The sequence below is a fragment of the Mus caroli genome, unplaced genomic scaffold (assembly GCF_978045245.1).
Source record: "Mus caroli unplaced genomic scaffold, Mus_caroli_1 scaffold_4, whole genome shotgun sequence".
Taxonomy (NCBI): Eukaryota; Metazoa; Chordata; class Mammalia; order Rodentia; family Muridae; genus Mus; species Mus caroli.
In genome coordinates, this window is record NW_028227259.1 from 144224664 (window position 1) to 144332656 (window position 107993).

Below are 107993 nucleotides of genomic sequence, written 5' to 3' on the forward strand. Positions count from 1 at the left end.
GGGGCAGGTGTCAGGCAGCAATGAAGAAGAGAATCCATTACCACAGAGCATGTGGGGTGGACCATAGGTGACCAAGCAGCCCAGCCACCAGAGGTCCTCCCTGAGGCTGCTCCGTCCCCAAGAATCTCCATCCCCTAGGTTCATCTGGATTGGGAACCCCCACCCCACTCCTGTCTGTCAGGAGTCAACCATCGGGACTAATGGTGGAGGCAGGGCTCAGCAGATTCCCCTGGGGATGGCCCAGCAGGCTGTGAGGGACAGGAAGTTCCAAGGATGGAGCACGCTCAGGACCCTGCAGACTGGCCAGTCTCTTAAGTCAAGGAGGAGTCCCTTTCTCTCGGGTGTTAAGTTACTGATGCTGGAGAGAAGGGAAGACAGGGCTGGCTTTTCCCTCCTGCTCAGCCCTCAGGGCCCCAACTTCTGAGATGAAGCATGGGGTGGGGTGGTACGAGCTGTCTTGTACCAATCTGGGAGCACTCTTGTGTCCTTGGAGGTCTCTTGCCTTCTCCGGTGCACCCTTCCCTGTCTCTCTTTCTGTGACTTCTGGTTCACACGAGTGTTCCCACATCTTCTGTTGAACATATGGCTCAATGAACACAGACTGTCTCTTCCTTATTCTAATCTAGAAGCGAGATGAGGGACCCCTCAGGATCACTGTCACAAGCTGTTCCTTGTGGGCAGCCTGCTCCTACCATGATACCCCAAAATGACTGGGGTACCTTGCAGAGAAGGTTCCTGCATGCTATGAGAGACATGTGACACTGTCCTGATGGTGGGACCTTGTGACACTCAAGCAATGTAGGAGGCTCCACTGAGCCTGAGGAAGTATCCTTGCTGTGCCCAGATAGGCAGGTAGAGGTGGGGTACAGGGATATCCCAAGGTGGGAGGCCCAGGGATGACCCAAAAACGGTTGTGGGCTGGGGTGCTGAGTTTCCCCAGGGCACCCTTTAATCTTATGAGTACTGGAGGGTGGGGTGAGGTCACAGGACCCTACATGGAATACTTCGAACTCATCTACCCCATGTGCTAGGGATAGCTGTGAATTCTGCAGGGCCTCTGGGGTCATGCCTACCAAATGGGGAACCGACAAACCCTCATGCCAACTAATGCTATCCAGATCACTTGGGCAGAGCCTCACACAACATAGACTGTGGGCTAGCAGGGCCAGCCTTGTCTCAGGTCTGAACGACTCAATTTCACAGAGTCAACGAGACTGAGGCTCCAGGCTGGCTTGACTCAGATTGTCCAGCCTAGTGCAGGCCTTTCTGGTGCTCACTCGAATGCCAGGCTGGGGTACCCTGGATGTGACACACAGTTTTGGTCTCCAAGAATGGAAGGATTGTTTTGCTCAGGAGAGGGCCCTTGGGAGCTGAGCTCTGGGGACAGACACAGGGCTCTGAAGCTGGGAGTGGGTTCACTGCCTCTCCCTGTCACCTCTCACTTCCAGCCCTGTCAAACAGATCCTTGGTTCATGGGACGAGCCCAGGACCATCACCTATGGTCAATCTGTGTGGACTCCACGGCTAGGTACATGTGTAGGGTCACAGGGTAACCCAGAGAGGGAGGAGCAGGCTGCTGGGAGCCGGTGCCCTGTCAGGCACACACCTGGAGAGTCCCCAGACTCCTGTGGCCCACACCAATTACAAACTCACTTTACAGTGCTTTAATTTGTCTCTGGGGCTTTGGAAGGAAAATCATACGATTATCATCATTATTATTATTTTGGCTGGAAACTCCGGCGGCTATTATATAAATTACATGTAATTGAATACATCGGAGGCAGTTTCCTTGAAACAGTCATGTCTTCTCCTCCACAACATGGGGCCGACCTCGCCCAACAACTCTATCGATGCTCCCTCTAAGGGAGAGGAAGACGGTGGCATCTGTGCTGCCCAGGCCACTCCATCCAAGGAAGGGACCAAAATGCTTCGAGAACAATTCATCATGGGTGCTACTGCTGTGCTGCGTGACCTCTAGTAAACTGCATAACCTCTCTGAGCTTCAGTTGTCTCATCTGTTATAGCCCCTCTCTCAGATATCCTGATAACCCCTCTCAGACTTAAGGGTTTCAAGCTGTCCCATGCCTGCTGGGGACAATGTGCAAGATGCTAGCTGTGTTGGATCCTTACACATGAAAAAAGACTCTCCAAGGGAGTCTTTGGCTCCAGGATGCAGTCAGGCCAATTTTTAGTGTCAGACACGAAACAGCTGGTGTGCCCAGAGCCTAGCGGGTACCTACAACTGGCTCTGTGGGCATTGACTTCTACCTACCAATCACCCCATGGGGTCAAGATGAGCGTTGGAACCTGGGAAATGAGAGAAGAGGAAAACTAGGTTCAGAGATGGAAACCACATGCCTGAGGTTACACAGGAAGTAGGATGGGACCAGTAGACAGGCTACCTATGGCAAGACCTGGATCAGAGGACAAAAGAAGGAATCAGTGGACTAGTTGTAGAGTTTCTACAAGCTCCAGGGCCTCCCCTGGCCTCAGTTTCCCTCTCTGTACTTGGAGGGGGTAGCCTGGTAACTCTGGAGGGCACATTTTCCATCTATACCCTCAAGTTTATATTCAAAGCCTTCTGCAAACACTAGGAGCCGGGAAATGCAGACCTTCCCCAGTCTGGGGTGCTAGCTTGTAATGGGGGTGTGAGGATCCCCGAGGCTGGTCATAACCAGAGTCCCTCTGCAGGCTGGCAGGTTCTGAGGCTAATGCAGCCAGGCACTCCACCATCACTGTGGAGGGACCCTGAGAGGGGACTCCCAGGGCTCACGTCACCACTCGCCCTCCCCCCATGAGCAGCCACAGCCCCCAGACTGATAGCTGCTTACATCCAACCTAAAGGAAATAGACTTTTTAGTTTAGCCTCCCCTCTCATTTTTGAGACCAGGTATCACTATGTAGCCTTGGCTGGCCTGGAACTCACTCTGTAGACCAGGCTGGCCTTGAACTCAGAGAGATCCTTCTGCCTCTACCTCCTGAGTGCTGGAATTAAAGATGTCTGCCATCATATTCTGTAAGTAACTTTTTAAAAATTGAAGCCAGGTGTGGTGTTGCAGGCCTGCCTGTCATCTGGCATTTGGGATGCAAAGGCAGGGGCCCTGGGTTCCTTGCCCAGCATGGTTTAAACCAGGCATGGTGGTGCACACTAGAACCTCAGCATTTAGGAGGAGAGGGTGGCAGGATCAGGGGTTTAAGGTCATCATTGGCTCCATCACCAGTTTGAGGCCAGCCTGGGCTGTATGAGGCCCTATCTTGAAAAGGAAAAAAAGCAAATAAATTGAAAATGAATTCCCAGTCGCTGGATACCAGGGTTTACTACAGTTGCTGTGAATTGGCTAAATGGATATATAACCCCTCCCTGAGCTACCCAGGTCTCTGTGGCAGCTAGGCCCTGGCACAGCCTTGAATGCCACCTTCCTCCCCAGCCTCAGCCCCAGCCCCAGCCCCAGCCCCAGCCCCAGCCCCAGCCCCAGCCCCAGCCCCAGCCGACTTCCTCTCAGAGTAGATGCAGTCGGGCCTACCACGTGTCCTCCACCCCCAACTTGTAAAGTAACAACCTGTCACGCTACAACCTCTTTGCACCCAAACCACTCTCTGATCTGTGTAAACTGCGATTGATGCGGCGCCGCTTGATATTAATATCTTTTGTTTGTGTGTCTGGTTCCCAGAATCTAATTAAGGAACGTCGCTGCAGAGCCGGGTGCTCCAACAGTCCCCTGCACACACCCAGATGCTGCGTGCACACGCAGCTCTTTTCCCGGCCTGTGTCCCCTCTGCGCACTTAGGGTGCGCTCAAGCTGCACGCTCTGCAAGCCCAGGCCAGTGCCTGTGGGCCTTGCAAGTCCAGGCTTCCTCAGAGTACGGGGAGGGATTTGTCCTGTGCTGTGGGCGGAGCAGTCCTGTACAATGGGTGGAGCGATACTATGCAGTGGGTGGGACAGTCCTGTAAAGGGCGGGGCAGTCCTGTGCTGTAAGAGGGTCCTCCCCTTTAGTAGGGTTGTGTGAAGCCTGCCTGTGAGGTAAGGACTAGGCTGGACTCCGTGCAGGCAGATAAGATACAGGGACAGAGCTTGCCATCTGTCCTGGGATGAGGAATGGAGGTGGGGAGGGGAAGCCAAGATAATCTCCCACCCCAAAGCACAGATAGAGACAATGAGGCTGAGGGATGCTTACAGTTCTGGGTTCTTCCCTGGCCCTCCAGACACCACGCTGTACTCCTTAGGAAGAAATTACCTATTACCAAAGGGTCTAAGGAGGACGGGGATCCAGAATCCTTCTACCCAAGGCCACTAGCTGTCCAAGGGAGCCCCCACCACTTTTAGTCACCGAAGTGATGGCACTGTGCACCTCTTGAAGTCACCACTTGAGCCAGCGATCTCACAGCCCTGTGGGCCTCATCTGTGGCAAGCCAGCCAGCATCCTACTGTCAGGCCTCAGAGCAAGCACGCAGTTTTCTGCTGATGCCTCGGGAGCCCAGGACACCAGATCCCCAGCGTGTCCCCAAATGAGGGGGGACGGAGGACAACAGCCTAAAGCAGGTTTTCAAGGTGGTTCAGCCAGGTGCCCCTGGACTGTCATGCAGGCATCCCTGGGTGTGTGGCTTAGGTAAGCATGCCCCTTGCACTATTTCTGGGACACCCGCAGGGCCACCACCCCGCAGAGATCCGCGCTCTTAGAAACGCCGCAGCGCCACCTGCCGGCCGCACTCGGTGCTGCTCAACTGGCTGGACTTGGGGGCTATTGCCCAAACGTAAAGCCAGCATGAGGCTTCTCAGTGTGTCATTTGACCATTTATTCATTGATTCCATTTTACTGATCAGGAAGCTGAGGCGAAAATAGGTAGCTTAAGATGACCTCAGTTGAAAGCAACCAAATGAGCTCACCCTGCCACCCAGCAGCAGAACCACCTGTCACCCACCGGTTAAATAATATTCCAAGTCAGGCATTTAGGGGAGGGCTGTAAGAATCTTCAGTCAGGAGTCAATGAATGCGGCGGATGGTCCCAGCTTGTGGTTTCAACCTTTCTGCGTGGCATTCTAGAAGTTCTAGACACATGTGCCTCAGTTTCCCCACCCATGCTGTGTATGGGATAGAAGCTACAACGTCTTTGTCCCATGTTCTTTCCACATCCTGGATGTGTTAACAGAAGTCTTTACAGGGCAGGCTGTGGCAGGGCTGGGTCTGAGGTGGCCCTGTCCCTCATGGGATCCCGCAGCACCTATGGCTGTCACTGGCAGGAAGTTTAATGCTCTCATCTAACGCCGCCTACAGCCCTCCTATATGCCTGTGGCCTCACTCAGGGCAGGCATCTCAGATGGAGGGTAAGGGACAGATGGTGCTGGCCCATGTGCCAACCCAGCTGGATCCGGGCAACGCCTGCTGTTGTTGAGAGCAACTGCCAAGAGCTGTGGCTGGACGGGACTCCGGCTGCACCTGGGGGCTGGGGTGAGCCTGGCTTGGCGCTGTAGCTGATAAGCATGACCTTGGACAGGCCTCCCCATGTCCTTGTCCAGCCCCCCAGGTCTCTGCTTTCATGGCTCTCCCATTCACTTTCCACCACATCATCTAAGGACCCCGTTACACACGGCTCCCTTCTCACCAACAGACTGTGATCTTTGGTAGTTGCTTAACCTCTCTGAACCTTGTGATCTTCATCTGGGAAACCTAAGCCTGGGGCCAAGGACAGAGAAAGGGTAGCCCCCTGGCTTGTTTCCAGCAAGCCTCAGAGGCCTATGGTATTGCTGGTACAGTGTTCATCTTGCTGTGACATTCCATGCTCACAGCCAGCCATCACCTACCCATTTTAAAGATAGAAAAATGGAGGCTTCTATGATGACAGTTGGGAAGTGACTTCCAACACATGAGTCAGCAGAGCTTTAAACATGGACCAGCCATACCTTATCGTCACACACTGGGGAAGGAGAAAGAGCACACACACCACAGACGCTTAACACTTGGCTGGGCTACTCCTGAGCGAGCAGGTCGGCGGGACTCTTCAGTACATTTGTATGTGCGTCAGCAGCTAAGACTGCGATGAGTTTGGAAGAGTCCTGTGCACCCCAAAGCAGCAGGCTGTATACACCGTGGTAGATGGGCACCAACACATCAACACCAGTCCCACCCCAACATCAGACGGATGTGCTGGGCATATGTCACAGCAGAATCAGAATGGGGCCTGCTCTTCTCCAGGTAGATGGGTGGACGGATAGTGAGAAGATGAGCAAGTGGCTAGGTGGATGTGTGGGTGAGTGGGAGGGTAAGTGGGTGGATAGGTGGATGGATGGATGGATGGATGGATGGATGGATGGATGGATGGATGGATGGGTAGGTGGGTGGATGGGTGGGTGGGTGGGTGGGTGGATGGGTGGGTGAGTGGATGGATGGATGGATGGATGGGTGGATGGATGGGTGGGTGGGTGGATGTTTGCATAGGTGATCAGATAGATAAATGATTGATGCATGGATGGATAGTGGATAGATGGTGGGTGGTGGATGGATGCATAGATGGGGTGAATGGATGGTAGATGATTAAGTGCATAGGTAAATGGATGGGTGGGTGGGTGGGTGGGTGGGTAGGTAGGTAGATGGGTGGGTGAGTGGATGGGTAGATGGATGGATGGATGGATGGATGGATGGATAGATAGATAGGTGGGTGGATGGATAGATAGATAGGTGGGTGGATGGATGGGTGGATGGGTAGATGTGTGGATGGATGAGTGGATGGGTGGGTACATGGGTGAGTGGATGGATAGATGGGTGGATGGGTGAGTGGATGTTTGGATAGGTGGTCAGATAGATAATAAATGATTGATGCATGGATGGATAGTGGATAGATGGTGGGTGGTGGATGGATGCATAGATGGGTAAATGGATGGTGAGTGAGTAACTGTATAGATAAATGGATGGATGGATGAGTGGGTGGGGGGATAGATGGGTAGGTAGGTGGATGGGCAGGTAGAAGGGTGGTAGAAAGAGGAGCAAGTGAATAGATGGATGAGTGAATACACAGATGGGTTCATGGATGGATGGTTGACATCTGGGTAAGAGGATAATGAAATCGAACCCTTGACGTTACATGGCTTCACTCATGGCCATTGTTTGCTAGTGAAAATGGATTCCTCTTATTCTTACTGAGCTCCATCATGTAGATGGGGAAACAGACGGGAGGAAGGAAGCTGGTGTTGAGCCTCTAGAGGGTCCCAGGACTCTGCCCTCAGAGAGTTATCTGTCTGGACCAGATCGATGGTCTGTCCATACAGACCTTGGACTTCTTTTGGATGTACAAGCAGGAACCCCACAGAGAAGGCTGTTAGGGCCCTGTTTATCCCTAAGTCTATCCATCTCTTTGTCCTCCTTCAGCCCTCCATCACTGTCCTCCAGCATCTTAGAGAGCCACGTGTTCCACCCAATTCACTTCAATCCCTCTCCACTCTGCAGTGCCGGAGACCGCGCGCTGTGAATCGTGGAGCATTATGATTTCAGACTTGGAGAACTTTGTCATTAAACAAGGGCCTCCTTCGATGTTCCAGCATGAGGCCTGATGACTTCGTGACCAGGCCCTGGGTAATGGGACAAAGGGTGGGACTGTAGAATACAAGTCATCAGGATTGGCCCGTTTCTGGTGACGTCACAGGAGGAGGAGCTACAGGAAGCAACTTCACAGATTGGCCAGGCTCCGCTTGATGTTAGAGAAGTGGTGTAATAGCTGGAAGGATTGTGGACTGAACACGAAGAATTGAGGCTTGAAAGGTGCTAGGCAGAATCGAAACCCAGGGCCCTACCCTACTTGCTCTGAGCAATCTGAAACTTTTTAAACCAGAGAAGTGAGGAGACACTGCCGCAGATGCCAAGATGAAAAGCGAGACCGGGTCTTGCTACGTAGCCCAGTCTGGCCTTGAAATCCTAATTCTCCTACCTCCACCTCCCAAGTGCCGGACTCACAGCTGGCTGACGCTCTGCTCCATGCTTGTGGCATGGGGCTGGAATCCAAGACCTTGCATGCTCTCTGCCTATTGAGCCACAGCCTGCCTGTGGATTTCCTTGCATTGAGTCACCTTGGTAATTTTTGGAAGGGGGATTGACATGAAAGTACACAGTGAGCACATGCGTGTGTGCGTATGGTATGTGTGTGTGTGTGTTCCCGTGCGCACACGTGCGCATGTGTGCATGCGTGCATGCATGCGTGAATGCAAGCCAGCGGTCAATCCAAGTGTCACTCCTTAGGAGCTGTCCACCTTGTATTTGAGACAGGGACTCTCACTGACCCGGATCTTGCCAAGTCGCACAGGCCAGCTGGGCATCCTCCTGTACAGAAGTGCATCACCAGGCTCTGCTCTTTACGTTAGGGTTGGGGATTTGAACTCTGGTCGTCATGCTTGCGCAGCAAGCACTTTACCCACTGAGCCATCCTCCTCAGCTTCACTTTGGCAGACTTGCAGAATCCAGGTCCAGAGTTTTTGTAAGATGCCCTGGCTCGATCGATGCTTCTAAGGCACTGGTTATCAGATATTTATATTACCATTCATAACAGTAGTAAGATTGCAGTTATGAAGTAGCAATGAAATGATTTCATGGTTGGGGGTCACCACATGAGGCACAGTATTATAGGGTCATAGCATTAGGAAGGTCGAGACCACTGGCCTGATTAGACTGAGGGTCTAGAGGAGGGGACCCAAGAGATGAAAGTTCCCTGTGGCCTCACTGGGGCTGTGAGATGAACCTGGTCATCCAGAGCGGTGACTGTGGGACAGCAGGTGGGGGATGGGGCAGGAGGGATGGGCACATTTGGGGAGAGGCATGGGGTGGTAGGGAAGGCCTGCTGAGGCAGGAGGTGATCCAAGGGCTAGAGAGGAACAGATGTAAGGTGCAGGTATTACATCTCATGGGTTGTAGTCTGGAGTTGTGGGGTGTGTAGAAGATGTGAAGGGGACAAGGGAACCTTCTGTTTCTGGTCTGGGTTGGCAGAGCCGGCTAGGAAAAGAGAGCACATCTGGCTACAGGCAGGGGTGGCTGGACACCATATCTGTTTCTTCTCCTAGTGTGGCTCCCCACTATGAAGCTGGAGGTCAGTCCCACATTCTGAATGCTGTCCCCACCATGGGTTAAGACCCAGAGGCCTCTGTGGGGACTGAGGTTCTGTCCAATGGTGGCTTTAATCCCAGCACTTGGGAGGCAGAGGCAGGTGAAATTCTGAGTTCGAGTCCAGCCTGGTCTACGGAGTGAGTTCCAGGACAGCCAGGGTTACACAGAGAAACCCTGATTCGAAAAACAAACAAAGAAGGAAGGAAGGAAGCAAGGTCTAGACTGGTGACCTCTCCCAGGTACTCACTTATACCCCCATGCCTTCCCATAATCCCTATATCTGCCGTGCACCCAGCCTGTGTGTCACAAGCAACAGAGGCCCATTGGGAGCCTGGGACTCTCCAGTCCTGGTATGGGCACACTCATGGGTGTGTGTGTGCTCTAATTCCATCACTATCAGCCTGGTGGGGACAGGCTCAGAAACATTGCCACCCCTGCTTGACAGTCCAGGACAAACTGTAACCCTGAGGCAGAGAAACTGAGGTCCGGCAAGAAGGATGGGTCTTTTGCAGGGACTCAGAAACAACATAGCTCTCAGTATCTTTTGAAAGCACACACACACCTACACACACACACACACCTACACACACACACCTATACACACACATACCTACACACACACACACCTACACACACACACCTACACACACACACCTACACACACACACACCTACACACACACAACTACACACACACACATACACACACACACGTACACACACACATGTACACACACACATACACACGTACACACACATACACACACACACGTATGTTCTCACCCATAAAGCCCACATATAAGAACGTGTAGCATGTGTGAACACATACATACTCTGTCACAGAAAATGCACTGTAATATAGAGAGGTGACATGCCCTTTGCCACATGGTGCATGGTGGCAGGGCACGCTTGTGTGTGGCTGTGGAGACATGGATTGATGAGCCTAGAGACCAGGCCTGTGGCAGATCCACCAGTCTGAAAACACGAACACATCAAGTTAACCTATGAGTTTTCTGAGACCTACTGAGTATCGGTCTCCAACACTCAGCAGCAAATAGAGGGAATGGACCTCTGTCTTCCTGAGAAGGTTAACGGCAACCAATGACCAAATGTGTAAGGTGACTGAGGGAGGTAAACAAGAGACAGGACAAGACTCCAGGACTGAGCAGAGCCAGCTGACAGTAAGAGTGATCAGGGAGCAATTTACAGTCCCAGACAGTACAACCAACCAGTGCAAAGGCCCTGGGGCAGGAATCCACTGGCCTATTTGACACCTTTGTTGCTGGATCAAGAAAGGGCGAGGAGAACGAGCTTCTGCACCCTCGTGGCTCTACACGCCCTGACTCAACCTGCACCTCCGGGTAGCAAGTTCCCCAGTCAGACACCCATGGTCCCAGGTCATGAGAAGCCACGCTTAGACTAGTGCAATGAGGAATGCCCCCCCCCCCAGAATCACATGCCACAGGGGGCGGCCCTATAAGAAAGTGAGGCCTTGTCAGAGGAAGTGTGTCACTGGGATGTGGGCTTTGAGGTCTCAGATCTCAAGCCAGGCCCAGAGTCACTCTCTCTTCCCACTGCCTGCGGGTCAGGATGTAGAACTCTCAGCTCCTTCTCCAACACCATGTTTGCCTGCAGGCTGCCATGCTTCCCGCCATGATGATAATGGACTGAACCTCTGAACTGTAAGCCAGCCCCAGTTAAATGTCTTCCTTTTTAGAGTTGCCTTGGTCATGGTGTCTCTTCGTAGCAATAAACCCCTAATGAAGACAGGGGGCACTAGCCAGGACTGCGGTACCCTGGAAACCCCACTGCAAGTGTCTGGCTCACTGAGGTGCCTATGGTTGGGAATGTCCCCCACAGAATTGTCTGGCACCTATGGGGAGGTCGGGGAGGGGCAGCCAAAAATTTTCAAAGTCCAAGTTTACTGCATCTGAAGGAAGCCAGACTGAAGCACCCAGACTGGAGAACCCCAGCTCAGCCCCTTCACGGATGAAATGCTGAGACAATTTACTGGGGACCCTGCTGCCCCAACCAGAACACTCACAGAGAGGGACTGACCAAAGCCAGGCCACCCTGACCGAGGCACACACATCTTTTGCAGTGGTTGGACAAGGAGTAGGACTTACTATGTGTCCTGGAAGCCAGAACAGAGAAGTCTTATAATCTTACATAGCCAAGAGCTGAAGACATTGGGAAAGCTGGCCAGACTTCAAGAAAGGGAAACTAAGGCACAGAGTTGAGTAGTTCCTGTGAGTAGTTCTCATCCACCTGAGGGCCCATCTCTTCCCTCCAGCAACCCTACGCCAGTGGGAAATGTGTGTCCTAGGCCGCCGGGCCAGATCGCCACCTGGCCTCACCTGCCCCAGCCCCACAGGAGCCAGCTACCTTCCAAAGCCAGTCCAAGATATTAATTAAGATAAATCTCCTTCCATTCTGAGATTCCTTTATCATGTAATTTATCAAAATTATGTTAATTATTTCTTTAAGGCACCAAAATTATTACCTCTTGTGTCTGATTTGTGTTAATATTCATAATTTAATAATTCAATATCCTGGCCATCTGGCCAAGGAGCAGGAGACTTTTCCCTCTCCCCTGCCCGAGCCAAGACTTTGCCTCCGCCCCATGAGCTCTCAGGGACCTGGCTGCCCTGTTCCCCAGGCTTCAGCCCCTTGCTCAGGCCCCCAGGACACCGGCAGGGCCCCTACTCAGCAGCCCCCCAGTCGCAGCACTCAGGTACGGGGCGCCCGCCACTGCGCTTGGCAGGTGAGGCTAGCTGAGTTGACGTTTTCCACACTTTGTGAGTTTTACGCTGTAATTTGACATAATTAATGCCTACATTACTGCTGATAATTTAGCTAGTTAATTAAACTCGGAGGAGATAATTAAGGAAAGGCTACTGCTTGAGTTGCTAATTGTTTCTGTCATTATTTCTAGGGGGCCGACAGCTGCCGGCTGAGTCATCCTATTCTGTCAGCTGACAGGGTCACGTGATGCCGGGGGCCTCCCCTGGGACAACCCCCCCCACCCCCACACTCCGCCTGACTTCCAGGGGAGGGAGCTCACAGCCAGCTACCTGGCTGTTACCTGGAGCCTTGCCAAGTCGATGGAGGCCTCGGGGCAAAGTTGGCACTGTCCCCTCCCCCAGTGGCCTCAGAGTGCAAGGTCCCTGCCTGGCAGCTCACCCACTTGTGGGGGGGCTGGGGGTGTTACATAAAGGCTAGCAGAGAAAGCTAAGAGAGGGAACACCCCCATACCTCCACCCACCCCCCTCACCATTTACCACAACCCAGCATTCAAGTCTAAAAGCAACACCCTAACAACAACACCTCAATCTTCTGTACTGGTCAGATAAGAGGTAGAACTTCCTGTGCCTTTCTCATCCTTCCAGAAGCCATAATGAATAAGAAGAATGACAGAGAGATTGTAAGAGAAAGAGACATGCTGAGCCTAGCCATTCTGTCCTGGAGAGTATGGGGATGGCCACAGTGTGTCTCAAACTGCAGCCTCCCTGCTTGAAGGGACGTCATGGGTCTACCTGACTCCTGGATGGTGTAAAGGGAACAGAGACAGCCCAAGTGGCCATGGGATTGCGCAGCCTGAGTCAGGGCTACTTCTCTGGGAAGCTCACAGTCTGTCTTAGTTACGGTTTTACTGCTCTGAACAGACACCATAACCAAGGTAACTCTTATAAGGACAATATTCAATTTGGGCTGACTTACAGGTTCAGAGGTTCAGTCCATTATCATCAAGGCGGGCACGGTGCAGGAGGAGCTGAGAGATCTACATCTTCATCTGAAGGCTGCTAGGAGAAGACTGACTTCCAGGCAGCTAGGATGAGGGTCTTAAAGCCCACACCCACAGTGACACACCTACTCCAACAAGGCCACACCTCCCTGGGTCAAGCAAATTCGAACCACCACACAGTCTGTGAAGACAGAATGGTACAATGTGGATAGATCTAGCAGGAGCCTAAAACCAAACCATCAGAATTCTCCTGTCAAGTATTTCAAAGAATTCTGGACTCGTTTCCCGCTCCAAACCAGATGTCCGTGTGTGGCAGAAGGTTCCAGATTACCTCGTTCATGGCTCAGGGACATGAACAGGGGTATCAACTAAGGGCCTTCCCTGCTAGTCTCTGCTTAATGACCCTCTCATTCCTCGTGGTACCAATCTGGCTGCTGAGGCTCCTTGAGTCCCACATCCCATAATGGCATTCTGTATCCCAGGTGGCCTCCAGCTAAGGTAACAGGAGGTTTCCAGGAAACTAGAACTGCAGACTTCTTCCCTTTCTGCCTTTGACTCCCAAGCTCCACTGGCATCAGCTTTTGCACCAATTCACGGAGTCTTTGGTCATAGAGTGTTCTCATCTGCCTGCCGGAGCCTAATTCCTCTTGTGCTCAGCGTGGCTGCCATTGACCTGCTGGCTCTTGCTTGCGCTCCTGCGCTTGTTCACGCACGCTCTCTTTCTTTCCCGTCCTTCCTCCTTCCCTTCCTTCTTTCCTCACTCCCTCCCTCCCTCCTTCGGCCTTTCCTAAAGCCACAAGAGGCAGCAATGCAACCCAGCATGGGAATATTTTTCTGGTGTCCCCAGCCATGATGAAAAGCACTGTAAGTTTAAGCAGGGGCTGCTGCAATCCCACATGAGGTAGACAAAGTTGTACCTCAAAGCTCTTCTTTGGAAACAGTTTTTTGCAGGTGTAATTAAGTAAGAGTATCCTTATGACCAAAACACCAAACAAATAATGTATGCATTTAAGCTCACTATGACTTCAGACAGTTCCTATCTACCATGGTGGAGGGAGTGAGGGGCGGACACTGTTGGTACAGTGTTGGACCAGGAAGCAGAGAAAGGCAGAAGCAGGGACAGGCTTAACTTTCCAAGACACCCCCCACCCTACCCCCACCCCCGTGAACTTCCTACAGCCAGGCTTTGACACCTTCAAAAACAGTGCCACCTGCTGGGGGCCAGGCTCCTAACTAGGAGCCTCAGGGGGACACTTCACATTCCATCCCAACAAGGCTGGCCGGCAGGGTCTGTCCTGGGTGACAGGGGGCCCCAGGGCCATGGCTGGCTTCCACACAAGAGGGAGACACGGACACACCGGGGCAGGGAAGGATTCCCAGGGGGACATGTGGAAAGAAAGCTGGGGAGGTACGTCCACAGCCAAGAATTCTAATAGCTACCCACACTGGCAGAGGTAGCATCCTTCCGTAGCACCTTCCCAGAGCATCTGTCCCTGACTCCCACATCCCAGACATCTGGCTTCTAGAACTCTCCATTCTGAACATCAAGCTTTTGCTATTTTAAACCTCCAAACGATACTTTTCTTCAGCTGTGGGGCACATGTCTGTCCCCAGGGTCTATATCGTGTCTTCCTATCCCAGGCCTGCAGTGAGGGCCACAGGGGAACCACTATCATCAAGTAGGGTAACAGAGGGTCACGTGACTAAGGTCTGGCCAATGAAAAGCGAGCAGTCTACTTAGGTGGGTACTGGGGTCATGTGATTGACACCAGCGGACTTCTGTTCCCTCAACAGGGCAGGCAGGGCCACTGTGAGATGAGAAGATAGTTCAGACCCAATCTGGACTGGGCTGGAGCTCTCTTATGGCTGTTTCAGTGACACCAATGTGGAGGTGCTGGCCTCTGCATGTCCTGGGGCCTTGCCAGCACATTTATTTGCTTTCTCAGGGCTCCACTGCTCCCACGATTTCCTCCTAGAGCCCCTGAGCTCCCAGATTGCATACATCCCCTTGTATCCCTCGTCTATCCTTGATGACTGGTCCTGAGGGGTCTACCATTCACCATCCAACTTGTACTAGCTAGCAGCTACAAATAAACCCTTTGGAGTCACGCATGGCATGGACCTGTTATTCCAGTGTTTGGAAGACTGAAACGGGAGACTCATGAGTTTGGGGCCAGCTTGTGCTCTACCGTACCTCAGAAACAAAAACACAAGATGAAAAGACCTGCTGAATGGACAGCCAATGAATGGTGGAAGGACCCGAAAGGGACGGAGGCCACTGGCTTTCAGTGACATCAATGGATTGGCAGATACAAGACACACTCCCCCACTGTGACAATCTCCCAGGTGACACAATAGCCTGGAGGGACAAGCAGCTGTGATGTTCCATGTAACCCCCTTAACACAAGTGAGGGTCAGGAGACACCCAGAAGCCCAGCCCTGGTCATAGGAGGCAGGGTAGGCACACAGGAATGCTTAGCAAACAGAGGCACCAAGTAGGGAACTGAGCCCACACCTAAGGGCATTTGAGGGGACACCAGGCAGGCACCAACCCCAGAAAAGATCTTTTCCATGGACTCAGTGAAGTCACAAGTCTTACAGATATATAAATAACACCAGCCACAAGGGGAAGGGCCATGTGCAGGACTTGAAGTTCTCTAAAAGCCACACCTTAAAAACTAATGAGTGAACGGGGCAGGGACAGGGGCAGGGGTAAAGGCAGGGGCAGGGGCAGGGGCAGGGGCAGGGGTGCTACACATCTTTAATCACAATACTCAGAAGGCAGAGGCAGGCAGATCTCTATGAGTTCAAGGCCAGCCTGGTCTATAGAGTGAGTTTCAGGACAGCCAGGGCTACACAGAGAAACCTTGTCTCAAAATTAAAAGCAAACCAAAACAACACCAGTTGGCAAGATGGAGCAGCCAGTAAAGGCTTGCCACCAAGCCTGCAGATGCGTGATCCTTGGGACCAAGATGATGGAAGGGAAGAACAGACTTCCCAAGTTGTCCTCTGACCTCACATCCGCATGCACGTGCACACACACACCACACTAAATAGCTGTAATTATAAAATCACGTTTATTTAACCAAATCTACCTAAAATATTACCATTTGAATAATTCTGATGCAAACTACACACCAATGATAGGTTTGTTTGTTTGTTTGTTTGTTTTTGTTTTTAAGACAGGGGCTCACTGTGTAGCCCTGGCTGTCCTAGAATTCACTTTGTGAACCAGGCTGGCCTCAAACTTGCAGCACTCTACCTGCCTCTTGCTTCCGAGTGCTAAGATTAAAGGTGTGTGCCAAGTGGGCCACTATGCCCAGATGCTGCATGCTTTCCATTGAGTGTTCTCAAAATCCCACAAATAGGACTGGCAGTGTGGCTCCGTGGTAGAGCCCCTGCCTAGAATCCCCCAGTGAGAGACTGGGGAGTGGCTCCATGGTAGAGCCCCTGCCCAGTATATCAGAGACGTTGGGTACAATCCCCAGCATCACAGAAAAGGAGGCAGTTCCTCACATTTAAAGTTCCTGGCACGCCTTTATTCCTCTGGCCACAATTCAGCTCTCAACAGCCACCTGTAGTCAGTGGCCATTGTAGCATGCCACTGGGCACTGAGAATTCTGTTTCTCTATCAGCAGTGGTTAACCTGCATATCCCTTGTCATCTGTCACATGTCAAAAGATAGCCAAGTACCCTCAGCTGCCAGGACTGGGGTTTGGGAAAACTAGAAGCTAAAGCAATTTTGTATTTTATAATGATGTCATTGGAATACAGAAAGACATGAAAGACCAAAGCAGTACCACCAAGCCACATCCCCAGCCCCTCACTGGGGGATTCTAGGCAGGTGCTCTTCCACCAAGCCACACCCCCAGCCCCTCACTGGGGGATTCTAGGCAGGGGCTCTTCCACTGAGCCACACCCCCAGCCCCTCACTGGGAGATTCTAGGCAGGGGCTCTACCACTGAGCCACGCCCCCAGCCCCTCACTAGAGGATTCTAGGCAGGGGCTCTACCACTGAGCCATGCCCCCAGTCCCTTAGTGGGGGATTCTAGGCAGGTGCTCTACCACTGAGCCACGCCCCCAGCCCCTCCCTGGGGGATTCTAGGCAGGGGCTCTACCACTGAGCCATGCCCCCAACCCCTCACTGGAGGATTCTAGGCAGGGGCTCTACCACTGAGCCACACCCCCAGCCCCTCACTGGGGGATTCTAGGCAGGGGCTCTACCACTGAGCCACGCCCCCAGCTCCTCCCTGGGGGATTCTAGGTAGGGGCTCTACCACTGACCTACATACACCCAAGCGTGTGCTTCTTTTACATTTTTATGCAGAGTTAATTCCATTTATATATTTATGAAAGTTTGTATGAATCCCAGTCTGTATGCCATGGCACATGTGTGGATGTCAGAAAACAACCTGGAGGAGTTGGTTCTCTCCTTCCATCATGTGGATCCTGGGTTTTGAACACAGGTCTTCTGGCTTGCAGGCGAGCCCCTTGATTCACTGAGCCACCTCACCAGTTTTTGATTCTGACACAGCGTCTCACGGGCTCGCCCAAGTAAGCTTTAAGATCTTGGTGGTGCTTCCTCGGCCAGGATGAAAGGCCTGTACCACAAGCCCCAACATGCCAGGCAATTATTAAAATATCAACACACCAATCCCATGTGGTTCCTTGGCCTCAGGCATCTGGCATGGGCACCTCCATTACACCTGGCATCAGCCCAGCCCCTCCCCCCACATCTCCAAGTTCTTCCCCACGAATAGCAAGGCCAGAGATGGCCCATATTTAGTATCTAATGTTTGAAAACCATTGATTTACGTTTTACATGACCGTGTGAAAGCAAACATAAAGATTCTTGCTTTTTAATTTAAGAAGAGAATATGATGTCATTTCAATTTGAGATAAGATAAAAAGGTGTCCTCCAGGCTGCACCTTCAATTGGATTACATCGGAGTGTTTTATAAAGTGCTGGCGGCCTCAGATGAAGGTATGGGGATTTTCTTTATTGGAAGTTTAATGGGCCACACTCAGACTATCCATCTCTATCGGCAGCTTCAATCACCTGGGAGATTAAAGCAGAGACCCAAACTCCAACCTGAGAACAGAGGACCGTGCTTCCTTGATGAAACCCATCCTGAGGAGAAGATACCTCAGTAGACCAGCAGCAGGCTCGTGGCACATGCCACAGGCACCTGGCCAGAGATCTCTGGTATGGCTGGCAGGAAAGAAATACCCGAGGCAGGCCAGGTGAGCTAGGCTCCAAGTGAGTGGGCCAAGTGGGAGCTAAACCCATCACTGGGGGTCGGGGGATGGGATGCAAAATGCAGAGCACTGAAGGATCTGACTGGCAAGTGGCAGGACTGAACTCCTGTATCTTGGCTACCCAAGTCCTGGAAGGGAGAAGAATCTCCAGGGAGATGGGAAGTGAACACAGAGTTCTTGTCCACCTCCCAGTGCAGATGGAATGTATCGGGGCTCTGAGGTCCTAAGCGCACCCCATGCAGTCAGGAAGGAGTCACTCTAGAAAGGGAAACAGGTAGTCGAACACACACACACACACACACACACACACCAGCCCTGTGCTCCAGGTTTGGTCCCCAGCTCTGAGATGCTCTCAGGGAGTCCTCAGGGAACCCTGTGTCACTTCTCTTACTCTCCACTAACCCCATTTTGGAACCAGGGTGCAACTTCAAGGTCCCTACTTCATGTGAGATGGTGCATGGCAGAGCTCGGCCAGAGTCTGTTGCTGTGCCAGTGGACACTGGCTGCACTGATGTCCCCTGAGGCTTGAAAAGCAGCTATAGCTCAAGACACTGGTCTTCCTCATTCTTTCATTTATTCGTAAAGAAAATACCAGAGGACCTTTGGTGGCCATTGCTGGATTGCCGCCACCAGAATGAAATTCAATCCCTTCATGACTTTTGACTGAAGCAAGAACCACAAATGCACTTTAACACACCATCTCAATTCGGAGGAAGATCATAGCTTCCCCTCTTTCCAAAGAGCTGAGATGGAAGGATGATGAAGTTCAGGTTGTCCGGGGACACTACAAAGGCCGGCGGATGGTAAGGTGGTCCAAGTGTACAGGAAGCACGCGATCCATGTAGAACGAGTGCAGCAGGGAAAGGCTAACGGTACAACTCTCCGTGTGGGCATCCATCCCGGTAAGCTGGGGATCACCAGGCTAACTAACGCTGGACAAGGACCGCAAGATCATGGAGAGGAAAGCCAAGTCCTGACAAGGAGGACGAGGAAGGGCAAATCAGAGGATGAAACGAGTGAGAAGGTGCAGGAGCAGACTCACTCCATACGCAGCTTTCATTGTAGACTGCTTAAGTAAAAAGAAAAGAAAATACCAGAGGAGCCGCTATGGTGTGTGAAGCACTCTTCAAGCACATTGGATCCACAGTGGGAGAGAAATGATCCTCCCCTACCCCCAGGCCTCAAGGTCCTCCACCTTAGATATTAGGAGACAGAACTCCATCCAAACACCTCTCAGGACCCACTGCGAGAACACAAAGGCAGAATTACCCGGAGGCCCGGAAGTAGGGAGCCAGTTGTGAGGGAGGCAGCAAGCAAGCACGTGTGATACACCCCACCCCCACCTGGCCCCAGCCCCAGTCACAGGAGCCTGGGAGTCGGAGAGGAAGTGAGAAGTACTGCAGGGAGATAAAGCCTGGGTGAAGACAGGGTCATGCCCCTGTGCCAGGACAGAGTGTGTCACTCCATATCCCAGCTTCACCCCCTCCCACCTTCTTCTTTCTACTACAGACACTAGAGCCCACAGCCAGTCCTTCCCAACTGCTCCCCAAAGCCCAGAGCGACTCTCAGTGCTCAAGGCTGGTGCTCAAGGCTGAAGACTTGTGTGAACATGAGTGTTGGGAGCACGGCTCCTCCCCTAAGAACTCCCATATTTAACCCCATTCAAGAAGAGGAAGAATGCTACACAGGCCTGGGTCTGATCCGGGGCCATCTATAGGTTATCAAGCACCAAGCACTGCTGGTAATCCCACAGCTACATCTGGGGTCTATGGAGAGCAGCCCAAATAACAGGTGGAGGACCAATGTCCTGGCCCCTCTTCCATATACATAACCTGCTAGGTAACCATCTATGGGAATGAAGCCACCACCACCACTACAACACAGCCCAGGAGCTCAGAGAGCCATCCACCCCTGGGTTCCAGCCTCCAACCCGCAGCTGACCTGCTGTGTGGCTTCCAAGAACTGTGGAGCCTCTCTGAGCCTCTAAGATCACCATATCTATATAGCAGAATGGTTCCTGGCACCTCCTAGCAGCCCTAGCCCTGGTGTGTGCCAGTCTGCCTCCCTCTAGTGGTCAAGGTGCTGAACTGCAATGGTTGGTTAGGACTGGGGAAGGGAGAGGGACAAGCTAGGTTGGCCCAGGCCCCTCTAAGTTTTGTGTCCTTAATACATGAGAGGTCCTGGAGCGCCAAGGCCACACTGCTTCGGGTTACTACCACTGTGATGAAACACCATGATCAAAGCAACATGAGGAGGAAAGGCTTGGCTTACATTTCCACACCCATAGTCCATCACTGCTGTTAAGACAGGAGCTCAAGAAGAACAGGGACCTGAGGGCAGGAGATGATGCAGAGGCCATGGAGGGGTGCTACTTACTGGCTCGCTCCCCATGGCTCACTCAGCCTCCTTTCCTATAGAACCCAGAACCACCAGCCTAGGGATGGTACCACCCACAGTGGGCTGCCCCACCCCCAATCAATCACTAAGAAAATGCCTACAGCCAGGTTGTGAGTCACCTGGCTCATTGGTTGATTTTAGCACTTGGGAGGCAGAGGCAGAGGAATCAGAGTTTGAAGCCAGCCTGGTCTACAGCGTAAATTTCAGGGACAGCCAAGACTACACAGAGAAACTGTCTTAAAAAACAAAGCAACAGCCGGGCGGTGGTGGTGCACACCTTTAATCCCAGCACGTGGGAGGCAGAGGCAGGCAGATTTCTGAGTTCCAAGCCAGCCTGGTCTACAAAGCGAGTTCCAGGACAGCCAGGGTTATGCAGAGAAACCCTGTCTCAAAACAAACAAACAAACAAACAAACAAAGCAACAAAACAAAAATAACCCAAAAGAACAGAAGGGAAAAAAGGACGGGAGGGAGGGAGAGAGAGGGAGGGAGAGAGAGGGAGAGAGATGGAGAGAGGGAGGGGAGAGAGAGAGGGAGAGAGAGGGAGAGAAAGGGAGAGAGAGGGAGAGAAAGGGAGAGAGAGGGAGAGAGAGGGAGAGAGATGGAGAGAGGGAGGGGGGAGAGAGAGGGAGAGAGGGGGGAGAGAAAGGGAGAGAGAGGGAGAGAAAGGGAGAGAGAGGGAGAGAGAGGGAGAGAGAGGGAGAGAGAGGGAGAGAGAGGGAGAGAGAGGGAGAGAAGAGTGAGCCTTACAGGCTTGCCTACAGCCTGATCTTATGGAGGCTTTTTTTTTTTCTTCTCTTTTCTTTTTTGGAGAGCTGTGTGGAGATTTCAGGACAGTTTCTCTGTGTAGCTCTGGCTACCCTGGAACTTCCTCTGTAGACCAGGCAACTTTGAACCTCAAGAGAACCTCAAGAGTTTAGACTTTACACTCGCTTCCCAAGTACTGGGATTAAAGGAGTGCCCCACCAGGCCCGGTGGCATGGAGACATTGTCTCAGTTGAGGTTCCCTCCTCTCAGGTGACTTTAGCTTGGGTCAAGCTTGGGCCACAAAACCATCCAGCACAACTGACCAACTTGTCACACAAACCCATCACTGTAAAGCCACACCCTTCCCTCTCTTGTTCATCCCCAAGATCACACACTGATAGAAACATCACAATATAATCACTTTACAAATGAAAAGGGTCCCACAGTCTTACAAATTCAAACCCTTTTTAAAAAAACAAAAAAAAAAATCTCTTTTTAAAAAAATTATTCCAGTCTCTTTTAAAAGTCCAAAGTCTCTTTTAAAATCAAAAGTCTCTCAACTTGTGGGACCCTATAAAATAAAATAAAAAAAAATAAGTTAAATGCTTTCTTATTTCAAAAGGAAAGAACAGTCCCACTCAGATCAAAGTAAAACCAAGCTCCAGCCGTGTAAATAACTCAATGTCTGATATCATATCTGGAACTCACTCGCTATCTTCTGGGCTCCTCCAAGGGTTTGGGTCACTTCTCCAGCTCCACCCCCTGCAGCCCACACAAGCTTGTCCTCTAGGCTCTGACCAGCTCCACTCCATGGCTGCTGGTGTTCTTGGTGGTCATCCCAAAGCGCTAGGGTCTTCAGCTGCAACTGGGCCCCACTTTCACCAACAGCCTCCCATAGGCTCTTTTCACTGTGCCAAGCCTCAACTTCTTTGCATGACCCTTTCAGTCCTGGGCCATCAACTGCCACCAAGGCTGCAGCGTCACCAATGGCCTCTCCTGGTGACTCACAGCACCAAGCCTCAGCTGCTCTCCATGACCCCTTCATGTCTTTAAAACCAGTACCACCTGGGTGACTCTTACATGTGACCAAGTTTAGCACCAGGTACAATCTTGACTGCCTCTGGAACACAACCAGCTTCTATGTGTTGACTCTGAGGAAACACTTCGCAGATTTCATCTCGGAGCTGCTGGCCTTTTTGATCTGAGCTGATTCTTCAGCCCCAGATGATCAGCGTCCATCACCCCAGTAAAGCGAAGGTGTTACTACAGTGTTTCTGTTAGCTTGTGAATCACAGCTGAGTCTTCGGCCTCAGCTGACCAGAACCAGGATTCTTAGCCCAAGATAGCAACAGTCTCTGATAGAGACCTTAAGGGACTCCCAGACTTCCCTCTGAGATTTCACAAGCCAGTCACACGTTACCTGCGCTGTTCTTAACGTTCTTCTCTTCCAAGATCCCACAGGACAGCTCACTGAGATCTCAACAACACTCAATGGCTTTTCTAGCCCAAGGTTCCAAAGTCCTTAAATAATCCTCTCCCAAATACATGGTCTGATCAGTCACAGCACAACTGGTACCAACTGCTGTCCTAGCTAGGGTTACAGTTGCTGCGATGAAACACCGTGACCAAAGCGACTCGGGGAGCAAAGGGCTTATTTGGCTTCCATTTCCACAGCTTTGTTTATCATTGGAGGAAGTCAGGGCAGGAACCTGGAGGCAGGAGCTGATGCAGAGGCCATGAAGGGGCGCTGCTTACTGGCTTGCTCAGCCTGCTTTCTTATAGAACCCAGGACCACCAGCCCAGGAATGGCTCCACCCACAGAAGGCTGAGGATCCCATTAGTCACTCACTAATCAAGAAAATGCCTCAGAGCTGAGTGGTGGTGCATACCTTTGAGCACTCAGAGGCAAAGGCAGGAGAATCTGAGTTCTCCCAAGTTTCAGACCAGCCCGGTCTACAGGGTAAGTTCCAGGACAGTCAGGGCTGCCCAGAGAAACCTTGTCTCAAAAAACAAAAACAACAACAAAAAGAAAGAAAGAGGAGGGCTAGAGAGATGGCTCAGCAGGTAAGAGCACTGACTGCTCTTCTGAAGGTCCTGAATTCAAATCCCAGCAACCACATGGTGGCTCACAATCACCCATGATGAGATCTGACACCCTCTTATGGTGCATCAGAAGACAGCTACAGTGTACTTACATAATAAATAATAAATAAATCTTTTTTAAAAAAAGAAAAAAAGAAAGAAAGAGGAAATGCCTTACAGGCTTGCTTACCTGCCGTCTTAGGGAGGCTTTTCCTTAATTCTCAGATGACTTCAGCTTGTCTTCAACTGCTTGGCTCAGTTTCCTTTTTTAGTTTTAGATAATTCAGGTCCCAACCCAGGGATGGCGTTGCTTACTCTCAGGCTGGGTCTTCCCACTTCCACTGAGACAATCAAGACATGCCTGCAGACCAACCTATCTACAGCAGTTCCTTGTTGAAACTCTGTGTCCAGTTGACAATTGAAGCTAATCATAATCCTCTCTGGTCATGTTATTGCTTCCTGGATGTGCCTACAGAAAGGAGAACAGAAGCCTGGCCAAGTTGACTGAAGCCTGGCCAGCCCACTGCCCACACCCAGCCACTTTGCTATTGGCCTAGCCCTGCCTATCTGTGGCATGGCTCCCCCAAGCCTCTCTTACCCAATTGGTCTTTCGAGGTTGCAGAGCACAGCCCAGCATTGAGAAGACACCCAGGGACTCTATCGACCTATAAACCCTAGGCATCTTCTATCCCAGGCCCACAGGTCACCCGTGTCCAGGGTACAGACCCAGGCCATGGAGGCACAGTAACTATAATGTCCACTCTGTCCTCCTTTCTGTAGGCACAGCCAGGAAGCAATAACATGACCATAGAGGATTATGATTAGCTTCAATTGTCAACTGGACACAGAGTTTCAACAAGGAACTGCTGTAGATAGGTTGGTCTGCAGGCATGTCTTGATTGTCTCAGTGGAAGTGGGAAGACCCAGCCTGAGAGTAAGCAACGCCATCCCTGGGTTGGGACCTGAATTATCTAAAACTAAAAAAGGAAACTGAGCCAGGCGGTGGTGACGCACACCTTTGATCCCAGCACTCAGGAGGCAGAGGCAGGAGGATCTCTGAATTCAAGGCCAGCCTGGTCTACAGAGTGAGTTCCAGGACAGTCAGGGCTACACAGAGAGACCCTGTCTTGAACAGCCCCTCCCCCAATAAAAGGAAAACTGAGCAACAAGTAGGCATGCATTCATTTCTCTCTGTTTTTCACTGTGGATGAGATGTGGCCAGCTACTCAAAGCCTGGCCACTGCGACTTCCCTCAGTGACACACTGTAACTTAGAACTGGGAGCTGAAACAAACTCTCCCCCCTTTAGCTGCCCTGTTGGGATATTTTATGATGGTGACCGAAAAACAGCTAGCACAGAAAATGAGTGCCCAGCCAGAGCACCTGGCACATGCCCAGGGCTGGCATACAGGTGCCCAGCCCCTGGCACAGTGACACACACAGGCAACTGTGGGAAGGTCAGTGTCTTTATTGAGGTGACGAGGACCCAGAGTGGGAGGCCCAGGCCCTGGCACCCCCCAGTATCCCTTTCGGGGGCCGCAGCACCAGTCTCTTCCTGAGGAGGTCCAGGGCCCGGTGCCAGCCACGTGCAGCTCAGGCCTGCCCGCTTTTGCTCTTCGAGGACCAGATCTTGGACAAGAAGGACTTGGACTTCTTTCTCTGGAGGCCTGAGGGGAGGACAAAGCCATGTAGACCCCGGTGAGGCTCCTGTGAGGGTTTCCTTCCCTGCCACCTGTGGGGCTGCCCCTCCCACAGGAGGCCCACCCCCAAGCTGGGGGAGACCATCCTGCTCACCCCCGATTGTGCCCCATAATTACCCAGGTTCTGGATCATACTCTCCAGCATTTGGTCCTCTTCCTGTTCCCTGGAATGGAGACAGGGCAACTGTAAGGGATGTGGGCCCTGGAGAGCTACAGGGAGCGTGTGCTCTCTCTATACCTTAACACCAGAGTCAGCCCCACTTGCTGACTTGCCCTCACATGAGAGACTCCACTCCTTCCTCCATCACCAGGCAGATTCAGGTCCTCCCCAGCCTTGCCAATCAACAGTGATCTGGGGATAACAGGCAACCTGGTCTGACCCTGTTAGGGTCACACAGAGTTTGGCTTGAGGCCAGCCTTGGGCTGACCCTGTGTGGCCTGGACATTGGGCCTCAGTTGACAGAGAGAGAACCGAGAATAAGCACGCACACACTCATTTCCCTCTTAGATGTGACACCACTAACTGGCTCAGGCTCCTGCCACAGCCGGGAGCATGGAGAAGATCTGAAACCACCAGAAAATACTCAGCTAGACACATGTGATTAAAATTAAGTACTAAGCTGGGCTTGATGGTGCAGGCCTGTCATACCAACTACTTGGAAGACTGGGGCAGGACTATTGAGTTCAAAGCCTAGCTGGGCCAAAGAGTGAGTTTGAAGGCCTAGGCAACTTAGTAAGACCATGTCTCAAAATAAAGTATGAACAATGCTGGAGCCATAATACAACACTAGAATCTCCCAGTGAGAGGCTGGGGGTGTGGCTCAGTGGTAGAGCCCCTGCCTAGAATCCCCCAGTGAGGGACTGGGGGCGTGGCTCAGTGGTAGAGCCCCTGCCTAGAATCCCTCAGTGAGGGGCTGGGGCATGGCTCAGTGGTAGAGACCCTGCCTAGAATCCCCCAGTGAGGGGCTGGGGGTGTGGCTCAGTGGAAGAGCCCCTGCCTAGAATCCCCCAGTGAGGGGCTGGGGGCGTGGCTCAGTGGTAGAGCACCTACCTAGAATCCCCCAGGGAGGGGCTGGGGGCGTGGCTCAGTGGTAGAGACCCTGCCTAGAATCCCCCACTAAGGGACTGGGGGCATGGCTCAGTGGTAGAGCCCCTGCCTAGAATCCCCCATGAGGGGCCGGGAGCAGTGGCAGAGCTTTTGTGTAGTATTCATGAGGGTAAGTTTAATTCCCAGCAACACACACACAAGATAATTTGTCACTACATCCACCACTATAGAACTGTTTATGCACAGAGAAGAAAACACTCAGCAGAAGGGGACACAACTGTCCTCATTCCAGAAAGGTGGCTTATGGATAAAAGCAGTTTTAGGGGCCACAAAGATGGCTCGGCAGTTAAGGGTGCTCACTCCTCTTGGAGAGGACCCACTTTCAGGCCCACACGGCAGCTCAAAAACACCTGTAACTATGGCTCCAAGGGAATCTGATGCCCCCTCTGGCTTCACAGGTGGCTGCATACACGTGGTGCCCATAAATCCTTGCAGAAACGTAATTACACATATAAAAATAGTCAATAAACACATCTTTTATTTTAAAAAGACATGTTAGGCTCACAGTTCAGTTTCCCAGGCTAAAGACTGCGGTCTATCAGCCACTCATGGCTGTCACACTGAATGACGGGCCATTTCCTTCATGAGCTATGCGGGGCAGTGCTGTAAGAAGCCCCATGGGAAGACTAGCCTCCCCATCCCCGAGTCCTCTTGTGTAATGCACCCTAGGTCTCACTAAGTAAAAGACGGCCTGCCAGCTGGGAGCAGCTCTCACCCCAGGCTACCCTCCCCAGGGTCCCTTGTCCCTCACCGGAGCCGATCCTCATCCAGGAAGTCAACGATGTCACTTCGGTCATTCACGGTGTTCACGTATTGGCTCAGCAGCTCCTGCTCCCGCTGGCGGTCCTGGGGGGACTTCAGACCCTCTGTGGACACAGCCTGCTGTTAGTAGAAGCTCCATTCTGTTCAGGGACAGAAGAGCCCCAAGGCCTGTGTTGCTCTCCTCCATTGGAGGGGATGGCTTACAAAGTGGACCAGATCCAGGGACGGTCCCCTGAGTGTGGGGCCTGTGGTCTCTGTCTTCACTATGAAAGGGCAGGGGTCCTACAGCCAGGAGGATGTGGTGGAAGGCTGTTCCTATTACTTAAAGTGTCCCTCCCATGTCATCCCCTTGGACGACCTCACACTAGCTGTTGGGGGCTAAGAGAACACACTGTGAGGCCCTTACTTTGAAGAGCATCAAACTCAGGCATAGGACAGCTAAGGCGTTTGTCTGGGGTCACACAGCCAGAAGCACAGGAACAAAAGCCATAACCCTCATGGCTCAGTCACGACCCTATCACCATTGGACTCTCATGGGTCAAGGCAGAGCAAATGGGGAAGCTGGCACATGGGTTGACGGCTCCCGGGCCAGGCTTCCTGGGAACAGGCACCCACCTGGCTTGTCCATCAGCCTGCGCAGCTCACCCTGGAGATCCAGCTGCTGCTCCTCCAGGCGCTGGTCCTTGGACCTGCAGGATGCACAGGTCTGAGGCTCAGCCTGACCAGGATGTTCCCAACCCCATCCACCGGGTGGTCCAGGCAGGGTACCACAAGGCTTGGGGGTCCTCACTTGTACATGAGTTCCGATTCCAGCCTCAGCAGCAGCTGCTTCTCATGAATAAGCCGGAACCAGTCCACCATGAGGCTATCCTCAGAAGCATCTGTAGAGACACGGCTGGGGTAGGGAAGGCCACAGAGACCCTGGGACCCACACTGGTATGGAAGGGCAGGCTTGGAATAGTATGAAAGCTAGCTGGGGGTACCCAGGAGAGCCTGCAGCCAGCCTGGGCATGCCAGTCTGCAGCTAGTATGGGATGGAGCCAGCCTGTACCGGTAAGATGCATGATTAGTCAGCAACCACCAAGGGATGGCCAACTAATGTGGCCATGGCCATTCAGTGCAGGTAAGACTTATAGGAATATGGCCTGCCAATAAGGGGATGGCCAGCTTATGGGCGTGGCCAACTATCGGGTATAGTCAGCCCATGAAGGTGTGGCCAGTCATCTAGGGGCGTGGAAAGCTGACAGAGTGTGGCCATGGTCAGCAACAGGGCACGGCCCTGGGTAGGGCCAAGTTGCTCACCTCCCTCAGCTGCCCGCAGCCGCTTCTCCAACTCAACACCCCTGAGCTCCAGGGCGTCCAGTTGGCTCTCAATGTCCTGCAGCTGCCTCTGCAGCTCCTCCTGGGGGATATAGTCGGGGTGGAGCTGGGGGAACCAATGAATAGTGAGCAAAAGGTAAGGACCAAGGCCCAGCTGCCCCCTGAAGCCCAGTTTACTCACCCTGACTGGGGAAGTCACAGCTTCACCAGGTGGAGCAGGGCCACTGTCCAGGACTGCAGACCTCTCTGGAGAACAGACAGAACCTGGATGTGGCTTGGACATGCCTTGGACATAGACTGACCCCTCTGGTCTAGGCTGTGAGCCCTGGCAGGCATTGCCCTCCTCAAAACAGAACGGCATCCCTGGAACTGACCTCTTGACCGCCAGGTGGGTGACTTCTCCTCCTTACAGCTCCTGGTCCCATCTTCCTGCTTCTTGGGCTCTGACTGGAGCCAATCAGCTGAAACATCAAGGCTGGGAGGGACAGCTAGTTTCTTGCGGTGTGATGGAGAAGGAGAGAGGGCTGCCGGCACAAGAGGGAGTGAAGACATGTGTCAAGCCTGCTGGCCAGAGCTCTGACACTGAGTGGAGCCAGAGCTCTACTCTGTCACAGGACAGCCAGCATCACAGTGCCATGTACCTCCCAAGGTAGCCCCCTGTCCTGCCCAGACTGGCCATGTCCTCCCAGGGAGGCAGCATCCAACAGATCCACAAGGCCAGTGCTGCTGACATTACATAGTGTGACCTTGGAAGGTACCCATAGATGGCACGTGACCCAATACGTATGTGTTTACAGACACATCTAAACATGAATGCACATACATGCATCCATGCCTGACACATACATACACATATATTCAGCCTGTGCCTGAACATGCCTCACACACATATATCCCATACATGAACACACATGTACACACATACAGAACATGCCTTGCACATGTACATTCTGTGTCTGAAAACACATGTGCATACGTACAGATCATACTGGAACATGCCTCATATACATACATCCCATGAATACACGTGTGTCCATTTATCCAGCCAGTGACAACACACATTCACACATACCTTATTACATCTACACATGCATGTACATGTCGACATCCCATATCCAAATAGGTGTGCATACATAAATCTTGTGTCTGAATATACATGTACACACATGCCCATAGACATGTCTCACACATGACCATACATGAATGCCCATTAAACCCCTCCAGGAACACACATTCATACACATCCATATCCTGCATACACGCCCTCTGGCTGAGCAGGGCCTCTGCCTGACCCCAGTTGGAGTATATACAAGAACATGCCTGAGTTCCCACAAGCGTTACCTGCAGGCCTGGGCCCGGAACCAGCAGAGCATGGTTTCCTCTTGTGCTGAATAGAAGTCCAGGTGATATGGACGCTGGAGTCAGAGCTACTAGAGGCTTTCCTGGAAGTGTCCCCTACCCTTGGCTCTGCCAGGACTGGCTCTTTTTGCTCCAGAGACCTGGGTGGAAGATAAAATTAAGTCCCAGCCCAGATGGGGATGGCCAGGAGTCTCAAAGCCATGTGCCTATGTCCAAGGTCCTCATGGTCTGAAGGAAGCCACCTGGCCAGTCCTGCATCATCCTGGCCTCTAATTCCAGGACCTCCCTGCTTCCACCTCTAGGGCACAGGGCTGTGGGTCTCCACATACTCCTTGTGGGGCCAGGGTACCTCAGGCTTGCAGGGACCAACTACACTGACACTCATCCCAAGCCAGGCTCATGGGAGCTCCCTGGAGTGACACCTGCCCAGCATTCACCATATCTCTTAAATCATCCCACTGAGATGAGATGTCCCTGTCACCTGGAATGTAAAGGGTCCCAGAATACACAAGCTAGTGTGACCCAACTTTTTCTACGGATACTGAAAGGTCCAAGTGCGTGTATGCCTTTCAGCCAGAGCTGTGTCAATTCTCGCATGTACACTGCCATGTGCCCACACATTCTTAATTAGGCACCTGCTATATGCTGGCTCAGATCATCCTGCAGACCCACAGACACAGGTATAGCCCTGCTTCTGAGCCCAGCCCCTGCTCACCTCCCAGCAGGGGTTTTCTTATCCACAGGCTTCAGCCGGGCCCTCCATCCTTCCGGTCCCTCCTCTTGGCCTTCCTGAGAGGTGGGACCTGGACCTGAGGGTAGAAAACAGATCAAGTAGGTAAGACAGCTTGAGACATCTCTTTCTAGCCAACTGCATCCTTTGACACCCACCAGAGCCAGCCCACCACACAGGACCAAAGTGGGGCCCCTAGCCTGGCGACTGTATTGTGTACCCCTGAGAGAATCACTGCCCCTTCCTGGGACTCAATTTCCAATCTGTCAGATGGGTGTTGACACAGAAGGGAAGCCCTGTGGACCGGCTCTCTAATGTGTAGTGTAATGAGGAACGACTAGGTGTGGCTCCCTATCCGTAGTCACACCTAGCTTAGCTCACACCTAACAGTACATTCAACAGGGAACTCCATCAAGGGAAAGTTGCAAAAAGATACCTTTGTGGTGCATCCTGAGCCCTGCTTCCCCAGACACCCACAGAAAAGCCAGAGGCATGCAGACAGAGCAAGGTGTCTGAGAAGAGTTACTGGGGGGTGCAAGAGGAACCCGGGGCCTCGTTCTGCTCCCTGGGGACACCGCTAAGGGCAGAAAGCATAGTGGCCTGGGCTAAGATATGAACCTGGGACAAGGGTCATGGTGTGACCCTGGCAACACTGGCCACAGCCACAGCCACATAGGGGCAGTAGATGAAGACTCACAGAGGACTATGGGTCCTGAGAGCTAAGCCACCAAACGGCAGACACCCCAAACACCACTCAGAAAGAAACACAGTCAGGACATATATATAGCAGCAACACTTGTGGAGCAGCAGACCCCAGGGACCCCATCCCATAGCAGGGACTCTTACCTTTTACTCCTGCCACCTCTGCTTGTGGCCTGGAGCCAACGCTGGTCTTACCAACCCTTGGAGAAATATTCGGGCTCTTTTTGCCAGCCTGGAGAAATACAGCCGTATTGCCCACATTCACTGGGGCTGAAGGCTCTAGCTTTATAGTGAAATTAGGAGTCTGGGTGGTTAAAGCTGAGAGCTTGTCTGAGGGAACTTTTTGTGGCACTTCATTCTTGGGAAGGGTTACCAGGACAGAGGAAGTGGCTGGGAAGGACCTGTGGGGAAGAGAATGGGCATCAGGTACGGGCAAACCCAGGAGTCACCCTCCCAACAAAAAGCCAGTTTCCAGAGTGACCTCAAAGAACGGTGGACAAGCTACCCTCAGATAGATGGCCCGAAGCATCTGCTTGTAGCACTCGCATGCGCCGCTAGCTGTTTTATAGTATCAAATCTGGTGTCCATTGGGAATAAAGTATCCCCCAAATATATTCAACGTGGGGTGCCAGCGCTGAAGCACTATGGGCAGCCATGGCTCGAGCCACAGGCTGCTCTACACTTGCCCATCTCAGTACTAAGATACTCATAGGCTGAGCAGTCTAGCCAGGCACCAGCCCCTGCCTGGGATGCATGGCTCTGGGCTATCTGAATTCCCTGAGGTAACACACAGATGCAGGTTACACAGAGCCTAGGAAACATGCGGCACCGCTCCAAGCTCTGACAAGCCCACTCTGCAGAACCTTTTACCACAGCCCAGGAACAGCAGCACAGTCAATCTCCTCCTGACCCTAGGGCCAGCTCAGGAGCCTCTGGGCACCAAACGGGAGTGGGTTCAGGCAGTTACAAACCAGGAATGTCCTACCTAGAAATCAAGGACCAACCCAGCTTACTAGACAGCTGTACTGGGCTAAATGGGATACCCCAAAAACTCACATCCTCTGGGGAGTCGCTGGAGATCTTGGGGTGTGATATTATTTTTAAAAAGTGGTAGTGCATGCCTTTAATCCCAGCACTCAGGAAGCAGAGGCAGGCAGATCTCTAAATTCAGGGCTAGCCTGGTCTACAGAGTGAGTTCCAGGATGGCCAGGGCTACACATATATAAAAGCCTTGTCTTAGAAAAAACAAAAGTGGGTGGTGAGGATCAGTCAATGTGACCCACATTATAATGCAGTCATACTAGCGTACAGTGGTCAACATTCAAAACACTAAGGTCATAAGAGGCCAACAACGCGAATGTGGAGATGGACCTATAATCCCAGCAATGGGGAAGGTGAGGCAGGAGGATTTGGAGTGGATGGTCATCATGTAAATTAGAGGGCTGGGATACACAAGATCTCGTCTCAAAAACACCAGGACTGGGCTGGCAAGATGGCTCAATGGATAGAAGCGCTTGTCCTGAGAGCCCAACAACCTGAATTCAATCCGCAGAACCCACACAAAGGTGAAAGGAAAAACCCAACTCCATAAAATTGTTCTCTAACTCCACACAGACATTGTGACATATCCTCACCTCACGCACATCATACAGAACTTTTTAAAAGTCCTGGGCGTGGCTCAGTGGTAGAGCCCCTGCCTAGAATCCCCCAGGGAGGGGCTGGGGGCATGGCTCAGTGGTAGAGCCCCTTCCTAGAATCCCCCAGGGAGGGGCTGGGGGCGTGGCTCAGTGGTAGAGCCCCTGCCTAGAATCCCCCAGTGAGGGGCTGGGGGCGTGGCTCAGTGGTAGAGCCCCTGCCTAGAATCCCCCAGTGAGGGGCTGGGGGCGTGGCTCAGTGGTAGAGCCCCTGCCTAGAATCCCCCAGTGAGGGGCTGGGGGCGTGGCTCAGTGGTAGAGCCCCTGCCTAGAATCCCCCAGTGAGGGGCTGGGGGCGTGGCTTAGTGGTAGAGCCCTTGCCTAGAATCCCCCAGTGAGGGGCTGGGGCATGGCTCAGTGGTAGAGCCCTTGCCTAGAATCCCCCAGTGAGGGGCTGGGGCATGGCTCAGTGGTAGAGCACCTGCCTAGCATGTGAGATGCCCTCAGTTCCATCTCCAACACTCTACAAAAGAAAAAAAGACAAAAGAAGAGAGAGACGGTAGACTCCATGCAACAATGGAGTCAGAAATGGAGAGAGGTGGCCACCAACCAAGGGATGCCAGGAAACTCCAGCTGTTGAGGGAGCAAAAGAACTCTCCCTTGGAGGCCAGGTGGAGCATGTGGCCTGCCACAGGACATGTTCCTGTGAGGGGTGACTGTTCCCCTTCTATCTGCAACGTATGGTCAGTGTGCCAGGCACAAAGGACCCTCAGGACCCAGCTCTAGTCACACAAGTCATCCAAGGCACGGAGCCAGGCTGTGTGCCTCCCCACTCTTTTTCTGTCCACAAGACAGGCATAAGGGCTCAGGAGCACCAGTCTAGTGTGGGCCACCTACAGTCACCAATGTCTGTAAGACCACCATGCCCTGCATTCCTGCCTCTCTCCTGTCCCCCACCTCCACTTCCCAAATAAGGAAATGAAGGCCTCACAGAGAGATAGACCTGGGGGGCAGGTCACAGCTACATCCACATCCCTCCCACCTACCTGTTTGGAGCCTGGGTACCAGCTCCTGTCAGCGCCGGAAGGGCCTTCCTAAGGACACTTAATGCTTGCTCCCGGCTGCTCTCCTGGGCAGGGGCATCCACAACAGGAGAGACTTTGCTGGCAGAGGTATTCATCACAGCAGAGACCCTACCAGTGTGGGCAGTCACCACAGTGGGCACCCTGCCATTTGTGGCACTCGCTACAGTGGGGACCTTGGTGGTGGGGGCATTTACCACCGTGGTGACCCTGCTATTAGTGGAATTCACCACAGTGGGGACCTTGCTGGTGGGGGCTGGGGCCGGGGCTGGGGCTGGGGAAGGGTTCTGGAAAAATTTCTCTCGGGCCTGCTGGGTCTTAGAGGCTGAGGAAGTCCAGGCTGGGGTGACCGCTGTGTTTGAAGACTCTGAGTTCAAGTTGAGCTGAGTCTTAACACCTTTTGAGGCTGTCTGCTCATGGGACCCAAGTAGGTGAGTGTTCCAAGCACTTGGGGATACAACTGGACGGGAGTTGAAGCTCGCTGGGCTGCTCTGGGCAAGCGATGACCATCCTGTTGGGGAGCTATTCGTCACATGGGTAAGAGCTTTGCTAGTCACAGAAGTAGTAGTCACTGTGCTCGTGGGTAGCCTGGACCCTGCAGAGCTCCCCATGTGGACTTGGGAGGTAGCTGGTGGCTTAAGTTCCGTCTGGACAAAACCTTTGGCGGTTGTGTTTCCTCCAGCGTGTCCCCACGCTGCTGTCCTGACCCTCACTGGTGTCCCCTCTCCATATGTCTCCGGAACAGTCTGTGAGACGCCGACTGGCCTGGTGTCTGCAGTGACACCCCCCGGTTTCCTGGAGGCCAGGTTTGATGACTTGGGGCTCACAGAGGTGACTTCTGAGCTGTGGTGGGTACAGACGAAGACACCGGGCTCTCCCGTGGCACGGTAGGCCCCCGAGTGCAGCGTGCTGGAACACTGTTTACACCTGTGAGAGGGAGCCACCGAAACTCAGAGTCTGAGCTCTTGATCAATCATTCGTTCACCCCCTGGGTTCATCCATTCCACTCTGCCAAAGGGACACAGGGCCACACTCCTGTACCCACTCCTCCAGTGGCTGACCCATCCAGCAAATGCTCCTTAGTGGTTTTAATCATCATTGTGGGTTACAGCCTCCACCCATATGCTTGTCGGGGGGGGGGGGTGCACACCACAGAATGTGCTCAAACATGTCACCGCCTGCGTGCATATGTGAAGACCACACAGTGTAACCCACTTTCAGGGGTCCAACTGCCACCAAGCTCATAAAAGATGGACATAGGATTCACTCCTTGTCCCCAAATCTAGAAGAAGATTCTGGGAAACACAAAGTAGATTATTAAGGGTCACAAAGTTTAAAACACACACACACACAAAGGGCTGAGAACAGAATTAAGTCAGTGAATCTAGAGGGACATCCCCCAGGGGACATTAAAAGAGGATATTGGGGTTCAACTGTACTGTCACCAATGGAAGATGGATGGGAGGACCACGGGAGCCAGGGAAGTGTGTGAGAAGGAAAGGTACACCCCAGCATGCAGCGGCAACCGTACCTGAAGCAGCTTCGGTGGTAGAGGCGCCCATCAGCCAGGTGCCGCTGCACAAGGTGAACATGTTTGCCACAGACCCCACAGATGCTGCTGACGGAGCTTCCCGCAGTCCCCGGAGCCTGCAGGGGATGTCGCGGTCACTGAGAGGCAGGTGACGTCTCCAGCCTCCCCCCTCTGCCCAGAGGTGACCTATGGATCCCACTTTACAGGCTGGAGAATTGAGGCCCTGGAGAGTGACTAGCCAGGGCATGGGTGTGGCTACACACTCAGGACCTTCACATTGGCCTCGTTGGAAAGAAAGAGACTGGATTCCAGAGATGCTGGCAACTCATGGTGGGGCTAGAGACAAACCTGATACCTTATAACACCCCACCAGCCTCTGGGATCAGACCAATTCCCTCTGCATCCTGGCCTGCCTTGCTCTGGCTTCATGGAACCTGTAGTAACCTCTAAGGGACAGCAGGGGGCACTCGATGTCAGCATTACAGAGCTGGCCTAGGAAGAAAGGTTCAATCCAGTGTCCCTTCCCAACCAGGAAAGAGGACAACAATCTAAATCAACCAGGAAAGGTCTAGGGTTGCAGCTCCATCCCACCTGGATGACCTCCTATGCCTCAGTTTACCCATCTGTATTATGGGAATCACAACTCTTGCCATGCTGGTCACCTCAGTGGGTGCGCTGGAGACAAAGCAAGGGAAGGGCTGCTGTACTAAGGGAGAATCCCACACTTTGTGATATACATAGGCCTCTAATGCCCACTCAATCAAGACATGCTTACAGCCTTTGGGGATGGTCTTTGTGAGCCACCTTCATTCCTCTGAACCACAGGGTTTGTCCTAGCTGGGGACAGTGGTGACCTCTGGGTTTGAGCCGGCGAGGGCAACTTGGCAGGCTGGGACAGGCCCTTCTTCTTTCCAGAAAGTTCTTCAGTCGAATCGGATGAGGGTCTCTTTATGCCAGCCATGCCCCCAACTGGCATGAGACACAGGAAACAGGGGTCAGGCGGGTCCCACTCAGAGCTTGTGCTCTCTAAGAGGTCCCTGTGCTCACAGTGAAAGGCACGGGCGTCCTGGGACAGCTGGTGAGATGCAGAGCTGGAGAAGGACAACCCCGGGGCACATGCTTCCCAGAAAACCGTGGTCTGGCCCTCACCCCCTCTCCTAGCCAACAACCCCATCTAGGGTCACGGAAAGGGACTTTTCTGTCTCCAAACCACCATTTGGAGCTGGCCCTCGGCCCAGGGGGATTCCGGAGAGTTCTAAAGCTGTAAGAGGAATGTTGTACAGGAAGCCAAGAGGCTCCCCACTCACAGGACTGACAGAAGACCCGGTTTGCCCTCCCTGCCCTGCCTGGCCATCCCTGCCTGGGCCACACAGCTTCCTTTGCCACAGTCAACCAAGCATTCATTGTACAGCCTCAGCTGGCTAAGCCCTTGGGAGTTGAGATGGGCAAAGAGGGTAGAAAGACTGGGACAAGAATGCATCTGTGCATCTAGGAGCACAGGGAGGGGGAACTCTAGGTGGGGGGAATAAGGGAGCCAGGGGTGGGGGGTGGAGGGGGGAGGCAGAGGAGGGGAGTCTCATTCTACACTTGCACAAAGGCCCTTGGTCTCCTTGGTAACAGACACATCTCCAGGAATCCACATGTGTAATCTCAGAAAGGGACCTCCCTGCATCACTGCCCACCCTAGGCTCAGTGCTCAGCCATGAGGACAGAGGATGGGAAGGGCTCCTGCAGCGTGGGCTGGTGGCCCGGACAGTGTCAGGAGTCTTGGTCATGCCCCTTGGCAAGAGAGGGCCCGTCTGGATGGGGACTCACTTGGGGACCGGCCGTGGAAGTAGTTGTAGTATTGTGACACATAGGTGAGGATGCTCAGCCGGTCTGGAACCTTCAAGGCCACCATGTCCTCAGCGTCTAGCAGGGCTGGGATGCCCAGCTGTTCCTCAGCCACTTGGAAGGCCTGGATAGGGGTGAAAATCAGCAGATAGAAGAAAGAACTACTGCTGGGCCATCAGTACCCCCCCCCTAAAAGAGGGGGGCAATAAAGCCTGCACTTCAAGTCCAAGGACTCCTAACTGAGTGGCCTTCCAGGCTAAGCTTGTCACATTTGTATAAAAGTTCAAAGTCCCAACTGGTGTTCCTCAGGAGACCAGGCCCAGGGGACTATGTTGGGGGCAGGTGCTGAAAATTGAACCCAGGGCCTCCAACATGCTAGGCAAGTGCTTTGCTACTGACCTACACCCCCAGCCCCTCCCTGGGGGATTCTAGGCAGGGGCTCTACCTGTGGCTGCTGATGCCTTCCACCCACTCAAACCCTTGTCAAACGCCAACTGTGGCTGCAGGCCTATCCACTCAGCTACTTGGGAGGCTGAGATGGGATGATTATAAGGTCAAGCATATGCTGGGCTACAGATGAGTTCAAGATCCACCAGGCCTACTTAGTAATATTAACCCAAAATAAAAGTAAAAGTGGAACTGGAGATGTGATTCAGCCTTAGAGCCCCTGCCTAGAATCCCCCAGTGAGGGGCTGGGGGCGTGGCTCAGTGGTAGAGCACCTGCCTAGAATCCCCTAGTGAGGGGCTGGGGGCTTGGCTCAGTGGTAGAGCCCCTGCCTAGAGTCCCCCAGTGAGGGGCTGGGGGCTTGGCTCAGTGGTAGAGCCCCTGCCTAGAATCCCCCAGGGAGGGGCTGGGGTGTGGCTCAGTGGTAGAGCACCTGCCTAGAATCCCCCAGTGAGGGGCTGGGGTGTGACTCAGTGATAGAGCACATGCCTAGAATGTGTGAGGCCCAGAGTTCAAGTCTTAGTACTGAAAAACAAAACACATAAAAATCTTTTTGAAAAACAATGTAGAGCCCCGCCAGCTCCCTTCAGCCCAGGGCAGAGGCACTGACATCATGGCCCTGACCCATGGTGACTAGCCACATCCTGGTGACTCCTGTAGTTCCCTTCACTGGGGCTCCTCCTCCAGACACCTGTGTGGCCTCATGTAGATCCCAAGTCAGGGTTCCAACACTGATCTCACATAGGCAGCCCCCTAACCATACTCAGACCAAACCTCAGATCTCCTCTGACCCACAGAGAAGGTCCAGGCCCTGGCCACTCCCACTGAGGGCCATGTGTGCCCTCGGTGTGACCTCCTCACCAGACACTCCTTTCTCCTGCCAAGTCTGGGCAGGAAAGCCTCTGGTCCACACTTCCGGAAGTCCAGTTTCACTGGCTTGGAAGGAAAGACCAAAGTCCTTTCTCCACCAATGCTCTGCACCTGCCTCAAGACACTGCCCCACCCACCCAGGGCCCTCAACCATGCGTCCTACCCAGCATTCCATAGCCCCAGGGCCTTTGCCCATGCAGTCACTCCAACCAGGATGACTTCCTGAGAGCATCCTCAGATCGGACAACACTATCTCCACACACCCCAGCCTCATCTCCTTAAACACAAATTCCCCTCTCATGTCCAGCGCTAGCAGAGCGGTTAACCAGCTGACCTGGCCTCCGCCACACATGGCTGTGAGCTTCTGCAATGGGGACCCCTGCATAGCCCAGTGGGAGGCTCACTTCTCCCTTCGGAACTCACTCTTTCATGCATGTGCGTGTGTACACATACATGTCCACATACATGTAGAAGCCCGGTGTCAAGAAGAGATGCTTCCCTCAATTGCTTTCTACCTTGTTTATTTTTTTTACATGCACGGGGTGCACACATGTTCAAACATGTGTGGGTGTCCATGTCATGAAGTGCATGTGTTCTATGTGCCTATGCATGCGGAGGCCAGGAGATTGGCACTCTCATCTTTCTTGATCATTTTCCACCTTATGCATTGATTCGGATCTCTAGCTTGAATTCAAAGTTAGCCAACCGGCTAGTCTGGCTAGCCAGCTTGCTCTTGAGGTCCCCTGTCTCCAGCTGCCATGCACTGGCATTACAGGACAGCTGCCCCACTCATCTGGGAGCTACACAGGTGCTGGAGATCAAAATGTAGGTCTTCATGCTTGTTCCACCAGCAGCGTATACCCCCCAGTCCTTGATGCCAGGACTAAAGCTACCATGCTTGGCCCAGAACTGAGTCTTTAACTGTATTTCACGATAATTAAGTAGCAGAGGCTACCTTGCCTGGGCAGGCGAACCATCTCATGTCTACTGATTCAGTTCTCCTCAGAGATGCCTGTGTCAGGGGCCCATGCAGACCCCCCTTGGTTTAGAGTAAGGACATACATACGTCAGTTCAAGGGATAGTGGTGCATATTTGGTAGTAGGGAGAGTTGGGTTGGCACAAAGAAGGTACTGGCCATGGAAGTACAGACTAGGTCTGAAACCAAGGGACCAAAGAAGGTGGTCTCCCAGGGGGACCAGGGAATGCTCTTGTCCACCCCCATGACTACCAGGACCCACTCTCCCACAGCCTCCTGGGGCCTTGCTCTGCCCTGGATGGACCAGCTAGGCCACCCACAGGCAAGGAGGTCGGCTGCCACCCCAGCGAGGAAGAGAGGGAGGGGGTCCATGGAGTCTAGTAGGATCAAGGTCGGAAGATGCTCTCAGAACTCAGGTTGCCCAGCTTGGAACTGGCTGAGGAGCTATGGGGGAGGCCAAATCCCCAGAATGGGACCCCTGGATAGCCCAGTGGAGGCACACACCACTGAGGTGCGGTGGTCCTTCAGACATGAAGAGGGTTGGAGGCAGAGGGCTTAGAGGACGGGGCAGTGAGCATCAGCCGCCCAACTCACCAGCTTGTTGTTCTCGTAAATGTTTTCCTTCCGGAGGGCACTGAAGTTTCTGGAAGATGAAAACATTGTGTCACAACCACAGCAACAACAATAAAAAGCCTGGTGGTGGTGGCACTCAGGAGGCAGAAGCAGGCAGATCTCTGAGTTTGAAACCAGCCTGCTCGACAGAGTGAGTTCCAGGAGAAACCCTGTCTCAAATCAAACAAATAAACAACAAACAATCATACCAAAAAAAACAAAAACAAAAAAACCCAAACCCTAGTGTCAAGCCAGGTATGCTGGTTCATGCCATTAATCCCAGCACTCAGAAGGCAGAGGCAGGAGGTTCTCTGTGAGTCCAAGGTCAACCTGGTCTCCCGAGTATCAGTACAGGCAAGTCTATATAGGGAGACCTAGTCTCAACAAAACAAAACATGTATATCCAAAGCCACTCAACTCTAAGAAGGAAGTGGGGCCTCAGGGTCATGTTGCCCAAATGAGGAAACTGAGGCTAGGAGTGTGACTGTGAATTCAACAGGTCTTGAGAAAATATAAGATGGGCAGGTATTGGCCCATGGCCAACTACGACCATAATGATACCACCGCCTGGGCACTGGTGACCCACAGTGGGTCCCCTGGACACTGGTGACTCACAGTGGGTCCCCAGCTCGGCCCTCACCTCCAGCTCCTTAGAAGGCTGATCCCTTGATTACCATCCCTACTCCCAACAGAAGTAGAAGGAGACAAATCCAGAGAGGTCCAGCCACCGGCCCAGGGTGGTCCAGCCAAGACACAGCTCAGAATAGACCCCTTTCAATGGAGAGAGGACAATGTGGGGTGAGCATGAGGCCCTGATGCAGGGACTAAAGCTGACCTGCAGAGGGATGGAGTGCCACAGTGACTCTGCCCATATTTCAATTGCTCAGCGCTTATGTTTTCACAGCACCTCCTTAAGAGGGAGCTGTTCTGAGCAGCTGATAAGCACATACTGCCTAGATGCTCACAGGTGCTGTGGGCTCGACACTGTGACTGCACAGAGGCTTCAGGTCACAGGACAGACACTCAGCCAGGAGGCAGGGACAACCATTCCATCTTTCATTCGTGGAAAGGTGTGACTTGGTGTCCACCAGAAGCCCTCACTAGTCCTCTGGAGGGCTTCAGAAACGAGTCCACATGCGACCACAAGGTCCTAGGAAGTACCCAAGGTAGGGCCCCAAGCAGCCTGGACAGTAGAAGGCACCCACCCTGTACCCAATGGGCTCCAGACTCCACGATCATGCCATAACAAGCCCTGACATGCCCCAACATGACACAACACGGCCCACCTGAAAACTGCCTTGCCTAGCCCCGTATTGACAAGAGAGGTCAGCCAGAGCCTGCTGGCATCCCAGGGGAAGCTGGTTAAAGAGTGACTGTCTGTCCATCCACTTGCAGTCTGCGGGTCCCAGGAGACAGCTGCCGCCACTTGAGTGACCTAAATTGATGGGGAAGCTTCCTGGCACAGAGGAAGGGTCTCTGACCAGACACTGTGTCCTGTTTCTTAGCATCTGCCTCTGGCAGGCCACTTCCCTTGGGACCCGAGTTTCCCCAGCGGTGAGGACAGCACTGCTTCTAAGACTGAATTCTTTTTCTTTTCCTTGCTTTTATCTTTCTATTTTTAATGTTTGTCGCGTTGTATGTACTTAGCCGGTGTGCTTGTGAGTGAACAGGCATTGGTGTACCATGCCTGTGTGTGGAGGTGTAGGTTCTCATCTACCACCATGTGGGTCCTAAGGGCCACCAGGCTTGGCAGCAAGCTCCTGTGCCCATTGAGCCAGCCCACCCCTCCCCTTTTTTGGTGGTGGTGCTGGGAGCTGAAGTTAGCGCAGGCCCTCACTTAGGCTCCACATGTTATTACTGTGCTATATTCTCTGCCTTCTGAATGTGTGTGTGTGTGTGCAAAGTTTATTTGTGTGGAGGTCAAAGGTCAGTAAGTATCCAGTGTCTTTTTCCTTGTTTGTTGGTTTGTTTGTTTGTTTTTCGAGACAGGGTTTCTCTGTGTAGCCCTGGCTGTCCTGGAACTCACTTTGTAGACCAGGCTGGTCTAGAACTCAGAAATCCGCCGCCTGCCTCTGCCTCCCGAGTGCTGGGATTAAAGGCGTGCGCCACCACGCCCGGCATTCAAGTGTCTTTTTTCAGCCGCTCTCCAGGGAACCCCAGAGAACCCCGTCTCCAACCACCACCACCCCAGCACGGAGATGACAGAGGCGCGCGTCTACACCTGCCCTTGTCCATGGGTTCTGGGCCCCAAACTCAGGTCCTCATGCATACATACGTAGCGTGCATACGTACCATACATACGTAGCGTACATACGTAGCAAATGCTTTACCAACTAACCATCTCTTTAGTCCCTCCTCCCTTCTTCCCTTCCTTCTCCCCCTCCCTCCTTCCCTGAGGTTCTGGGGACAGAGCTTAGGTCCTTACCCACACTAAAAACACCTCTTACCAGTGGGCTCCATCCCAGCCCCACATTTAAGTCTTGTTCAGGACACTGCTTGGCCAGATGGGACAGCCACGTTCCCAGGACACAGGCATGCCTCAAACAACAAAGAGGGAAGGTTCTGGGTGCCTATGGCCTGGCTCCAAAGCCAGTCTGCCAGCACGTCAGGCCTTGCCCAGTTCTCTGTCATGAGAACTCTCTGAAGCCCGGGCTGTAAGCCCATTTTATAGACCAACTAAAATGAGACTGGTTAATCCTGCCACATGGTGGGGTGGAGGGTTATAGTGGGCCCCTCCCTCCTTACAAAAACCTTCCCTTCAGCTCTCAGCCCAGCCAGCCAGCTGCCAGCTGCCCAGCCCTTCAGGAAACTCTCTGCACTTCCGGCCAGGACCACCTCCAATAACGCATCCCAGATGCCAAGACCACCCGCACAGTGAAAGGTGAGCTGCCGAATGACAAGGCAGCCACACCATGCACCTACATGGGCTCCATCCACCTGAGTCTGTCCCCAGATGCCGGGTGTCCCTAGACTGTCCAAGGACAGGCATCTGACTGTCCAGCCTGCACCCAAGAGTCCTCCAGCCACACTGGTCCCTCCCATCCCCCACCCACTTGGAAAGCATGAGCCCTTCCCCGGAGCCCAGGGTCACTGACCTAAATGGCTACTGCTAGGAGGCTGGACAACAAGCTGTGTTTTGTTTCCAAACAGAGGAGGAAGAGGCAGCTGCCGGCCTCCTGCTTCCACCCCTGTCCACCCAGGCAGTCCGCACCTCCCTGCGGCTCCATTTTGTCCTGGAGCCCACAGTTCCAGGCACACCAGAGCCTTGCAGGCCCTGACAGTGCGGCCACCCTTGAAGAAGGGGCATGGTACCCAGATTAAGACAGCGCATATGTTTCCAGCTAACTCTCAGGACCAAGTGTAAACTGCGTCCCTGGGTCTGAGAGGTTTCCATGACTACACGGAACCACTCTGGCCAGTCCCCCCAGTCACCACTGACACCAAGCCCAGCCTCAAACCAAGTTGTTCCCTGTCTCCGCCTAACACACTTGCCAGGGTCCCCTGAGGACACCCAGGTTCCCAAGTGGACGTGTGTATGCCTTTGCTTTCTCGTGCCCTGAGCTCATGTCTCCCTTGGCATGGGCTACAGACCACACCATTTCTGTCCCTGAATGCTGAGGTCTCAGTGTCCCAACACATTCCTTCATCAGAACTACTTTCTCGTTGTTTTATTATTATTATTATTATTACACACGACGTGGAGAGTGACATGCCTGTTTCAGCCCTTGTGTAGACATCAGAGGACAGCTTTGTGGAACTGGTTCTCTTCTTCCACTGTATATGGATTCTGAGGATCAAACCCAGGTCACCAGGTCTGTACAGAGAGCACCTTTACCCACTAAACCAGCTCTCTGGCCCTGGAGCTCCTGTGTGGCTTTATTTACTTATGATTTAAAGACTTATTTATCTTGCTCGCTTGTTTTGTTTTCTCAAGTCATGGCTTCTTTGTGTAGTCCTGGCTGTCCTGGAACTCACTCTGGGAGGCTACACCAGGCTAGCCTCAAGCTCTGAGATCCTCCTGCCTCGGCGCTGGGATTAAAGGGGTCTGGCCTTATTTTTTTTTTTAAAGATTTATTTATTTTATAGAAGTACACTGTAGCTGTCTTCATACACTCCAGAAGAGGGCATCAGATCTTATTACAGATGGTTGTGAGCCATCATGCGGTTGCTGGGATTTGAACTCAGGACCTCCGGAAGAGCAGTCAGTGCTCTTAACCGCTGAGCCATCTCTCCAGACCTCCGGCCTTATTTTTATTTTCTGTGTATGGGTACTTCAGCTGCATCTATGTCTTTGTACCACATGTGTGCAGTGTTCTCAGAGGTCAGAAGAAGGCATTGGATCCTCTAGAACCGGAAATATAGACAGTTGTTAGCTGCCATGTGTGTGCTGGGCATTGAACCTCCGGTTGAGCAGTCAATGATGTTTTAACCAATGAGTCATCTCTACTTCCTGTTCATTCATTTTGACATGGGATTTCACACAGCCAGGAATGGCCTCAAACTCCCTGTGTGGACAAGAATACCCCTGAGCTCCTGATCTTGCTGTGTCTACCTCCCTGACTGAGACTACAAGTTGGGGCTGACCACCCCTGCAGGAAGTCCTTCATGGCCAGCTTCCTGGTAAGCATCAGGGTCCGGTATGGGTCCGGCATCCAACTCCAAACTGAGTGCCTATAGCAGTTACTTCAAAGCTCTTGTTTGAGACAGGACTTAGCTAGCTCAGGCTAGGTTCCCTAACTGTGTTAGATAGTTTTGATGACAGAGGCAAGAGTCATCTGGGAAGAGGAACTCAGTTGACAAAATGCCTACATCAGATTGCCTGGAGGCAGACCTATGGGACATCTCCTTGATTAATGACTATGTGGTAGGTTATAGCCCATTGTGGACTGTCCGTCCGTCCCCCACACACACACATACACACACACACACACACACCCTGAGTAGGTTGTACTGGGTGCTACAAGAAAGCAGACTGAGAAAGTCATGGGAACAAGCCAGTCAGCTGCAGTCCTCCATGGCTTCTCCTTCAGTTCCTGCGTTGACTTCCCTCAGTGACCGTGTAAACTGAGAGAATAAGCCAAATAAGCCCTTTCCTCCTGTAATGGTTTAAATAGGAATGCCTCCAATCGGCCCATGTATTTGAACGCTTGGTCATTGTGGAGTGGGGTTACTTGACAGGGATGAAGGTGTGGCCTTGTTGGAATAGGTGTGTCACTGGGCTTTGGGCTTTCAAATGCCCAGTGTTGGTTAATCATCTCAGCTCTGGCTCTCTTCCTGCTGCTATGGCTTCAAATATAGATCTCTCAGCTCCTCTAGCACCACGTCTGCCTGCATGTCCTTTCCCCATGCTGACAATGGACTAAACCCCTGAACTGTAAACCAGCCCCAATTCAATGCTTTCCTTTATAAGCGATGCATAGTTATGGTGTCTCTTCATAGCAATAGAACACTGACTACGATAGCTCCCCCAGATTGCTTGTGGTCACGGTGTTTTATCACAACAACGGAAACCCGAGTTAAGACAGTAGCCAAGGATGGCCTTGAACTTCTGATCCTTCTCCCCCTACCTCCTGAGTGCTGGGATTACCAGCAGGTGCCACTGTGCTACATTCTGGAAGCCGCTCTTGCTAAAAAGCACCGCTTCCTCACACAGGCCCATGCAGTGACTACAAGCAGGAGGCCCAGCACCTCTGCCTTCCCTCTTTGTCATTACCGTCTCCTTTATTTGGTCCAATCATCTGCTGACCTCCACCCACGAAAGGTCTGTCTAAAATCTGAGTGGATTCTCTCCTCTCCATATACGGCATCTGAAGACAGAAAACCAATGCATCTGCTGCTGACTCTTACAGTCCTGTTCTAGACCCCAAAGTCACCTGAGGTTCTACATCAGTGGTCCTCAACTTGTGGGTGATGACTCCTTTGGGGGTCAAGTGTCAGATATCCTGCATATCAGATCTTTACATTATAACAGTAACAAGATGACAGCTAATGAAGTAGCAACAAAACTAATTTTACATTTGGAGGGTCACCACAACATGAGGAACTGTATTAAAGGGTCGCAGCATTAGGAAGGTTGGGAATCGCTCCGCTACTGTTGTGGAGCGAGAGAGTCCTGGGACCCCAAGGAGTAGGCCTGGAGCAAGATTGGGGTCAAGGATGTCCAAACCCCAGAAATCTCATCCCGAGATCGGCAGGAGTAGGATTGCTCACCCTTGCCCTGGGCCTGTGTGACCTGGTGCACGTAGCCATGTATCCCCCGACCCATGTCTTACCAGAGGCAGTTACTATCCTCTTTAAGGTCACATCCAGCAGCACCTAGAATTCCTTCTCATGCAAATGAGGCATCCCTAGCACCCTGGCCCTGGCCCTCTATGTACACTCACCCCAATCGCCCCTGCTCATCCCCCAAAGGTTTAAATAGCCTTTTGTTCCCTTCAATAAACGAACCAGTTCTCTGAAGCTGTTCCCGGGTAAGTGTGTTCATTACCTGCACACTCACTGCCAATCAGGATCCTCCCTGCACCCACCCTTAATGGTTAAGCTTCCCTCCCTCCCATTCAGAGCCTGGCTACCCTGAAGAAGAAAGGAGGACACAGAACGGCATACAGTCACTGCCCTAAACCTGCAGTTCTCTTGCATTGTGAGAACAGAGAGTGTCATAGGACAGACACATCCCTCATGAGGATGGTACCCATGATGATTATGGCTAAGTTGCACCCTGCAGTGTGCGTGTGCGCACTCACACACTCTCACACACACACACACACACACACACACACACGTCCTGAGAACCAGTGCAGCCCCAGAGCCATGAGGACTTCTACAGACCATCCTGCAGAGCTGGAGCTGAGATGACTAACCAGACCCCACCTCAGCCAGGTCTGCTTAGCTACAGACCTCTCACCCCTACCCTGCTTCTTTCCTCTATTTAAACCCCAAGTTCTCATCAGCATATGGAAGACAAACTGATCAAATCCTTTCTCTGCTGGTCACTGTCATCAAGCAGGGCTCTAAAATGCCAATGTCACTCTCTGAAAAGTTACCTTGGGGTGGGGGGTGGCTCTGAAGACCTGAAAAAACACAAGGACCTAAATTCAAGCCGCAGAAACCCTGTAAAAAAGCCAGGCGTGGGCCGGGTGGTGGTGGCACACACCTTTAATCCCAGCACTTGGGAGGCAGAGACAGGCGGATTTCTGAGTTCGAGGCCAGCCTGGTCTACAAAGTGAGTTCCAGAACAGCCAGGGCTATACAGAGAAACCCTGTCTCAGGAAAAAAAAAAAAAATCCAGGTATGTCAGTGTGAACTTGTAACTCCAGTGCCAGGCAGTGGGGACAGAAGGATTTCTAGGGCTTTCTGGTCAACCAGTCGAACTTACTTGGTAAGTGCCAGGCCAGTGAGAGACTCTGTCTCAAAAACAAGTCGAGGCCAGAGAGATGACTTCAGTGGTTGAGAGCCCTTGTTGCTCTCACAAAGGACCTATTCCGTTCCCAGCACCTACATGGTGGCTCACAACTATCCATAACTCCACCTCCAGAAGATCCAATGAGCTCTTCTGACCTCCACAGACACCAGACATGCACATGGTGGACAGACATACATGCATCCAAAACACTCATACAGAGAAAATCAATCTTTTAAAATTTTAAAATAAAAACAAAGTGCACAGTGCCCAAGGAGCAATGCCTTGTACATAAGATGCTTATATAACCATATGACACACTCACACACATGCATGTGCAGGAACATGTGTAGGAGCATGTGCGGAGGCATGCTCTCGAGCATACACACACACACACACATACACACTCACAGTCCCCTAGTACCTCCCAGTATACCTGGACTTGGAAACAGGATCATTCCAGATGTGATCAAGTGAACGTGGGGTCATTGGGGTAGCCTGACAGCGTAAGTGCCTGTGTCCCTACACTGAAGGACTTAGACAGAGACCAAGGCAGGAGGGTTGGACTTGGATAGAGGCACACACAGAGGCAGGAAGATGTGAGGACATGAGAGACCACAGCAGGCTGTACACAAATCAGCAGAGACATAAATGTATCTTCTCCCAGAGCCTCTGGGCTCATTTGCCCATCTTAAACCTCCAACTGCACTAAGTTTTTCCAGTACTGGTGATTGAACCTAAGGCCTCCCCCTTCGCTGGTCTCCTCCACAGAGTTACAGCCCCCAGCTGTCAGCCTCACATCCACTGAGACTGTGTCTCCCTGAACACACAGCACAGCCTGGCTTGGAACTTACTACACTACCCAAACCAACCTGGGACTCTCTTAGTGCTGGGACCACAGGCACAAAGTGACATATTTGTTAGATTCCTTTGTGTGAGAACACAAGTGAGCTCATGCATACACGTGGAGGCCAGGCGTCAATCTTGGGTGTCATTTCTCAGGAGCTGTCGATCCCACTTTTGGAGACAGGATCTCTCACTGGGGCCTGGAGCTTGCCAATTAGAACAGGCTGGCTAACCAGCAAGTCCTGGGAGCCTCTTGTCTCTGCCTCCCCAGCAATGGATTACAAGTGGACAATGCTATCCCTGGCTTCTGTACATGGGTGCTGGGGACTGAACTGGGTCCCTGAGTTTACAAAGTAAGCATTTTAGTGACTATGCCCCTCCCTCAGCCCCTATTGTATTCCATTTCATCATAAACATAATAAACTAAACCGTGGAGAATAGAGCCACCTACCAGTGTACAGATGGCCGCATAGCCCGAGGCGTGAACAACCAGACTGCCACCCATCAAACACAATCACTTCCAACCCTGTGAGCTTTGGCTGTGGAGGAAGCCAGTCTCCAGCCAGCCCTCCTAGGACCTTAGGGGACCCATTGGGAATTGTCCCCGCCCACCCCCTGCCCTTTCTAAATTCCCTAAATAGCTGATTGCATGTTCATTTATTTCCTGGAGGAAAACTCAACTATGCAGGGGTAGGCACCAGGCTGGGAGGGGAATTCCCAGCTCGGTCCTATCTCTAGGCAAACCCAGCACATCTGGAGTTAATCCCACTGGTAAGAAGGCAGAGAGAAAAGACAGCTTAGAGAGAGGCCTGCAGCTCCAAAGTGGAGAGAGAGGCTCAGGGTAAGTGTGAGACCAAGAGGAGCAAGCCCAGTGATGACAGGGAGACGGGTCTGGAGACCAGCCAGGAGACTAGCCAGAAAACCAGCCGGGAGACCTGGGGACCAGGCACAGGGAACAAGGCCTCTCTCTGGAAGGTCAGCTCCAGACTGGGTTGTCTCCTGGAAGCGGGGATAGCAGCCCCCTCCCACTGTCCTGGACAGTTTTAGCTGGAAGGCAGGGGCAGGGGTCTGGGCAGCCAGCCTCAGGCTGGAGAACAGAAGGCCTCTGTGCCCAAGCAGCTTCCTGCTGGCCAAAGCCTGTGTGGGAGGGAAGGTCAGCAGGCCTTGCCTGGTCCACTTCAGCTCTGGCCAGGGAAGCTTCAGGATAGAGCAGACCCTGTGAAAGCCCTGACCAGGAGAGTCTATAGTCTTGACAGAGTCAGAGGCACCTACCCAAGGCATCCCTACAAAGGCTACTTCAGCCACCTGCTGCTTCTAGCAGTGGCTGTAGGGACCTTGGGAACCTTCAGGTCACCCCACCAATGGCCAAGAGCCAGAAGGGTCCACAGAACTCTGGCTTTCCAGCAGGCGTGGTAGTACATACCTACAATCCCAAGCACCCTTTGTCTAAGGCAAGAGGATTGTCCCAAGTTTGAGCTACTCTAGGCTATGCAGTGAGCTCTAGAGCAGCCTGGACTATATATATATATATATATATATATATATATATATATATATATTTGAATACCCTGTCTCCATATAAACAACCCCAACCTTGGGATTCAGGGTGTGGTGCAGAATACACGAAGGCCTGGGTTCCATCCATCCCCAGCACCACATAAATTGTGCAGAGTGGTGCACACGGGGCATCCCACCACTTAGGAGATGGAGACAGGATGATCAGGAGTTCAAGGTCATTTTTGGCAACAGAGTAAATTCAAGGCTAGCCTGGACCAATTAAGACCAGTTCAACAAAAGAAAAAGAAGCCAGACGCAGTAACACACATCTCAATCCCAGCGTTGGGAGACCAAAGTAGAAGTTTAAGGCCAGCCTCATCTGCATCTTGAGTTCCTGGCCCTCAGGGATACCTGAGACTGTGTCTTGGGGAGGGGGGAGGGAGGGACAGGCATGTTGTGGTATATACCTTTAATCTTAGTACTTGGGAGGCACAGGCAGGCAGGCAGATTTCTGAATTTGAGGCCAGTTGGTCTACAGAGAGAGTTCCAGGACAGCTAGGGCTACACAGAGAAATCCTGTCTGAAACAACGACGACGACGACGACAACAACAACAACAACAACAAAGATGTAGTGAGAGAACAACAGAGAGAACAACATCAAGCAAAGGCTCTGACAGCCTAAATCCAAGCCCAGGGACCCATAAGGCTCTCTTACCAGAGGTGGGGGCTTCCCTGAAGCGACCTCCTCCACCTCTTGGCTCAGAGCCACAGGATCATATGCCCCTGACCCCATGGCTCAACTAGAGCCTCCATGGGCCGAAAGGACAACCAGCCACACTGTGTCTCCCCACTTGGGGCAGGGCTAGGCTGGGCTGGGCTGGGCTGCGCTGGGTGGCTCCCCAGCTCTCACCTGGCAGCCGCAGGGTGGCTTCATTGCGGAAATGGTCCTTGTGGGCAGGCACCTACTTAAACTCTGTGGAAAACCCAGGCTCGGAGGTGGAGCAGGAGCATGTGGCATGAGGCAGGGGGCTGGCCCAGGTGGCGTCACTGGTAAACCTATTTCCTAAGACCCGTGGGCCTATCGACGTGGGATGGACAGAGACAGCACCCGTGAGCTCACAGCCTGCAGCCTGGCCCCACCTGGCTGGCTCCATGCCCAGGCCTGCTCCCTCGCAGCTGTGCTCCACTGAGGGCCACAGGAAGCACACTCAGCAGGCAGGAGGAACCTCTGAGGTCAGACAAAGGGAAGGACTTCCTGGTGGCAAAGCTAAGGACAAGGAGACAGGATGTCCACCTTCCTGCTGCCAGAGGGTCTTCAGGGAAAGAAGTGGGCTAGAGTGCCCCCCAACCCTGCCAAGATCTGACCGAGGGGCTCCTCAGAGAGGACAGCCCCTCTCTACCCTCTCTACCTGTGGTCCATCACATTTTTCCACTCCTCTTGGTAGTTACACAACTTTGCAGTGAGACATTCCCCCACCCCAACACCCGACCCGGGCCAGAGCATGGCAGGACACAGGCTGGGAGCTTTTAAACACACACACACACACATTTGGAGTAGGAGACACATAAAACACTGTGCAGGTAAAATCCCAGCTTTGGGGAGTCAATCTCTCTCCTCCCATCATGTGGGTGAGTCCTGCAGATCCAAAGCAGGTCATCGGATTTGGAGGCAAGCCCCTTTACCCACTGAGCCATCTCACCAGTCCATGCTGGGGGGCTTTTAATACTTGGATTCCCAGGGTCTAAGTTGATCCTCCTGTACTCAGGCACGGTTTACACCAGTGCTTCTCACCCTTCCTAACAGTGGCCCTTTAATACACTTGCTCCTGTTGTGGTGACCCACAACCGTAGAATTATTTTGTTGCTACGTCATAACTATAGTTTCGCTACTGTTAATGAATCTTATCTGTGTTTTCCAATGGTCTCAGACAAGCCCTGTAAAAGGGTCCTTTGACACACCCCTCACCCCCACCAAGAAGATTGCAACCCACAGGCTGAGGGAGAAGCACAGCTTTACAGTCAATTAACTGTGATTCTTGCCACCACTGCTATTACACAATCCACACCCAGGGCTACCTGTCCTCAGATTCCCAAAGGCCAGGTATTCAGTGTGAAGGTGTAGCAGTGACATACTTGCTACAGGACAGAGGGTCCTTATCCCTCCCAGCTTCTGAAAGCCCCAGGGTGTCCCTTGTCTCCACCTCTGGACTTCCTACTTCTGTCACCTTCAAACTCCTTCCAAATGCACCCAAGCGCCTACCAAACTTCTACGATCTCCTGAGCCCACAAGGCATGCCCTTATCTGTAGGGCTCCAGATACATTGTAACCACCTCCAGGTTTCCATACCGGCTTAACTAAGAGACTTGAGCTATCAGTCCAGCTGGGGAGACCGCAAGGAAGTCAGCCGTGTGAGATAACCCTCCCAGAGTGAACTGAGCAGGCACCTCTCGTCCAGCCTCCTTCCTGTCACCAACTCTTGGTTCCCTGTTCCCCGTCATTACCTTGAACTTCTGCCTCTGAGACCAGAAGTTGCTCCCTGCACTAGATGACCTTATGCTGTATACAGTAGGCACTCATTAGATAAATGAGCAAATCTTTAACACTTGCCTGTGCCAGCATATACATGCACACACAAGTACACACACAAGTATAAATAAACATACATCTCTTCGTGTACACCTCTCCTCCTCTGTGGGGACTACATGTCAGGCCATGAGCACACATAGTCCCTGCTTCGGAGCAGAGGAAACCCCATGTCTGCAAAGGCCCTGTCCCTGTCCAATTACCAGCTGAGGCTAGTCCAGCCAAAACCCAACATCATCGTCTCCTCCACTTGAGAACTCGTCACAGAGTTCTCATATGAGCTCCCCGCTCTGCATCATCATCCAGACTCCCCCTGCACCACCGGGAGAAACCTGACTACCCACGTTTTCATCCCAAGTCCATTTTCCAAGGTCTACATTCCCAGCCCAGCATCCATCAAAACGGCTTCCTACTTTCCATATGACTGATGCCCCACTGAGCTCACACCATCCATCTCCCTGAGAGTGACTGAGGCTCATGCCATGGGGCCCTCCCAAGCAGCTCCGGGGGTTGGGGTGGGGGAATTCATAACCACAGGGCAGAAGCCTCCTTCTTGCTCAAGATTCCGGCTTCCTGAGCAGAGCAAAGCTTGGCACAAGGGAGTCTGATAGCACCAGGCCTGGCTCTTCCTGACACATTGTGTAACACGAACAATATTTGTTTGTTTTTCCTTTTCGGAGCCTCAGTTTCCCCATCTGCACAGCAAGAAGGCTGGCTGAGGTGGGCTCCACGGGTGCTGCCTGGAGCCTTACTCAGCCCTAAGACCTCCCTGGGAAACACTCCCAGACCAGCCAACTCTGCATTTATGTACCATGTACAGGAGAATGCTTTCCTCTGAAGGGCATGGGCTGTAGGTGATCTTGTCCCATTTCAGGACTCTGGTCACCAGACTAACTATGGTCCCTGTAACAGAGAGTGTTTGCTAAGCGAATAACTGAGAACAGTTTCAGTTGTGGGCCAAGGTCCTTCAACAAGACAGAGCTGGCTTGCTTCCCAACTTCCTATGCTAAGACTCTTCTATAGAAGGCTTTAGACCCCATCCCTGTCCTCTCCTACAACTTCCAAGGATGGTGGCCCAGACTCCATTGTCTCCTGTCATTCTAAGGTGCTAAAAGGCTTGCGCTTCCCTCTTTGATTGCTTTCCCAAAGATGCCTAGACAAATTAGAGGAGGGGCAGTAATCCCACTAGAAGCCTCAAATGGCCCTGATCTTGGGGCCAGACCTCAGACCCCCAGGAGCTGTTCCTTTGCCCTTTCTCAGGGAGCTTGGGGAAGGCGGACGCTGCCCTGAGTCACCACTGACTAAGCCGGCTGGACAGCCCATGTCCTGGCCCCTGGCCCAGCTGCACTTGGTGGCCTGCACAGAGGCTACTTGACTGCCACAGCCTTGGAGACCACCAAATAGGCTGTACCTGCAGGTCTCTGCTCTACCCCGGGTGGCCCATCTGAGAGGGGTGTGTCTGAAACCTCTGACCCGGATCCCAAGGCAGGCGTGGCCTCAGTTTCCCGTTTGCAGCGGCATATCAGAGCCCGACAGAGGGGTCAAAGAGCACTCACATAAGGTCAGGCCGGTGTCGGTGCAAGATAGCGCAGAAGGCCAGGCCATCGCGGAACGAGGTGGTCATGTTGGTGATGCTCACGTCCCGGTAGCCCTCGCACTGCTGCCGGCACCATTCTTGCAGGGCCTTGATGGCGGCCATATGGGCGGCAGGACGGGCTGGCGGCTCGAGGAGCTGGCTACAGGCCCCTCTTGGGCCCGAGACACGCAGGAGGCCCGGACCCGCCGACCACCAGCCGGGTTGGAAGAAGAGAACACCGGGAGACCGGCGCCCCACACACACTCTTGACGCCTGCGAGGCCGCCGGCCCCGCCCCCTGGAGGCCCCGCCTCTTCAGACCCGCCCCCATAAGATCACGCCCCTTGAAGGCCTGGCTCACCAGCTCCAAGCTCCACACAGGCTCCTTGTTCCGGCCGCACCGCCCCAGTTTGGCCAGGCCACACCCACGCCCCACAAAGGGCACGCCCACATAAGACCACGCCCCCTCTTTCCTGGGACTTGGAGAATAGGGGCCCGGTACTCTGGGCGTCGGCTCCCGCCTTGGCCTTCAGCCATAACTCCCAGCAGAGGCGTCGGGGTTTTCTTTTTTGTTTTCCTTGAGACCGGGACCAATGTAGCTCACATTGGCCTCTAGTTTATTATATAAGCAAAGATGACCTTGTGCTTCTGATTCCCCAGCCTCCACCTCCTTTACTGCTCTCGGATTACAGGCTTGTGCCCCACACCATGCCTGGTTTATGCAGCACTGTGTATGGACCCTGAGGCTTCCTGCATGCCAGGCAAGCATACCACCAGCTGAGCTACACTCCCAGCTACAGTTCTCTTTCTTAATTTCAATTCTATCTTATGCATATGGACTTTAGCCTGAAAGTGTATCTGCACCCCTTGTGTGTCTGGTTCCCCGGGAGACCTGAAGAAGGCCCCTGCTCTTCTAGAATCAGAGTTGGAGCGGGTTGTGCTGCCATGTGGGTGCTGGAAACTAAACCCCAGGACTTCTGGAAGAGCAGCAAATGCTCTTAACCACTGCCTCAACCATCCTCCTGCCTCAACCTCTAGAGTTGGCAGCCTGTTGACAAGTGGGAAAACAGGGGCTAGGATAGATGCAACCTCTGAGGAGTGTCCCTTTTCAGGGTCTACAAAGCTGTCTGGTTGGAAGCTGGGGTGGACCTTGCTGAGTGGAGTGCTTTCCCATCAGACAGATACTGGTCGTGATGGCACACACCTGGAATCCCAGCCCTCAGCTGGGAGAAGGTGGAAGATCAGAAATCCAAGCTTATCCCAGGATACATATGGGGTGCAAGACCCTGTCTCAAACTAAAATACTGTCTGCTTTCCCTTCACCCTCAGGGGTGCCAAGCCAGCCAGAATAACCCCTCTACATTCACAGAGGAGGAAACGAAGGCTGTAGGGGCACGCTCCAGGGGTCTTGAGACAGGAGACTCTTAGCCTCTTTCAAGTCTCTGAGGATGCCAGGGGTGATTAAGGAAAGTACCTCTCCCAGGTCCTCAGTTAGAGCCAGAGGTTGCCCTGAATGTTCTTTTGTTGTTTTGTTTTGTTTTGTTTCTGAGACAGAATTTCTATGTGTAGCCCTGGCTATCCTGGAACTCACTCTGTAGACCAGGCTGGCCTCAAACTCACAGAGAACCACCTGCTTCTTCCTCAAGTGCTAGAATTAAAGGTATGTGCCACCTCTGCCCAGCTTTGTTCTTCCGCACCCTCAGGAATCTATATGTCATCAGATGGACCGGACTATGACAGCAACAGTGTGAACCGGCCCTTCCCAGCTGGGCCCCAGGGCTTGTCTAGGCAGGATCATTAGGAAGGTAGGTGTTTTCCCAAAAATGGCATCTGGCTTGGAGCCAGGTGCCGTCTCTACCAGGAGTGAAAACAGGTTTTCTGTGCCCAAGCTGTGGGCTGGCATCAAGGAGGCACCTGGGTACAGGCAGCAGGTGTGGGGCTGGCAGGTGGGCAGCAAGATCCTCATCCCAACTCGAGAGGGCACAAGGCTGTCCCTGGGATTATAGCCCCAACCCTTGCCCAGTGGAAGCAGCTGACCTGCCCGAGAGTTCTCGCCAGGGGGACAAAGTGCAGTATCACACCCCATTCAGCTAGAGCCTGGTCCCGGAACCAGGTTTTCCTGACCCTCTGGGCAGCAGTTACAAGAACCGGAAAAGCTGGTAAGGAAGGTAACTGCCAAGATGCGGGGAGAAAGGGTGTGCAAACGGAGGGAGGGCCATGCCAGGGTCTGAGTTCTAATGTCAGCTCCAGGGTCACCATGTGACCAGCCTCTTCACACTCCCCACCCTCAGCTCCTGCCACCACGGGAGCTTGAGGACAGTATTCGTGACAGTCCCCTGGGGCCACTAATCATGTCACCACCAGCACCTCATAGAGCCTGCCTTTCTAGAGTCCCCCAAACCAAAACACCCCAATCTGCCCACCACTGTGAGCCTTCCCACATGCTCTCCCAGGGGCTTAGTCCACCCTACTCCACCTTGCAGACCTCCTTCAATGTTCCACAAGTCCCTCTTGCCAACTCTCCTCTGAATAAAGTCCAGGAACCTTATCAGCCACCAGAACCTGCCAGCCCCGCTTATCGTGACTCTGCAGGCCACACCCTGCCATGTTCCCTCTGGGCCTTGGTTCTCCAGCTGACTTCAAGAGCCCACTGTGCAACTCCACCAGGCCACTGAAGTCATTTGGGTGCTCTTCTTGGCTCCTCCCACCTCCCTTCCAGCCCTCATATAGCTGGTGCTCCCCCTCCAACCAGAAGCCTCTGGCCCCAGTCTGAGAAAACTTTTCCCATCCTGTCACCTCTGCCCTGGTGGCATCTAGCCCCAGCTTTCACTAAGACGACTTTCCTCAGTGACAGCCATTGTCTGAGGTAACAAACCGTGGACCTGCCCTGGGAGGCCAGGAAAATGGGCATCAAACCTACTGCCTGGGCTGGAGAGATGGCTCAGTGGTTAAGAGCACCGACTGCTCTTCCAGAGGTCCTGAGTTCAATTCCCAGCAACCACATAGTGGCTCACAACCATCTATAATAGGATACCCTCTTCTGGTGTGTCTGAAGAGAGCAATGGTGGTGTAATCATATGCATAAAATAAATAAATCTTTAAAAGAAAAAAACCTTCAGCCTTAGTGTCTCGTGCTGTCTCCCACAGAGAAAGCATAGCTGTCTCCCACAGGGGAGCATGCACACAGTAGGCGCTCAATGAATTCATGTGCTTACACTTGAGTCTTTATTCCTCACAATGACCTCCTGGGTGGTGGTAGAGTGTATTGGACCCTTTAGGACATTTGCTAATTACACTCTAAGAGTGGCAGAGACACTGTGAGAGGGACACACAGAGAGAAAGGCAGAGACAGAGAGACAAAGACACAGGGAGACTGAGAAGCAGGCACACGGGAGAGAAAGAAACAGAGACTAGGGAGATAATGTGCGGAAGAGTGATCGACTTCCGTTCCTGCAGAGGACCCCGGGATATGTGTGCAGCAACCAAGCGGTGATTCCCAACTGTCTGTAACTCCAGTTACAGGAGACTTGACTTTTGTCTTGTTTTTGGTTTAGTTTTTGAGACAGGGTTTCTCTGCATAGCCCTGGCTGTCCTGGAACTCACTCTGTAGACCAGGATGGCCTTGAACTCAGAAATCCACCTGCCTCTGTCTCCCAAGTGCTGGGACTAAAGGCCTGTGCCACCACTGCCCAGCGACTTTTTTTAAAGTATGTAAAATAATAGGAGCTGGAGAGATGGCTCAGTGAGTGGTTAAGAGCACCAGCCACTCTTCCAGAGGACTTGGGTTTGATTCTCAGCGCCCACATGGTGGCTCACAATTGTCTAACTGTATCCCAGACCCAGGGGAGCCGATGTCCTCTTTGGACATCAGTGTGCACTTGTCATCTGACATGACTTCCTGGAGAGACACATGTGTCTACTTACCTCCAATAGGGAACCCACTGCAGACCAAAGCATGGACACCACCGAAGTCCAACTCGGTGACCCCCATGAGCTTTATTGGGGTTACTTACAGAAATATGGGTGAGGGGTTACAGGAGCAGAAATGACTCAAAGACTCAAATGACCAAAGCATGGGGGATGGGTCACGAGGGCTGAGGACCCGCAGCACGTCGCCGCACAGCCTGCAGGCAGCTCAACTGGCTGAAGAGTGTCCTTTCCAAGTGACTCAGTCCACACCACTTCCGAGGCAGCTGGTCCAGTCTGGGAGTCTTCTTCACAGTTTGGCTTGTCTCCAAATGATGGGAGGGGCTGGCCTAGTGAATCTGATCAGTTTCAGGGACTTCAGGAAGCTACATGGAGTTGTTCACCTTCTGTCTTTTTTTTTTTTTTTTTTTTTTTTTTTTTTTTGGTTTTTCGAGACAGGGTTTCTCTTTATAGCTCTGGCTGTCCTGGAGCTCACTTTGTAGACCAGGCTGGCCTCGAACTCAGAAATCCGCCTGCCTCTGCCTCCCGAGTGCTGGGATTAAAGGCGTGCGCCACCACGCCCGGCCACCTTCTGTCTTAAGGAACATCCCTTCATAATGGGATGCTTCAGTCTAGAGGAAACCTCTACACAACACTGTATACACAAGGTACACATCTGTGTGTGCAGGAAAGCACACAGACACTTTTTAAAAAGAGATAAAAGGGACTGGTAAGATAGTTCAGTGGTTAAGAGCACTGGCTGCTCTTCCAAAGGTCCTGAGTTCAAATCCCAGCAATCACATGGTGGTTGATAAACCATCTGCAATGGGATCTGATGCCCTTTTCCTGGGGTGTCTGAAGATAGCAACAGTGTACTCATATAAAATATAAATCTTTTTTTAAATGCTTTCTTTTTTAAAAAATTTAAATAAATAAAAAATAAAAAAGAGATGAAAGTGTGATCCCTCCACGCCCTCAGGGACTCATGGACCCTGTGATCACTGTACCGTTTTTGCAGGATTTATGTCTCGGGTGGCCGAGTTCTAAAGTGTTAGGAGAAGTGGCAGGCACACCCGTGAGGGAGGTAGGCTGAGCCAGGAGAGCACATGGGATCAGCCACATGGCTACCCCTGGGAATGCGCAGTGTACAACCTATACCACTGTCCACTGTGCTACAGCTGCCCAGACTGCAGGGCGCCCGGGCACGTGTGTGCACGTGCATGTGTGTGCACAGGAGGGCTGAACACAGGCTTTCATCCCACTGTATTTGTAGGTACCATTGTACTCAGAAATTGGGAGTCTCTGAAGAAACACTCAGGGGACTCCTACCTTGTCCCCTTTGTCCCCCTTGTCCCAGCATGAATCTATGACCTCGACTTGTGTCCTGGGACCATCCTGGGCTAAGAGGCCTTCCAAATAGCTCACACCCTTCAGTCTCACAGATCTGTGGCTTCTCCCAGCTCCACATAGTAGATAAGTTCCCTCCCCTTCCTGCTCCCTCCATAGCAAGACAGAGCAGCAGACCATATTATGTCTGTTCCTTCTCCATGTGCCCAGAAACCTGCTGCTGGAGGGTGCCATCCTATGGCTTCCACAGCCACTCAGGTGTGGCCATGCTGCTGAGATGACAGGCTACAGCCAGATCCTGGGGCTGTTGGCCCCACCCATGAGTCCCCTTTATCCCAACTCTGGTTGCCTGCCTTCTGTGGCCCTTGGTGAATTCAGATGCGTCCTTCTGTTGTTTTTTTGTATATTTGAGTCAAGGTCTTGCTGTGTAGCCCATGCTAGCCTCAAACTCCAGGCTTAGCCTTCTGAGTCCTGGAATAACAGGTGCATACCCACCACCAGCTCTAGGTGAACATTCTGGTTTTGTTGTTGTTGTTGTTGCTGCTGCTGCTGTTTGTTTTTTTATTAATTAAACACTTATTTTTAAAAAGATTTATTTTATATATATGAGCACACTGTAGTTGTCTTCATAAACACACCAGAAGAGGGCATCACATCTCATTACAGATGTTGGTGAGCCACCATGTGGTTGCTGGGAATTGAACTCAGGACCTCTGGAGTTAGTGCTCTTAACCACTGAGCCATCTCTCCAGTCCTTAACACTTATTTTTAAAGCTGGGCATAATGGCACACACCTTTAATTCCAGCACTTAGGAGGCAGAGGCAGCAGATCTCTGTGAGTTTTGAGGCCAGCATGGCCTATGTGGTGAGTTCCAGGGTAGTCAGATTTATATAGTTAGACCCTGTTTCAAAACCAACCAACCAAACAAACAAATAAAGCCGGGCGTGGTGGCGCACGCCTTTAATCCCAGCACTTGGGAGGCAGAGACAGGCGGATTTCTGAGTTCGAGGCCAGCCTGGTCTACAAAGTGAGTTCCAGGACAGCCAGGGCTATACAGAGAAACCCTGTCTCGAAAAACAAAAAACAAAAACAAAAACAAAAAAAAAAACAAACAAACATAAAAACAAAATTTATGTTTAAATTATGTGTATTTCCATGTGTGAGTTTGTACAGTTGGCACAGAGCCCACAAATGCCAAGGGCATTGGAGCCCCAGAGCTGGAGTCATGAACGGTGGTTGTGAGCCACCTGACTTGGTGTTGGGGGCACTAATTCCAGTTCTCTGCGAGAGCAGCACGTGTGCCTAGCCACCAAGCATTCTCTCCAGCCCTAAAATCACGTTCCTGCTGATGAATCTCAGGCTTAGGCTTCTGGCCTGAGCCCAGCGTCCTAGATGGCTCCAGGAGAACTCAAGTTCAGTGTTGCTCAAACTGAAGGCCTGATTCTCTGGCCCAGAAACACCAATCCCAGCCCTACATAGCTGGGGCCACTGTTCCAGGCAGCTGCTTGAATGACAGGCAGGCTGACTTTTGGCCCCTTCTCCTCTCTACACCTTGAGTTTGGTCCTCAGCACTGGCCCAATCTACCTCCTGCAAACCACTCCCATGGCTCCCCGAGTCCATATCTGGGATAGCAGTTTCTATGGAAACTGCTAAGCGGAGCAGGCTGTCTCCCTCTGTCTCTTCGAACACCATCTCTGGTCCCATCCCAGTCCCAGTCATCCCCACAACCACAGCCCCTCTGCAGCTGTGTGTGGGACGCATTACTGCCTCAGGACTTGTGCCCTGGGATGTTGCTCGGTTTGCTTCTCACTTCCTGTTGGCTGTATGGCCAAATATCACCTTCTTACTGAGAGCTCCCCTACCCAAGCCCCCACTACCCATATGTCTTAGTCAGGGTTTCTATTCCTGCACAAACATCATGACCAAGAAGCAAGTTGGGGAGGAAAGGGTTAATCCGGCTTACACTTCCACACTGCTGTTCATCACCAAGGAAGTCAGGACTGGAACTCAAGCAGGTCAGGAAGCAGGAGCCGATGCAGAAGCCATGGAGGGATGTTCTTTACTGGCTTGCTTCCCCTGGCTTGCTCAGCTTGCTCTCTTATAGAACCAAGATTACCAGCCCAGAGATGGTCCCACCCACGAGGGGCCTTTCCCCCTTGATCACTAATTGAGAAAATGCCTTACAGTTGGATCTCATGGAGGCATTTCCTCAACTGAAGCTCCTTTCTCTGTGATAACTCCAGCTGTGTCAAGTTGACACAAAACTAGCCAGTACAATTGACCCCTTGTCAACTTGACACACAAACACATCACTAGTAAGCCTCAACCCTTACATTCTTATTCATCCCCAAGGTCTAAATAACTTTAAACGTCCCACAGTTTTTTACATATTCTTAAAATTTCAATCTCTTTAAAATATCCATCTCGGGGCTGGTGAGATGGCTCAGTGGGTAAGAGCACCCGACTGCTCTTCCGAAGGTCCAGAGTTCAAATCCCAGCAACCACATGGTGGCTCACAACCATCCACAATGAGATCTGGCGCCCTCTTCTGGAGTGTCTGAAGACAGCTACAGTGTACTTATATAATAAATAAAATAAATCTTTAAAAAAATATATCCATCTCTTTTAAAATCCAATGTCTTTTTACAATTAAAAGTCTCTTAACTGTGGGAGCCACTAAACTAGTTTCTTCCTTCAAGAGAGAAAATATCAGGGCACAGTCACAATCAAAAACAAAAATCAATCTCCAACCATCCAATGTCTGGGATCCAACTCACGATCTTCTGGGCTCCTCCAAGGGCTTGGGTCACTTCTCCAGCCATGCCCTTTGTAGCACATGCACAGTCCTCTAGGCTCCAGATGCCTGTACTCCACTGCTGCTGCTCTTGGTGGTCATCTCATGGTAGTGGCATCTCCAAAACACTGCATGACCCCTTCAGTCCTGGGCCGTCAATTGCAACTGAGGCTGCACCTTCACCAATGGCCTTCCATGGCCTCTCACAGTGCTGAGCCTCAGCTGCTCTGTGTGACCCCTTCATGCCTTCAAAAGCAGTACCACCAGGGTGACCCTTACACATTACCAAGTCCCGCTGCAGCAGGAGTACAACCTTGGCTATCTCTGGAACACAGCCTCTTTGTGCTTTCAGAAAACACTTCCCAGAAGATGTCACCTCAACGATGCTGGTCTCTTCTTAATCACCGCTAATTTCTTAGCTCCAGCTAACCAGCATCAATAGTCCCAGTAATGCCAAGTTTTTGCTTTAGTAGTTCTGGTATCTTGTTAATCACAGCTGATTCTTCAGCCCCAGCTAACCAAAACCACAGAGTCTTCACAATCCAAAATAGCAATGGCCCTGAAAAGAGTCTTTAATTTTCCCTCTAAAATGTCACAAGCCAGGCCTCCATCTTCTGCACTGTTCTCAACATTATCTTCCAAGCTCCTACACAACATCTGACAGAACTCTTTTTTTTTTTTTTTTTTTATTACATGTAAGTACACTGTAGCTGTCTTGAGACACACCAGAAGAGGGAGTCAGATCTCATTATGGGTGGTTGTGAGCCACCATGTGGTTGCTGGGATTTGAACTTCGGACCTTTGGAAAAGCAGTCGGGTGCTCTTACCCACTGAGCCATCTCACCAGCCCCCCTGACAGAACTCTTAACAACAAATGGATCTTCAAGCCCAAAGTTCCAAAGTCCTTCCACAGTCCTCCCCAAAACATGGTCAGGTTGTCACAGGAATACCCCACTATGCTGGTACCAATTTGTCTTAGTCAGGGTTTCTATTCCTGTACAAACATCATGACCAAGAAGCAGTTGGGGAAGAAAGGCTTTATTCAGCTTACACTTCCACATTGCTGTTTATCACCAAGGAAGTCAGGACTGTAACTCAAGCAGTTCAGGAAGCAGGAGCTGATGCAGAGGCCATGGAGGGATGTTCTTTACTGGCTTGCTTCCCCTGGCTTGCTCAGCCTGCTCTCTTATAGAACCAAGACTACCAGCCCAGAGATGGTCCCACCCATGAGGGGCGTTTCCCCCTTGATCACTAATTGAGAAAATGCCTTACAGGTGGATCTCATGGAGGCATTTCCTCAACTGAAGCTCCTTTCTCTGTGATAACTCCAGCTGTGTCAAGTTGACACAAAACTAGCCAGTACACCATACTTGACGCTGAACCCTAAGTCCCTCTCATGGTTTCCATCCAGCCTGTGGTAACAGCAGTCCCTGTGACCAGGACAGCTAGCTATCTGTGGGTCCTCTGATGTGTCCCCAAACACTAGGCATGCTGGAGCTTATCAGTCTGCTGGCTAGGGACTGAGTCTTTACCAAGAGAGGGTGGGTATGGGCTTTGGTGAGACCCTTCTGCTTGGCTCCCTTTGGGCAACTTAAGCCCTTACTACTAGCTACATGTCAATAACTCAGTGGTACCTAGGAGACTCCAGTACATATGTGCATATGTGCACATGTGTGTGTTTATGTGTATGTGATGTCTGCATGTGTATGTGTGTGGTACGTGTATTTGGAGTATGTATGTGTGGTATGATATATGTGGGGTGTGTATGTGGGGTGTGTGTGTGGTGTGGTGTGTGAATGTGGTAGGTGTATGGTGTACGTGTGTGTGATGTATGTGTATGTGAGAGGTATGTGTGTGTATAGTGTATTGTAGTGTGTGATTCCACAGGGACAGACAGCAAAGACCTTTGGGGACAAAGTGGCTGAGGTTGCCACTGGATCTGTGTCATGAGATGCACACTAGCACACCTGTAGGCAGGACAAGGGTCCAGGAAGACTTCTCCAAGGAGAGAATGTCGGAACTGAGCCCTGAAGGATATGTGCATCAACCTCACTTCAGAAGGAGGAAGAGCCAGAGGGCCAGGCATGCAAAGGCCCTGGGGTAGGGATGGGCAAAACACAGGACCAGAAAGTGGCTTGGGAGAGAGCTAGAGAGGACAGCACCCTGCCCCAGCCTCGTTGGCCCTCTGGACACCCCATTTTTCACTCTGGCTGAAGCAAACAGTGTTCCAAGGCCAGCCCTGCCCCATCCCAATGTGGGGAAGGGTTTGGAGATCTGGCCTGTCTAGTTGGTGTCTTGCTGAGTGCCTTCCCTGGCCTGAGATGGGACTTCCAGGCCAGCCTCAGTTTCCCTGCTGTGGCACTTCTTCCTAAGGGAGCAGAGGTGGGGGGGGATCCAGGGGAGCTGGGGAGATGGCTCATCTGTAAAGTGCAGGCTGGTCAGAGGTGTGTGCTGGCTTACAACCACCTGAAGCTCTGGCTCCAAGGGATATGGTGCCCTCTTCTGGCCTCTGAGGGTACCCTTACATAGTGTGCCCCTGAAATGGTGGTTGGCTCAGGGCTGATGAGTGGAGGCACCGGGATAGCAGGAAATGAGCAGGCACAAGAGAAACAGAGCAGCAAGGCCCAAAGCGAGCTGTTTCTTGCAGGACTGTCAGAGCCTTGAAATCACGATGCTACCCAGAGGCTCCCCACATGACTTTACTCACAAACTGTCTGGATGGCTGGGAGGGAGGTAGCAATCTGGATCCCATGCAGAATCCACAGGGAGTCTCCTCCCCTAACACCCAAGACCACTGTACCTGTGGCTCCAGGCCGGGGAGGAGGGTAGGCGGTGAATCCTGTTTTCAGGCCCACTAGCTAATTAATTAGGCTACATGGAAGAGTGCTGGCCATCATGGATGCATTAGTAGCTTTGAGTGACCTTACGGACATTCTCTCTCACCTCTGTTTTGGCCTCTAGGAGATGGGAGACACTGGCCACAGACCCAGCTTTGGCCACGGGCTGCTTCCAACAGCCAAATTTTACATTTCATTACAAATGGCTTTGCTGGGCATGCCCGTAACTTTTACATTTCCATCCACTTTATTATTAATGGCTTTCCTGAACTGTTGCAGGCCAGCGTCGCACACAATGCGTTATAAATATTTGATCCCGCATCTAGAGTCGTCCATTTATCATTTATAACGGGTTACAAAAACATTATAAAACATTTACCGCACATTTATAGATCATTCTCGGCTACCACAACGATGCGCTATAAATACATTATTAATCCTCTTCACACCATTGATAGGAACCCCTTGTAATAGGGCCCGGCCTTCCACACTCTCAGCAAACAGTACTTGGTGCTGAGGGCAGCAGGACCCATGGATGGAGGGAACTGGCCTGTGCTGTTGGCTGCGCGGCCCTGTCAAATCACACCTCCTCTCTGTCTACGCAGCACCAGAAGCTGGTGGTGTCTGCAACACTCTTACCCCACAGCCTCCCTATAGCTCAAAAGTGTGCCTGAGGGCTCAGCCAGCTGAGAATCAAGCAGGCCCAAATCCTGGCCAACTCCCGTTGTCCCCCATCCTCCTAGGCGACTCCTCAGCTCCCAGGGGGACATACCCTACTCAGCTCACCTGGGGGGGGGGTCTTCACAAAACCCCATGGTCCCCTGCTGTCCTGCCACCAGGGAATGAGGACTCCAGGGATCCAGCACTGTCCCCAGAACCTCTGCTCCCAGGACATGTGACCCAAGCAGGAGCTGAGTGCGGAGCCGTGGATGGGCAAGAGACCCCTCTACCGAGGTTTTGTTGGGGCTCTGGGCACAGCAGAGATTCCTGCCCTGAGCCAGTCCCTCTCTCTGGGTGGCCGAGGGTGGCTGAGCCTTTGCTGAGTGATATTTGAGTGAAGGCATGGCTTCTAGCTGACCTTCCTTTCCCCTGGTCCCGGTCTCCCTTTCTGGAGCTACAGGAAACAGACTTCTTTCTGGGCAAATGCCCAACAGGGACAGCGAGAGTCCCGAGTCCCCGGTAGAAAGTTAATGAATCGATGAACTTACCTGGAAAACTCCCCTCTGTCCCTTAAGGTCCCTTCAACATGTTACTTTCTCATGCTTCCAGTGAGCCCAAGCGGATCAAGAGCCAAAAAGCTGACCTGTCAGATCTACAGCTGTGCAGAGGTGAAGGGAGAAATCCAGGACTTCTACCTGAGCCTGCCTGTCCTCCTGAGTGTCTAGCAGATCGCCTCCCAGGAGGGAAGAGGCTGGAGCTCCACAAGTTATCCAGGCACGATATAACTTGGCACAACCCTAGCCTACCTGGCCAGGCTAACTGGGTCAGAGTGCCTGGCTGCCCTCAGGAAGAAGTGCGAAGAGGCAAGTCCCCAGAACCTCCCAGCTTTTAGCTGCCCACCCACAAACACAACCTTGAGCCACTATATATAGCCCTCCCTGCTCTGTCAGCAAGGCAGAAAAGATGAGTGGCCCTGTTAGGTTGAGTGTGGTATGACCCTGTGGGTGACTAGAACTGTCCCCATATGAAGATCACAGCTTACCAGAGCTCAAAGTGAACCCCAATGGCTTTTTTTTAATGGCAAGAAACGGGTAGGCTCATTACCATGACACCACACCCCAAATCAAGGCACCAGGCAGCAGCCACAGGGAAGCAGGTGGGCTTGGGACACTGTCCTTTAACCATCTTTCCTTCCTCCTCACAATGAAAGAGGCTGAGGGCTGATGAGACCCTGGGCCTAGTTTGGGGTCTCCTGGGGGACTGCCCCACTGCAGTGCGATAACCCAATTCTTCAACCAGAACAGAGTTGTCCTGTCCCAAACCTCTGGACTTTTGATGGTGGGGAGGAGGTAAAGTCAAGAGCTGGGGCACGGGCTGTGCTGGGATTTCTGGCCCTGTGCCCTTCTGCATTCTGTGGGTGTCTGTCCTTGACTAGCCTGGTCTGCCATGTCATCCTATGCAGACCTTAGTTCCACCAGACAGCCCCTCACTGTCAGGGACCCTGCAGGCACCCCACCACAGACCTGTCTGTGTAGGTCTGCCCTTTCATCTCAGCTAGGCTACACTCAATTGGGGACATGCTCGCCTTTTGTCTTCCAGGAACTATGGAAGTCATCAGCCTGGTGCATGCACAGGCAGGGACCCTCTCGGCCCCAGGCCCTGGCCTCAGCACCTTGACTATCTGGGACAGACTAGTAAGTATCCTTCTTCAGTGAGCATGGACTACAGGGCACCCTCTACCTGGCCCCACCCCTCCCTCAGCATTTCATGGGTACAGCTTCTCTGCTCAACCCTGCAGCCTTGTGGGGAGTGAGTACTGCCCTTCACAAGGAGGGGAAACTGAGGTTTGAGAGTGGCCTGAGCATCAGCAGTCCCTCTGGGCTCAGGTTCAAGGCCATGATTGACTGTTTTAGCCCCTCCAGCAGGCAGGCTCACAACCCCAAGCTGGGTCTCATTCCCAGGTTGACATTAGCCTCAACCTTCTGTCCTTAGATCAGATGGACCTGGAGACTCCAGCCCCACTACCAGCCTTATGACCCTGATGAGTGACCCTGTACACCCCATACACCCCGTATCCAGGACCTGGGGTTACCCACAACCCTGCCCTGTCTTGTGAGCCCCAGAACTGGGTGTGGACAGACCCCTGCTCTCTGCACAAGTGACTAGGCTGGGAGCCCTGCTGCCTCTAGTCTCTGTGTCACACCAGGACTAGCGTCTTGTATATGACAGAAGGGAGTAGCTGAGGACGGGCACCCAACTGCTGTCTGATAGAGCAGAAAACACTTCCCAGGCCAGGTGAACCCACATGTTGCCTTTAGTGTCCATGAGCCCTGGGTCTCTACTGCATTAAGGCTGTGCCACATAGCCAAGCAGTGGTGGCACACACCTTTAAACCCCAGCACTTGGGAGGCAGAGATAGGCAGAATCTCTGAGTTCAAGACCAGCCTGGTCTACAGAGTAAGTTCCAGGACACCTAGAGCTACACAAAGAAACTCCTGTGTGTGTGTGTGTGTACACACGTGCGTGCGCCATGTATAAGAAGCCCAAGCCAAGACCCAAGACTCAGTGGACCGGACTGTTGAACTCCAGGCCTTGGCTGGATGCCCATGTGGGCAGTGCCCTGGATTCCTGCGCCTGCCCAGAGCCAGTCACGGGCTGTCCAGTACCCATACTGTGGTGTGAGGCGGGGCAGAAGGAGGCACTAATGTGATGATCCAGACACAAGCTCTTCCATCATGACAGAGTTTCCATCATCATCCCAAACTTGTGGGGCAGGAAGGGAAGGCACCACTTGCCTTCTGTGTAACTCAGATCTAAGGGAGAAGGCAGTGCTTGAAGACAAGCATGTTTGCCAAGGGACAGTGACCGAAGAACAGGCTCAGGGCACCGAGCGAGCAAGGAGATGGAATGTGCACATGCCGACTCCTGGATGCCAGGCTGTGCTTCCACTCGGTGCCCTGCCAGGTGGAAGCACACTGTACAGCGGCCTGCACTGGAGGCCAGAGGCTGCCACGCTAGGTAGTGTGGACAACCTTCCCCTCTCTGCATGGGGGGACTGGCTCACACTGAAGAGTGGCTACCCAGCTCTAGGGGTCCTATTTAAGGGCCCCCAGGGTAGAGCCCAGGTGCCATGGACAGGCCCTGCGGTCTCTCAAAAGGTGTGTGTGTGTTGGGAGGTGGGGGTGAGGGGGACCTGGTTTGGTTGGAGCTGGCCTGGACCAGAAGCCAGAAGGCTAGAGAGCAGTGATGTGAGGGCTGCAGGTGTTAGCAGGGCACACAAGAACCTCCCTGTGTTCAGTGGCCCCAGCTACCCAGAGGCCATCACTGCCAGCCTACCTGCTCATGGAGAGACCGTCACCTACACATGTGCCTGCTGCTTTGAATGGGTATATGAAGGCCTGGTGAGGAACTGGCTAGCTGAAGTTGACTCCTGTCCCTCAGTCTTTGTCCAACCTGGTCCCCCAAAACACCCCAGGAACCTTCCTAGAGACAAAGGCAGCCTTGGCCCATTGGTCCCCAGTCATCAGATCTACACTGCTGTGGAAGACTTGAGAATGGGAGACTGGCAATAGCGGCAATGCATTGGGAAGGTGTGTGGGCAGGCAGGGCTGGCTCAGTGGCCAGGATAGGACCAGGAGTTGTACAACTTAGCCTGTGTAGCCCAGGTCATTGCCAAAGGCAGAATGACGGCTGGGGAACCTGAAGCTGGTTTTTAGGAAACAGTGCCCCCTGGTGGCCAGAGATGGAACAGCCAACCACCAGGGACAACCCAGCAGGGATAGCCAGGGGGAGGTGGTCTGCACCCCTAGGAAAGGGTCCTGGCCACTCTGAGAATGACTCTGATCTTAACCTGGAGCAAATGAGTCCATCAGAGACAAATGCTCTCCACAGAATGGTCCACTATACACCAGCTGCAATCAGCACCCTGCTGTCCCCATGGTGGGTGGGAACTGGTGGTTCATCTCTGGGGCCACCCACAGCACTTGCCCAGAACCACAGGCTACTAGGGCCATTCCTGCCTGAATCACAGGGCTCTATCCTCTGTTTAGGGTGAGGCCACTCCGCCCGCCTAGCTGATCTTGGGGTAATGAACCCAGAGCCAAGCAGGCTATACCACTGAAGGCAGCTGCCAGTGTAGGTAGCCTGCAGGGTAGTCCGTTAAGGAATGCCTCAGACTCTGCCTCCCAGGCCTCTGCTCAACACCGTGGAAGTCTTATACCAAGTACAGGAACCTACACCACACTGGCCAGGGACAACACAGGACACCACACAGCACACAGGTACTCGAGCTTCATTGAAACTGCCCTCAGTGCACCTGCCTTGCTGGCAGAACAGCCTCTCTCCATCATATCTCCTGTGACTCCAGGACAGGGTGAGCACTCAACAGGACTTTCAGTACCAGTGGATGGCCGGAGAGAGCTGCTCCAGCCTCAAGGGGCTCAGGGCGAGGCTGTCCAGGGCAGGTGTGTCTTGGACAGGCTGTCTCGCTGGTGTGGCTTGGAAGCCTGGCAATAGCAGCAGTTCACATCACAGCCTCCATGTGTAGGATCTTCAGGGCCTCTGATATCTGGGCGCTGGTGTCAATCTGGCCATACACACCCACGAGGAAGGCTCGGTGCAGTAGGACAGCGGCGTGCTCTGTGGAAGAGCTGAGGTCAGACAGCTGTGGGCCAGCCTCCCAGGACAGCAGGCAGGCGCTGGGTGGGCGACTCACCTTGGCAGAGCAGGGTGTACTCTGGCAGGTTCCTGAGGGCTGTCTGTACCACCTCAAAGTCTCTGCTGCCCAGGCAGTACATGAAGGTGGGCAGAAAGTCAGCAGCGATGCTGCAAGAGACATATTCATGGGTCACTGCTTTCTGGCGCAGGACCCATATGCACTGACCTCCTATTGCCTGGCTCAGCTAGCTGGGGTGCAGTGACCCTAGGCTGGGGCTTTACCTACCTGGGGTTGTTCTGGATGGAGCGCAGTGCTAGGCTGAAGGCCAGGTTGCGGCAGGACTCCTCCGCTGAGCTCATCAGCCGCTGCAAGTTGGTCTGCTCACGTGAGAGAAGAGTGTCACCGTGGGGACTCACCCTAATCGTAACTCTCCCACAAGCTGTCACCAGGGCAGTGGGACAGCCCACTTGGCCTCCTGCTTCTGTTTGGGGCAGTGCTGGGTTTGCATGGCAGAGGGGTGAGTACTGCCCTTTAGACCCCAACCTGGGCTCTTTCCAGCCTTACTCACCGAGAAGAAGCCCAGGACTTCAGGTCTCCGCCGCGACATCTCGTCTATGTCACTCAGGGTCTCGAGCACATCTGAGGGCAAAGACCAGGCTGTGGGGTCTATGGGGACCTAAGGGGAGCCTCCTACCCCAAGCGACTCTGAGATGGGAAGGGACAGTCCCCAGGCATCCTAGAGTCTCCCCAAGATGCCCCGGGAACTGTGTACATGCTCAGTGGTTATCCTGACCTATGCCTTCCCCATTTGGCCGCACACTGGTCTCCTGGGAGGCCGTGACCAGTGGCTCGCCCTGTAAAATGGATACTTGGAGCAAAGCCCTTCACTCCACCCCTGGCTCTGCTCTGAAGACTGACAGACCGACCAGCCACCCTGTTGGTCTTCCTTAAGAAGCTCAATGTGTTTGGGGGTCCGTTGTGCTATCTAAGCAAACTGCTCAGTGGATCCAGGGTGGTCTAGGAACAGGGGGCTCACTCACCCTCAACAGCCCGGCCCCGGGACAGCCTCTTCATGTGAGGAGCCACGTCGGCTACAGTCAGTGGGGTGGAGAGGGAGACACTGACCAGGGGTAGGGAGCCGGCCGAACGCTCATCTGTGAAAGGTTAGTCAGGGTCAGGTGATGGCTGAACCCTGAGGGCCCAGCCAGACCTGCAGACTCCACGGAAAGACCACGCCCATCCCAGAGGCACACTGGCCACTACCCAGGGTGCCACACTGTGCTTAGTCCATGTGGTGGTCAGGACTGGAGGGTGGCAGTCAGGATGCGGGCCAGCTTAGGAGTGCATTCCCTCGCCTCTGCCCGCAGGGTACCACTCCACATGGGAGGCTTGTGTCTGTACAGCATGTCCACTATGAAGGACCTTCTATGTGCCTTCAGGCAGCCTGAGACCACAGTCAATCTGGCCAACAGAGGCAGCAAAGGGTAGCGTCCCACCTGTGGAGCACGAGCCACCATCAGGCAAGTGAGGTAGGTGTAAGATCTTGACCTAAGGACCAACCTGCCCGGGCAGCACACAGGAAACATCCAGAAAGTTAATGTCTGAAGCAGAACCAAGCATTTCCACAAGGCAGTTCTGTTCAGTCAGCTTGGTCATGGCACCGCGCATGTGCATGTGCGCACACACACACACACACACACACACACACACACACACACACGACAGATGAGGCTTCAGGGCTCAGCCACACCCACCAGGACCCCCCCCCTACATCCCCCCCTAAGAGCTCACCTGTACGCTTACCTTCGCCTTCTTCATCCAGGCCTTGGTCAGTTCTCCCATCCCGGCTGGGCAGGCTGAGCCCTGCCAGTAAAGACTTCAACATCACCAGGTCACTGTTGTCAAAGGACAGGTCACTGTGGAGGAAGCAGGGGTTCACTTCAGAGGAGGGCAGGCGGGGAAGAGTGCCAGACAAAGAGAAGCAGCAGGGCAGGAAGGAGGGCCTGGGGTTAGGCAAGTGCAAAGAGAAGTGGTGGGGAGGAGGGGTGAGTGAGGAGTGAATAGGGAGGAGGGTTGAATGAGGAGGAGTGAATGGGGAGGAGGGGTGAGTGAGGAGGAATGAATGGGGAGGAGGGGTAAGGAGGAGTGAATAGGGAGGACGGGTGAGTGAGGAGTGAATGGAGAGGAGGGGTGAGTAAGGAGTGAATGGGGAGGAGGAGTGGAGGAGGAGTGAATAGGGAGGAGGGGTGAGTGAGGAGGAGTGAATGGGGAGGAGGGGTAAGGAGGAGCAAGTGGGGATGAGGCTGAAAGCTGCAATTCAGACCAGAACATTCACTGTCTGGACTGTCCCTCCTGGCTCCAGTGTGGGGCCACTGGCCAGCCTGGGCAGGTGTGGGGACTCACTGGAGGGGCTCTGCGTGCTTCTGCAGGAAGGCCACGGCTGCTGGTGCGCTGCAGCCCACGTACTTGTGGATGAACTGAACGAACTTGCTAATGAAGGGAGCCAGGTGGCGGGAGGACTTCCGGTAGTTCTGTAGAGAAGGCAGAGTCACCAGGGGCTTCCTCAGACCCTCTACACCATGCATGACCCCCATGACAGCCATGAGCCCAGAGCTAGCCTGATTGGGGCCTGATGATTTGGTTTTTATTGAACGAATGTTTTGCCTGAATGTATGTCTGTGTACTACATGTGTGTCTGGTGTCCTGGAACTAGAGTTTCTTATGCTTGTGAGCCACCATGTGGGTGGTGGGAACCAAACCAGGGTCTTCCTTTGTGAGAGCAGCTAACACTCTCTAATCTCTAGGCCCTCCTTCCAGCCCCTGAGTCGGACACTGATATTGCCTCACAATATTATAGCCAAGGCTGGTGCAGAACTTACAATTCTCCTGCCTCAGCTACCCACGTGCTGTGATTGCAGGTGTGCTACTCTGACACCTGGCTGGCCTGGCTTTTGTTTTCATAATATTATGTATATACTAGGCATATGACACCAACAAATAGCACACATGGGGCTTGAATGTGGATTCCCCAGGCAGGGGATACTGGGGCTTAGGGGCCTCAGTGAAGATCTGGTCTTCAGACAGTGGAGACAGAAGCCACTGGGCAGTGGCCTGGCTTTGGCCCTGGCTCCAGGCTGTCCTGTAGGAGCAGAAGGGAGTCAGGCAAGGACAGGAGGGGTCATGGGAGGATGTATGGCTGAGGAATGTGGGGGACAGTCTGCCTGGCACCCACCAGGAGCAGGCGGATAAAGGATCGCAGGCAGTCCCAAAGCGCCCCCTGGTGTTCGCTCTGGAACACACGTGGCTGCAGCAGCTCCAGGATGCCCAGCACATGCAGGAAGAAGGCCAGGTGGTTCTGCTGCCGGAACTCCTGGAAGTTCAGATGAGTGCGGCCGTGCAGGAGGGCTGCGATCATGGGCAGGTGCCTGGGCAGAGCAGAAGAATGCCCCTGGTTACACCTTCCCCTGAGTCACCCAACACCACAGGCTGTGACAGCACGCACCTCAGCAGCAGGATGGGGTGGGCCACAGCCAGCTTCCGGCAGGCCATGTTGGCATCAGCTACTCTGCTCTCAGAAGACCGGGAGTCGCTGGTGTCTGCCAGGAGCGTGATGAAGCGATGGATGAGCCCGTCCAGCTAGGGGGAGGGGAGACTACTTGCCTATACACCGTCTGAACTCCCCCTGACCCCCCTCACGGCCCAGGACACCACGCAGCAGCAGACACACGCTCAGCACGGACACTCTAGAGATCACACCAAAGGCAGGAGCTCATGTGGCCCCTCACACAAAACTCCAGAGGACGCAAGCTGGTCCGCCCTGCTGAGGCACAGTGGAGCTGGCCAGAATGGGTAGGTGGGAGACCTCTGGGGTACTCTGGAGTGACAGTGCACGACCCTCCTGATGGAGGCCATGGCCCCATATTGTCCACATGACACACATGTGCTGACTCCTGTCTGCCCACAACCTGGGCACAGAAAGGGGAAGGGGCATCCCTCTGCCCTAAGATGCATCCAGAGGAAGAGCCTAGCACAGTAAGGTCTATCTCTGATGAGGTGAGCTAAGGTGAGACTGATGGCACCCCCCCCAGGCTCTGTGGGGACTGTGTCCCTCACCTTGTGGTGAAGTTGATGGTGCCCCTCCACAGCTCCCCCCACACCCCATCCTCCAGCCCCCACCCCCTGCTCTGTGGGGACTGTGTCCCTCACCTTGCAGATGCTGCTGCTGGTGGCACCTTCACTTTGCAGCAGGACCTCGGGCACTGGCACCCGGACCTCTGGCCGCTGCAGGTACAGTTGCAACAGCAAGTCTCGGCAGCGCTGGCCCAGCACACTGGAAAGAGCAGAGGGCAGAGGGACTGGGTCACTGGGATGGTGTGGCCATGGGAGGGCCATGTGCTGAAGGAGCCACTCCCAGGTGACAGCAGCCATCTATGGCAAGGGAACACAGTGGGGACTCAGGTACCTGTCCCCCCATTGCTGGATGCAGCTGGTCAGGTGCTCGGTCACTTTTCCAATGCTCTCATCATTGCTACGGCAGCAGCTAAGCAGCAGGGGCAGCCGGGTCTGGATAAGGGTGCGTGCGGCACTGTCCCCATCCTGGCTCCTGGTCTCTGCCTCGGACAGGATAAGCTCCACCAGGCTGAGCAGCTCTGGGCCCTGCACATGGAGCACCAACTCCTCCCGCCGCTTCTGCAATCAGGAGGCTGCAGGTCAGCCCCAGGGTGTATGTGCAGCCACCACCCATGGGTTGGGCTAACCTCTTGAGACCTGCCTGTGGAGTGCGCTGGTCCCGGCCCTGCCAGATCCGGGGAACATGGATACAGGCCCAGAGGAAGTCCAGGGAGGCTGAAGGGTCGAGCCTGGGAGGAGCAAGCAATGCCAGGGTAAAGTTCCTAGAAAAGGGACCTCTGTAGAAGGCCACCTCTGTCCTTCTGAGGAGTCCCTAGTCTTTGGTCTCCCTGACCCACACCTATGGGCCTGTCACAGTCAAGGGACCACAGGCTGGATGGGCAGCTTGCCACAGCTCTTCTGCCTCCTGTACCATGGTGTGGACGTAAGCCAAATTCTCCACAGACAAAAATGTGCCAAGGAGATGGGAGGGCCTGGACTGTCTACTCCTAGGTGAGGGGCTGGGCACCAAAAGCAAGATACTGGCCCTGCTGTTGAGGGCTCGCAGGTGCCCAAGGCACTGAGCACAATAGCATCCCCCTCAGGAGATGCTGCCCTGAATAGAGGTGGTTCACACAAAGCTGCATCCAGGCCGAGAGGCTCCTGGGGTCTGGGGTTGGCCTCACCTCTGCTCACGGCTCTTGCCTAGCAGGACACGGATGCAGCGGTGCAGCGTGGACCAGCTGGCCTGGTGCGTGAGGAGGGCCAGGAGGTAGGGGCGGAAGGAGAGCACCTGGGCACTTGCGTGGCCTTTGCCCTGGAGAGGAAAGAGGCCAGGGTGATCTCAATTGGGCCAGGGGCCACCAGTTCTGACAAGCCATTTCAGCTGAACATGTTCTGGTAGTAGGGCCACCCATGACAGCAGCTAAGGGACTGGCCATCTTCTCTCTTGCCCTGGACAAGGGCTGGGTTTAAATGACAACGCACAGCCAATCCCCTCCCGCCTTTCCCACTCCCCCACATCCCCGGGCCTACCTGGGTTCCCCAGACTTTAGGTTCTGTGGAACTATCCTGCCTCACCCCATTCCAGCCCCAAAGAGACATGCACCACTCACTGCCTGGGAAGGGAGCCCAGGCCTGGCTAACCCCACCCATCTGGAGGCTACAAGACATAGTCTGGAGTGCAGCACTGTGGGAGAGCACCAGGCCATGTCCCTGTCACCTTTCGCCGTGAGAAGAGCAGCTTCCACTGAAGGTCAGGGCAACTACAGACCACTTCGGGGTCCAGCGTCTCCAGCCAGTCCACAAGCAGCCCAGACGCTGGTCCCAGGCGCATGGCTTCCGTGCTGCGGGACAGAGGGTCAGAGCAGAGACTAGGCTGCAGAGCCACCCCCTGGCACCCACGGCCACACTCCCAGTTACCTGGCACCCTCCACCTCCTGCTTGCTGGGGCCCAGGAGCTCTTCCTTCTCCTGTAGCAGCAAGGAGCTCACCACCACAATGGGCCCAGAGGCTGGGCTTGGGCACGAGGTTTCTGCCGTGGCTGAGAAGAGCGCTGTCAGCAACTCTTCCAAGTGCGGGGAGCGCACCTCGATGAGGCCCCGGAGGACTATGGGACACAGGAGGAGCTGGCTGAGTGTAGTAGGCCAAGGGCCTGTGGTTCCCTGAGGCAGACACTCCCCCATCCTCACAAGACTCCCCGTGGTGCAGAGGGGGAGGGGACAGTACCTTTGCTGATGAGCTCAGGCTCCACAGGACACTTCTCCCCGGACTTCAGGGTGGCAATGACGGCCCGCACAGTGGAGTTGGCCACCTCCAGATCACCGTGGAAGCTCAGGGCGTCAGCCAGGTGCAGGAGCCCACTACGCACTGCAGGCAGTGGTACAGACCATGTGACCAACGCACACACACTCACAGCCAGCCTCTCTGCCCAGGCTGGCTGTTCTTCAGAAGACTCACATGGCTCTCTGAAGGCTTGGCTCTACCACAGTAACGCCAACCAGTCCCCGCCCGCCACCCTCAGCTTGCTCACCGTCACTGATCCTGTGCCTTGCTGAATAGCGAGTAGCAAATAACTTGAGTTGGGCCTGCAAGGGCCCATCCTCCACAGCAGGGCTATCCAGCCACTGCAGGATCTGCATGAGCACTTTAAGGAAGAGCGAGGAGAAGCCAGTGTCCTGAGGGACAGCACGCTGTGGGGACAGGCAGCCACATATGAGCCTACTGGCTGGCACAGGACTCCAACAGCCCTGCCTGGGGGGCAGTCTCAGCCCAGGACCAGAGGCCCTAAGCCAGGGCCAGGGCCAGGATCCAACATCATCTCCCTTGCCACTCAAGAGCATGTCCCTTAATGCCAGGATGACACTGAAGGGTTTAAACACCAGTCCTTGAGGCTGTGCCTTCATGGGTAACCCAGTGGAGAAGAAACACAGGTGTATACACACACACACACAGCACATACACAGAAGCACTCGTGCATGCAGACAGGGCAGACAGACCTAGACCACACAGCCTGCAGACAGGGGTGACAAAGACCTCACTCATTCACCCTCTACAATGAGGCCCTGGCCTTGCCCTTGTTCCTACCCCTTCTTTTTGTGCTGAAAGACAGGAAATCTAGACCGACCGGCTAAGGGAAGCCTCAGGTATCCTGGGAACAACAGCAGGCCTGAGGGTGGACAGTAGGCAGAGCCATGCACCCTGGGCCACTAGTCTCCCACTGCTCTTGCCTCCCACCAGCCCTCGTGCCAGCATACCTGGTACTGGTAGAGCTGGCGCATCAGTGGGCAGGAAAGGAAGTGGCTGTGATGCATAGCCAGAGCAAGGGTGCCACCGTGCGGGGAGCTCAGCAGGGTGGTCATGGCCTGCAGAAGGCGGACTGTGATGCCTGGCACCTCGGGGTTCCCCTGGCGGACACGAGCCAACTCTTGGCCCAGGGCTTGCTGCAGTGCCAGGGCAAGGGGGCGTGGGCTGGAGCTCTGCCACCGTGGGTCCGGGCTCAGTGGGAAGATCTGGAGAGCAGAAGGTATAAGAATGCAGAGGCCCCGCACCCCTGTGGCTCCCATGTGTAGCCTGTCTCATGCCCATCAGATTCCGTTCCCAGTGCATTAACTAAGGGACCCAGGATCTTTGCTGGATGAGTGGCAGGGGAGTCTAACACCCCAAGAGCTGCCATGAAGGACACAGGTACCTAGCACCCTAGCACAGGGACTGGCAGGGATCCCAGAGCCAGACTTCATACCATGAACATGAAGAGTGAGCACAAGATAAGAATGTAATAGTGGCCAGACACACATGTCACGAGTCACATGCAGGGCAGACATGTGTAGGCGGTGCTGCTGAGGGGCCCACCCACAGTAGCCCTTGTACCTGTAGGAAGATGCCAGCTAAGTCGTCCTCAGGGCCAAGCACCGGAACCTGCGTCCCTGCCCGAGTCCTGCCCTGGCCTGGTGGGGGCTCAGGGCTGCTTTCTGGCTTAGGAGCCTCTGTGCTGTCTGCAGAGAAACAGGAAGTGTGGCCTCAAAACTTTGCGACCAGCTCCTGCCACAGTCTATCCTGCCACGGACTGTGACCAGAAAGCAGGGCTGGACCTTGGGCCCACATAAGAGCCCCCAAATAAGGCTGGCACAAGCCAGGGAACACCATGGAGGCCAAAAGCGGTCCAGCTCGGGCAGTAACTTGTAGGGGATGAGGAGGGGGCTGTACCTCGTCGGGGTGGCAGGGAGGCTGTGAGGAGCGAGTGGAAGGTTTGGCCTCCAGAAGCACCTCTCTCGTGCTGTACCTCAACCAGGTGGGCCATGTAATCTGCAAAACAGCACCCAGGGGACCACTGGGGGTGGGTGAAGCCAGCCTGCTTTTCCACCAAACATAGGACTGGGGGCGCTGGCACACCATGCCCAGCGAGCTCTCCTACGCCTGCAGGAGCTAGCCGGGCAGTGGTGGCACACACCTTTAGTCGTAGCACTTAGGAGGCAGCAGGCAAGATCTGACTTGGAGGCTAGCCTGGTCTACAAAGCTAGTTCCAGGATAGCCAAGACTACACAGAGAAACACTGTCTCAAAAAGTCAAAAAACAAAACAAAGACTGCAGGGACTGAGCTGCTGGGTCTCCTCCAACCTCAGGTCAGTAGTGATGGCGACAGTACAGTCTCAGAGCTCTGGTGTCGGCCACAGTGGTAGGTGCCCACCTGACCTGACAGCCACACCGTCTGCCCTAGAGGGTTCGGTGGGCCTCAGGGTGCTGCCAGCCTCACGGCCCCCAGGGCTTACTCTTGTCCATGATGTTCTGCTCCAGGGTTTGGGGATCCTGGGCTACCGCCTGGTCCAGGTACTGCAGCAGCTTGCTCATGCTGGACACGGGGATGCCAAAGGACTGCACGAAGAGCAGCAGCTGCTGGGGCTCCAGGTCCTGCAGGGCTGTGGGCAAGGTATGCTCAGCTGCCTCCTGGGCCTCCTGCTCTGCAAGCGTATCTCAGGTGCACCAGCACAAGGCCTGGCTCTGCCAATATGTAGTCCCCTATGGCTTCTTTAGCAATGACATTGCCAATGGACCTCTGGCTCACTAGAGTCCAGACTCCATGGTATGTCCCTCTCTGGGCTTCCCCAGTCCACCCAGCCACTCAGGGATGTCTCCTTTCCTGCCTGGGGCCAGACTGAAAGACCCAAGCTGGGCACATGCCTACCCTGATGGGACCTTCCTCTGCTCAGTGCAGCTTGCCTATAGCCCACATGTTCTCCAAAGACCCTGGAACTCTCTTGTGCCTCTAAAGGCCAGGTCTCTTATAGCCTTTTCTTCTCAGGCCTGGTCTCTGAGCCCTCAGAGTCCCTGGAAGGTGTGACCTTGAGTCAGTTTAGGCTCCCCAGCAGCAGGTGAGGCCAAGCCCCTTCCCTAGTCTACTGTACCAGCGTCCACAAGCCGGGGGACCTCAGAGCGGATCATTCGCAGCTTCAGCCAGTCAGGCAGCAGCAGCGCCTCCTCCGACGTGTCCACCAGGAAGGCTGTGGGCAAAGGCTTCTTCTCTGGAAACCAGATGTCCAGCAACTCACTGAACTCGCTGTCACCAGCTTTAGGGAGGACACAGGGGAAAGCTATGTCATCTGAGGAGCCATGAACCCAAGAAGGATCCCAGACCACCCAGCCTGTACTTTCAGGGTGGGGTGGTTGGGGTTGGGGGGAGAAACTGAGGTCTTAGGGGAACAGAGAAGGCTCACATGATGGTGCAGATGGGGACTAAGAAGGTAGTGGGCACATAACTCCATGTCACCCTGTCTGCTGTGTGGTGGCCTACGGAAGCCTGGGTTTGGTGGTCACCCAAACTTCTATATGAGCCAGAGAACCGCAGCACAAGCTGCTGGTCCTCACAGAGCCTTCAGTCTCAGGCTTCAGTGAACCCACTGGACCCAACAAGATGAGACAAGTTAGCCTTCCCTGCTGTCCTTCCTCAGGGTGGTAACATGGTGGACATATACTACCCCATAGACGAGCACTTCCTCAGCATGGCCGTGAAGCCCATCCACATGCCTTAGAATTCCCAGCCAGGGCATCTGGGCACTTTCCACTCTCTTAGGCATAAAGGGAACCTGTACTGACCAGGGGTTTCAGCCAGCCTGAGGTCCCCAGGCCAACCTACAGGACCATGGGGACGGTGGGAGCTCAACTGTGTGGTGGGCCAGGGCACGCCCGAGCTACGCCCGAGGGTCCTCCCAAGCCATCTGACTAGAAACCGAGTGTAGAAAAGGTTGCTTACAACGCGGCGGGCCCAGTGTCAGCAGGATGACCATGGCGTGCACCACGAGGATGTGCATGGTGGCCGTCTCCCCACTGCTCCAGCGCAAGAACACTTGGTCCTGAGACTCCGACTGTGAGAGAGGACAGAGGGACAGGCACCAGATGGCATGGATGGTGCGGTTGATAATGGTGCGACAGTCTACCTACCCTGTGCCCTACCTGCTTCAGTCCACCTCAGATCCGCCCCTGCAGACCACCTCTCACCCCCATCCAGCTCTGAATGCCCCACCCCACTGGATAGCAGATGGCCCGCTCGGCCCTCACCCAGCTGTAGACCTCCTCGCCCTCCTTGCTCTTGCGCATGCGCCGCACATAGCGGGAAAACACAGACAGCAGGGCGCTGAGTACAGCGTCGGAGGCGGTGCTGCAGGAGGGCTTGGAGAAGAGGTGTGCCATGATGGTGGACCGCTCCACGACCAGCCGGGCCACGTCCTGAGCAGGGACAAGGGCTGTCAGAGGCTCCAAAGACTCTGGTCACTGGGGGCCCCAGCCCAATAGCCGGCCACAATGTTGGTGACACAGCCATCTAGCCCTGCCAGAATTCCCTCACCAGAGCCAGGTCACTGTGTGGGCCCTGCTCCTCCACCGGCGTGTGCTGGGACAGGTAGATGAGATAGGCGCTGATGGTTTGGGGGTCCGTCTCCATGTGGATGGCCTGGGGAGAGTGGACAGACGTCTGAGATGGGTCCTGGGGCAGCGTGCAGCAACCCTTTCTTCCCGGAACTGGCCTAGCCCCGTCCACACCTGCTGGAGAGCCAAGGCCGTGGTGGTCCTCACGCTGTCAAACAGCGGCAGCCTGGGCAGGTCCCGCAGCAACCACTGATAGCCCTGCAGAGCATCCGGCTCCCCAATGTCCTCCTCCATGGGGGGTTCTTTCTCCTCCTTGTCACGAAGACCACCCTCTGACAGCACAAGTGACAGGCCCTGCAGGAACACACACATATAAAGCTAGGCCCACCTGCCCTGGCATGCAGCAGGCCCAGTCTACCCTTAGACGCAAGACTGTCCCTCAAGCCCTACACAGAGAACATGGCAGCACCTGCGGGAGGACACCAGCCAGCTCCCTGTTGTCACCATAATCTAGACAAGAAAGGTAATGTCGGCTGAGTTCTTTAAACTTGCTTGTTTTGGAGACAGGTCTAACTCTGTAGCCCAGGCATGTCTTAAACTCACCGTGTAGCTGACTGGCCTTGCATTCCTGCCTCAGCATCCCGGAGGCTGGAATCACTAAGGCTGCCCACCTTACCCAGCTTAAAAGATTTGCTCAAAGCTTTTTTCTTTGGTGCTAAGGATGGAGTTGAGAGCCTGAGTCACAGCCCAGTGCTTGGCACTACTTTTCTAGACATGGTAAGTTGGAGTTTGCTCAACCACCCTTTTGTATGTCACCACCCAGGGAAGGACGCAGACAAGAGACAAAGGACCCACAGTGTACACAAACACCCCTCCCCCAGCCCCAGCAATTCCCTCACACTCACCTTCATGGCCAACACCCTGGAGGCCACCTGTGAGGAGCCCAGACGCCGGAGGAAGTAGTCAAGTACCTCACATGTGGTCTGCTCATCTGCTTTCGGGCCTAGCAGCAGATCCTGCAGGCGGCCCAGCAGCTGCCGCTGTTTCTGCTGCCTCTGTGGACCAAGAAGAACTGTCAGGGCCACTGCCGGGGTAGACCTGGTGGGGTGGATGGCTGGGATCCTGTACCTGTCGCTTCTTGGCCTTCTGCTCCCGGCTTTCGCCCTCGTCATCCTCCTCCCCGGAGGCCGTGGAGTCAGCTGCGTCATGCAGCAGGAATTCGCACAGGCACTGCACAGGGAGCACGTCCAGCGATCCTTCACTGGACTGCACCAGATCCGCTAGCCACGGCATGGACTGGGAGGAGGCCTGTGTGGGCAGCAGAGAGACTGAGTGCATCAACAGAGGCCCAGCCCTGTACCCTGAATCCTCTGACCTGCAGAGGCTCAAGGGTGTCAACCTGCGGCAGGCAGCACACATCTGGACCCATGGTGTCTGTGCCATCAGCACTCAAGGACACAGTGCTCACTGCGCATCCCAGTGCACTCTGCCTGTGGGGAAAGCTCTGGGAACGCCCTGGCCGTGCTCCCTCCAGCACTCCCGGGGGAGGACTCACCTGGCGCTGGATGATGTGCAGCAGGAAGTCTGGGTTACGGCTGCGGCACAACAGGTGCCCAAGGCGCAGGGATTGGTTGAGGGCCTTCACCTGGTCCAGGATGTGAGGGGGTGGCCTCCGGGGAGGGCCTCTGTGTGTTACAGGGGACACGAGGGTCAGAAGTCCACACATATAACACCGAGAGCAAGTAAGTACTGGAAAGCCACACTGTCCCAGCCCTGCTGCCAAGGGGCAAACAGCTCAACTAACCCCAGCATCCTAGGCCCTAACTTCAGAGACCCACACCATGCTGGGGCAGAGTGGACAACCAAGGTCAGCTCTGCCTGTTCCTCATCTCCCTTCCACCCACACCTGGGGCAGGGGGGAGGGATGGCATACTGGGGGTCCAGGCTGGTTAGCTGGGACAGGAGGAGGCTGCTGCTCTCGGTGATGGTCTGCTTGGTGGAGGCGGCGGCCAGATGACCCTCAAAGGCCAGGATCTCCTGCTTCTCCCGCTGAGAGATCTGCAGTTCCCGGTTGATCATCTCCGTCCTCGTCTCCTCGTCCGTCAGCGTGCACGGTGGGTATGAGTAGTTACTGGGGACCAAACATGCAGGCCTAGTACCCACCCCTGCATACGGCACCCAGCGGGCAATGTTCCGAGCCAGGCACACACAGCTGCGGTTGCAGGAGCACAGCCTGACCACCGGGCCAGCAACAACGCTACCCAGTTAAAGCCCCAATGTCTGCAAACTCCAGGAACCCAGCACAGGCACTTCACACAGCATGACGACCACCTTCAGTATAGAAACTAGCTATTTATCAGGCTTCCGGTGTCTAGGACATCTGCTCTGCCACACTATGTGACACTATATCATATTTCATGGGACCCTGTTCTTCATGAAAGCCTTACAGAAGCATACAGTTTTCTGTGAGGCATGAACACTTCCCCTTTTACATGCTCAAAAATCTGTCTCCTTGAGAAGTCCCTTCCACGAGGTCCCATGTCTCCCAGGCATAAACCATATAGCCAGTATCCTACACCATGGCCACACACCTACTGCCAATGCCACGGCCATATACACGACCAGTCCCCAATGTCACACAGCACATACCTGGTACTCAATATCACTGCCACACACAAGCCTGACCCCTACAATGTCATGTCCTTAGGCTGCGACCTAAGCCCACTGCTGCCTGTGTGGAGCTGCCTGGCGGAGCTGGGCCTGCTACAAGCAGGATTCCTCATGCTGACCCTCCCAGATGTCCGTACAGGAATGACAAGGCACCATCCCCTACGCTAGCCACTGAGCAACTCACCGCGACTGTGGACTTGCTGCATTCCCCACGGGCCAGGCCCACATCCACTCTCCCCTCTCCCTAGTCCTTAAGTGTTCGAGCCGCCCAACATGTGTGCACAGGCCCTGTCACCCTGCCCATGGGTTCCCATGGTGATGGCTAGAAGCACATGGCCCAGCCCAAGGGAAGGCACTGAGACCTGTGAACAAGGGACTTGGCTACAGAAACGGCACACAAGGAGGCAGACACCAGGGAGTGTATACACAGTGCTGCCCCGGGCTGAAGGACGCTCACCCACTTACTTGGTCATCACCATCTCCATGAGCATCTTCAGGGTTGGATACTCCTCCCACGCGGCCAGGCCTAGGGGACAACAGGAAGTTGCCCAAAGGACTCGCACTAGCCTCCCTCCTCCCCAGCCCCCACTCTGTCCTAGCTGGTGCTTCCATAGGCTCTGGCCCAGAATCTATTTCCATGGCCAGAACAGCTCACCAATGTTCTCTGGGTTGAAGGCAGCGACAACCAGCAGTAGGGGCCAGGCCTTCCAGTAGAGGGTGGAGATGGCAAGGTTTGGGGGCTGATACCTGGAAGGCAGGAGCAGCGACAGTGTGAGCTCGGTGCCCTGAGCTCAGGCCAGGTCAGTTTTATTCCCTAGAACCCAAATACAAATACCAGACAGAGTGGTCCACACCTATAACCCCAGTGCTAGGGTGTGCAGACCCTAGCCCCGCTAGCCAGCCAAACTGAGGAACTCCAAGGGGAAAAATAAGAGGCCCCAGCTCAAACAACAGGTGAGCAAGATGGCTCAGTTGGTGTCATCAAGGCTTGAGGGCCTGAGTCTGATCCCCAGGACACAAATGGCAGAAGGACATGATTCCCACAGTGTCCTCTGACTTGCACATACAGGCTGTGGCACATACAACTTGTGTACGCGTGCGCACACACACACACACACAGCTTAAAACCAAAAAGGCTAGATAAATGGTTCAGCAGATAGAGACCCACCACCGGGTCTAAAAACTTACATTCAAATTTACAAACACACACACACACACACACACACAAACACACACACACATACACACATGCTCGGACTATAGCTCAGTGGCAGTGTTTTCCTAGTACACACAAAACTCTGGGTTCAACTCCTAGTACTGAGAAAAAAATTTTTTTAAAAAGCCAGGCATAGAGGTGTACCCCTTTAATCCCAGCACTCAGGTAGCTGAGGCAGGTGAATTTCGGGTTTAAGGCCCCTGAGCTACACAGTAGTGAGAGACCATCCAAAAGGGAAGATAATCAAAAAGAAAAGCCCTCAAAGTCTGAGGCTCCAAACCCCCCCATCCCCCCAACAAAAAAGCTACTGGAGAAACAATCTCACACACAGAAATAGCAGGAAGCAGTCGTGGGCCTCGGGACCCAGCTCCCCCTCAGCCTTGCTGATGGGCAGGCCAACCTGCTGGGAGGTGGGCCGCAGCCTTACCCTGGGGGCAGCTGGATATTCTCAGGATGGTGGTAGGTGCACAGGTTCAGAACCGCATCTATCAACTGGATCCGCTCCACCTTCAGAACTTCCACATCTGAAATCCAAAGATACCTGGGTTCCCGAGTCTGGCCCGGCCCACCCCATGGGCAGCTGGAAGGAAGTGGGACGAGAGACTGGGACTGCCCCAGGTGGTGTGTGAGTATGACTGGTACCACAGCATGACAGGCAAGACACTGGCTCTGCAGGTGGCAGGACCCCTGACGACAGTGAGAGTGTGAGATCGCTTTTGTGAAGGGCAAGGCACCGGGGTGTTACCATCAGCCTGCACAGCTGCGGCTCGCTTCACAAGGTGGTCAGCCAGTTCCATGGCATCTGCAGGGCCAAGAGGCAGCTCTCGGGACAATCCGATGACCAGGATTCTCATCAGCGTGTCCTCCAGAATGGGGACCTCTGAACAGAGGCGCAGGAAGAAACTGCAGGTGACATTAGGAGAGGGGTGGTGAGGAGCCACCACGATCTCCTGTGGCCACCTTCCCACGGGTATAATCTTCCTTAGTCTAGTGGCCCGTGTAGGAAATGCACACTAATTCCCGGCCTTTAATGGATAGGGAGAGTGGGAAGCCACTGTCACTCAATCACGAGTGACAGACAGGCTGCACACAACCCTGGCGAGCAGCTGGCAAACGTGGCGGCTAGGGTAGGTAGCATGCTTGTGGTACAACAGGATAGCAGTGTCTACCAGCTAGACTGATAGCAGGATTGGAGAGGGCATGTCTCAGAACACACAGGTGACCAGTGGGGTGGAAGGGACAGGGTCAGTCCAGGAAGGACAGAGTGGGAGCAGAGAGGAGTTCCCTGGGGGTGTGTCCAGGAAAGGGGCAAGAGTGTGAGGCAGACACCACTGCAGGAGAAGAACAGTAATGGGTTTTCAGGGTGGGGCTGCCCGCCCAGCATCTGCTATGCATTTGCCCACAGGCTGCACTCTGGCTGCCTGTCCACCCCAACCCTCACTTGCGGTCGCTCTCAGGTGGCCAGTTGTCCCACTTGTAGTAGGTCTCGGGCTGCTCGGTGAAGAGCACCTTGTGGAGGCTGCAGGGACAGAGCAGGTGTCAGTCAGGATGCAGCTGTGCAAGGAGTCTCCACCCCAGCAGCGCTGCACAGGGACCAGTCGGGCAAAAGCTCCTGATGGAAAAGTACTGGGGTTTCCTGCCCGACTCCTGAGCCACCTGCCCACAGTGGCCACTAGTACCCACACAGGTGACACTGCGAGGTTGAGAGACGTCTGCCTCTTACCAATGCACATAATCCTTGGGGGCGAGTTTGCTGACGGAGGGGACGACAGTGTGAAGCCACCACACCGCATCCCGCTGGATAGCCGCAATCTGGTTCTGGAACGTGCGGAGCACCTCGAGGTCTAGGGAGTGAACAGGTTCGTGATGCCCTGCAGCCATGGACTCCAGCAGGCCGAGCCACTCTGGAGACCACCCCTGTTCCCACCCAACAACCAACAGGATGCCTGCGTGAGTGAACACACTCCAAGCACAGATGACCCTCTCAACCAGACGGCAGGAGGGTACCACTGCTTCTAGAAAACCCACCTCCTCTGGCAGTCATGCCGGGACCCCCACTCACACCCCCACCCTGCCCTCGGTCTCCAGGGACATGCAATTACTCGCGGCCCGGTTTTACGTCCTCGGCTGACAGTGCCCCCAGCCAGCAGGGCCTTACTTCTCTTCTCTCCTTTGTCCCAGGCGACTCCAGCCTCCTTCACCTGGGCTGTAATGCCCAGCATCATGGACACAGCTAGCACATCCGTGATGTGAACCACAAACCGCTCCTGTGGGCATACGGGTGGCAAGGCTGGCGTGACGGAGGGCCCTTCCCAAGGGTCCCATGTGGCATAGGGACGCGTGCATGTGTATGCACAACAGACATAGAAACACAAGCTACTTAAGAGTTTGCCCCCACATCTAGAGCCCACCATGCCGGGAGAAGAGCTGACAGAAGCAGGCCTCTGGGTCCTGGATGAGCCAGGTCCTCATTAGGCTACTGGGAGGGGACTCAGCCAACAGAGAAAATCCTGTCCCCAATGGCAGGCTGTCACAACAGAGGACTGCCATCCTGCTCCAGTGCCTTAGAGGTCCTCAGCCTTCATGCCTCATTCTTCTCAGTGAAACTCCCTCCCATCTCTTGCTCTGCACCCCGAGTCAATCAGACCCTTTACTGGGGTGCTCTGTCCATCTCCCCAAGTGACTCCTCAGTCCTGCCAGCTGCAGTGTCCACACCCATGCTGGGGTCACCAGCTCCCTAGCTTGGTCAGCCCCACCCCATCCTTATGAGGGATGGAGCAACACTGAGTGGCTTCACACTTGGGTGTGTGGACCACCGAGCCCATGGCTGCACACAAGCCTGGCACGTTGGCCATCCCTATGACAAGGCAAGCCTCTCGGTGTCAGGAAACGGCAGAGTGGGAGGTGGTCGCAAGGCACCTTAAATTCCATCTCCAGGTACTGCGGCTCCTTGCGCTCCTGCATGAGCCCCAGGCAGAAGGCTTGGAAGTTGATCTCGTGCTTGGTCTGCTTGATGATCTCCCGCAGCAGGGCCCTGGAGGCGCGGAGGTAGTCATCCTTGTTGGTCAGCAGGTCCTGGAACACCATGGCTAGGAACTGAGGAGGAGGGAAGCCACAGGGAGCTGGGGTCAATGGCCATCCAGGTGCATGCTTATGCCATACCCGCCCCCCTCCCTCCAACACCTTGCCAGGACCTCACTCGGGACCTGCAGAAAGCCTTCCCCAGGAGAACAGTCCTCCCAAATAACTAAGCAGCTAATGCGCTAGGATTGGGCAAAGTCCCGCAGCACATCTTGGGAGCACATCCCGAGAGGAGGAGGACCGTCTCCCCTTCATGGATGTGAACTCTTAGGAGGGAGACCATGTTGTATTTCACCCTCATGACAGTTGGCGGGAGGGTAGCCAGTCCTCTTCTGACCAGGGTAAAGGTTAACTGGCAAGCACAGGAATGGAGATGCCGGCAATGACACTGCCAGATACCACAGCCCACTCTACCCCACCCACCTGGGCTACCTTCCTGGGTCTGCAACTACCCAGCTCTCTTAAAACACGGAGCTGAGAGGGCAACCGCTGGGTGTGGCCAGAAGCTAAAGCAGAGCCTAATGTAACAGCCCGGCTCCTTGTTAAGGACAACAGTGTTTCTTGCATATGGAGAGATGCCAGACCTGGTATCCACAAGCCAGGACTCCAGGCCAGGGCTGGAGGGCTGTGGAGATGCCAGCTTGGCTTAGAAAAACCCCAACTAAGGAGGCTACACCATGCTGGAGCTGGGGAAGTCGGAGGCTCACCACCCAGCGCCACCTGCTCCACAGCGTTAGCTCACAAGGATGGTTCAGAAACCAGAAGCCAATGGATCTTCCTGCCCATAGCCAAGAGTTTCTCCCTGTGAGTCTCAAGCCCCAGGCCTCACCTAGACGCAAGCCCAGGGGCCTGTCCCTGACTGAGTACCCCACCTTGGGCGCCAGCTCAGAGCTGTGCTGCAGCACTGTGTACAGGATCTGCATGTTGTTGGGGTTTCGAGCATTCGAGAGCTCATTGAAGATCACAAACTTGATGGTGGTACCCAGGTTGTCCTTGTGCGCATTCAGCAGTTCCCTGGACCCGAAGAGGCAAGCCGGTGAGGGGGATGGTCCGGGCTGCCCCTGCTGCCCGCCGGCCTGCCTCACCGCCTGACGCCCCGGCTGACCACATACCTGATGCAGAGCATATAGTGGTTGAGGAGCACCTTGGGCTTGAGGCGGATCTTGATCAGGTGAGAGATGACATCCATGTCTTCTGACCCGTGTGAGTTGCAGTTCATGCACACGGACATCAACAGGTCCTGCGCTGGCCTGGTCAACTGCGGGGAAGCCAGGAAGACCACTGAGCACGCAAGCACGACCGCCCGGAACCCTCAAGGAGACCCCCACCCCCCCCACCCCACCCCCGCTCACGAACTCTTTCACCAGCACAGCGTACCTTGGGGTTCTGCAGCCACATCTCCAGCCGCTGCACGGCCAGCAACCGCACCTCCTTGTAGCCACAGGTGGCCGTGAGCAGCCGCAGGAGGTTCCTGGACACATTGTCGATGGGCTGGCGCCGGTTCAGCTGGTCACGCAGCATGTCCAGGACATATTCTTCCACGCTCTCTGTGAGTTCATCGTACCTAGGCCAGAGGGGGGGAAGGAGGCCAGGAAGGATGCCAGCTCCCGTGCCCTCCCTCTGGTCCTCTGAGACTGAAGCTGTTGGCCCACCTACCTTGGCATGAGCTGCCCCTCCTGCTCAGGACTCAGTTTCTCCTCGGCAATCAGCAGCTCCGTCTGACTGTCCTCTTCCTCTGTGAGTGAGGGGTGGGGGCTGCTGCCTGCAGGGACCACGGGAGCTAATGGGTGCCTCCTCCCAGGGATGTGGAGGGTGGTGCCCTTGGCCCCAACCTCACAGACACCTTGTCATCTCTTACCTGCACCAAGCTCACCACCACTGCGTGCCCCCTCCCCCTGCAGCAGGACGCTCTTTGGGGGCATCTTGGTGTTGAAGGCTGTCTGGATGTTGTCCACGAAGGTGCGGCAGTGAGGGCTGTCTACCCAGATCCGCTCGCCCAGCGAGTCTTCAATGTATACCTACGATGAATCAGGTTTGGACCCTGCCTGAGGCTGAACGGGTCCCCAGAGAAGGCATGCAAGAAGCCTTCATCAAAGCCCTTGAAGGAAGGACAGCTCACTGGTAGCCTCCATTCGCGTCCCTCTCCAGCACCCACCCTCCCTCTGCGCTCTGCTCTGAGACCCTGGAGAGGACTCACCTTCACAAAGATCTCAGGCCAGTTCTCATCCTCCTCGTATGCGGCCATGAGAAGGTTACAGGCCAGTACAGACACGAGGCTGTTCCCTTTGGCCTTGAAGTTGACAGAGGCGTCCCTCCGCAAGAGGCTGCACAGGGCCTGAAAGGAAGTTACAGTTGTCACAAGATAGCCCATGCCACACAGACAGCGGCAGGTCTAGGGAGGGCGGAGTGAATGCTGGGGGGAGGGGGTGGCCAGTCTCACCTCGATGACACCCTCTGTGGCAAAGATGTTGGGCTTGATCTTGGCCAGGTACATGAGGCTCAGGTAGAGTGTGCTGTCAGGCTTGGCCCGCGTCACCTTCAGCTGCTTCACTGCCCCGCACAGCACTCCCTCGATCCTGTCGTCATTGCCCTCCAGCTCAGCGGCTTCAATCTCATCCAGCAGCACTGTGGGCAGAACTGACCATGGGGGGGGGGGGGTGGGGGGGGAGGGAGGCTGGGTTAGAGAGGGATGAGAGCAGAGGCCACGCTCAGAGCAGACAACTAGAGGCAACACAGATGGGCCTCACCAGCACATGGAGGCTCTGAGCTCCCAGAAACCCTACACCAGAGTCTTGTGTCGTTTTCCTCAACCCATGGCTTCACAAATGCTAGGCAAGTGCTCATGGAGGGAATCTAGACAGAAGGTCTACCACTGAGTCACACCCCAGCCCCTCACTGGGGGATTCTAGGCAGAGGTTCTACCACTGAGCCACGCCCCCAGCCTTTCACTGGGGGGATTCTGGGCAGGGGCTCTACCACTGAGCCACGCCCCCAGCCCCTCACTGGGGGATTCTAGGCAGAGGCTCTACCACTGAGTCACACGCCAGCCCCACACTAGGGGATTCTAGGCAGGGACTCTACCACTGAATTATATCCATATCCCTCAATTTACTTTTTTACTGTGATACAGGGTCGTGTTAAGAAGTGGCAAGGCTCGCCTTGAACTTTTCATCTGCCTGCCTCAGTCTCCTAAGCAGCTGAGGTAACAGGCACCCTCTGAGCCTTTCGAATGACATCTCGGTATCGAGGGACAACGTAGCTTCATGAGATACAGCTTCATTAAAGGCTAGAGGACAGGATGCTTGTCCCTCTCGGCTCTCAGGAAGGAGTCCCTTGGAAAGGCTCGGAGCAGACACGTAGACAGTGGCGTCTGCTACTGGAATGTTAGGTGCTCAGAGGCTGGCACATAGCTAGCGGGTGACAGGTCTATGCTAAGGCATCATGGAGCTGTTATGAGTCACTGAGGGGCTCGGGGCTGTATAGCTCAGTGGTTACAACACTTGCCTTGTGTGCATCCGGGCCTAGGCTCAATCCTGGCACTGTCAAAGAAGTCATGGGATAAATGACAAGAAGCAGGGGAAGGTCAGACCCCTGCACAACTTCAGGGACACTCATCTCCCCTCTGAGGTCTCCTTGGTACTTTGGGGACCTATTTTCTACCTGGAAAATGGCACCAAAATGCTCCCTGTCCTGGAGGCAAAGACAGTGGGCAAAGAATCCCCTTCCACTGGAGGACCAGGCTAGAACCACTTGGGTGCCACCACAGCCTGTGCACCTCCCCCAGCACGGTTCAGAACGGCGCTGTCACAACCAGGGGCAGGCTGTACACAGGCCACATAAATGATGGAACGATGAGCCAGGAGCACTGTGGAAAGGGGAGGTGCATCTGTTCACAATGCCAGGCAGCGAGCCCATGGGGAGCCAAGACCCTGAGACACTAACAGAACCAACCAGGCTGGAAGTGGCTCCCACGGGCACTGGGCAGATGGACAGGATGAAGGAATCTCTCTGGGGAAGTTGGCAGTCTGATCTTACCTTCAATGGGTACCACAGACGGCTCCTTAATCGATGGAGAAATGGCTCGCTTCTCTGCAACTGCGGCTTCAGCCAGACGTCCCAGGGCACTCAGTGGGGGAGTGGAGGACAGTTTGGGGCGCTTAGTGAGGCCGGTCAGCGCAGAGGTCCCAGACAGAGAGGCTGAGGCATCTCTCTTGCGCTCTGAGGGTAGCCCAGAAGGGGCTGGCTTCAGCAGGGTGGATGTTGTCTTTGATTCACTGGCCTGACCCTTGGACCCCAGAGCAATAAAGTCTCCAGGGGGAGGGTGCCCTGCAGAGGAACAGAAAACCCACACCTGTGATACCCATCCTCAGAGTGGGCCCCCAGGAGACAAAAGTAAAGCCTGAGGTTATCCAACCACCCTGGCAGAGCAAGCGATGGCTGACGCTGATCCAGTGCTGACTAGAAACTAAGCCATCTGTAACTCCTAAGCACTGTCTACTTAATTCTCAGTGGGCTTCTTCAAAAGTTATGACCCTCGTTTTACAAATAAAGACACAGAAGTTAGGCAGGGTACTGGTGGCACACGCCTTTAATCCCAACACTTGGGAGGCAGAGGCAGGCGGCTTTCTGAGTTCAAGGCCAGCCTGGTCTACAGAGTGAGTTCCAGGTCAGCCAGGGCTATACAGAAAAACCCTGTCTCGAAAAAACCAAAACCAAACCAAAACAAAAAAGACAGAAGTTAGGTAATGTGCCGGTGTCACACAGTTAGCAAGAAACAACTTTAGGACCCCAATCTAGATTATCCGGCTTCAGAGACTGTGATTCTGGTCCAGGTCCCCTGTCCTTGCCAGATGCTCAGCAGGACAAGGATGCCCTTGTCCTTCAGGAGCCCCTCAGGACAGCAATGTACGCAGGAAGCCTGGGTTGGATGACCGTGTCCTGCTGTGTTGGATGCCTACGCTCTCCCAACAGTTCCAAGTTAACTATGTCCCGTAGGAGCCCCTTCAGTGGCCATGCCGGCCTTCATGGAACCCATTCATTGACTGTCTCGAGGTCTCCGCGCGCAGGGACGCACCTGAGGGCTTGGCGGCCGCGCTGGGTCTCCGTACGGTAGTGGGCTTGGCTCGATTCATCCTCCCCGCGGCCCGGGCGCCCCTAGACGAAGCGCCGTCACCTGGGAGGAGGCGGCGGGAGTCACTCGCTCGCTCAGTCATTCATCCCTCGCACTGGGGCCACTGGACTGAGTGCCCAGGGCCGCCTACCGGGGTCACAGAAAGGGGCCAAGTGCGGCACACACGCGGCCGACTGCGGAGACGATGTCACCGCAGGAAGCGGACTTCACCTGGGTGCAAAGGCCCCTGACCCCCGGTGCAGCACTCTGCAGAACCGAGGCACGGGCGCTCCGGAAGTGCAAACTGATCTGCAAGCCTTCCGAGCGCTGATTTCTCACATAACCGGAAGTAAAACAAACCCGAAGGCGAGGAAGAAAGGAGAGAGGCAGGCAGAGCCTACTAGTGTTTGCACCGCCCTCTGGCGGCCGGAGGCTGGATGGACCTATGCCTGTCTGAAAGCTGGGCTTGTCGGGCATAAACTGTTCCCTCTTACAATTTTGGAGCTAAGTCTGATCCTAGCTCAAGAAGTCGGTGGTGGCACACGCCTTTAATCCCAGTACTTGGGAAGCAGAGGCAGGCGGATTTCTGCGTTCGAGGCCAGCCTGGTCTAAAAGTGAGTTCTAAGACAGCCAGGGCTATACAGAGAAACCCTTTCTCAAAAAACAACAAAAAAGTCAAAATCCTACTTTCATATTGATACATCAGTGGCATGCTTAAATGTTGAAGGCCTCCGTCAATGGCCTCTGGGTTCACCTGATTTGGGTACCTCCCTCTGTATGGAGACCAGATAGGTACTACAGGTCTCCTCTAAGGAAGTCCCAATGTCTGTTCTCTTCCCGGTGCTATCTGGATAGATTGCCCAGCTGCTGGGACAAAGACAAAATTCCAGACATGGTCCCGAGACCATGTTTGTGTGTGTGTGTACATGTATATGTGTATACATATATATGTAGTGTGTTTATGTATATGTGTGCATGTCTGAGTGTATCTATACACTCTATACATGCACACTCAGACAGACATTCCAAGGCCATAGAATTAGGATTGGGAGCCCAAGACCCTCAAGCGCCCTTAATGAATTGTCCCCATGATGGCCAGCCTCCTTGGTGCCAGCAAGTCCAGAGCTGTATAGTAAACATTTGTGGGCTGAATAAAGGATGTGTTTGAACACTGTGGCACAAAGGGAGCTCCAGGCAGAGAGCTGGTCTTCAGCCCCAAGAGCGCACCTCCGATACTGTCAGTGCCTGCAGTTCAGGGTCTTTCTTACTGTGATGCCAGGGCTACAATAACAGTAGGTCAGGGTAAGCAGGATGGGTCAGTAGGTGAAAGAGCTTGCTGAGCCAACTCTACAAATTTCTCTGCCACGTGTGCTGTGGTGTGCATGGCTGTACATTCACACCATGCACACTCATACCCACAATAACAATAGATAAAATTTAGATTTTAAAAAGGGATGAGTGGTCACAGTGTGGCCACACACACCTTTAATCCCAGCACTCAGGAGGCAGAGGCAGGTGAATCTCTGTGAGTTCCAGGCCAACCTGGTCTAGTGAGTTCCAGGACAGCTGGAGCCACATAGACAGACTCTGACCCAAAACAAAAGCAAAATCAAACAGAATGGCGGGGAGTCTGTTTACTCCAGTAGATCCTAACCCAGCTCAGCCTGAGCCCTGCTGAGGACCCGTTGGGGAAGGTTGGGCAGCATCCCCCAGAACCTATGTAGGATGCTGGCAAACCACACTGAGCAGACCTGCAGCTGCTGTGGTCTAACTGCCCCAGTGGCAGGAAGCAGCTGTCCCCATCTGCCAGCCTGAGCCTCATACTGCTGTGCCTGGTGGTGGACAGTGTCCAGGGGCTCTGTGGCTCCCTATATGGACGCAGCATTCCCAGTTCAGCTTAGCCCACCTCACTTGCAGCAAGCCTCCCTCTCTCCCTCTCTGTGGTACCAGCATCAGTGCCTGCAAAGCGTCCCCGTCCTCAGCCACACACCCCCTGCATCCCTGCTGGAACTCTTCACCACAGGTCGTGCCATATGGCATGCCAAGATAGGCCCTGTCAGGTGTCCTCGTTAGCATGGCCAGAGCACCTAGAAAGCTCTGGCACATAAAGAGCAGATCCATTCAGGGACATGTGAAGTGGGGACACCTGAGGAAGAGCAAGGAAGCTAGGAAGCCAGATTACCTGGCCCAGCATCTCTCTGAGGGCCTGGGCTTCATCCGTTCCATTGAAAGGGGAGCTAACCTCCTCCATCAGGCCCACTGCTATCCTCTAAGCACTTATATAACCAGCTCCCTTCTGGTCTCCACTTCTGCAAATTTACCAAACCCACCCCTTCCCTGTGACCTGTAACCATCATCCACTAGGAATGAAGACAGTTCTTTTGTTTGTTTGTTTGTTTTTTTGAGACAGGTTTCCCTAGGTAGCCCTGGCTGTCCTGGAACTCACTATGTAGACCAGGCTTGCCTTAAATTCAGCAATTCTCCTGCTTCTGCCTCCTGAGTGCTGGAATTAAAGGTGTGTAATACCACACCCGACTTAAAAAAAATTTTTTTTTAATTTAAAGGTAGATGATCTGGGTGTGGTGGCACACATCTTTAATTACAGCACTGGGGAGGCAGAAGCAGGAGGATCTCTAAGATCAAGGCCAGCCTGGTCTACATAGCGAGTTCCAGGACAGCCAGGGCTACATAGAGAGAACCTTGTCTGGGGGGGAGGGTGGGGGAGGAGGAGGAGGAGCAAGCGGGGAAGGCACCTGACTGATCTCTGCCCGCCCCACACCACTTTACTGTGAATGTGTGTCCATGCTTTTAAGCATTCAGCCATTTCTCTAGCCCCTATATATATTTTTCATTTTTCTTAATTTTATGTATATGTGCACACTGCTGCTCTCTCCAGACATACCAGAAGAGGGTATCAGATCTCATTACAGATGGTTGTGAACCACCACGTGGTTGCTGGGAATTGAACTTGGGACCTCTGGAAGAGCAGTCAATGCTCTTAACCACTGAGCCATCTCTCCTGCCTCTATATTTGTCTTTGAGATAGGATCACACACCATAGCCTCATACTTAGAATCCTTCTGCCTCCACTTCCAGTGCCTGGCATGACACAAGTGTGCCACTGCAACTGCTTTGAAACAACCATTTTGTTACTGTCCCCAGGCCACTGGGTCTCGGTGATGGACATTCTTGGTTATCAACTTGACTATATCTGGAATTTTCTGAAACCCACTAGCTTGGGCGCACCAGTGAAGGATTTTTCTTTTCTTAATTAAATCTTTCAAAGTGGGAAGCGCCACTTTTAATTCAGATCTTTCTGTTTGTTTGTCTGGTTGGTTGGTTTGATTTGGTTTTTGAGACGGTTTTTCTTTCTAGCCCTGGCTGTCCTGAAACTCACTCTGTAGACCAAACACTGACCTCGAACTCACAGAGATCCACCTACCTCTGCTGCCTGAGTGCTGAGATTAAATGTGTGTGCCACCACCACCCAGTTTAATCCAGATCTTTTCAGACAGGAGACACCTTTTGGTTTTGTTTTGTTTTTTGTTTTTCTGAGACAGGATTTCTCTGTGTAGCCCTGGCTGTCCTGGAACTCACTCTGTAGACCAGGCTGGCCTTGAACTCAGAAATCCGCCTGCCTCTGCCTCCCAAGTACTGTCATTAAAGGTGTGCGCCATCACTGCCCGGCTGGAAGGAGACACCTTTAGTCTGGGCCACAGCTTCTGCCGGCTGTCTATGTAAAGAACATGGAAGAAGGAAGCTTGTTCTTTCTTGGCTGCTGTCCTTACTCTCACTACCAAGTCCGTTCCTTCACTGGCATTTTCCATATTCCTGGCAATATTCGTATTCACATGTCACAGCTGAGACGTCAGCCTCGTTAACTGAACAACTACTGGATTCCTGGACCTTCCGTTGATAGGCAGCCATTTTGGGGCTAGCTGGACCACAATCTGTGTGGTTGAATATGTTTGACACAGGGAGTGGCACTGTTAGGAGGTGTGGCCTTGTTGGAGGAAGTGTGTCACTGTGGGCATGGGCTTTAAGACCCTCATCCTAGCTGCCAGGAAGTCAGCCTTTGAAACAAGATGAACTCGCAGCTCCTCTTGCACGATACCTGCCTGGATGCCGCCACGCTCCACCTTGATGATAATGGACTGAATCTCTGAACCCACAATCTATCCCCAATTAAATGTTGTCCTTATTAGAGTTACTTTGGTCATGGCGTCTGTTCACAGCAGTAAAACCCCTAACTGAGACAACCTGTAAGCCATTCTAATAAATCCCTTTATATCTATAGGCATAGATATATAGATTCATTCTTTCCATTCCGTTCCTCCAGAGAGCTCTGACTAATAAAGTCAGGCAGCTAGTTAATGGCAGCAGGTGACATCTGAGGGTAGTTGGAATAACCTGCAAGCTTCCTGGAGCTGTCTCCCCTCTAGTGTGTCCTCATGGCTATGTTCAGTGCCACTAACCTACCCAGGAGAGGACCTAGTTTTCAGGGGCTCATGCAAAGGTAGCAACTAGGCACAGGATGCTCAGTCTTGAGGTGGGGCTCGACGCTTACCTACCAGCTGAGTACTATTATGTAAGTTTTATCTCTGGCCTCAGTTTACTTACCTGTCAAATGGGTGCTCAGGGGAGCTGAGATCTGGAATAGTGCCCGGATGCCCTGGCCGTGCTGTTCCTTTCGCAGCCTCTCTGCCCACTGAATTTAGAGCTGCCTAATCTGTTTCAGAAACCTCATACCACCTGGGTCCTAGAGCGACAAGCCAACAACATGTCTGTGTCTCCCAAGAAAGCAGCCTGGTGCCTATCCATAGTCCAGAGAAATGTCCAGGATTTCATCTGCGGAAGAATATTCCTAACAGAGGGGTCAAGGTAGGCTACTTAAATTCCCTGCTGCAAAGCTGCAGCTGCAGCTGCAGCAGTATCAACAACAACAGCTTCAGGAGGCCTGAGCCAGGAGTGCTGGTGTGTGCCTATGATCTCAGAGGGATCTGAGGGAGGAAGATCTTGAGTTCTGGGCCAGCCTGGGCTGCATCACAGGACCTTGTCTCAAAAAGCTAAGGGCTGGAGTAGAGAGGTGTCGCAGTCAGGAAAGTGTTTGTTGTGGCCTCAGGGCTCACTTTTTTTTTTTTTCAAAGTATTTTTTAAATGATAAATATGTTCCCAATTTTTCATGATTTGAAAGGTAGAGGGGATCTGGAGAGACGGCTGAGACGTTAAGAGCACTGGCTCCTTGCTCTTCGAGAGGGCCTGAGTTCAATTCCCAGCAACCACATGGTGGCTCACAACCATCTATAAAGGGATCTGATGCCCTCTTCTGGTGAGTCTGAAGACAGCTACAGTGTACTCATAAATGAAATAAATAAATCTTTAAAAAAAAAGAAAAAAGAAGTAGAGGAGGCTGGGGGCATGGCTCAGTGGTAGAGCTCCTGCCTAGAATCCCCCAGTGAAGGTCTGCCATGACTCAGAGGTAGATCACTTCCCTAGAATAAGAACAATCCTGGGCTGGAGCATGGCTCAGTGGTTTAGAGTCACTTCAGAGGTCCTGAGTTCAAATCCCAGCAACCACATGGTGGCTGACAACCATCAGTATTGAGGTCTGACTCCCTCTTCTCGTGTGTCTGAAGACAGCTGCAGTGTACTTACATATAACAATAAACAGACCTTTGGGCCGGAGTGAGTGGGGCTGGAATGAACAGAGGTTCTGAGTTCAATTCCCAGCAATCACACACAACCATCTGTACAGCTACAGTGTATTCATATAAACAATAAATAAATCTTTTTTAAAAAGAAAAGAAATGAAATGAAAATTCCTAGGTTCCATCTCTAGGAGCAGAAGTGGGGCCAAGGCAGCAACGGCCCAGAAAGTTGTGCACTTGACACCTGAGCCCTGTTGGGCAGCTAGACTCCAGTACAAGGCAAACCCTGGCTGTCAAACAGAAGGCCAGGGAGGCAGCCCTGGCTGGTGGCCTGAGACCTGCTTTTCAACAATTGTCTGAAAATAGCCCAGGCAGCTCATGAGGAAATGAGTCCCCGTCATGGTCACGGGGAGTGACAGTGGGACAGGAAGAGTTATTGACGCTCGTAGCGTGAAGGAGAGGCACCTCTAGTCCTCTTGACCTCAGGAGACTTTTGTGCATTGGTTTGTCAGCCTTGAATCCCAAATGCCTGAGAAGAAAGAACTAAGAAATGGGGGGAAGGGTTCTGGAGTCAGTGGTCTCCCTAGGAGCCTCCAGGGGCAGCACCCAATGTGTGACGGGACTTTCTCTCTAGGGTGGAGGTGGGGAGAGGTGGGGAAGAACCAGTCACAGCTGGGAAACATTTGGTCCTACCTTGCAGTGTGTCTGTCTTAGCTCACCTCCTCCAGGCATCAGGTTCCCTTTCTGGTTTGTTTTTTTTTTTTTTTTTTTTTTTTGAAGATTTATTTTTATTTTCTGTAGGAGTGTTTGGCCTGCATGTATGTCTGTGCGCCAGTGCATGTCTGGTGCTCTCAGAGGAACGGGAGTTATAGACAGTTGTAAGACCTCATGTGGGTGCTGGGCACTGAACCTGGGCCCTCTGCAAGAACAGCAAGTGCTCTTGACAGCTGAGTCACTGCTCTACATGGCCTTTGATTCTCTCTCTCTCTCTCTCTCTCTCTCTCTCTCTCTCTCTCTCTCTCTCTCTCTCTCTCTCCCCCCCCATGTGTGTGTATGCACCTTCCCGTGTGCAGCTGCATGTGTATGTGTCCATGTGCCTATGTGTGTTTATGAATGTAGAATCCAGAGATCAACTTCACTGTCATTTCTTAGGCTTCATTCACCTTTAAAACAAAAAAAAAAAAAACAAAAAAATATTGTAGCCAGGTGGTGGCAGTGCACGCCTTTAATCCCAGCACTCAAGAGGCAGAGGTAGTCTGATTTCTGAGCGTTTGGGGCCAGCCAGGTCTACAGAACTAGTTTCAGAACAGCCAGAGCTGCACAAAGAAACCCTGACTCCAAAACCCCACAAACAAACAAATATTGTTTTTGCCAGGCAGTGATGATGCGCGCCTTTAATCTCAGCACTGGGGAGGCAGAAGCAGGTGGAGCTCTGAGTTCGAGGCCAGCCTGGTCTACGGAGCAAGTTCCAGGACAGACAGGGCTACATAGAGAAACCCTGTCTTGAAAAAAACAAAAATAAATAACTAAATAGAATTTGCTTTATTTTTAAATTACATGTATATGGTGAGGGTATATGAATGTGTGTGCAGGTGCCCTCAGAGGTTAGCGGCATCAGAACTTACTGGAGCTGCAGTTACAGGTGAGTGTGAGCCACCTGTAGATGCCAGAAACCAAACCCAGGTCCTCTGCAAGGCTAGTACATACCTTAGCTGCTGAGCCATCCTTCCAGTCCCGTCTTGTTTGTGAAAAACAGGGTCTTTGGCTAGGAACTCACTGAGTTTGCTAGACAGGCTGGCCGCCAGTGAACCACCAGGATCTCCTGTCTCTGCTTCCCCAGTGCTGGGATTACAAGCACACAACACTGTGCCTGGCTTCTTGTGTGTGTGCATTTAAAACATGGAATTTGGGGCCAATAGAACTCTCTCTCCAGCCTGCTTTTCTTTTCTTCTTAAAAAAAATGATTAGCATGTAAGCATTTGTGTGTGTGTGTGTGTGTGTGTGTGCGCCCGCGCGTGCACGAATGCACATGTGTGAGTGCACACACAGGCATGCGTGTGACATGACACATATCTGAAGGTCAGAGGCCAGATTTTAAGAGTCTGTTCTTGGTATCCATCCAGATTACAACAGGGTCTCTCTTGTTGTTTCTGCTGCATTGCATATTCCAGGCTGCCTAGCCTGGAGCTTTTGGGTAATCCTCCTGCCTCTGCTTCTAATCTCTCCATAGGAATGCTGGGATTAACGGTGTGCACAACCACATCCAGTTTATGTGCATTCCAGCGTTGTCAGGCAGTAGTAGTGTAGTGAGAACTTGAACTGGCTGACCCATCCCACCAGCCACCTCATTTCTATTTTGAAACAAGGTCTTATTATGTAGCCCAGGCTGTCTTCAAATTCAGGTTCTGTGATGGCTCTTCTAAGTTGTCAACTCAACTATACCTAGAATTACCTAAAACCCAAACATCTGGGCACATCTGTGAGGGATTTTTCTTTTCTTGATTAAAGCATTTGACATGGGAAGACCCAGTTTTTGGTGGTGGGGGGGTGGTTTGAGACAGGTTTTTTTCTATGTAGCCCTGGCTGTCCTGGAACTTGCTCTGTAGACCAGGTTGGCTTTGAATTCAGGGATCCACCTGCCTCTGTCTTCCAAGTGTGGGGTTAAAGGTTCACCTTTAATATGGACCATACCTTCTGCTGGCAGCCTATATAAATTCTCTCTCTCTCTCTCTCTCTCTCTCTCTCTCTCTCTCTCTCTCTCTCTCCCCTCTCCCTCTCCCTCTCCCTCTCCCTCTCCCTCTCCCTCTCCCTCTCCCTCTCTGTCTCTCTTTCACACACACACACACACACACACACACACACACACACACACACACACAGAGTCTATAAACTTTTCCCTGTTTCTGTTCCTCTAGGGAACCCTGACTAACTCAGGTCCCCTTGCTAGAATGATAGAGCTGGACCATCATGGCATCATGGGTATCATAGACTACATACTGAGGCCAGCTATGGAGCCTTGTCAAGAGAGAGAGAGATAGACAGACAGATAGAGAGAGACAGAGACAGAGAGACAGAGACGGAGACACAGACAGAGACAAACAGAGACAGACAGAGACAGACAGAGAGAGAGAGAGAGAGAGAGAGCTGACTGGGAAAATCACCTGCTCACAGGGTTTCCAATCATCCCCAGATGAAATCTACATTAGAGCTCACTAGATCTTTGACCCTTTGCAAAGTGATCAGTATTGCTGTCTTCCTGTGTCACCTAGGTAATGGGATAATGGGAATGTCTTATTTCAGGGACACTGCTGAGATACCCAAGTGTAGGGGTGTGGTCTCATAATTGTGACCACCTCTGGTCCACCTCCTTTGTCACTCACAAGGGTTTGAGCCACAGGTCCATGTAGGAATGAATTAGGGACTTTGACTTCAGCCACTGAGAAGGTAGTGGCTCTAAACAAGTGACTTTACCACTAAGATACCGAAACATGGCTGGGAATGTAGAGGGCTTGCCTACCATGCATGAAGCCCTGGGCTCCATTTCCAGCAGGAGGAGGTAGAGGCAGGAGGAGCCAGGATTTCAGGGTCATCCTTGGCCAAAGTAATGATGACACGAAAGGCCAGCCTGGTATGCTAATCAGTTTCCATTGGGTTTACTAACAGGAGAATGGGCGAAGGGTTACTTATGGAGCAAGGATGACCCAAAAGCGGTTGCATCACCGAAAAGCCCACCCCAACAAGGGAAACAACAACTCAGGAAAACTGCAAACTCTCTGCAAGCTCAACACACAGGCAGTTGGCAGCCTGAGACTCTGTCCTCTCTGTAGGTCAGCTGGCCACATTACCCTCCCTGGTAGTTATTCCTTTTATAAAAAGCTGGGAGGGGTCTGGGAGAGCCTTCCAAGTTTCACTTTCCCAGACACAGTGACCCTGTGTTCACCTCCATGAATTTCTTGAAGGAGATGTTTTCATTCCAAGGAAGCTGCCACACAATAGATGCAGTGGCTCCCTCTCAGGAGGCAGAGGCAGGAGGATTACCCGGAGTTCTAGGCCAGACTGGGCTACAGAGGGGCACAAAAACAAACCAAGGGCTGATGAGATGACTCAGAGGGTTAAAGCCCTCGCCATCAAACCTGATGACCTGAGTTTAATCCTCAGGAACCACAGGATAGAAAGAGAGAACCGAGTCCTGAAACTTGTTCTCTGCACTCCACACATGGGCAGACACACACACACATACACACACACACACCGCACATGCATAATACATATATACACAACATACCACACACAATACATACATACATACATACAAGTAGTGACACACAGATGAGCATACATATACACGCATAAATATACATAAACACATCATATACACATATAGTCACACACATATGTACATGCATGCACACATACACACCACACTACACATGTATATAAACATAGCCCCCACAACATACATATACACATGTGCAGTGACACACACACATATACACATACATACAACATATCACACACATATACACAATAAACTGTTCAAACAAACAAACAAACAAACACAAAAAACACAAACACAAAAAAGCCAAACCAAATCTTAAATAGGGTGATTGTCTCTGTGATGTCTTAGTGACGAGTGGTCATGGCTGTTACCTGGTCATGGCTTTAAGTCATCCTGGAAATCCCCACTCTGTGATCAGCAAGAGAAGGGAAGGGCCCTGGCCTGCTGTGCAGACAGAGGACGCTGTGGACACTGTGGCTGTAAGCGCAGTGACAGGTGATGCATTCATCTTAGGACTCTGTGTGTGTGTGTGTGTGTGTGTGTGTGTGTGTGAGAGAGAGAGAGAGAGAGAGAGAGAGAGAGAGAGCTAACACAGACGTGTATGCATGTGTGTGGAAGCCGGAAGTCACGCATCATTCCTCAGAGGCCATCCACCTTATTTTCTGGGACAAGGTCTCTCACTGAACCTGAAGGTCATGGTTCAGGTAGGGTGGCTGGTGAGGAATCCTCCTGCCTCTGTCTCAGGTACAGGGACTGCAGGCCTACGCTGCTGCACCATGCTTTTCCTATGAGTGTTGGTTTCCCTGTGAGTGTTAGAGGTCGGAGTGCAGATCTTCATGCCTGTGCCACACATGCTTTACCCACCACGACATCCATCTCTCCAGCCACTCCTTAGGACACTCACCAGAATGGCGCTCACCCAACTTGTCGCTTGATTATTTGATGAACACAGATGCAGTCGTGATGGCAACAGGGACGCTGGGCAGGTTATGATGCACTTTGTTTTAATATAGCCCAGGCTGGCCACACACTCGCTAGATAGGCAAAGATGACCTTGTACTCCTGCTCCCCCCGCCTCCGCTTAGTGTTGGGATGTTAGGCGTGTACTCCCACACGTTTGGTGCTGGTGAGGGAACTCAGGGCTTCGTGTAAGCGCTGAACCCCACCCCCCACTCTGGGAGGCACCTGTTCTCTACTGGCCCCTTTCATTCAAGTGATTGTCATCTTAAAGTGGAGGCCCTGGGCACTGATCTGGTGACTATGTGTCCAAGGCCAGGAAGCTGGACAAAGTGTCAGGAGCTTTTGAAATCTAAACTCTACCCACCCTCTTCAGGCTTCTCTTCTCTACAGCCCTAAGACCCCCTCGTCCTGGTAGCCAAAGCCAGTGCATTGTCTTTTCCTTGGAAGCCATTATGAATACCCGTAGCTCTCCCTGCAGCCCTCAGAGTGCTGGGGATGGGAGCTCAGTATCCCCACTCTTTTGGGGATGTGGGGAGAACTTGACTCTGAGAAACGTCCCTGAGGACATAACTGTGGCTGGACAAGCGCGCAGTCTCTGTTCATTCATTGATTCTCCCCTATGAAGGTGAGGGGGCAGTCCTGACAACACTACATCCATCATTCAAGCAGGAGGTAGCACTCGCACCGGTAGGAACTTCCACCGGCATGAAGACATCCAACTCACAGGCCTCAGTGGCTGGTGCTGGCTGCCCCATCAGCTCTGGGAGGGTCATGTTCCAAGGAGACACCATACAACATCCTGGAGTCTGGCCTCTTCATTTTCAGGGGTCTGTAGGAGGACCAATGGGGTGAAGGCGCTACCCTTTCCCATCAGGCTTGTGCTGACCCACTCCTGTCTGTAGCCTTACTGCTGAATGAACTATGTCGCTAGCTTCAGGTTGCTTCCATTTCTCCAGCTTTGCCAGAGCCATCTGAGTTCCTACTTGCTCTCTGGAGGAAGGAGTGTGGGCGAGCACTTGAGTGTGGACTCCCAGCCTCCCTATGAACATAGATTGCCCTTCCCTAAGGACCAGCCCAAAACAGCTGGGATGAAGGGTGAGTCTGGCTCTAACCCAAGGGACAGGACCCTTCCCAGGGCAGTAAGGGATAGATTATCAGGGTGTAGCCAACATCGCCTCTCCCATAAAAGCCATTGTAAAAGAGAGCGTTTGTCTGGGCAAGCCAAGCCACAACCACAGGTCTCCCCAGCCGCTCAACAACTGAACCCATGTGAACTGGGTCGGGCGTGGCACCCAGCCATAATCCTAACACTCTGGAGGTGTAGACAGGGGACTGTCAAGTTCCAATGTCTTCATATATAACTCAGGTAGTTAAACTCACGACCCTCCTGCCTCAGTCTCCCAGGTATTGGTATTACAGGTGTGTACCACCAGTGCCATCTGTAACTCTGTGTGTGCATAGGCTTGGGTAGGTTGAGACCAGACAGGAAGCTAAGCTGTTGTTTCTGTGCCACCCACCTTGTTTCTTCTGATAGAGTCTCTCACCGGCTTGTCTCACCCCAAAGACCCTCCTGACTCACCTCTTCAGTGCGGGGCTAACACATGTACACCACCACATGTTACCTTTTCAGTATTTTCTCTTTCTTTTCTATTTTTTAAAAGATTTACTTATTTATTATATGTAAGTATACTGTAGCTGTCTTCAAACACACCAGAAGAGGGCATCAGATCACATCATGGTTGTGAGCCACCATGTGGTTGCTGGGATTTGAACTCAGGACCTCTGGAAGAGCAGTCAGTGCTCTTAACAGCTGAACCATCTCTCCAGCCCCCAGTATTTTTTTTAATGTGTACCATGTTTTTTCTTCATATATGTCTGAGTACCATGTGTGCCAAGTGCCCTTGAAAATCAGAAAAAGGTGTAGGATCCCCTGGAATTGTAGTCACAGAGAGTTTAAGAGCTGCCTTGTAAGTCCTGGGAACTGAACCCAAGTCCTTTGCCAAAAAAAGAAAAAGAGAAAGAGAGAGAGAGAGAGAGAGAGAGAGAGAGAGAGAGAGAGAGCAAACTCTCAAATGCCCTTAACCATTGAGCCATCTCCCCAGCATCCCACCTTTTTATTTGGGTTCTGTAGTCAAAACTCAAGTCCTTCTGCTTGCCCTGCCCCTATTTTTCTGGATTTTTATTTTTTGACACAGGGTCTCTGTAGGTTGTCTTGGCTGTCCTGGAGTTTGCTATGTAGACCAGGTTAGCCTTGAACTCATAGAGATTCACCTCTGCCTCTACCTTCCCAGTACTGGGACGAAAGGTATGAGCTACCACACAGGGCCTTTTTTTTTTTTTTCTTTTTTGGTTTTTCGAGACAGGGTTTCTCTGTGTAGCCCTGGCTGTCCTGGAACTCACTTTGTAGACCAGGCTGGCCTCGAACTCAGAAATCTGCCTCCCTTTGCCTCCCAAGTGCTGGGATTAAAGACTAAAGGCGTGTGCCACCACACCCGGCTTTTTTTTTTTTTTTTTAAATCTCTTGCTTGAAGGAACTAAGGAGAATAAGATATCCTAACAAAAATTCCATGAGAATAGCCTTATGGAGTCAGATAAACGGCAGCAACCCTGCCTGACTCGAGAGGACCAGTTGGAGCAGGTCCAGCTATGCATGGATAGTGGCAGCGAGGATGAGGGGAGCATCCTTCAGAACTTGGAGGACAGCTCTGAGAGTATCCCGGTGAGATGGGCATCACTAATGTTGCTATTGGTAGGCTGAGCTGCTCTTGGCAGGTTGTAGCTGACCCGGACGGATCTGGGTGGCTTCCCTTTAGTGGCAAACACCAGAAAGACATTTAGGAGCAAGAACAGATGTGAGGTCCATTGCAAGAGGTCACAGTGCCTGCAGCACACTGCGCTACAATGTGGAACTGACCACACAGAAAACCACGGGTTTCCGGATGCTTGTGCCTGTCGCCCTCCGACATATTTCCAGAGTGTCTCATAGACTTGCTCTAAATAGTCCTGGGAAGGCACAGTGTGTGGGCTTGAGAGCCGTGTTGCTAGGGCTCAGAGATGCCTCCTGCTCATCCCATTCTCAGCTCTGAGCATCACTTCGGCCTGAAAGGAGGACGTTAAATTGCATTCTGGGCATTGCCTCTCCTCCAAGGGTAGCAGTACCAACATCCTGCAGCTTTGTCCTTCTGAGACAGGAAAAGGGGGATGGCTCCCATGTAAAGACATCTTGGGACTTCTAGGCACATCTAGGAATCCAACTGCTGCACTACGCTGGAGTACAGGAAGTTCTGTGTGTGCTCTTGCCCCCACCGAAGCCTATGGAAAACAGCCATATGTCCATGCATCCCCAAGTTGGAGAGATATGACTTTCTGTCTGTCGTGGTTTGAATATGTTAGGTCCAGGAAGTGGCACTAATAGGAGGTATGGCCTTGTTGGAATAGGTGTGTCACTGTGGGTGTGGGCTTTAAGACCCTCATCCTTACTGCTTGGAAGTCAGTCTTTTCCTAGCAGCCTTTCAGATGAAGATGTAGAACTCTCAGCTCTGCCTGCACCATGCCTGCCTGGATGCTACCATGATCCTTGATGATAATGGACTGAACCTCTGAACCTGTAAGCCAGCCCCAATTAAATGTTGTCCTTGTAAGAGTTACCTTGGTCATGGTGACTATTCACAGCAGTAAAAACCTAACTAAGACACTATCCATTGCTTACAGGGAGAGGGAGAGGAAGAGGGAGAGGGAGAGGGAGAGGGAGAGGGAGAGGGAGAGGGAGAGGGAGAGGGAGAGGGAGAGGGAGAGGGAGAGGGAGAGGGAGAGGGAGAGGGAGAGGGAGAGGGAGAGGGAGAGGGAGAGATGGGGGGCAGGCTTAGGTGAAGGCACTCAGGGTGAAGGCAGAAAGATTAAGAGCTTCAAGACAGTGCCAGTGAGGTGGCTCAGTGGGTAAAGGTACCAAGCCTGAGTTCAATTTCCGGAACCCAAAAGTGGAA

At 53.2% G+C, this 107993-nt stretch overlaps 2 protein-coding genes across 4 annotated transcripts; both read right to left on the reverse strand.

The window, feature by feature from the left end:
* Positions 1–24764: 24764 nt before the first annotated feature.
* Positions 24765–54153, reverse strand: Micall2 (MICAL like 2). Its single transcript, XM_021163326.3, has 17 exons — positions 53860–54153; positions 39959–40007; positions 37055–37196; positions 36015–36208; positions 35240–35355; positions 33673–34635; positions 31137–31393; positions 30276–30369; positions 29543–29700; positions 28576–28725; positions 28383–28447; positions 28184–28307; positions 27672–27762; positions 27497–27570; positions 26871–26985; positions 25129–25175; positions 24765–24978 (listed from the first exon to the last, which is right to left on the reverse strand). The coding sequence occupies exons 1-17, from the start codon at positions 54000–54002 to the stop codon at positions 24905–24907; spliced, it is 2856 nt and encodes a 951-aa protein (XP_021018985.1). The 5' UTR covers positions 54003–54153; the 3' UTR covers positions 24765–24904.
* Positions 54154–69699: 15546 nt separating this feature from the next.
* Ints1 (integrator complex subunit 1) lies at positions 69700–93445 on the reverse strand. Of its 3 annotated transcripts, none has more exons than XM_021162427.3 (47): positions 93088–93444; positions 92049–92339; positions 90454–90650; positions 90211–90348; positions 89872–90031; positions 89670–89775; positions 89391–89577; positions 89126–89271; positions 88886–89027; positions 87852–88028; positions 87091–87199; positions 86656–86776; positions 86374–86451; positions 85678–85835; positions 85360–85456; positions 84372–84463; positions 84182–84242; positions 82980–83177; positions 82602–82731; positions 82175–82354; positions 81952–82101; positions 81221–81400; positions 81027–81131; positions 80741–80908; positions 80436–80547; positions 79591–79752; positions 78958–79104; positions 78395–78493; positions 78059–78183; positions 77446–77700; positions 76722–76881; positions 76418–76558; positions 76112–76298; positions 75912–76035; positions 75376–75506; positions 74853–74940; positions 74544–74770; positions 74288–74411; positions 73584–73717; positions 73314–73506; positions 72485–72612; positions 71885–71997; positions 71122–71235; positions 70650–70720; positions 70367–70458; positions 70139–70248; positions 69700–70062 (listed from the first exon to the last, which is right to left on the reverse strand). In XM_021162427.3, exons 1-47 carry the CDS (start codon positions 93224–93226, stop codon positions 69947–69949), a joined length of 6663 nt encoding a protein of 2220 aa, XP_021018086.1. In that variant the 5' UTR covers positions 93227–93444; the 3' UTR covers positions 69700–69946. The 3 variants fall into 3 exon arrangements, 2 of the variants coding, with proteins under 2 accessions (XP_021018086.1, XP_021018085.1); XM_021162426.3 differs by having other exon boundaries at positions 71873–71997; XR_015047018.1 differs by lacking the exons at positions 69700–70062; positions 70139–70248; positions 70367–70458; ... (1 more) ...; positions 71122–71235; positions 71885–71997 and having other exon boundaries at positions 72594–72612; positions 73584–73677; positions 93088–93445.
* Positions 93446–107993: the final 14548 nt, after the last annotated feature.

Excerpts from the sequence above, each read along its gene's own strand:
- Micall2 (XM_021163326.3), bottom strand. The coding sequence starts at position 54,002 with ATGGCCGCCATCAAGGCCCTGCAAGAATGGTGCCGGCAGCAGTGCGAG. Across the intron at positions 27,571-27,671 it reads GAATCGGAACTCATGTACAA|GTCCAAGGACCAGCGCCTGG; the intron begins GTGAGGACCCCC and ends TGCATCCTGCAG. Across the intron at positions 24,979-25,128 it reads GAGTATGATCCAGAACCTGG|GCCTCCAGAGAAAGAAGTCC; the intron begins GTAATTATGGGG and ends TCCTCCCCTCAG.
- Ints1 (XM_021162426.3), bottom strand. The coding sequence starts at position 93,226 with ATGACTGAGCGAGCGAGTGACTCCCGCCGCCTCCTCCCAGGTGACGGC. Across the intron at positions 92,340-93,087 it reads CGCGGCCGCCAAGCCCTCAG|GGCACCCTCCCCCTGGAGAC; the intron begins GTGCGTCCCTGC and ends GTTCCTCTGCAG. Across the intron at positions 81,401-81,951 it reads CCAGGGTGTTGGCCATGAAG|GGCCTGTCACTTGTGCTGTC; the intron begins GTGAGTGTGAGG and ends GTGTTCCTGCAG.